This window comes from Esox lucius, chromosome 5 (assembly GCF_011004845.1).
Source record: "Esox lucius isolate fEsoLuc1 chromosome 5, fEsoLuc1.pri, whole genome shotgun sequence".
Classification (NCBI taxonomy): domain Eukaryota; kingdom Metazoa; phylum Chordata; class Actinopteri; order Esociformes; family Esocidae; genus Esox; species Esox lucius.
This window is the reverse complement of record NC_047573.1, coordinates 12,431,026-12,559,319: the sequence shown is the minus strand read 5'-3', so window position 1 is coordinate 12,559,319 and position 128,294 is coordinate 12,431,026. Positions and strand designations below refer to the sequence as shown.

General features: G+C 41.8%; 5 protein-coding genes and 1 long non-coding RNA gene across 14 annotated transcripts; 3 read left to right on the top strand and 3 right to left on the bottom strand.

Moving 5' to 3' along the window:
- Positions 1-39,248: 39,248 nt before the first annotated feature.
- On the bottom strand, positions 39,249-72,555 carry rnls (renalase, FAD-dependent amine oxidase). Of its 2 annotated transcripts, none has more exons than XM_013133927.4 (7): positions 72,321-72,555; positions 69,967-70,072; positions 69,562-69,707; positions 68,145-68,306; positions 48,668-48,841; positions 41,806-41,981; positions 39,249-39,815 (listed from the first exon to the last, which is right to left on the bottom strand). In XM_013133927.4, the coding sequence occupies exons 1-7, from the start codon at positions 72,436-72,438 to the stop codon at positions 39,663-39,665; spliced, it is 1,035 nt and encodes a 344-aa protein (XP_012989381.1). In that variant the 5' UTR covers positions 72,439-72,555; the 3' UTR covers positions 39,249-39,662. The 2 variants fall into 2 exon arrangements, with proteins under 2 accessions (XP_012989381.1, XP_012989382.1); XM_013133928.4 differs by having other exon boundaries at positions 68,145-68,303.
- A 68-nt stretch (positions 72,556-72,623) lies between these two features.
- Positions 72,624-85,844, top strand: lipf (lipase, gastric). Of its 3 annotated transcripts, none has more exons than XM_010864754.4 (10): positions 72,624-72,727; positions 73,926-74,043; positions 75,584-75,695; positions 79,448-79,646; positions 81,799-81,908; positions 82,011-82,147; positions 82,313-82,459; positions 82,563-82,634; positions 84,602-84,670; positions 84,858-85,844. In XM_010864754.4, exons 2-10 carry the CDS (start codon positions 73,933-73,935, stop codon positions 85,095-85,097), a joined length of 1,197 nt encoding a protein of 398 aa, XP_010863056.2. In that variant the 5' UTR covers positions 72,624-72,727; positions 73,926-73,932; the 3' UTR covers positions 85,098-85,844. The 3 variants fall into 3 exon arrangements, with proteins under 3 accessions (XP_010863056.2, XP_010863062.2, XP_010863070.2); XM_010864760.4 differs by having other exon boundaries at positions 72,662-72,727; positions 73,911-74,043; XM_010864768.4 differs by having other exon boundaries at positions 72,663-72,721.
- Positions 85,845-89,069: 3,225 nt separating this feature from the next.
- stambpl1 (STAM binding protein-like 1) lies at positions 89,070-98,740 on the top strand. 6 transcript variants are annotated; one of them, XM_034292047.1, is made up of 12 exons: positions 89,070-89,414; positions 89,507-89,565; positions 91,428-91,532; positions 93,035-93,252; positions 93,871-93,946; positions 94,460-94,555; positions 94,807-95,119; positions 95,641-95,765; positions 96,328-96,465; positions 97,612-97,724; positions 98,106-98,205; positions 98,502-98,740. In XM_034292047.1, the coding sequence occupies exons 3-12, from the start codon at positions 91,452-91,454 to the stop codon at positions 98,556-98,558; spliced, it is 1,317 nt and encodes a 438-aa protein (XP_034147938.1). In that variant the 5' UTR covers positions 89,070-89,414; positions 89,507-89,565; positions 91,428-91,451; the 3' UTR covers positions 98,559-98,740. The 6 variants fall into 6 exon arrangements, with proteins under 6 accessions (XP_034147938.1, XP_019901762.1, XP_034147940.1 ...); XM_020046203.3 differs by having other exon boundaries at positions 89,070-89,565; XM_034292049.1 differs by lacking the exons at positions 89,070-89,414; positions 89,507-89,565 and adding an exon at positions 89,666-89,723.
- A 312-nt stretch (positions 98,741-99,052) lies between these two features.
- Positions 99,053-100,796, top strand: LOC114839356. The gene is made up of 2 exons (XR_003781844.2): positions 99,053-100,166; positions 100,315-100,796. It is a non-coding gene; the product is annotated as an uncharacterized LOC114839356 (long non-coding RNA).
- A 678-nt stretch (positions 100,797-101,474) lies between these two features.
- acta2 (actin alpha 2, smooth muscle) lies at positions 101,475-106,455 on the bottom strand. The gene is made up of 9 exons (XM_010864841.4): positions 106,351-106,455; positions 104,698-104,872; positions 104,327-104,455; positions 103,699-103,809; positions 103,402-103,486; positions 103,139-103,300; positions 102,784-102,975; positions 102,487-102,668; positions 101,475-102,043 (listed from the first exon to the last, which is right to left on the bottom strand). Exons 2-9 carry the CDS (start codon positions 104,824-104,826, stop codon positions 101,900-101,902), a joined length of 1,134 nt encoding a protein of 377 aa, XP_010863143.1. The 5' UTR covers positions 104,827-104,872; positions 106,351-106,455; the 3' UTR covers positions 101,475-101,899.
- Positions 106,456-122,133: 15,678 nt separating this feature from the next.
- ch25h (cholesterol 25-hydroxylase) lies at positions 122,134-123,656 on the bottom strand. The gene has a single exon (XM_010864851.5). It carries the CDS (start codon positions 123,633-123,635, stop codon positions 122,877-122,879), a length of 759 nt encoding a protein of 252 aa, XP_010863153.3. The 5' UTR covers positions 123,636-123,656; the 3' UTR covers positions 122,134-122,876.
- Positions 123,657-128,294: the final 4,638 nt, after the last annotated feature.

The following is a 128,294-nucleotide window of genomic DNA, read 5'->3' as shown; positions in this document are numbered from 1 at the left end:
TTTGATCTTGATCTAGAATATTTGTTTAACAAAAAAAATGACAAACAGTAAACACAAAGAAACATCCAAACAAAAACAATGAAAACACTCTTATCGAGTGTGTTGTGTAATCTCTTTTAGAATGCTAAACTGAAGCCTTTCCACAGCTAATCACAAAAGCAATTATTTTGAAGTCAGGGCTCTGACGTAGTCACATTTTCTCCAGTGGCCTAAGACCTGGTCAAGCCTTAGGCCACAGTACAGTACTTAAAAGACGAATGACATTTCAAATGTTGGCATTGAATGTTGATGATCTTGTGGCTGATGCAGTGGCATAACTATCGGGGCAGGAGGTGCGGTTGCACCCGGGCCCGTGGAGGGTGGGGGCCTGTGCTTGGCGTCCGTGGGGGCCCGTGGTGGGTGGGGGCCTGTGCTTGGCCTCCGTGGGGGCCCCGTGGAGGGTGGGGGCCTGTGCTTGGCCTCCGTGGGGGCCCGTGGTGGGTGGGGGCCTGTGCTTGGCCTCCGTGGGGGCCCGTGGTGGGTGGGGGCTTGTGCTTGGCCTCCGTGGGGGCCCGTGGTGGGTGGTGGCGTGCTTGGCCTCCATCATAAAATAATTTAGCATTTTTATTTTATATTGTGTGTTTCCATGCTGGTACCACAGTCAGGCGTCTTGCACCTTGGCAGTGAGCTGATGGTATTGATGTCACAAACTCAGAAAACACTTGTTTTGCTGAAATATTGAATGGAGACATTTCCAATTGCAGTTTTATTCCAATTGTAGGCATTATTAAATGTAAAACAATCAAATTCGAAATCAAATTGTAATTTGTCAAATGCTTCATTAAGGAGAGGTGCCGACAATCTGTGAAATCCTTAATGTTCCTTGACTTAAGAATTTATCTGAGTAAATAAAAATCTAATATAAATATCAAGGGCAAGAAAGGCTATGACAAAATTTCATTGATGTTTATTAGCATGATCATACATGACATGAATCCAACCTTTGAGGTAAAAGAGTTCCAAGAAAAAAGAAAATCATAGTTAAGAAATATACTAATTTCTTAATAAAATATCTGTCAGAATTATTGGCAACTGAATCTAGGTACCTTTCCACTGATACTCTATCTTTGAGAAGTTGAAGTGAGTTAAGAACTCCTAAATGGACATTCATGACTTAGTGTTTCAATGGGGTATAAATATGAGGTGAAACAGGTTAAAGACCAGGTTAAAGATCTATCAACGTGGAAAATGTCAGATAACATTAAAATTAAATTACAAAAATTATGTTGACCTTCATCTATTCAGCAACTGCTATTAAAAACAACAACAAGCCTGAAAATACTAATCTCCACTATTAATACCTCCATACCAACAAGGTATTTGGAAATTTTTCCAGAAGAATGCCTCTCCCATAAATGTCAGTTTCTGGAATTAACTAAACGTCATTGGAACTTTAATTGGAACTGGGTTCTATGGTCAGCTATCTAGCCTTCATACAGCTAGTGGCCTTCTGCTAGCAAGACTGCAAAAAATATAAAATATGTACAGTATGATTTTAATTTTTATTATATAGAGTGGGGAGAACAATTATTTGATACACTGCCGATTTTGCAGGTTTTCCTACTTACAAAGAATGTAGAAGTCTGTAATTTTTATCATATGTACACTTCAACTGTGAGAGACGGAATCTACAAGAAAAATGCAGAAAATCACATTGTATGATTTTTAAATAATTAATTTGCATTTTATTGCATGACATAAGTATTTGATACATCGGAAAAGCAGAACTTAATATTTGGTACAGAAACCTTTGTTTGCAATTACAGAGATCATATGTTTATGATCTCAAATAAATAATGGAATGCCAAAAGAGTTCCTGCGGGTGTCAGTTGGTGTGCAAAGCCTCTAGGTCCTCAGTCATCATAGCGTCACATTCTCTCATGGCTGGTAAAATGTTTACTGCTGTGTGTAAATAGCTTGGTTTTAAGATGCTAGGAGTTTGGGAGAAATCATGTAAATAGTCTGGCTTAGCTGACCAATGAGTGGGATAATCAAGTGGTTGAATGCACTGCCTTCAGGCCCAGTACATTTGAATGACCTGTTTTAGAAACATTAAACCCCCCACACTAGTATAAATCCTTTTTTTTACTTGAAAGATGGGATTGTCCCACTTTTTATGTTTCTGTGACAATATGTTTAATTTCTGCCTACATTTTGGTTCAGGACTAGACTTTATTTTCATTGTTATGACCCACCAGTACTGCAATGTTTATTAATGAAAAAATCTGAAGTCTTGTTCTGAGTTATTGATGATTTTCACCGTAAGATACACTTGAGCTGGGTTCAGATTATTTTTAAATTCTGGAAAAACCAGTTCAAACACAGGGAGGGGTTGTGTTATGAGTTGGGGAATGCTGTTAGCGTGGCTTATAATCTCTTAATACGTCACTCATTGCTACAAGCCACACCCTAACACACCCACCAAATGGGAGTAAATGTACTTCAATCTCCGAGAACATTCCTGATGGTTTTGTGGAAAAATGCTGTTCAGTACAAATACTTCCAGAATTCAAGTGAACTGAACCCACTTGAGGTTGCATTGCCAAAAAATAAAAATAAGGAAAATGAACTTCTCAAATGATCATAATCCATCTGATAGTGTGTCAAGTTTCACTCCACAGCTGAGACACGTCTTTTAACAGAAAACTTGTGTGATAGGACCAGTATGACGACCACCTTTCAACTGCAAGATTGATGAAATAAAAACGTCAAGACAGCAGCGCTAAGTTTGGATTATTCTATCCTGATTGTAAAACAAGCAGTCTTTAGGACCCCTGGTAATAAAGGGAACAGTCTATTTAAACAACATTTCTTCGACAAAAAGAAAAAATTATAACAAAATGTTACTACTGTGCTTTTACAAGAGGCTTGTTACTCAAACAAAACCAGTAGGTGTGTATTATACTGCTAATACTTTGGGCCTAAACAAACACTAACAGCAGCCAACGGTAAACTGTAGGTAGTTTACCTAGTAGTAACACTTGGTACTCCTTTTAACTTGCATTCCTTCACTCTCTGGACTCCCTGCCTAGCCTCACAAATTAACCAACATTTTCAAAATAGCTCATGTAACTCCAGTTATCAAAAATAATACACAATACTCTCACACAGTAATATACAATTCAAACAACAACTGATAATAGTTGCATTACAGGAGTGGCAGAGCAGCACCAGGTAAAGGAGTAACACCCGTACTGAAGTGGCAGAGCAACACCAGCTACAGGAGTAACACCAGTGCAGGAGTAACACCAGGTATAAGAGTAACACCAGGTATAAGAGTAACACCAGGTACAAGAGTAACACCAGTACAGAAGTGGCAAAGCAACACCAGGTACAGGAGTGGCAGAGTAACACCAGGTACAGGAGTGGCAGAGCTAAACCAGGTACAGGAGTGGCAGAGTAACACCAGCTACAGGAGTGGCAGAGTAATACCAGGTACAGGAGTGGCAGAGTAATACCAGGTACAGGAGTGGCAGAGCTAAACCAGGTACAGGAGTAACGCCAGTAGAGAAGTGGCATAGCAACACCCAACTGAAAGGATATGCAGCCTAATACTAAATGTAATCATTATTTTGATCTGTCCCAGTACTTATGGAGCCACTTCATATGGAACTTATGGAGCCACTTTAAACTGTGTTTAAAGTGTTTTAATTTCGAAATGGTAAAAACCAAATTTCCACTAATATCGCAATAAATGCCCAGAGTTCATACTTTAACCACATTACAATTAAGTTCAAATACAAACTTTTGGAATATATAGCAAAAAAGAACAAATGTCCCAACAATTATAGGGACCTGTATATTCAAAATCCAAAGTAAGTATTTTCTAATTACATCGTAAGGACATCCAGAATAGATATATTCCAATTAAATTGTAAGGAAGTACAAAGTATATTCCAACTACATCTTAAGGATATCTAAAATAGATTCCAAAACCTTCACAGCAAAAGAGCAAAGGATGAGGCAAACACAGTAACACATCAGTTAACGGCTAGTGGCTAGCATAAGCTAGCTCATGCTAGCTATTGTTGCTCTGCTCTGTGGGTTATCTTTATGAGGTTAATTAGAGTGCATTGTGGTTCATTCCAAAGATATCCCAAACCCAAAATCATAACTATTTTTACAGATATGGCCTGGTCTTTTAAAACAATAGAAAGACCACTCTAATAAAATTGTCCTTTCTACATTTGTATAAAAGCAGGAATTGTGAATACTACGTATGTGATTGAGTGTATGACAAGCAGTGTACAGAAATCCCCCAATGATGTTAGACTGACATTGATACAGACAAAAGTTAGTCCGAGATGAATATTCCCCTCCTGTAAAACGAATTGCTCTGCGTCCGTTTGTCGTTAGAGAACGCCACCACAGCCTCTGTGGAAACAGATTTTTTCTGTGGTATGAAAAAGGAGAAGTGGGATTTTTACATTGCGGTGTGCCTCTCATTAACGAACACAAGACTGTGTTCTCTCTAGCCCATTGATAATCCATTTCTGTATGCAACTCCCCTCAACTGCACCATTGTAGCTCAAGTCAGTTTCCCTTTCATTACACTTTCCAATGCATGTATTGGACTGTAATCCAGGATGGAAATTTTACCAAATAATGTTTTTTCCAAACTATTGCAAGTGTACATTTAAAGTATTTCACACATTTAGAGTATTTCACACATCAAAATAAATTTCAAACAGCCTAAGAATTACACTATTTAGACTTTTTTTTCACAGGTATCCTAAAATAACATTCTGTATGGGGGGTTTATTTCATTAAATTTTCAATATCTGAGTTTCAGGTGCCTGAGTTACCTTCAGTGACCCTTGTGTTGGGCTTTGATAATCATAATTCGTCTAAACAGGATAAAAGGATTCCATCTGACCTCATTGGCCAAGGGAATGGCATTTGAAGCCATTGGTACACCCAGAGACCTGACAGAACAAACTGGAAACATCTCCGGCATTACACAATTCCTCCTGCCATGGCACATTAGCTTTCAATTCACTTAGCTTAACCCGCCCATTTCTATGGCCTTCTCCAAAGTTCAGCAGGGTGTCTTTATGGGACTTTTGGTAAGAAAGGCTCTCCTCTGCTGCTCAGCCTCAGTCAGATACAGAGATGTATAACCGGTGGAATTTAATGGCCTGATTGCCTGCCGGTGCAGTCAGGCAGGTTTGTGTTTTGAAGCTCTGACTTACTGAGGCTAGGCTGAGTTACCTAACCAACACATCAGCTGCAGCACCAGGGAAACTCCCAGAGAGGACTGTGACATAACTGACTCCCACTCGCCTAGCACGATCCACCATCCAGCCTTCCCCTCCACAGGCTCAGGGAGAGAGATGGATAGAGAGGGAAAGAGGGTAGAGATATGGGGGTGGGGTACGGTTCATGACAATTTAGAGAACTAGATCCAGAGAGCCTGCTAAAGCCATCTGCTGTGTGTGGACCTGATTTGCCCAGCATCTGCTGAGGTCCATTGTGGCAACTGTCTATGAAACATGTAGCCTACTGAATGTAAAGTATGGCCTCCCTTTTGGGAATGAAGTGATTCTGTCTTCCTTCTTCTTAATGAGTTTGATGTCCCTCTCCTGGTATTACGAGGATATATATTAGTGGAGAAAAAAAAGAAGAGGATTAAACCTCTATCTATGTGCATGCATGACTGCATGTGTGTATGTGTCTGTCCACGCAAGTCTGACTCTGTGTGTTTTTAGACACTGACCTGTATCACTCACCCATGTATTTACTGTAAATGGTCTTACCTGCACTGTGGTGTTTTTGTCAACACTCATGCATCCCAGTCATGGTTGTCCAGGTTTAATGCTGTGTGTCACGGCACAGTAGATGACCCTGGTGTGGGGGGGGGGGGTACCCTCCAGGGTACACTGCTGTTATCAACATTCCCGACTGCCAGCGGGGCCGTCTGTGCCCCTCTATACACACTGCTAACTGCTCACAGGGGCTCACACACCCAACTGGGAGTGGTCAGGAACTGGGCCTCTACTACAATGTCTTATTGGACAGGAGACGGAAGTTGCTAAGTAGACAGATATCCAATGTGTGTTTCATTCAGTGATCTGTCTCTGTAGTGTTCACAAAACAAAATATAGTGAGTGTACACATCAAAATCTGTAATTCTACCAGGTATTTGTCTGGGAACACATTCTCTTTTACAGAAATGTTTAGGGGAGATATTATGGCACTTGCTCAGCCACAGAAGGATTTGGGGATTCGATCTAGCAGATGCTCTAACCTCTAGGGTTACTGTCACCAAATACTGCTTATGTAGCCCATGCTGAAGCTCACACCAAACGCTTTAGGTGACCTGTTTTTCTGCAGAACCTGACAATAGTTCACGAATCAGCTTAAGATCACACTACATCAGCCTTCTCAGCCTAGAGAGTTAAATTCCTGTTGGCATCTTGGTTGAGGAGAAGCGTGCCATTGCTTGAGTATGGATTGCGGTGGGCGTGTGCCTCTGGGTGCTATCGACTGCTCTGACTAACCTGATTGTTGCACCTCATGAGCAGAGCGGAGCTCGATGCACTCAGTTGACAGACGAGGAATGTCAAAGTCAATCCTGATCGTTGCTCTGCTTCCATTCATCCAATGTTCTGCATAATAAGTGTGCAGGCGGGCCAACGCTGGCATTACTCATTGCTGAAGTTCTTCCAAAAACTGTTGTCACATGCGTGCAATGGCTGTTTCAACGTTACACGTTGATTGGTAGACGCTCCGTGCTAGAGCTCTCCAAATCTGCTGTCTACTGGTCACCCTGCATCATTTTGTAATTAATGGGATAACGTGTGAAGTATTTTGCTTGTTTTGATATCCATGTTTTCTGTTTACTGGAAGTGTGTCATGTGGTTACATAAAGCAGGCTGCAGTACTGACTAATGACTATTGCCATATAGCAATAGTTTCTGACTGACTTTGATCATCCTCTACAAGCTCAGCAACTAACTTGGCAAATCCTTTTGATTGACCACAAGAACCAAGAGGACCATACAGACGTATATGAACTGCAGGGGCAGGCGTCCCGGTCCACAACAGGAACATCACTGGGCCGGAGTAAATCTATATGTGTGATGGGACCTTGAGGTGGGTCCCCTGAGTGCCGCCCTTGAGAGATAGATGACCTGTCTTGCCAAAGTTCCACCGGGCCATGACTCAGCCCTAGTAACCAACCCAGGGCCTTGAACTGCCTGACCTCCCTTGAGGAAGCAGCCGAGCAGGGTAATGGGTACATCTGCAAACAGGCCGGCCCCCTCGACTCCAGCCAATGGAGGGCAGGAGGATCCCAGACTTTCAACAGAAGCTTCCCTCTGGGGAGTCCTACAGCAGCGCTTTCAACTTCTCAGCAAGATACCATTTCTCTTGTTGTTGTTTTTTCTATGAAGGCGTGCTATGAATAGAAAACATGAATAGGGGAAAAGTGAGGAGAAACTGAGAGGCCATGTCCCCCCCCCCCCCCCCCCCTATCGTTCTTTTAGTGGTACGTGTGTCTGACCTTGGCAGAACCGGGGATCAAAAGCTCTGTGAGAGATCGAGCAGAGAGGAATGGACAGGAGTCTTGTATTTCGCAAATTAATGTGTTAGTCAAACAAGTTTTCAGTGAGTCATTTATTTCCCCCAGTGATAGATGACTTTTTACTCTACTGGTTTCTGTGGCGTTGGCAACACAACCCCTATGTGGACAGTTACGTTTGCAGAGAAAATGTAAAAGCTGTACTTCTTTTCAGTCCTGTAATGATTTAACATCAGCATCACATAAAGACCTCTAATAGCCCAGATGAACGCCTCACAGTCCATTGGAACAGCCTTGTGGGCTATTTAGCATCCTACATTGGGTGAAAGATCAGCAGAAAACCCCTGGGCCCTTTGCTCTAACGTGGAGAGTGTTTTGTGACAGGGCCTGTACCAATGACCTGCCGTGCCTGGTTCTGTGTGAGTACTGCTTCTCTTGCTACAACTCCCTGGTTCCCACAATCTGTTAAAGCAGTTGAAGCGTGTTGCTCGGCCCAGCGTCCCCCATGGCTGCCTCCTCCCGCCTCTTCTCCCCTCCTCTCCTTTTTCTACCCCTCCCCCCTGCCGCTTCGCTCTACAGCTGTCTTGCGTTTGGATTAAGCCAGGAATAAAGCAGGAAGTGGAAATTAAACAAGAGGCTGAAAAACCTGGTCCTGTAAGTTATCAAAGACGTGGAGACCTGTCCTACTGACAGCTCGTGGAAAAGCCTATTTTCACAGGGCCAAAACACTGTCAAAAAAGAAAATACAGAGAAGAGAGAGAAAGAGCAATCAAGCCGTTGTACCGCAGCCTCAGCCAGTGTGCATTCATTTCCATTATTTATTTATCTGGGGGAGGGTACCAGGATGATCATGTAGCCTGGAAAAGTAGCCCTGTCATTTGTTTAAAGCCTGGGAGAGCTATGCATCATAACCAGGCAGATTAAAGAACAATTACAGACTTGGGGCACCTGTCAGATGTAACTGGTCCTTGTGCCTCCAGGCATTACCTTCATCTCAGCACTTTTGAACGCTGACCAACAGTGCAAGTCTCTCAGATATGTTTGGGTGGCAGGTTGACACACGAAGTGGACACACTCTGGTAAACCAATCAAATGAGTTGTATAAAAACCTTTTAACAATCGGCGATTGTCTCAAAGTGCTTACACAGATACCCAGTCTAAAACACGAAGAGAAAGAAAAATGAAAGATTGCAAAGTGGCTGGGAAGAAAACGTCCTAGTAGGGTTGGAACTTAAGAAACCTAGAGAACCAAACGGGTGGCCAGACCTGTTCTGCCGTGCCAGGTGGAGATTATAAGAGCACAGGAGGTTTTCAGACAACACTGGTCATCTGTATATTTACACGTTCAGCTGACCAGCGGGTCAATAAATACAGCTGGAAACAGGTCTTTACGGAGGTGGTCCGTGGACTCTAGTCCTCCTGAGATTCAACAGGACACTAGAGAAATGAAACGGAGTATCCGAAGATCCAAATGGATGCCTCAGCGTATTATCCAGACTGACCCTAATCCCCTGGCACATTAGCTGTTGCATAGTACAAACTGAGGACTGGGGTAGGGCCCGCCCAAAGATATAACCCACTAGGAAGGACCTGTTTTGTGTATCATTAGGTCCCATTGCTGAGACATGGTTTTGTTCTATCACTGGCACCTTGGAAACTGACAAAGCATCTGCCCCAAAATAGCTTCCTGCTCCCTAGTAGAGCTCCTTATCCAAACCACAGGGATTGTAAGAAAGGAGATGAGACGAGGGGGTTGTGCTGTATGCAACCATTAGCCAGATATAACAGCTCATGTATTGACACTGGATCACTACACTCTCTCCAAATGTGCATATTACTGCACCCTTTGTCCTGTTAAATATTAATATCCCTTAAGCTACCTCCCGCTCCTGCGTTTTCCTGTTTGTGTCCCGTTTGTTTAGTTACTACACCACAAGGATAAGCACTTTGACATTAATCCTAGATGGTCAGAGAAAGATTGAAATGTTGTCAAGCTGCCAAATGAGTTTTTAGAGATTAGAGGAATGTGTTCTGCTGTGACGGGCAACGATAGTACAACCCTGTTTCCAAAAACATTGGGATTCTGTGTAAAATGTAAAGAAAAACAGAATGCAATGATGTGTAAATCATTTAAATCCTGTATTCAATAGAAAATAGTACAAAGACAATACATACAGTTTTGAAATTGAGAAATGTTATTGTTTCTTCAAAAGTGTCCTCTTTGAATTTGAAGACAGCAACATGTTTCAAAAAAGCTTGGACAGGGGCACTAAAAGACTGAAAGCCTTGTTTAATGCTAAAACAAAAACCCTGGTGGAAAATCTCACAACTAATTAGGTTAATTGGCAACAGGTCAGTAACATGATTGTGTATAAAAAGAGACGTAAAGATCTTTCAGAAGTGAAGATGGGGAGGTGTTCATCATTCTGTGAAAGACTGCACAGGCAAATAGTGCAACCATTAACATTTCTCAATGTATAATTGCTAAGAGTTTGAGGATCTCATCATCTACAGTACATAATATTAATATAGAATTCAGAGAATCCAGAAAAATCTCTGTACACAAAGGACAAGGCCAAAACCAATATTGGATGGCCGTGATCTTCGTGCCCTCAGACGGAACTGCATTAAAAACAGACACAATTCTGTAGTGAAAATCACTGCATGGCCTCAGGAACACTTCTGAAAAACACTCACTGCATCCACAAATGCAAGTTGAAACTCTACTATACAAAGAAGAAACCATATACACACAACATCCAGAAATGCCACCACCTTCTCTGGGCCCTAGCTCATTTAAGATGGACTGACACAAAGTGGAAAACTGTCCTGTGGTCTCATGAATCAAAATGGGAAATTATTTTTGGGAATCATGGATGCCACGTCCTCCGGGCTGAAGAGGAGATGGACCATCCGGCTTTTTATCAGCGCACAGTTTAAAAGTCAGCATCTGGGATGGTATGGGGGTGCATTAGTGCACATGGCATGGGTGACTTGCATATCTGTGAAGGTACCATTAATGCTGAACAATATATACAGGTTTTGGAGCAACATATGCTGCCATCCAGACAACATATATTTCAGGGAAGGTTTGCCACAATGCCTAACCACATTCTGCCCATATTACAACAGCATGGCTCTGTAGTAAAAGAATCTGGGCTTGTATATTGTTACCATAAAAATACACTCTTAAAAAACAAAACAAAACAAAACAAAACAAAACATACAAATCATTTAAATACTGGTCACCTCTCTAAGCCTGGTTCCTCTCTAAGTTTCTTCATAAATTTCAGCCCCTCTTAAAGAGTTTTTCTTAGCCACTGTGCTTCAACACTGTTGTTCCTTGTTCCTTGGGGTTTCAGGCCGGATGTTTTGTAAAAGCACATTGTGACAACTGCTAATGTAAAAAGGGCTTTATAAATAAATTTGACTGATTGATATTTGATTGAAATGAATAAATAATGAATTTCAAAATTATAATTATAATGATACAAATAATACAGTTCTTTCTGGCTTTTCATATATTATGTTAAGACCCAGCCCAAATAGCAACATTCTCACTAGCGCTCACAGAAATGGTTCAGTTTTTATGACTACGTCACAGGACGTGTAGTGTCTGGTAAAAGTCCAAATCTTTAATATGTGAAAATGAATCACAATGAACTGTGTAAAGCACTTATGGTTGTTGCTATTGGCCCTGTTTCTGGGCTTAGGCCCTTAGAATAATACTGAGCATGCTTTGCAATTGTTCATTTTCACATTGTACATTTTTATTTTGTTTATTTACTAGACACTCTTTTAAAACTCCATAGTGCCATCAGACTTATAACACTAAGAATGCTGGGTGAAAAGGGGCCATACAGTGGTAAACCACAATAAATGCATAGTATAGAAAAGCATTTAATTACATAAGACCTACTGTAACAGAATACTTATAGAAAGTATTTTATGCATTTTTACACAGACATTTAATTCAATTAATTAGGAGGGACAAAATGGATTGGTCGACTAAGATGTTAATGTATACATCTTAGGGGAGGTCTATATGTGATTTGCCAATTTGTCAAATAGAGTATATTTGTAATAATTCCATTTACTGGTAAGTCTAGGTCCACAGACCAGTGGTGGGTACACTTAACATGATATGGAATGACAAGGTGAAAGCCTGCTCTCCATTGCTATTCATTACAGGTCTTGCCTTCATTCCACTATGATCAACCTTTTTTGCCATGAACACACAGGCCAAACAGGATTCACCAGAAAAACTGATTAGTCAGTAGAGGTCTTGGTAATGAAATGATTTCATCTAGAGGCCTGGGATGAGAGGGGCCCTGTCTTCCTCTGCTAGCACAGCCAGAGCTCTGTGTATTGTTTCTACATCATCCACTTCAGTCAGTTATCTATGAGGAGTCAGTGAGTGTTGGAAGGAATTGCTCCCAGTTTGTTTCCTTAGTTGCTGTTAAACAAGCCAGTCTATATTCCTCTGTCCGGCAGGTTGGTTGAGGGTCCAGGGAGACTGGCTGCATTGCTCCCCTTTGTTCTTTGTGCGTGACTGGATTGTTGAGGGTCCAGAGTAGGCACACATGGAGGCCATTTTGGCGATGCACTGTTGCCCCTGACCTCCACTTGAGGGTGGATGATGTGAGTGTAACATATGGGCAGGAATGGTGAGTGTGTCTTGCTATATTTTCAATGGGACAGCTAATCAAAAGCTAATGTGAAAACAGAGAACCAGGCTGATTTACAGCTCGTCGTTCCAAATATATTCTAATAATCCTGATATTTCTTTACCAAGTCAGTTTGTGTTCAGAAGTCACCCATTTGGGTCCCCAAAATCAGATGACCAATCCCTATTGTACAACACTGTTTCCAAAAAGGTTGGGATGCTGTGTAAAATGAAAATAAATACAGAATGCAATAATGTGCAAATTATTTATCCCTATATTTAATTGAAAATAGTACAAAGAGTACATGAAATGTTGAAACTGAGAAATGTTACTGTTTTTGGAAAATGCCCATTTTGAATTTGACGCCAGCAACATGTTTCAAAAACGTTGGGACAGTGGGGTGTTTCCCATTGTGTTGGGTCAACACTTTTTTAAACAACACTCTATAAGCGTTTGGAAACTGAGGAGACCAATTGCTGTAGTTTTGAAAGTGGAATGTTGGTCCATTCTTGCTTGATATAGAATTTCAGCTGCTCAACAATTTTCTGTATTTGCCATAATGCGCCAAATGTTTCCAATGGGCGACAGGTCTGGGCTGCAGGCAGGCCAGTTTAGCACCCAGATTATTTTACTATGGAGCCTTGCTGTTATAGAATGTGGTTTTCTCCTGCTGAAATAAGGCATATGTTTTCCATCACATGTTGCACCAACAACCATGCCACGCTCCAAATTGCTTAAATCACCTTTCTTTCCCATTCTGACATTCAGCTTGGGGTTCAGGAGATTGTCTTGACCAGGACCACACCCATAAATGCATTGAAGCAACTGCCATGTGATTGGTTGATTAGATAATTGCATTAATGAGAAATTGAACAGGTGTTCCTAATAATCCTTTAGGTGAGTGTATTCAACATTAATGATGCCTTCACAGATGTGCTCTAATACACCCCCATACCATCATGGATGCTGGCTTTTAAACTGCGCTGATAACAAGCCGGATGGTCTCTCTCCTCTTTAGCCCAGAGGACACAGCGTCCATGATTCCCGATTTTTTTTTCAAATTTGATTCGTCAGACCACAGGACAGTTTTCCACTTTGCCTCAATCCATCTAAAATGAGCTCAGACCCAAAGAAGGCACTGGCGTTTCTGGAGGTTGTTTATGTATGGTTTCTTCTTTGCATGGTAGAGTTTTAACTTGCATTTGTGGATGCAGCGATGTACTGTGTTCACAGACAATGGTTTTTGGAAGTGTTCCTGAGCCCCTTTTAATATCCAATCATGTTACTGACTTGTTGCCAACTGACCTAATTTGTAGTGTGATATTTTTTAGAATTACACAATGTTTCCAGTCTTTTGGTGCCTCTGTCACAGCTTTTTTGAAACATGTTGCTGGCATAGAATTCTAAGTGAGCATGTATTTTCCAAGAAACAATACTATTTCTCAGTTTCAACATTTGATATGTTGTCTTGGAACTATGTTCTATTGAATATAGGGTTTTAATGATTTGCACATCATTACATTCCGTTTTTCTTTGCACTTTACAAAGTTTTTTGGGGGAAATGGGGTTGTATATACTGAAATACCTTAGAGCATTATGGGTCACCCCTGGTGTTTGGGTGTAAATGGGAGGGTGACAGTCAGAGACAGATTGACAAAGCGTAAGCCTGGGGTTGAGTGTCTTAGACAATCAGCTGGTTCTTTGGCCTGCAGACCTCAGTAACACAAGATGCCCTTGCGGCCATGGCTAAACTGTGTGAACTCCAAACCCAGCTACCCAGCACTCCTCTGGGAATACCACCCATCTCCCTCCACCAGATGTGGAGCTCAAAGTTCACCACAAGTACACCACAGTTTAGAACAAGTGTACGTGTGTGTGTGTGTGTGTGAGTGTTGCAATTTCTGTGTGCAACATAAATCATTCACGAAACAAGACCGACAGGATTCTTTAAGAAACCTTATCGAGGTCCTTGTCTTTGTATGAGTGCACCTGTATTTGTGTCAAATCATCCCTGTGTTACCTCGTTCAAAACTTGCTGGAATGTTTCATTATTGTTTCCGAAGAGAATTCAGAAATGTTTGATATGGTCACCGTTTATACATAGAAATGTTTACTGCAATGTTGGTGGCATGAGCAACGTGGTGGACGGGAATTCACAGCAGGAGTGGGAACACCCTGTTGTCGTTGTCCGTTCGCTGTCCAAATCTTTTTTTCCTTCCATTGTAGTTTATTTTAACATCTTGAAAAGTACAAACGTAGGAGTAAAACTATGTTTAAAAGTACAAGGCTTTTCCAGCTCAGCGTCCGAGAATATCAACGACTTAATTCATAAATATCACTGAAATGATCGGTTAAAATAGACAGAAGTCCATTGCCGACATTGTAATGTGGGGTGAACGTGCCCTCCTGTTTCAGCGTTGGGCCAACGCCCCCAGGGAGAACCAGCTGGCCCAGAACTGCAAAATGGGGCCCTTGAAAGCAGGTCGACTGCAACCCCTTGACGAGATACACCAGCCCCCAATTAGGCCTCGTCAGGGGGTGGAGAAAAGGGCCCAAGGGGAGCAGCTTTCGGCTGAAAAGCAGCAGAGAAAGAAGGGATGTGTGTGACCCACCTAGTGGTTTGTTTTGATGCCCTCCAGGGCCCAAAACACTGGTATTGTGTCTGTTCCCTGTGTTTCTCCCTGTTACAGTAAGAGATGTCTGGAATTTTTTTGGGGGGGGAATTTCAGTCTGTTCAGGTGAGAGTCAAATTATGGGATGGAACTATTTTAATGTAATAGACAAATTACGGTTCATTTAGGCAAGTGGGTTGGGCTCACGACCATTCTACACTCAGGTTTTACAAATATGTATATTTTTTTCTTCACCGACTCAAATGGTTGAAGCCTTACCCATATGCATGGGTATCTGCTATTATCAGAATACATTGTGATGTCATGATGGCCAACAGTTCCATCCGGCCAGGATTAATATTTTTTTCCAACAGCTCTTACACAAAAAAGGCATGAATTACTTTCTGAATATCTATGACCTAGCTGTTCAAATTGCACCAAATTTAAACATTTGTGTGTGAACCAAACTAAATTATAAAGTAACAGTGCCATGAAGCCATCAAGGGCAAGACTGTCAAAAGATCATGCATTTTTGTCTTTATCATTCAGTAGGTTTATATACTGTGGTCCTAATGAGAAGTGACTTTTATTTTACTTCTTTGATTCTGGCTCACCATCTGATCACTCAACACACCCCAATAATATCCTTCTGTGGTTGTCCAGTGGAGCGTTTAGGCTGGCCCCTGGCCCTTGGTTCATATATGAGAGCCATCCACCCAGAAGACTGCACAGTCAGCACAATGCAGTACATTTGGTCAACTCATGAAATCAGAAACCTTGGCCAATAACCATTTGAACCCACACAGAAACCCCTACACATGATATATCATAACCTGTCAGCACTTTGCACTTCAAAGATTTTTATTTAGTTAACGTTTGCAAAATAAGAATTATTATAAATGATCGTTTACAATAAGACAATAAAGGCTACTTTCTATATAATCACAGTCAGATCAGGACCAAGACCTTAGAATCGAGACGTAAGATGTCTTAGAAGAAGACAGCCAGGCAATTTCAACAATGAACAGTATGTATGTTTGAGGCCAGTACAGAATAATCTGGCTAGTGTCAAGGTCAAAGTCCAGTCTCATCCCCATTATGCACCCCCTCCCCCCCACCCCCTGTCTCTTAAGTTCCCATTCCATCAGGACCGCCAGCCTGGCTGCTTGACCTCCCCTCATTATTCAGGTGCCATTATCTGGTCCCCAGGTCACATCCATGCCACAGGGCCTTCTATATGTTGGCCCTATTCTCTCTGGGTAGACTCCTATAGTTACAGCCGGGCCAGCATTTTCATTCTGCTACGGAATCCCCTTTCAGCCTGTCTGACATAGCACAGCTGACTGTATGGAATCCCTGATCTGAACTGATAACTCAGGAACCAGAGCCAGAATGTACAGTACAGCGGCCTTGTACAGGGCTCTTAGCCTGGATAGAGATGGGTTTCTGGAGTAGGATCCAGTGTGTCAGGGCTGAGCACAAGGTTTATATGTGCTGGATGTCCTGGTTTTTGGCAACGATTCCAATAGGATGTGAAGAAGATAACAGAAACCCAGTAAACATTCCAAGCATTTTACTTGTGTACATATCCGAAACAAACATGCGCAAATGCGCGCACACACACGCATGCACGCACACACACACACACACACACATAAACATACACACATACACAAACAGTAATAAAAAGCAGTCGCATGAATGTTGGAGTCCCAGCCCTTAAATCACATTTTAAAAGTGTGTTTGGTTAATAATGACAGAGCTGGTTGGGCCTCAGTGAGAAGAAAACCAGTTAAAAGCCTTTCATCAGAGATGCCAAACCCCAGCTTAAACTGCCTTTAGCACAATAAACCGGATTGAGATCAGATAACCCACATTAACGGCGGTGGAGATGGAGCATTTTAGCCCAACAACAGAGTAATAAGTATCTTTACAACCAGCCTATTAAATGCCATCTGGTCTTCTGGCGTGAGTTGACCCTGGTCGCCTGCCTTGGCTGAAGGGACCATGTCATCTCAGTTTGGCCTGTGTAGAGGTCCTATTTGTTCCAGTTCCACAGTGTGGTCAAATGTAGCATAAAGCAACCACACTACACTCTGGGCATGTGTTTAGAGGATTCTGCAAACTTGACATTTCTTGAAGTCCTGTCCCCCTGGTCTCTGTTATGTTAAAGCATACCACTGATAATCGAGTCGCTAATGGAAAAGGATGTCTTTATATGGTCACAAAGAGGAGCCTCTGTCAGACTAGAAGTCATTCCACTCTATTACAGCAGGTTTGAGAACAGACGGCGCTCTCAGGCCAGGGACAAGGAGGGAACAATGTCTGCATTTAGCCCTCTGTCCCTTCATGTGTGCCAGTCTCTCCTCGCTGCTGCTGAGTGGGCATGGAGAGGATAGAGGAGGCTACAGACTGCCAGGAGTGACGTTCTGAGGACAGCCTCAAACCCTGACCTGCCTCTACAGAATACCAAAGGAGAGTTAAGTAGCGTGGGGGCTTGGGATGCATGCAGAGTCACATGACTCCCTACCGTTCAGGAACAGATCCAAAATGTGGAATTATCTTTTTTTTTTGTTTTTTTATTACCGTAATTCCCTTTGTGTAACCCTACCCAACAGGAAAACAATTCAATCATACAGATCAGCATAAAGGATAGGCTACATGTTGAGATTATTAGGGAGATGGCTAATATGTTAATATGTTAATATGGCTGTTCAATTAATCGTCACCTAAGCATTGATTGTCATCAAAATAAGACCCAATATAGTATTATAAAGAAGCATGACGGTCAACGCACTTGCAATTTTATCAACCTGTGAAGTTCCTCAGATTTTTTTATAATAACTCTATGGTTTATTGTTGCATGAAGTTTTATATAGATGAGATTGTTAAGATGGGTATTTTTACTTAAGATGGGTATTATATAATTATTTATTATAAACATATTTTTTGGTACGATGGTTATTCAATTAATATTTGTACTTAGATAAGATGGTTATTGTATTACTGCTTGTAAATAGATAAGATGGTTATTATAAACATATTTTTTTGGTAAGATTGTTATTCAATTAATATTTGTACTTAGATATGATGGTTATTATATTATTGCTTGTACATAGATAAGATGGTTATTAAATGAATATCTGTACTTCGATAAGATGGTTATTATATTAATAATTTTAATTAGATAAGATGGTTATTATGTTACTGATTGTACTTAAATAAGATGGTTATTATATTACTGATTGTACATAGATAATATGGTTATTATATTACTGATTGTACATAGATAAGATGGTTATTATATTACTGATTGTACGTAGATAAGATGGTTATTATATTACTGGTTGTACATAGATAAGATGGTTATTATGTTACTGATTGTTCATAGATAAGATGGTTACTATAATAATATTTGCACATACAGGTGTTTCCATTAATCTTTATTAATCTGTATTTCTTTTTGATGTCAGGTGAAGTGGTTTACAGGAAACTTGGTTCCTGTCTAAATAAAACAATTATTGTATGACATCCTGAGAAAGTAAATAAAAAGTAGGGCTCTTACAGGTTCACCCATTTTACCAGACTCCCATTTGTGGCTCCTAGACTAGATTGTTATTCAATTAATATTTGTACTTAGATAAGATGGTTATTATATTATTGCTTGTACTTAGATAAGATGGTTATTATATTACTGATTGTACATAGATAATATGGTTATTATATTACTGATTGCACATAGATAATATGGTTATTATATTACTGATTGTACATAGATAAGATGGTTATTATATTACTGATTGTACGTAGATTAGATGGTTATTATATTACTGGTTGTACATAGATAAGATGGTTATTATGTTACTGATTGTTCATAGATAAGATGGTTACTATAATAATATTTGCACATACAGGTGTTTCCATTAATCTTTATTAATCTGTATTTCTTTTTGATGTCAGGTGAAGTGGTTTACAGGAAACTTGGTTCCTGTCTAAATAAAACAATTATTGTATGACATCCTGAGAAAGCAAATAAAAAGTAGGGCTCTTACAGGTTCACCCATTTTACCAGACTCCCATTTGTGGCTCCTAGACTAGATTGTTATTCAATTAATATTTGTACTTAGATAAGATGGTTATTATATTATTGCTTGTACTTAGATAAGATGGTTATTATATTACTGATTGTACATAGATAATATGGTTATTATATTACTGATTGCACATAGATAATATGGTTATTATATTACTGATTGTACATAGATAAGATGGTTATTATATTACTGATTGTACTTAGATAAGATGGTTGTTATATTACTGATTGTACATAGATAAGATGGTTATTATATTACTGATTGTACATAAATAAGATGGTTACTATAATAATATTTGCACATACAGGTGTTTCCATTAATCTTTATTAATCTTTATTTCTTTTTAATGTCAGGTGAAGTGGTTTACTGGAAACTTGGTTCCTGTCTAAATAAAACAATTATTGTACGACTTCCTGAGTAAACAAAAAAAAGTTGGGCTCTTACAGGTTCACCCATTTTACCAGACCCCCTCCCACACACCCACATACACCCACCCATTTTACCAGACTCCCTCCCACACACCCACATACACCCACCCATTTCCAATATTAATTCTTGTCTTCAGGTCCCTCTCACTCCTCCGTCAGGTGCAGCTGCAGTGTGGATAAGAAAGAGGAACATCTGTGGAACAGATAAAGGGAATGCTTTTCTGGTTTTCTCATGAGCTCTGAGCAGAACAAGGCCAAGCACAGTTCAACTCCTCATCTCAGTCTTTCTCACTCCTCAATGGCTAGTGTTTGTCTAAAGCCTTAAGGGGCTTGGGACCAGCCCCCCACTAGCCTCTGACACACAGGACAAGAGCACAAGGAGGAAGTCAGCCCGGAGGTCTAGTTTGGGATCAAAGTTAGCCCTTATAAGCCCCATATTTGTACCAAACCCCAGTTATTTTCAAATGGCTTTCATTTCAGCTAAGTAAACAATGTCCCGGTGTTCTGTCTTCTCAACCTTCCTCCCCCAACCGTCCTACAGTATTTCTAACCCCTCTCACACTTTCCCCTGTTACAAGGATGGAAGGAAAGGGAAAGTTGAGATTCTAGATTTCTCCAAAGGATAATTAATTTTCTGGGCATTAATGATGATTTCAAAGAAGATTGTGTTATAATATTAATGCCCTTGGGGGACCTTACATCAAAACCTTGAATACTTTATGATGACAGGAAAGTCAGCCACATGGAGTAAGAGAGCTCAGCTCTTTGATTCTCTCTCCTTCCATGTTACCGTCCAATGACCACATTGTTATTCCGGACTTGTCTCATTGCTAATGAGATTTCCAGTCTGCTAAAAGGCATGTTTTTCTTGTCCTGTTTTATGAAACCGAACACCTTTCCCTTTTCCTTAAGAGGGCTGTGAGATAAAGTGGCCAATAGTCCCTCTGTATCCCAGACCCGCATATCAGAGAAGTGTAGAGGCTCTTGTATAAAATATATATGATCTCTTCTTGTGCCGTTATCTTATATAACCTACCGTATATAATCTACCTTGTGCTTGTGTCCATTATGCTATTCAACCCTACCTTGCACTGCATGAGCATACTTCTTTCGAAGAGTATCTTAAATAACTGTTCCCCCCTCCCCCAACCCAGCATGTTCTCCATGGACCTCAGAGGAGCCACGCAGTGGGAGGAAGATAACAGTAAACAAGGCCAGGCTGAAAAAAGAAAATGCTGAAATCTGTTTTAGAGAAACTGGTGGTTCTGACGAAATGTGGGTGACCTCCTGGCCTTTCCCACAGCCATGAAAGCCCCAGAGTCTGAAGGCCGGAGAGGGTCCCTATAGTGGGCAGACAGAATGCTCTCTCTCCTCTGTCTGTACCCGTCTGTCTCTCTCCTCTGTCTGTACCCGTTTGTCTCTCTCCTCTGTCTGTACCCGTCTGTCTATCTCCTCTGTCTGTACCCGTCTGTCTCTCTCCTCTGTCTGTACCCGTCTGTCTCTGTCTCTCTGTCTGTATCTGTCTGTGTCTCTCTGTCTGTATCCGTCTGTCTCTGTTCTCTGTCTGTATCCGTCTGTGTCTCTCTGTTTGTATCCATCTGTCTCTGTTCTCTGTCTGTATCAGTCTGTGTCTCTCTGTCTGTATCCTTCTGTCTCTGTTCTCTGTCTTTATCCGTCTGTCTCTCTCCTATGTCTGTATCAGTCAGTCTCTCTCCTCTGTCTGTATCAGTCTGTCTCTCTCCTCTGTCTGTATCAGTCTGTCTCTCTCCTCTGTCTGTATCAGTCTGTCTTTCTCCTCTGTCTGTATCAGTCTGTCTCTGTTCTCTGTCTGTATCAGTCTGTCTCTCTCTGTCTGTATCAGTCTGTCTCTCTGTCTCCTCACTCCCTCCATCACAAACGTAAAATTGCTCTGTTTCTATCTCTCTACCCAAAGAGATCTCTCTCTCCCATCCCTTAATTGTTTTCTTTCTCTCTCTTTATGTCTTGCGTAATCTCATCACCAAATCTCTCTTTTGGCTTCCTTCACCCGTCCTATAACTCGTTTATAACTGTAAAACCTAAATCCATCCTCCAACATAAGGAGTATTACCCAATAATCAGGAAGCACGATGGGCGACAATGCTCATTCAGGCTTTGTGATGGTAATGTACCAAAGTTGCTGATTTGTAGCAAATGCAAGACATGTTTCTCTCACCAGGTGCTGGGAGCACCAGGGTGGGTAATTCTAACAGTTTGCATGCTAAGCTGAGCGTTGCAGACTGTTACAAATATCACATCGAGCTAGCCCAGCTCACACTGTGCAGCTTACCACAAAACACTCGTGATCAGCAAGGGATAAGTCAGATGCTACGGGCGCAAAAAAGAAACTCTTGTTCTGACATGAAGAGAAGAGAAATGGAAAGAAAAAGAAATGAGAGGCAGGAAGGAAGAGAAAGAATACGAGAGAGAGCTTATTGTACCAACAGCACTGTGTCAAACAACTTGCATTAGCAAATCTCTCAAAACATTATTTCATACAGTTTGTGACATTTGTCATTGCAAACATACATTTAAGTTCCATACATTATGTTCATGTATACTATATATAAGGTCTGAAAATACTGTATATTAATTAACCAAATGAAACCACTGGATACAATTTCTTCAGTGATATTTGATTTACCTGAGTTGTTTGACATGCTGCCTTTAGGAGCTAATTGCATCACAGGTTGGCCTCTTTTCTTCTCACCTCAGAACAGAGATTGTGGTCAAACACGATCACATGCCAGATGAAACAGAAAAAGTTTCCTGTCTTTGTGGGTAGGTGACAGTGTGTGTACGTGCATGCCTTACTGTGGGTGGTTGGGTGCAAAGAAAGAGCCGGGAATATTGTCCAGTCTGTCAACTGAATCCACAGCTGGGAGAGATGCTTGTTCTCATGAACTCACAAACAGATGTACCTGATGTAGTACCAGTTTGACATAGTCCGGCACACATTTACCATGTCATAAAAATAAGATTTACAATTGACAATTTCCTACCTTTTCAACTGATGTTACAGCTTTGGTTTTGTAGAAAGTACAGATAGCATGCTACATGTAATATGTAATATTACATAATCAGTTTTCATATCAACAACCCTAATTATTTGCACAGATTAGATTCAAAGACCTTGACCCATCTTTTTCACTTTTGAAAAACAATGGCTTGATTGTAATCACTGTGCCAAAGCCAACAAGAGCATACAGTTATGCGAAAAGTGCCAACAAGTCAAAAGCCAACAATTCCTGCACTTCCACTGATGGTGTTCTTGTCAATATTACAACACCATCGTACCTTATCTTCTGACACAAGATTCATCTTATTTAATTACTTAATTAAAGGCTACAAATGTTACATCTTAAGCACATACCTGTACATGCTATTTATATTTTAAAAAAATCTGAACGCTTGACCGTATCAAATGATACAAATATTAAACAGAATGTTTTTACATTTTATTTTTAAAACCTGATCTTGTTACTGTAATATTTAGCAAGAATCATAATAAAATTCCTAACATTATTTGTGTTAATGGAGAAAATATTTAAACAAAAGTTTGTGGATGGATTTCCCTATAATCTTTTACCCCAGGATAGCCAATTATAAACGTTTGAAATTAGATTTGTCTGAGATTGACTAAATGTACATTTCTCAACCACATTTATAACAAAATATACAGTATATACAAAATAAGTTGTTTATTAACAATTTTTGTATTATTATATTATTAGTAGTAGCAGTATGGAATCTTTAATTGATCAAATACAAAATAGGGATACATTATTAATAAATAATTAAATTAATAATGAAGTTAGATTTTGAATATTACTTTATACTTCATATTACTTTATTTCATAAGTCACAATAGGTCTAGAAACGGTCCCAGTCGGAGGTAGGAGTGACTAGCCACTAGTTACAAGCTCTAGACACTCCCCCTCCCCCACTCTAATGGAATATCAATGCAGGGCAGCTTTGACAGATTTTGTCCTCTTTTTCTCTCCCAAAGTCTAAAGTCCAAAGCTGTTACAGATGTACAACCCGGGGAAGGCAGTTCAGGGTGTATTATACGGCGTGCCAGTTTAATCTGTGCTGAAAGGCTTAGTATCACAACAGACTACCCGGGCCTGTGACTCTGTGTTTGTAGGGAGCTGTCCGGTCAGATGCCGCTTTTATCAAGCCCCCTGATTAATTATCTGACCCCACTCTCTTGGCACAGCTGAGGGAGATCTAAAAACTATCTAGGACTAAGAGCATTTCCTCCATAACCATCCAAAATGAAAAAGGAAATACTGCTACAGTACATTACAATACTGCAGTACAATATGCTGATCTCAGACTGGGCACCCAAAAAAACTTTTTGTCACAAAGATAAAAATAAATATATCTAAAAAAAATTACATTAAAAAGCGAAGTGAAATTACAGCTTAGGGTTTGTAACAAATTCCGTATAACTCTGTAATAAGGATTCCAGGTAGTTGTGTTATTAACCAGTGTCGACAGTCTTCTTCTAGAATAAAAGTAACATTACTGTACATTCAACAGTGCCTTCTATTCTGGGAAAAGATCATCACCAAGACACACAAATATCAGGAAAAAAAAGAGTGGACTGAAGGAAGTAAGGTGAACGTTGAGTGATCTGTTTATCCATGTAGTAACTGTGTGTGTGTGTGTGTGTGTGTGAGAATGAGCTAGAGGGTGTATTTTTGTGGGAGTGTGCAAAAGGGATGTAAGGTGCAGATCAAAATGCAGGGCGGATGGAGTTAATTTAACAGTCTCATAGCCTTGGGGCAGAAGCCTTTTTTTTCAGTCTCTCAATCCTGGTTATGAGGCTAGTAGAGATATTATTGTGAAAGGTTACTGTTTCAAATCCATGAATGAGGAGCAAAGTAGCTAAACATGGTCTTTACCAGATCAGAGGAGGTCCGCCACGTATATAATGCCAGGGAATCTTTAATAATTATGGGATTTTCAAATTAAAATTGAGAAAAGGTAGAATGGGAGATTCTGTAGAACTGCCTTTTCTAGAAATAACAGCCATGTTGTGTTATTCGTCTAGTAACACGACCAATTAACTACACAGTAGTAATTACATGTGTAATTATTCCTAATTTCTGACTAATAGACTGAGTCTAAAATTCAGCGTGATGTATAGATCGTATTAGAGAAACATTTTCCATGTAATGTCGCAATATTTTAGGGGAATTTACTACATAAATAACATACGTCAATACCTTTGGCAGAAAAACATATTTAGGATCATCAAATCAGCCATAATCTGCAGAACTGTTACAATTCCACTGCAGCTACACTGCATCATCATGTGGTCAAAAACACATTACCATCAAAAGCCCCCTAATTAAACAAGGATCAACATCATTATCAAGATGGAAGGTCATCTATTCTAGATGACTCACTAGTACATATTGATCCAATAAATGCATGATGGTCCAAAAAGACCAACATAAACATTGAGACTTTGTCATCACAAAGTGTTTCCAACACAGCAATTCTAGAAACAAAGGTCAGTTCCAATATTTTTTTTTTTTAATGCAACTGCCACTTAAACTTAACTTATAAATGACTTCTAACGGATATTCTTGGAAGCCCTAAAATGCCTCCAAAATAGCCACTACTTACCTATGAACATATCCCTGAGAGGCCTTCGAGGTTTGTCCAATATTTTGCTGCCTATATTTAATACCCTGGATAGTACAGTCATGTTCCTGTCAGTTAGGATGCCCTACCATGTGGTCATGTTGAAGCTAGCAATCATTTCAACATGTATAACTTCATTAGCAAATGAAAACACTGAATTGACTTCTTAAAAAATACTCTTCTTCCCTTACTGAATGAGACCAGAATACTGTTAGCTGGTACAGTGTGGTTCAGGGTGGGAAGGATAGTACTGTTGAGTGTCTCCAATGAGTATAAGGAGATTACAAGTCAATGCAAACTGATAGACGGACTGGCAAGAAATTTTGAATGGGTAATAACTCAGGCCCTCTGAGATACACACATATCTCAGGCACACTTAAAACAATAACTTCAGATGTGTTTTGGTCATTTAGGCTTGTATTTATGCTAGCAGTACAGTAAGAATCTGTGGCCCCTTTAATATATGTAAAGAGATGACCAGGTGATAAAATACCCGAGGGGCCCAAGTGTTTAAAACAAGCTACTCTTTCACATCATTACTCCAGTTAGAGAGAAAGTCTCTGATCAAGACAACGAGAACACCATTAACCCCAAGTCAATTATCTTTTGCAGGAAAATGTGTGTTTTTATGGTGTAAAAGCTGACCTAAAATCTATGAATAAAACTGACAAGTCTTTGCTTGCTGGAGGGTAGATGTTTGGCTGGCGTTTTACATAGTGCTCGAGCTAGATCCTCAGTAACACTCACAGTATAAACCAACTAATGGGATATAAATGATTAGCCATAGAAGAGAATTACTCCGGACCTTCTCCAATTGCTCGGAAAGGTGGGGTGAGTACCACTGGTCTAGGATTGTTCACGTGAGAAGCACCTTCTTTGGTGCTGTGTACCATTGAGTATTTTCTGGTAATTTGGTAAAATGCAATTGGTAAGTTAAAACTTAAATAACCTGGTGAAAACCTCTTTCTGTTATGGGATACAGTCTTTAAGAACATGCCCCTACAGACCATAAGGCCTAAGCCTGCGTTTGAGCCTTCTGAGGCAGGCTGCTTTCTCATCTTTTGTTAGGTCTATAAAAGCATGTTCCACTGTCACATTCAGTGGTAAAGTATCCTGTAACCTGTGCTGTGGAAATCCTTTAAGTAATCAGCAAACAATTGAGTTTTCACCTGGGTCACCTGCACATCCAATGCTATTTTAACATTACCTCTGCAGATCGGCTTTTCCACCTTGTCCAGGTAATCCAGCTTTGCTTTATTTTAGCTTTGAGCTCCTTCCTGCTCATTACCCACATCAGAATCAACCACGAGTTGAATCAACCTTCTTCTTAATAACACTTTAGAGTTTTTTATTTGACTTTCAGTTTCATTACCATTGCATTCACAAAACTGTAACTTTTAACCTTTAACCTTTGTACAGGATCTGTATCAGTACCGGAGTAAGAAATGAATGACCAAATTCACAAGGGAGTCAAAATGCTGTAAATGACACCGTAAAAAGGTTCCAGTCCAGGATATGTAATGTGAATGCAAAACTGAGCTGCCAAGCTATCATCAACCAACATTCGCAGCCCACCACCCACAGTTTTCAGAAGAAAAAAGCTGTTTGCCCTGATTGCGGTTTAGCTTTTCAAATCGAGCTCAGCTGACTCTCCTCTTTGAGCTACATTCTTGTGAAACAAATGGGATTTCTGCAACTAAAGTAACGCTTCAGTTTCAGAAACACTGGAATATTCCAGTTTAGCCATCAGCTCAGGCATTTTTGTTTTTTAATTAATAACCATAAATCACATTATTCATAACAACATTAAACTTCAACATAAGGAAGTACAGGGAGGAACTAACTTTGAACAAGTTTCATCAAGAGACAAGGTTATTTTTCCATAAAGGAAAGGAAATCTTCAAAGCATTTTTGTATGTTTTTTATGTTCTTATCATCAATCCAAATACCCAAACATTTTTGAGTTTTTTGGGCTCCATCCCATATGTCGTTTTTGAGGCAGTACTATTCCTTTATTCAAAATGTTTCTTTAAATACAGTTTTATTAGATAGGACAGTAAGAAAAGGTAGAAGGAGAGTACAGAGGGTGTGCTATAGAAGCAATGAGTTGGATATGGACCAATGCTCACCCTGATAGGTTTATTCCTGAGGGTGTGGCTTAAACCGCTAGACTATGCGAGACCACTTTAGAGTGGATTCCATGAGAACTAGAGAAAAACTCAAACTTCACTTAATTTAAAAACAAATTTTGGCAGCTGTCTGACTGTGACCTTATGGGTTCCTATGCAAGAAGATTTACTTAGCCAGTCCAAAGTGTGTGTTAGAGCCTCAGTTCAGGTAGTGAAGCCAGGGGTTCATAATGCACAGCCACAGGGAGAATGTGCTCACAATGCACAATGTGAACAACTGTAGACAACACTACTGTCCAACATGTAGGACCATGTCTGCAAATATATAGTGGCCTATTCTTTAGATACCTTGGGAAACCAGAATGCGGGTTTCCTTTGTGCAAATATCTCAGAAGCCATCATGCAGGGTTCTGTCTCGATTTATGAAGGGGTGGGTGTTGCAAGTCTGTTTGTGCCCTGCAAGTTCAAGACACTCAATGCACTCACACTGCCTGACCCTGCACCCCTGGAATTTTGTATATGAAAGGGATTTTTTAATTGAGTCAAAACCACACTGAAGGACATAAATGGCCTGCTGAACAGAAGGGCACATGGATAAATAACTGTATCATCTAAATAGAGATGGAGGCATCAGTTACTGTTTCCCAGAGACGGGCCAACATTGTTAAAACGCAAATGCATTCAAGAACACACATTCCTATGATACACATTGTTGTAGTGTAATGAGAACTGTCTGTTGAGGAAGAGTGGGAGTGTATTCAGTGAAGAGGAGCGTCTGGCCACACCAAGTCTCCAACAGACCCTTGGCGATTTTAATCAGGTGTCCCGCAAAACATTTGCTTGTCTAAAGATCTGGAACACCAGGAGTGGGCCATAAGCGCCACCCTCCTTAGCTAACCTGGAGAGGTGTGAAACTTTGAGTAAACCGGAATGTAATGAAATTAAATATATTGTGGATATTTATCTGTAGTGTTTGGATTTCCCTTGTTTCCCATAAAGAGATGACTAGTCTAATATGCTTTATTGTACTGTATGGGTTATTGATAAAACTTTCCAAGAACATTGTAGAATGTTTGTCCATTTTGCACGACTAACAACAGCTGGCGGCAATGCCCAATCCATTCGGAAATGTTATATTGATTAAGTGGGACAGTTCCTGTCCTTTGTGTTAGCTAAGGTAAAGTCTTGCTAATTATTATTTCGGGGAGTGATTTAGATATGTCTGCTGTTAGGATAAATAGCCTTATCTCTAAGTTATTGTAGTTTGTTCTCGTTAAAGAGATGCATAACGGATGCTTCTAGCACACGTTCGTGCTATAGCATGTTTTAGACACATAGGGCCGGTTTCACAGACACGGATCAAGCCTTTTGTAGGATTAAAAATGAAGTTCAAAAGTATAATCCATTGAGCTTGTTTTATTAGTCCTAGACTAGGCTTGATCTGTGTCTACGAAACTGGCCTTTATGGAATATTTAGCAGAAATGTATATGATTTCTGAGGATGTTAAATATTGTCGTATGCAACTATGTTTTGTGTTGTAACTTTATTATGTGATTGGATTAAATTGAATTACTTTGAAATATATATTATGACGGCATTCCTCGTTTATCTTCATATTTGATTTCATGGGGCTACTGATAATGCGACTGGACATGCAGGAACACGCAATTTTAATGTACGGTTTGTGATAAATGACCTACACGTTATGGGCGCTTATGATAACTTGTATAAGTGCACACAAATACGTAAGGCCAAGTGACCAGAGGACACAGTGACCAGAGGACACAGTGACCAGAGGACACAGTGATCCAGGAACACATGCCATTTTAATGCTCAATGCGAAAGGATTAGCTACCTTTACAAAGGACTACCTACATATTATGGTCACAATCACGTATATCTACAAACAATATGGAGTCAGATTATATTAATATACATCTATCACAAAGGTTATATTCCAACGCACTCATTTTCCTAGCTGTCACCCCAGTGGTAACTTTCAATCACCCTCACTACATTGTTTAATAATGTAAATGTGTGACAGCAATATACAGTGCACTCCAGAAATATCATATGTAATGTTGTTGGGTCTGTTGTGCACACAAAAACGGCTCACTAAATACAATCAAGAAACAGAAACAAGAATCATGCTTTTCCAATGGTCTTCTCAGTCCCCAGACCTAAACCCATCTGTGGAGTGAGTTCAAGAGGAGGATCCACAAGTGAGCACCAAGGACACTTGATCATCTGGAGGGAGTCTGTAGATTATCTCTTTAAGGTAAATAATAAATGTTACAAGTCTTAAAACAGAGCCTTGAGGAATTCCTGTGCTTGAGTCAAAAGGAACTGACACAGTTTATACAGTAAGGCAGTAATAATGCCAAGAAGATTTCCACTAACACCCTTGACACATTCAGTCATGCAAAGCATGTATTTCTTAAAATATCTGCATTTCTCATAATCCAATTCAATATAAAACCTGCGTAGAAGAGGAGCATGTTTGACAGTGTGTGACAGTTTTAAAAGGTCAATATAAAGGGAAGCAAAATGGTACTTCCTGTTCAGTGAAGCTGTAATGTCATTTATAACTGTGGTAACAGACATAAAAGGGCTTTAACCAGACCTGAAGCCTGACTGGTAAGCGTTCAGATTTCCATTACCATCCAAAAAGCGTGCAGTTGAGAATTTATCAAAGCGTTCCAACATTTTAGTCATGCATGAGGTGTGTCTGATCCAGTCTGACTCAGGACATTGTGACTGGTCACCATAGCTCCATGTATCTGGTCCTGGCCAGAGAGCTCTGCAGATGAAGGATATAGGAGGGTATTGGTTCTGTGATTAGGACTGTCTCTCCAGTCTTTATTCTGATCTTTTGGCTCACAGCCAATGTTGGACAAATGGCCGGAGTTGTAGTTAGGCCGATAATTGTCTAAAAAATATCACACATTTTCAGTCGCAGCAGTCCACCACTCTTGAATCCACATTTTAGTCTTCTAGCTGATTATCCAATCCAAATTAATTTAGTGATTGGTTGCTTTTAGTGATTGGTTGTATTTCTGCACTGTAAACAGTATTTTTGCTGCTGGGGGGAGAAGGCGGCAATAACAAGCCAATTGGAAGCTGGGGATAATTAGGTGGCTAAGTTGGTATTAGTGCCAAATTGGAAATGTGGCCATGATACTGGAGTCAGCACCCTTACTCTGATGATAAGTGCCATGGGATATTTATGATCACATAGAGTCATGACAAATTCCACATCATTACACTGGGAAATATCAACACCTCTGCCCTAGGATATTGGGATTTGATCTTTAGAGCAGAGAGAAGGCGAAGTGACCAGAGGATTGCCCCTACTAGCCTTTCAACACCCCTTCTAGCAGTATCTGCTCTCTGCTCCAGGGGCCAACCCTGCTTAGCTTCAGAGGCAAGCCAGACATGTTCTGACTCACAGTCAAAGTCAGAAACATAACCAGAGATGCCAAGGTGAAAGTCAGACTGAGTCAGAGTTGGACTCTAAGTAAAAGTTGTAGTGATGTGACATTTTAGCGACCCACATTTATTTTAGGTGTCTCCAAACATGATGTCTTCTCCGAATGTGTGGTTGTTAAAGTGGAAAATGTTGTTTGTCTTTAGGAGGCACATTGTAGATTCTATTTAGGGTTTCCACAGGAAACCAAGTTGATTTCCTTCTGATGCAGTTGACTAGATCCATGTACATGATGGGATAATGATGGTTACAAATTATAGTTCCAGTAAATGTATAGTTTACAGTAAATGTGTATGTGCTGTGTGCTGATCTCTCTCCCCTGAGAGCTTGACAGTCCACACTTCCTTTTCTCTGCAAAGTGGGTGTGACGTTAAACGCCATCTTACGTTCTCCTTCTTTCTTCATATGAGCATTTTAAGTAACAAACGATTCTTGGCTAAAGGGCACTCTTCATGAAACCCCAATATTTCCCAGATGGACTTCTCCACCTGTCATCATTCCTCACCTGCCTCATTCCTCCTCAAACAATCAGTGTCCCCTTCCCTCTCTCCCTGTCCCACATTGGTCAAATGAGTTGGGCTTCACTCACCTTGGCAGCTCAGCGGATTCCAGGCATTTAGTAGCTTGCTGGGCTGGCTGCAGACAGAAATGACAGGCAGCAGTAACTCTACAGTCAGAGGAAGTAGCTGAGGAATCATAATCGACATACCATTAGGTGCCTGTCTTTTTTCACTGCTCTGCTGTAGAGAGTACACCACCTCCTGGGCTTTAGTGTTAATACCTCTGTGTTGTGACATGGGGCGTTCCAGAGGTGCCTATAAAGGTGATGCTATAGGCACCGCCGGTTTAGTGGTACCACAGCCTCCCTCTCTCCAGGCAGACTTGTGCTCCAGGCAATGTAATAATGCTCCTGCTTACTTGTCTGTAGATGTCAGTTGAAACAAATAGGACTGGTTGGAAATGGGAAGCATGTCACCAACAGAGCATGTGAGCTGGGTGGAGCTGGGTGGAGCTGGGTGGAGCTGGGTGGAGCTGGAGTGCAGCGAGGACTGGTGCGTTTGTTATTTGGCTAGAGCACGAAGAGGGGGCCACCTGTCCCCCTTCAATTTTGTTCTGGTATCGCTCAGCCATGAGCTCTGGGCATGCTCTGCACAGCCCTTTTCATTTCCTTCGTCACCCTTTCTTACATTTTGGCATAGCCCATGAAACGCTTTTGAAATGCTGACTGCTTGTTCTCAGATGGCATACAATAAAACCAAATATGCGTATGTTGTCAAAATGTAGGGCTTGTTATTAAATTGTCTTCTCAAACCAAAATATGGATGGGGTGGTCGTGCAAAAGGATACAGTTGTGCTCATAAGTTTGCATACACTGGCAGAAATTGTGAAATTTTGACTCTGATTTTGAAAATATGACTGATGTAAATGTCTTTTATTTAAGGATAGTGATAATATGAAGCCATTTATTATCACATAGTTGTTTGGCTCCTTTTCAGAACATAATGAGAACACAAATCACCCAAATGGCCCTGATCAAAAGTTTACATATCCTTGAATGTTTGGCCTTGTTATAGACACACAAGGTGACACACACAGGTGAAAATGGCAATTAAAGGTGAATTTCCCACTCCTGTGGCTTTTTAAATTACAATTAGTGTCTGTTTATAAATAGTCAATGAGTTGGTTAGCTCTCATGTGGATGCACTGAGCAGGTTAGATACTGAGCCATGGGGAGCAGAAAAGAACTGTCAAAAGACCTGCGTAACAAGGTAATGGAACTTTGTAAAGATGGAAAAGGATATAAAAAGATATCCAAAGCCTTGCAAATGCCAGTCATTACTGTTCAATGACTTATTAAGAAGTGGAAAATATGGGGATCTCTTTATACCAAGGTCAGGTAGACCAAGAAAGATTTCAGCCAAAACTAACAGAAGAATTGTTCGGGATACAACGAAATACCCACAGGTAACCTCAGGAGAAATACATGTTGCTCTGGAAAAAGATGCTGTGGTTGTTTCAAGGAGCAGAATAAGACAATATTTGAACAATAATATGCTGCATGGTCGAGTTGCCAGAAAGAAGCCTTTATTGCGCCAATGCCACAAAAATCCTGGTTACAATATGCCCGACAACACCTTGACACGCCTCACAGCTTCTGGCACACTGTAGCTTGGAGTGACAAGACCATAAGCGATGTTTGGAGAGGCCTATAGTGTTTCAACAAGGCCCATAGTGAACAGAATACCATCCCCACTGTGAAACATGGTGATCTTTTGGGGTGGGGGGTGTGAGCTCTAAAGGCACGGGGAATGTTGTGAAAATTTATGTCAAGATGAATGCAGCATGTTATCAGAAAATACTGACAGGCAATTAGCCTTTTTCTGCACGAAATCTGCTCATGAGACGCTCTTGGACTTTCCAGCACGACAATGACCCTAAGCACAAGGCCAAGTTGACCCTCCAGTGGCTACAGCAGAAAAAGGTGAAGGTTCTGGAGTGGCCATCACAGTCTCCTGACCTTAATATCATCAGGCTAGGGTTGGTTTAAGATCTCCCCAGAGATGCTTGGGCAAACACCGCCTCCTGTTCATTTTTACTGACGGGTAGGAGTAAGAAACGGGGTGAGCTGAGGACCTAGGGGCAAGCAAGGGGGCGGGACGGAAGTTCAGTTTTGCTCAACCTCAAGTTGCGGTGGCAGTAACCAATCAAAGCTTGCTATACATTTATATACTAACACCACCTAACATGCTCTCTAGCTTGTTCACACTATCACGAGGGTGACAGAGTGTGGCCAGCAATTTCCGCATGTATATCATGGGTGTCAGTGGGATTTCTGATTGCTAAACTTCACTCATGCGTAATCTAGACATTGGCAATTTCCCCGTTGTATATCCTGTAGCCACACCTAACCAGATATCTGATTGGGTGGCAGAATGTTCCATCTGAAGGGGACCCTCCCTGAAACATCAGGTCCATGATGATCTGGGTTTGCTTTCTTAGTAAGGGGGAAGGGTTGGGCATGGGGAGGGTGACCCCAGCCCCTCAACCCCTTGTAATATGGAAACGGCAACACATCCAGGAGATGCTACAGCTGTCCATATATAGTGGGGGGTCGAGGGTGTGAGTTGGAGCACTTTATTATAGCAAGGCTGTCTGTATGGGCCTGATTGACTGACTGTCCCTCCCCCTGGGTCAATAGTGAGCTATTAGGTGATCGACTGACTCTGCTCACAGGGCTGTAGGCTGTGCCTTCCTGCCTGCCTGCCTGCAGCTTGGCTCTGCCACAAAGAGAAAGAAAAAGAGCCGGCTGCTGTAGGTGACGTCACCTACCATGGCTCTGTACACCGCCTCTCTTATTCTCCCAGCCCGGACTCTCTGGGGAGGCAGGGGCGGAGCCTAAACGCCCCACTCTACTGTCTGGCAGTCACACATCCCAGTAAGCATATAACGTTCTGAGAACCACATGTTTCTTCAAGCATAGTGAGAAAATAACCAATGGTTATTTTGTATACAACGTTTAAACAATGTTATAGGAATGGTTTAGCTTTACTTCAGACAAATGCTCTATTTAAAAACATATGCTTTCATTTTCTTCATCAGCATCAAAGTCACTATCTTGTGTGTTCAGGTATGTTTGCCAGGGCCACTAATTAACTGCACCTGATCTTAATTCTTTGAAATCGGGTGTTTGAATAGACTAAGATGATCAGTTTGGTAAAATTAAAAACCTACACACTAGCTCTCTTTGCGTGGTGTAACGGACATATTCCATGGCTAGAGAACAGAACGTCGTAGGTTTGAATCTTACAGATTGAGGAAAGAAATGTGTTTGTATGATTAATGCTCAAGGGAATATCTAAACAGTGTCCTGTGTTTGGAGTATGAATAAAAAAAAACATGAGATTTAAAACAATATGTGAAAGTTGTAGGGAAGTCATTAATAAAAACACAAAAAATAGTTTCCAGTGTTAATGTAACCTCCTAGGATAACTTTCAAGGAACCAAAGTAAAACACTGTTAGCAACCAAAAAAATAATACTTCCCAGAACAATCAACATTTTCACTTCAGTTCTCAGTTTTACCTGTCAGAAACCATATGGCTTTGTTCTCACAACCAATGTGAAACCAAAAGACGTACGTTCCCACAACTTCAAAGGATCCAAATGTGCTAGCTGGGACAGGACCTTAATGGACTGACAGGCACACCAACTGGTGTGTACAGTGTGGATGTAAAGTCACTCACACACTAGCATGGACTAAAGGGGTCACAGTGTGGTCTTATCCTAAAAACCGGAGGCCCATTTCCTCTCCCGTCCTCCCTGGAAAAAAAATTCCCTCACAGAAAATATTCCTCCACCAGCAGAGTAATCTCTTGGATCTGAATATAAAGTGGAGTAAGATCAGCCCGTTTTCATATCCCACCATCCCACCATAGTTCACCTAAAGAGTGATCACATGACCAGTCCTGACCTGAATCCTGCTGTTGTGGACCCAGTGTGTGTATGTATGTATGCATGTGTGTGTGTGTGTGGGGGGGGGATAGCTACTATCTCAACCTCTGGTGCCATCTGCCAGTGACTTTGCAAAAATGCAAATCAGCTACCCACAGTGCACAGCAGCCGTGCGGTGCTCTCCATTGGAATAGGCTACAAAAATAGGTCAGACTCACCATGAGCCCAGTGTCTCTGGCAGCATGCATTACCGCTTTGTGTGACGGGGGATAAAGCCGAGTAGGGGGTTAGGGGACTCTTCACAGAGAGAGACTTACAGAGTCTGGATCTGGAGAGGCCCTTGTGTGCATACAGAACGTGGTAAAAAAAAAAAACAAGAATCTGAGTGTGAGAGAGATAAGGGGAGGAGGAGTGGAGAAAAGAAAGAAGAGAGAGGGAGTCTGGGGAACATTTTAAATGAGTGCTGGCAGTGAAACAAAGGCTTCGCTTGACTTTGTCATTTACCAAGCCAGCGAGTGCTTTGCCAGCCAGAAAGCCAGGCAGAGAGAGTGGCACAGTTCTTGCAGCTCTTCTCAATGCTCCCGACGCAACACTGCTCTGTTCCCCTCTCTTCCTGGTGAACAACCACCCAGTAGAACCCATTCAACCAGCCAGTCAACTAACCACAAGCCCACTGGTAGGACAGGCTCCCTCTACCAGCACCGTGCATCCCACATCTCGCTTCTCACAACCCAAATACAAATCTCCGGCATTCTTCTCCTCTCCGCCGCCTAGCTCTCTTCATCCATAACCAATTATTTCTTATCGGATGCTAAAAAAAGATCAAAGACCCCCAACTGGGAATGGTTGCGCTAAAGAGAGTCAGACAGACAGACAGGCGGAGCAGCGGAGCAAGCAGGCAGAATGGCACAGAGGCATGTAGGCAGGAAAAGAGACAAAAGGGGGAGAGAGACAGGCAGGCAGAGAGACAGGTAGGCAGAGAGACAGGTAGGCAGAGGGGCAGACAGGCAGGCAGCTGATGCAACACCGTGGCAAGGCTAGTGCAATCCAGGCAGCTGACTTCTATTTCTCGCAGGATGACTCCTATGAATTATGCATCCCCTTGGAGCAAAAAAGCTTCACTCTCCCCCCTCTTCCTCCTTCCGCAGTTCTGTTCCACCCAGTCTCTGCACAGTGAATGATTATTAACATGTAATTCGAGGAGCCTCCATCCCTTTCCTACTAACCCCCCACCCCACCCACTCCCCAACACATGAAGCTTCATGTGGCACAAGACGTACAGTACACTGACTGGTGTAATCTAATGTCCGTGTGCTTTTGTAGCTGTCGTAACACTGCGCACCCCTGCTGAGTGCAAAATGTCATAGGGGTTCACCCAAACGCATAGCATTGTTTGCACATTGCACACACCATGAGAGCACCACCCAGACCGTCACACCCACTCGGGCCTTACAGCGGTGCACTGGTGCAAGTTGTGGTAGATTACTTTCATATCACACTCCCTTTGGAAAGACACGGCAGTTACTACAACTTAAACACTTCAGCTGTACTCCACAGTTTTGCTGAAATTGTATTTTAATATAAAACAGCCTCATTCAGTTCAAGTCCCCGATGCAGTAAAACATTTGGTTTCTCTGTTATTATTTTCATTACATTTCCTCTCTGCGAGGTCAAAATGACATTCTAAAATTGTGAGAATTATGACAACACCCCTTTTGTGTTAGAGCTGTATTATATATATGCAGTGAATGTCAGATTGGTCAGGTAGGATGGAACTTTTGTCACAAAGTTGGTGGGCTCAAGACCATTCCATCAGCCAATGAGGGCTGTGTATGTAAAGGTAAATAAACAAGACATTTTTTAAATGATATAAACAGTGGTTTATTAATCATACACATTCTCACACACAGATTGGGCCATTACATAGACAGAAGTGCTTTCAGGTCATTTACACACTGACTGCTTCAAAATGAGTGGAAAGGAGACTGCTTAAAAGGGGCCATATATAAATATATAAATAAACACAAACATAAATTACCAGAAGACATCTGCATTTAATGTTTTAGGTTAAGCTTTCAACGTTTTTGTTAAAACAGTGCCTGAAATATTCCTCACAAAAACGTTCTCGCCGGTCCGTCTATCAGTTTGCAGTGACTTGTGGTCTCCTCATAGTCCCTGGAGATCACAGCAGTACAATCTGCCTGGACTAGCGAATTCTCTTACGGTCTAATTCGGCAGGGAATATGAGGAGGCGAATACTCTTACGGTCTAATTTGGCAGGGAATATGAGGAGGCGAATACTCTTACGGTCTAATTCTGCAGGGAATATGAAGGGCCGACCAGTCGTGTTATTGTTTAAATTCAGTCTTTTAGACACTAGAGGAAGGACTCCACACAGTCCCTTTAGTCCACTTGAAAGTGACCCGTGCTCATGTGGATTGGAACCCATGTCATCAGTACAGCTGGGTGCATCCATGTCTTCAGGCACTTTGTTCATTGTTATGTTATGCTACTTCTAAATGAACGGGCTTTGAAGGGCTGTCCAATGTCAACAATAAAAGAAATGTTTAGTTCACACTGGCTATGGTGTCTGCTCCATCATCACAAATGAAATGAAATTGGGGAACGAACAATGGAACTGATAAAGAATGCTCAGATTCATACTTTGTCTTCCAAACCTCCCAGATGTCAAAGACGTGGGACTTATCTCAATTTCATAGTCCTCGCATTACATCCGCTCTCCTCCCTTCTGAATTTCTCATCCAGTGGGTTTTGAGGCAGTAGACGAGAGAAGTTTATGAAATTGCATGAAGGTTAACTTCTTTGAGCCACACAAAAACAAGGAAATGGTCGGTGGTTGTATTTTACAAAGTATGGATTTGAGCAGGCAAACTAACAAACTAACAAGTAAGCAAATGTTATGTAGTACAACTGACATTAAAGTAGCCTACTTTTGGGGCATCACAGTGGACATCTGCATGGTTTCTTCATGGTTGCTGGCAGATATTTGGCTAGCAAATATTTAGCATTGAAAGGAAGAGCAGGATGAGAACCTCATTTAGGTGAACGGAGCCACATGAGCTCACAAAAAAAAGAGCCAACACTACTAGTTATCAGACATCATCTTATCTGATGTAACACAATGAGACATATTGTATCGATTTCAGTCAAATAAAATTATAAACACTGCATGTGGACATCAAATGGGAGAACGGAGAACAGTAATTCAATGTACTGACTGCAGGGGAAAAACAGCGTTAGATGAACAACAACAACCTGAATAACCGGGCAAACCCTTTGAGGTCAACATGGAACATGCCAAGCAAGAACAACTATTCCCAAACACCAAGAACGGATCCCGGTGATGCAATGTTGACCTCTTCAGTCCAGAGTGAAATCTGTTCAGGGGTCTGTTCACACACACGTCTGTTTCCAATGCCTGTGTGGAAGCGAAAACTTGTGCCATCGCTGGAGTTTGCTCTATGGGTCCGGAAAGCCGGGGGGGGATGATGTATGTCACGCATATGGGTATGTGTGTGTGTGTGTGTGTTAACCCTGACCCGGGCGCTACACGCCGGACCTACGACGGGCCCAGCTGCAGCAGCCTGGGCCCCTAGCCCAAAACACTGTAATTATGGCGGATTAGTGGGGGCTCTCTCTACAGACCGGCTGCCAAACATTTTGTCCCAGATTACTGCTCTGCCACTAAGCTGCTGAACTTGGTCAGTGTCGGGCGGCTGCCCCTGGTGGAATTACACCGCCACGGATGCCGTTGGTGGGAGACACATGGCCTCTACCAGAGCACCTGACCCCCCACAGGCCCCGGGCAGATCTGAGGAAAGCCAGACCAGACACTTCAGGCAGGCCCGGAGCCCAGGCTGCACCTACAGCATGCCAGGAGGGCGGCACACAATGCTGGCTGACATGGTCATAGTCAAAAAGGACAGAGTGGGTCTACTCTGACTAATGCATTTGGAAGTCATTAAGGGATCTCAATTACCTTCGATTACTTTCAAATTGCTTTTTGACTACCCACATCTATTTTGTATGAATCCGCCCGGAGCTTCGGTGGATTGCTTTCTATACCACCTGCCATCTTCGTGTTTGTCAGGCGAGAAGAAAGTGGAGTTACACAAAGGAGAGATGGTCTAAAAAACACTTTATTTAATCTGAACCTGAATTGTAAAGAGAAACCTGGATTCAATCACAAGTCAGACAGAGAGAAATCCTAAGAGTTCCAACGCTTTACATACACTCATTAAAGCACTTTGTTGGATGGAAACACGCGGCACCTTGGTGAATTAGTAGGTCATAGGGCATGTTATACACAGCTGTTTCGCACCTTAGCAAACACGTCTCCTGACTGTCCTCCACCATATAGCATCAACGTGTCAGCAACATGTCAATTATGACACATCAAGGACTTTCCAAACTCTCGTTTTCCAGACGTCACCTATAATCACGATCGGGCTAACGGATTAATGGCTAGCATACCGTCCGCAACATAAACCCCAGTCCCCCCCCCCCCACTCCACACTCCCGACCGCCGCGGGGCTTCAGAGAGAGGACTTCAGAACGTCACACACCTTCAGGGCAGACTCGATGCAGCCGTCGAAATTGGAATGTGTGAAGCTGTCGCCCCCACACACCAACAGAGGTCGAGACAGCAGCGTCATCTGCCCTGGGCAGGCGGCCACCGAGCTTGTCACCTAATTAGTGTGTGTGTGTGTGGGGGGGGGGGGTTGAGAGAGAGAGAGAGAAAGAGAAAAGAGTCAGAGCGAACAATGAAGACCATAGAGCGGCAGCTGGAGTGGCCTTAACAATCAGGACATCCAAACGACGGCTGGTCTGTCCTTTTATGCTGCCGGGCTATTGACTGGAACTGGCAGTGTGCTGTCCTTCACTGATGAATAACACAATGACAGTACACGACACACTACTGACGGCTGTCACCGCCACACCTTCATCCATCGCTGCGTCTACGGTGGCATGTCGGTTTGTTTTTACAACTACAGTTAGCCCCCCAATCCCCCAAAATCGGTATTTAACCGTGCCGGTTATGGTGGGACACCACATATAAAGCCCGGGCCAAACGGAGTGGATTTGTCCATACAGGCAGAGGCGACCTGCGGCCTGCCGTCTCCCCCAGGTTTAAATTGGGAACGCTGCGAGTGTTAATGACTTGTGAGCGTACGTGGCAGAGTACGGGTCATTTCATGGGCGTCTGCTGGCCTGCACTGGGGCCGAGAGGCGGCAGATAGATAAACATCAAGGTACGCTGCCCCGCGCCGCTCGGGGTAAAGGAAATAGTATCCATTTCCTGCTGGTGCTTTTAATAGGCATGGTTATAGCCCACTATGCGCTGCTATCGTAACCCCCCTTACCCGCCTCCCTTCAACACGCCCCTCCCCAGAAATGTTATTTTGGGTTTGGTCATGCGTCTCTGAGAGGTAATCACCATGGAAATCAATGGATAAGCATTCTTGTTGAAATGTGGCCATGGACAAATTGTTTGGTTTACTCTAGTGGTAAGTTGATACAGAGGTCCTGAGCCCTGCTGTCTCCATATACAGTGTGAGGCTGATTTTCCAGGGCAAAGAGCACAGAGAACGGAGAGGAGGGGGGGGCGGAGGGGGAGGGGGGACGGGGTGGGGGGGGTTGTGACAGTAAGATAAATGCCCCAATATAAACATGTTTTATCGCGAGGCAAGCAAGAGAGTCTGGCAGCTAACAATTAACCAAAATAATCTAAAGAGAAAGCAACCTCTAACCTTTCATGGATATCTCAGCAACGTCTGTCACGATCATTCATTTCCTCATGTGTCTCTGTCACACTGATCATTGTTAGAAGGACCGCTCGTGCATTCAACAGGATCCCATTGTGTGTACAGTACAAGTGAGCATTACAGTATGCATGTGGTCGTGTATGAGTTTTACAGTACAAATGTGCAAGCGTGTGTGTTGGATCATGGCTGGTCCAGTTTCAGGGCCACGCTCTGACACTCCCAACGATGTGGTCTCCCACACAGATGTTCTGTGGCCTCTGATCCCCAGCCTAGCCTCACTCAGCGCAGTGTGTGTGTGGGTGTTACAGAGAGAGAGAGAGACAAAGACACCAAATGCAAACGATTGAGTGATGAACTGTGGTTAGCTTTGTACCTCCTCTACCTTGAAGCATGCAAATTCTGCCTCGCTCATGAACTGAAAGATTTCTCGGCAGCATTTCTTCCAGCTCATTACGAAGTGGGTACTTTGCTCATAACAGAAAAGCGATGAACAACTATGAGAACACAACGAGGACATGTTCTTGTTGGACATGAGTAAATAAAGACACAACATCTGGTCCAAGAAGCACATATCCAGGGAAACATCACAGTAAACAGGACATTGGAGCTACTTGAAAAAAATAACATTCAGTATACACAAGCAGAGCAACTTAACACATGTAAGTTGAATTGGGTGAATAATAGACACAGTGTGTCCCTCGTCATTGTATTTACCCAGAAGATTATTTTCATGGGAACCCAGTCATGCCAAAACATGCCAAACCGCCTTGAACTGGACATTACTTCAATATATACCTTGACCAAACCAAACTATTAAGAATTAAGAATGAAAATGAGGGGCATACCGTCTTTTTTTAAAGAAGTAAAACTCGAAGTGGTGCCATTAAAAGCCCTGTCTGACAAACCCTCTCACCTGGGAGTATCTCCACTTCTGGCACTTGATGCTGTCAGGCTGCGGTAGGCCAGGCAGAAGCTTGTTCAGCTCCTCCAGGATGATGGCTTCCACCTGCTGGTTGGTCTCCTCCAGGTGTTTCATGGCAAAGGGAACACTTGTGTGAACCACGATGGAGGGACCACACTCAGAGGATTCTGCAAAGAACAGCAAACACAGCACAGTTCAGAATCACAGCACCATGGATGGACCGGACCCTGCAAATGTTACACAGCACAGTTTAGAATCACAGCACCATGGACGGACCGGACCCTGCAGGTGTTACACAGCACAGTTTAGAATCACAGCACCATGGACGGACCAGACCCTGCAAATGTTACACAGCATGCAGACACACAGGGATATGGCACCGCTAAGAACTAGGTTTACAATTCCCATTGCAGGAAAGAACAAAAAATACTTTAGTATTTGTGTTTTCTTTAGTCAGTGAAGTCAGTGAAAGGTCCATCTAACATTTAAACAGTATGCAGTGTTGAATATACTGTACTGTATATCCAAAGCCCTTTTGTCAGACAGAACTAATACAAAAAGCCCTCAAACCGGAGAAGGAAATAACTACTATGTTTAATGGAATGGAAAATCATCCATGGCGTCAACACGGTTCCCATAATCTGACAGCAGAATACTGGGATTCTGACTCCTGGGAAAAAGGTGGGTTTTACTCTGCCCCATGTCAATACAAAACAGGAATCAAAACTATGCGTGACTCCAACGGGACACTTCATGGCTTTTTAATGAACCAGACGACTTTACCCAGAAGCACCTATACTTCTGCATAAATCTAACAGGATTTATAAGGGGAAATATCTCAGTCGGCATACCGGATGGCTGCGTGGTGTATGTATTGTCTGTTTAGTAACTGGACAGAAAGGCTTGGAGTGCTGTCTGGTGTACATCCGGCTGTTTGGTGGTGACATCATGAAGGGAGTGTACATTTAGATGGGCAGATAGACAGACAGGTGGGCAGATAGACAGACAGGTAGACAGGCAGACAGCCAGAGACAGCTCCTGTTTGCTCTGGGCACTGACCCACAAAGGATGCTTTACATTGATTTATCGGGGCTGTCCATTGTAAAGTCATCTCTCTAATGATATTTTCTTATAACCAAACTGATTGCGGAGAATAATGGTTTACTGCCACCAATAAACATGTCCCGTGCATGACCTGTCTGAGCAGAGAACAGCGTCACCACAAGGTCATTTGTTTCATATTGCTTGGCTCCTTTTCTTAAACGACAGACAAGACGACATTGCGTGAGTCAAGCCCACACATCAGAAACAGGCGGTTGTTTTATTTGGGACCAAGTCAGAGATGCTAAACTCCCTTGTTGGCCATTCCGAGTTCGATTAGGGGTATGAGAGCTACTCTGACCCTTGTTGGACATCACAGTACACGGACATAAGGAGAGTAATCTCACGCTCAAGTTAGATGACTTAAGTCCGCAATCTTTGAATGCTTCACCATATGACACCTTTGCTCTTTCTTAGAAACAGTTTACTTAGTACTTGGTTGCAAATTCTTTGCATTTGATGACAGCCTGAAATCTGTGACCTTTATACATCAACAGACACTGGGTAACTTCCCTGGTGATACTCTGCCAGGCCTGTACTGCAGCCATCTACAGTTCCCGGTTGTTGTTGTTGTTGTTTTTTTACTTTCAGTCTTCAGCAAGTGAAACAAATGCTCAATTGGATTCAGGTCTGGTGATTGACTTGGCCAGGAAAGAACAATCCAACACTTGCCCTTAGAACTCCTTGGCTGCGTCTGCAGTGTGTTTTGGGGTTCTTGTGCCATCCAGAATGTTGAGGCATTTGATCGGAACAGATAAAATGTTTCGGTTAACTTCAGAATTAAGCCCTACTGCTGCCATTCACAAAGACAAGAGTTTTCTAGTCATTATTTAATCTCTGTTAAAGTTTTGCTGATAATTTAATATAGGGGTGTTCAAATCTTACCCTACGAGAGCTGAAATGGGTTTGTATTTTCTACCTCATCATTAAGTGCACCCACCTGGTGTCCCAGGTCCAAATAAGTCCCTGATTAGAGGGTTGCAATGAAAACATGGAGTGGAACTGGCTTCCAGGGTCAGATTTGAATACACTTGGTATGTTTATAACCAGGCATTGTATAATGTACAATTACAGTTACAGGACATATGCTTTAAATAGCCATATAATAGCCTACATTTAAACGGCAATAAAACACAAACTCTATGATCCAACAAATGTTTTTTTACTTAAATTAGTAAGCAGAATGAACTCTTCACAATCTTTGCGAACTGAGCATTTAGGCTACAACTCATTATTTTATAGACAACAATCTTTTTGCACAAAATATTTATTCCAAAATCATGTTTCCAATGTGAATGAAGGGATTTTGAAGTCAATATTAGAAATGTCCCTACCATGCGAATTATGTCTGTTTTCAAAGGATGTCAGATCATTTAGTGAAACTTCAGTATGTTTAAAATAATTTAAATCTAATTTAGAATTGTTTTGCGACATCACAATTTTGCTTAATTTCACAACATAATTACTTGCGTTTTTGTCACTTATTTGTTGTATCTGATCAACCAAAAAAAAAAAGCATGTGTAAAATATTTAGACTAATATCGTAAGTCAAATGTTGTCATTTCCGACCATATTTTCTAATTAGATAATGCGCATTAAAATGTATGGATATAAATATACACTCACCTAAAGGATTATTAGGATCACCATACAAATACTGTGTTTGACCCCCTTTCGCCTTCAGAACTGCCTTAATTCTACGTGGCATTGATTCAACAAGGTGCTGAAAGCATTCTTTAGAAATGTTGGCCCATATTGATAGCATCTTGCAGTTGATGGAGATTTGTGGGATGCACATCCAGGGCACGAAGCTCCCGTTCCACCACATCCCAAATATGCTCTATTGGGTTGAGATCTGGTGACTGTGGGGGCCATTTCAGTACAGTGAACTCATTGTCATGTTCAAGAAACCAATTTGAAATGATTTGAGCTTTGTGACATGGTGCATTATCCTGTATCAGGGAAATGTCTTTAATAATGTATTCTAACTGATTAAACGACTGAGCGACTGTTTAGATGAGAAAAGGAATGTTGGTTGTGCTGTGGGAAAGGAAGTATGAGGTGTTGAGGTAAACATAAAGCTCCAGCAGGATAGAGGAAGATACACAACAGGGGGTAGGAAGGATAAGGAACATAGGTTGTTTTATGGTGCAACCATGTGGATTCCTAACCCCACCCATTTCTCTATAAGTATTGAATGTATTTCCCAATGCTTTAGAGACTCCTCGGATGATTATGTATGTAAGTGTTTGACGCGTCTCTCATATTTGCATAATAGTTAATAAAACTATGTGCCAAGAGAACTTTGTCTCTGTTTCTTACTCCTTTAAGAGTGTCGATACATGGAATTACCATCACACCTGCTAGAAGTAGCCATCAGAGGATGGGTACATGGTGGTCATAAAGGGATGGACATGGTCAGAAACAATGCTCTGGTAGGCCGTGGCATTTAAACGATGTTGGCACTAAGGGGCCTTAAGTGTGCCAAGATAACATCCCCCACACCATTACACCACCACCACCAGCCTGCACAGTGGTAACAAGGCATGATGGATCCATGTTCTCCTTCTGTTTACGCCAAATTCTGACTCTACTATCTGAATGTCTCAACAGAAATCGAGACTCATCAGACCAGGCAACATTTTTCCAGTCTTCAACTGTCCAATTTTGGTGAGCTAGTGCAATTTGTAGCCTCTTTTTCCTATTTGTAGTGGAGATGAGTGGTACCCGGTGGGGTCTTCTGCCATTGTAGCCCATCCGCCTCAAGGTTGTGCGTGTTGTGGCTTCACAAATGCTTTGCTGCATACCTCGGTTGTAACGAGTGGTTATTTCAGTCAAAGTTGCTCTTCTATCAGCTTGAATCAGTCGGCCCATTCTCCTCTGACCTCTAGCATCAACAAGGCATTTTCGCCCACAGGACTGCCGCATACTGGATGTTTTTCCCCTTTCACACCATTCTTTGTAAACCCTAGAAATGGTTGTGGGTGAAAATCCCAGTAACAGAGCAGATTGTAAAATACTCAGACCGGCCCGTCTGGCACCAACAACCATGCCACGCTCAAAATTGCTTAAATCACCTTTCTTTTCCATTTTGACATTCAGTTTGGAGTTCAGGAAATTGTCTTGACCAGGACCACACCCCTAAATGCATTGAAGCAATTGCCATGTGATTGGTTGATTAGATAATTGCATTAATGAGAAATTGAACAGGTGTTCCTAATAATCCTTTAGGTGAGTGTATGTTGTCCCATTGCATATTAAACATTGAAACACGTTTGTAAGGAAGGCTATTTCAAATAACTAGTCTATTTCAAATAACTACTCTTTTCTGTGGTCGTGCTGGCCATCGCTTGTTTTTTTCAATCCGGGTCTGACATTTCGGAGTCGTATGCTGGATTTGCTGCCGGAGTGTGCTGCTTTTGAATCTGGCGCCATGCTTAGTCACATGACCACTCAGTCGGCTAATGTCTTACAGCAAGAGTGAGCAGAGCCCTGCTGTTTTCTTGGCAACAGACCATTTAGGTCACACAATATTAAGCTATTTAATATTCTATTAATCTATTTATATATACATTTGGCACATTTCCCACCTGACATTTTGCCCATTGATATTCTAATCTGCAACAGAACTACATTTGCCGACTAACGTAAACCCTGTATTAGAAGCGGGCAGGAAGCAACATTTTTATTTATTTAATTCCAGGATATGAAAGTACAGAAATAAAAAAAATACAATGGAGTTGACCAATTAAGTCAAAATCTGTGCTACCATCCAAATACTGATGAACTGTTCAGTCTGTTACTAGTTTTTTTAAATGATATATGGCTACAGGTGGTCAGACAACATGTAGTGTACAGGGCTCGTAAGCTCAGAAGTGAGATAGAATTTAACAAATAAATGTTTGAATACCTTAGTAAACAATCAGGCCTGATTTTGGCCAGACCTGCCCCATATAAGTCAGACTGTGGCCCTGGCCATCAGACTGAAGTTGCTGGCACACAGGTTCCAAATTCACATCATGTCACATTCAAAAGAAATTCCTGAAAATCTTGGGAAACAGTTGGTGATGCCCCTTAGTCTGGAAAAGGTTAAAGTCATTTCTAAGGATCCGTGGCTCTACTGAACCACACTCGGAACCATATCGTCTAAACGGAGAAAGTTTGGGACACTAGTGAGTCTTCCCAGGAGTTGCTACAATATCTCTCCAAAACGAGGCTTAACTCACTCATAAAGTCAAAAGATACCCTAGAACAACATTCAGGGATCTGCTGGCCTCTCTCACCTCAGCTCATGGCAGTGTTTAAGACCACCATCAGAAAGACACTTGGCAAAAATAGGATTCATGGCAGAGTAGCAAGAAGGAAACCACTACTGACTAAGGACATGTTGTCATGCTTGTCTCAAGTCCGCCACAAAGCACCTGGGTGATCCTCAAATCATCCACAAATTAAACAAGCACCAAACGTAATTTTTTCTCCCTCAATTACGATGACCACAAAAAGATCTGACCAAATGAAATGTGAAAAATGTGCAACAATGCAGAAACTGCTTCGGAGGGAGAGGTAAGAGAGCACAGGCCACAAACACCACAGGGTAAAAAATCCAGACAGACTCCACTCAGAGCACCAAATTATGCATTGTTTCAATTCGAGTTGTTCACTTTTATATAATTCCAATCCAAGTATCGATGACATTCTGAACAAGAAACTGTATATTTCTGAATGCTCCTTGTTGGACCTGACCTGTTTGGTAATGACATGGGGTCATTGTCTTGTCCGGTGTGCTTTTGGTGTAGCCTGACACCTGTTCTCCTGAGCCTGCTGTTTTAGACCACCACAGAGTTAGAGAGATTCTCCGTGGCTATTCTTACAGCACCTCACCTGCTCTCTGAATTCACAGGCTTTTAAAGGGCCAGTCAGAAATCATCTGTGTGAGGTTTGCTTGCACGCTACTAACCCCTGCTTTCTCGAGAGCTACACGCATAATACATTACTGAAATAAATAAGCCTAGCAGGGGAGGGTGAAATGGGGAGGGCAGCAGCGGCTCCCGGGCGGAGGAGCCAAGTAGAATGCAAAATTGAACAACCCCTCTAATTACCATGTTGACTTCTGAACAGCAGAGTGGATGAGAGGTGACAGGTGCATGACCACTTTCCAAGACTATCTATCACTCTCAGTTTCTCTCGATCTCTCACATATACGCGCGCGAAGACGCTTTCATATGCATGCATGCACTGTTTCTCACCGAAGCACACACACAACCACACACAACTCTGTATAAAACACTCCAGATCTGTTATGAGAAAATGCTGTTCTTCCCTATAGCAGCCGAGGCAGTGGTTTTTAAGCAGAACACAAAGCTAATGAAAGCTGGTGTGCATGGGATCACAGGAGCTTGATCCCTGCATTGTTTAATCAGTAATGAAGTCTGGCTACCAACGGACTTCATGTGCCAGCCCAGCACTCGTGGAGCCAAATACTGAGGACGTACGGAGGCGTTCTCCGGCCTTATCCACAAAATAAATGTGAGGTTGAATAAAAACATCTCCATTGATAGTATATTACAGTAGGCTTCTGTAGCACGGAAAGTTCTATGTAGGCTGAACAGTGGCACTCAATTAGAGAACAATTCTTATGCATGCCTTCCAGAGATAGGAACAGACAGACAGAGAGGGAAAGAGAGTGTTTCTGAAAAACAGAGCGAGGATAAAAAGAGAGGGATTCAGAGAGACAGAGAATGGGAGCACTGACCTAAATTGCGCTTTTTATTGTCGATGGCAATAAAGCGAATGCAGGGATTATTGGAGATGTACTTGGCGGCCCAGGGGACGTGGATGTGAGCTTGGGCTTTGTAGAAGAGGCCCAGCGCGTACCGGGATGAGTAGCTCACCGCCTCAAGCAGCAGCCTCTGACTGTCCTCCAGCACTGCAGCACAGGGGGGGAAACAAAGGGACAACGTCTGTCACCAGGCCAGAACCAGGTAGGCTACACAGGACACACACAACCTAGACTTCCAAGGGACACCACTCTGAGACGAAGGGATTGTCTGCCATTCATTCCCAGAGGGTGGCCAACCACGGAACGTTAGACGACATGGAAATCCTTAGATGGATTTGATCCACGCTGGAACTAGCAATGCTGGAAGACAACAGGATGTAATGTTGCTGTGGACGCCGGATTCCATTAAGCACTGAAGATCTGAATGAACCTGTATTGACCCATACAAATGCATGTCTAATGACGTTTAGTGCGCTCAGAGTATAATTAATGAGCGTGCATTCAGTATCATGAGACATGCTAGCTATTGCCAGACCCCGTGCACTCAAACACTGTATAGGCCTATACATACATGCTATGGCCTACCAGACCACATTGTAACTATGTTGTAAATATACTGTGCGTCTATATATATACACACACACACACACACACACACACAAAACCATTTCAAAGCAATGCTATCCTTGTTTCCTTTCTTGGACATCTGTTGTTTATTGGCCTCTGTGTGCTAGCTTGGCCAGGCTTTAGTTATTTAGGGCCCCAGAGTAAGGAGCATATGCAGGTCAGAGGTCAAAGCTGGGGTTCTAATTCATATTTCTACTAGACACATTGCAAAAAAACTATTTTTTGGATTAAAGCACACAGTCATTTCCAGGAAAAGCAACAAGCAAGCTGTCAGTGTAGGTGAATCTTGGAACACGGAGCAGACATGTAGGTAGAAAATTGTTAAAGTCTGAGAAAGGTTTTTGTACAGAAACAAAACGGACTGGTTGTGTAATACATAGATTTCTGAATCTGAACAACGACTCAGATCAATGCAGAATGCATTTTGAAACTGTCTTGTTTGACTTCAAACAAGATATTCACGAACTAAAATATTGATAGAGGGGCCAAGAGGTAAAAAATATTGTGATGTCTTAATACACCCAAAGTGGTCCATGCGCACAAGCAGTCTTAACGTATAGCAGTGTACACATAACTATACGTCTTACTGATTAATATCCCACTGATTTAAGATGTTAAAACAACACAAAGGCACAGACGACAAACACGGATGAATTAGTGAGGTGCCCAAAGGCACATCAGTTTGTACAATGAACACATCAGTTTGTACAATGAATGGCCTGTCAAAGTCCTGCGGGGGAACAACGGTGGTCAGTGGTCAGTGGCCCCTCGAGCAGCTAGAAGGTGGTGTCCATTCGACCCTCTTTTTTTAGGGCGTCGGTCAGAGTAGAGGCTACCATCGAATTCACGTTCAATTTCCTGTCTCCGTCCAAATAAGACACCCCAGGTAGCACCTCCTGGATAGCCCCAGGTAACCCATGAGGCCGGCTTGTCGGAGCTCCTCTCACACCTTCCGGAGGTGCTCCATGTCCCCCCCGGCCAGCTCCCCATGTGGAGTGTGACACGGTCCAGGTACTCTCAATGGGACTGGAGCCCTGTGCGGCTAGCTGTGCACTGGGGGGGCTGAAGGCCACTCCCAGGCTCTCCCTGCGCATGCACCGCCTGGTGTGGAACGTCCTGGCTCTCTCATGGTCAGCACTCTCCGAAGTCGCAAACCTCCATGCACAGCACAAGGTAACCGACCAAGGCGAGGCGCCGATCGTCCCAACAAGCCACAGCACACTTCTCGACAAACCCATTGGCACACACTAAATCCCACTAAGACACAGTAACAAAACGCATGGATAGTGACACGCCAATTTTTTTGTACATTTTGACATTAAATAATTTAACACACATGTAAGTGAGATACAGTAGCGAGTGCATTTTTTTTTTTATACTTTCACATAGAGCAACACAAACTGAAATGCACTGGCTAGCACAACAGAGGGCTGAAGATTGGGGAATATGAAAGCACCCATCACAAGGTCATGACATGTTACAGTTTGTGGGCCTTTCATATTTTTTTTGTACCATCCTTGGTTAGTTCAGATTAAGCACCTGTAAATGTAGCCCTCAGTATGGCTGGGTAATATCTGATGCACACACACACATACACACACACACACATAAAGATTACCAACATTAGCAGGAGCTTATCTTGTCACAAAATATCATTTCAAACAGACTATAGTCACACGCCAAAAGGATTTAGTGCTCTACTTACAAATTCATTCAACTTAAATGCAGTCAGTCAAACCCAAACATTTGGTAATAATAAAAAGAAAAATCTCAGGATGTGAATAGAGATTAATCTTTTCACAGGCTTGATCTATTTAGCTGTCAGCATTTGGGTCCACCAAACATACATAACCTACATCTCATTCTTGGAGCTGTTCAAGCTGTAACCATTGTTGAAATGAGGGGAAAGATTATTTTGGATCAAAACGATCCTGAATAATGCTATCCCAATGCAGTGTTTGTGGAATCCTCCAGCTGAAACATGAAGGCATGCTCAATTCTATCCTCTTTGTATGTTTCGACAAATTGTGTCCTGATGAAGACTCATTCATCCAGAGTTCAGTGCATTCTCTGCTCTCTTCAGTGGTTTGGGCTACAGCGTGTGGTTGTGGGTGGGTTTGAGAGATGCATCGTGTTTTTCCAGATGACTTTCCAATGTGACGTTCATCTGGAGGAGTTATTGGGTCTGGTGCCCAATTCACAGATGTCTAACAGGTGGCGGATAGGGTTGCATGACATCTGGATTTAGTCAATATGGAACAGGTATGTTTGTGTGTCATACAACTAGTGTTGAAGTTTGTTTATATATACAGTGTATTGCATTGACTAAGTATCTAAAATAATAGTTCATGTAAAAACATCAGGATATCCATTGGTTTACAGTCAATTTATATTTAACCCAACAAAAAGTTGACCGATTCATCTGAAAAAGCCTTCCAATTGTAAAACTAGTGATACGTTGCCACAGACAATAGTTCTGAGTGCTGTAATAAAATCTAAAGGTGCTTCAACAGTATTAGCTTAAGGGTGTGCACACTTATGCAACCAGGTTATTGTAAGGTTTTTATTTAAAAGTTTGTGCCCTCGAAGATCACATTAAAAGTGGAAAAAGTTCTGACATTATTTATATTTGTCTCATTCTTTTACATCACAAGAACCTGGCATTTTCACAGGGGTGTGTATATTTTGTATATCCACTGTAGCCTTCCATGTAGCAGAGATTGAGGAACTGGAGGGAAAGCATGGCCTATCTGTACAGTAGAGGACAGAAATCCTTTTGCCAACTTAAAAGAGTAGCAACCCAAAAAAGTATAATATGAAATACAGAAGTTATTAATAAAATCTCCAGGTACTCTACAGCATATTACTGTTAATGCAAAGATGCGTCCGTAGTAGATTTCAAAATGTGTATGGATCTTACTCCAACATGCTTAATGAGAAAATGAAACATTCTTTCTGGTCGCTAATCTGGATATGTGCCTGCCATTGCATGCTGATGCTGATCATTAATTTGTCAAGACATGTATCACTTTGGTTCTGAAGCACAGATTAGATGTTTTCAGAACTAATTGCAATAACAATATAAATATAAACTAGCTAAATAAAAGCTACGTAAAAATGGCTAGCTGGAATAGGTCCCGCTTGTGAATACCTTCACCCACTCTTGACATAAGCCCATCCTACTTTGGTCTGAGCTGTTACAGGCTGTCTGGCATGAACAAGGCAGATGTGTCCATGTTCAGAGTTTATGGTGCTTTGTCGGCAATACAGAGTTTTTCACACACAAATGTACATTTAAGCAGTGATTTTGCGGTTATTGGAGATGCAGATACAGCACTTCTAGAACAAATTGAAAACGCGGAGAACAGCTTTCCAGAACAACCAACTTAGCAAAGCATTTTCCAGAAGCTATGTAGATTCTGATACCTACTGTAGGCGTGGTCTAGACACCTGGCAGGGCAGACCTACAGAACCTTTCCTCTACGGAGGCCCTGGTACCAGGAATGGGTAGGCAGAGTTCTCAGCGAAAGGATTATTTCAGTAATATTGTCCTAAATAATGTTGGCAATCCCAGCATTGGCCTGAAATAATTACCTGCCCTGAATTTTGGGAACTTTTGAACTACCACACACTCTTGTCGATATCAACATTAAAATAATACGCAGCACATACTATGAAGTACAGTAGCAAAGGTCAAACGAAAACATTATTAGAAAGAGCCCCCCCATGCATGCTTTACGATATCTATGCATCAGAACTGGGATGGTCTATGGTCTGTAGCCCCTTCATTAAATGGGATTAATTCCAACAGTCAATTACAATGGCCCTTTATATGTGGAGCCTTGGGCTTACTGCCTGATGGGCAATAATTTAACCGCAATCAATGCCTTAATTAAGCATCATAATTCATATCGATGACTATACTACAGCAAGAGGCATAGAGATGGGCTTTGTATAATGAAGTGAAAGGTGGATGTGGAATACTCGATTGTCATCATCACTGTAAGAGGGTGGCATACTGTAAACTTTAAAGCTTAAACTCTAAAATGTGCTTAAGGTTAAGGTCATGGTCCACGGCAAACAAATAGCACAGAGAGCGTTCTGTTGTGGTTTTATCGTGTGTGCCTGTGTGCTTGCTATGATAACAAGTTACTGCAACCATAGTTCACCACAAAGACTGTTCAATACAATTAAAATGCATTTCAAAATTCAACATTCATCATATATTTGTAATGAGGAGAAAATGCACTGCATTTTGTGCATTGATGTATAGTAAAATACAGTATATAAACACTTTCTGCAGTGAAGGACGTCCCATAAATGATAAAATGTGTTATTTGGGAGAAAAATCTAGCAGAGTTCAATCATATTTAAATATAGATAGAAATTAGTAAAAAATTATGTTAATGTAAAGAAATGTAATGTCATTTGAACAACTTTAGCACAGAATAAACAGAATGGATCAGTGATATGGATTCCCTGGTACGTTCTGGAGAAGCAAAGAGAATGCACGAGCTACAGTATGTGATACGTGTTTACCTCTTTGTGTAGCAATTAGCATTTACGCTAACGAAACAAAGTGCACACTTCAATTAAAGGGTAACAACACCCAAATATTCACATGTAGTAGACCTCAAATACCTCTGATGTAGTTTAAGCATTGTTGCGGAATACTTTCAAATGGGATTTTCGGAGAAAAGTGGGAAAAGTAAAAACAAAAAAAAACAAAAAAAAGGAATCAAGACAAGCCCAAGAATAAACAGATGTAAAAGGTGGCTAAGAATTCCCCTCCGCTCCGCTCCTAGCACTTCTCCTTTCTACCTGTCCTCTAGTCTGATAACAGACATGCTCACCTGCATGTTGTTGTACCCCCCCCCCACCCACCTCACCCACCGCAATCACTTTTCACCTTATTGCATTTTTGTCAAACCTTGTAAAGGACCTGCGCAGGCAGCCAAGTGGCAGCCAAGCAGAGCCGCGCGTCACCTGCAAGGCCTGGTTACACATCATAAATGGCGATGCCCCTTCCCCATCTGTCGGGGCCTAGACTGTAAAAGAGAATGTCATCATGAAACGCGCTCAACGGCTCGCAACCGATCAATGGGGCGTAAAAGGGAGAGTGAGGGAAGAGACGTGCAGGTCAGACAAGGGCGTTTTCACATTAAATCCCAAAGATCAGAATTGGGTGTTAAACACTGGGCCTCTTGCTACTCTTCCAAGGTGACATGTCCTTTGAGGCAAGGATGACGGACACCCTGGCAGTCCACCCTGTAGAGAGTCAAAGCCCTCTTCTCATATGTCCAGCACCTACCATGCAGACTCCTGGTAGAACTGTGCCAGGATATATACAGAATTAAGGCAGATTTCCTCATGACGTCTGTGTGCTAGTCTGCCATGTTACCTCAAGAGCAGTGCTGGGCCAGGCTGAACATGATTTATAGGTCCTGCAGCCCGGGCCAAGGAACCGCAGAGCTGCTGGACTCCAAATGAATGGGAAGTGTGAGGAGAGAATGTGGACAGGCAGGCACTGTCAATCACTGCAGCACTACGGGATAATCAGGGGTGTACTTCCTAAATGTAGGACTATAAAGTGGAAGTTTCTTTCCTAAAACACAGCTTAACATTCCCTTGTTAGCCTTTAGCAATGCGGGAATGAAATAATATCCAACCCAGACCTGGCTGGACCTGGGAATTGGGGCAACTCGCGCTGTTCAATTAGGGAAAACCAGCGCAGAGTGACCCATCTTCATGGTACTCTAGTCTAGGTCCAATAGTGAGTAGAAATCTAAGGTTGGGCAGAATCCATTTTTTCATATCATCCCAAAATATGTCCCCAGTATAGGCAATGTCTCTGTTGTTCAGATGCAAATCTGTCAATAGGCTACAAGTCAATGATTCAAGAATTGTATTATTAGGACATGTAAACACAAATATATCCAAAGGTTTGCTGGCTCTCCTGGTTTGTTTGGTGGGAAACCAAAATGCTGACATATCGTCTTTTTGGTGCCAACTCACTATTACCAGGCCCAGCACTTTTCCATGAGTCAGTGATGTTACACAGCGAAATGTATGCAAACAGTGAAATGCAATTCTCTGACCAAACACGCAGTGGCGCGTGTACTGCTACGACCTGAAACTGGACGCGCATTTTTTGCCGGTTTTGAAATTCCATGGTTTACCATACCATCATACCACCCAAACCTACATCAAACCTGATGCAATTTGTGACCATCAACATCCCATGTGGCGAGGTTAGACACTGGCTGCCGGCTAACGGGCTAATCCTGGGCTCAGTTGAGTGTGACTACATAGAGTACAAGGAAACGGTGACCTTGCCACTGGCATCGACATCCATGAGGAAAATAATGAAGAGAATCCGAGAAGATTGTATGACACTCTCACTTTAATAAGGATAGTTCAGACACCAAGACCTACTCAACAGTAAATTAACTGGCAAGACCCAAATGAAGGCTAACACCAACCACAAGCCTGTTAACACATACCTAACATTCAAACCACGTACATGCTTTCTGGTGTATTTTGAGTGTGGCAACAGTTGAGAAATAACACAGGAACATGGTTGTACAAAACATGGCCTGCTGTTAGAGTAAACATTACCGAGTGGCATTCTGTGGCATGTCTGAATGTAACATACAAACGAATGAACTGTGCCACCTAAACCAAGTACTCAATGAAAAACGTGTTGTCACTCTATCATCGGTAAGAGTGGTTATTCACAAAAGCACAAGAATCTATTTATTTTTAAACTGGGGTGGTAGGAGATTTATTTCACGTTAGTATTGTTTTAAATGGACATTGTTGCTGGTGAACACAAAGGTTTGAATGGGTCAGACCACTACTCCCATCCATTCTCCATTGTTCCCAGCCAGGACCCAGCCTTTGGCTGCTTCCCTAGGGGGGGCTAGGCCCCAGCACCAGGGCACTGCATTGAAAAGTTATTCAGTGAGACAGCCCTAAGCGCACAAGCTCCAACTGTGCCATTCCTGTCATTTCTGATCTCTCAGCCCTTTAAAGGTTGATCTAAAGGAGACTTTTAATATTACTGTATGTTACATTGTTCCCTACATGAATATGGTACAGAACCAACTGTAATCAATGTTAATGGCATTTTTTCTTTTGAAGTCCAAACATACCAATAGCTAGATATATATGGGGCCCTGTGAGGCAACTTCACAATACAGTGAGTTACTTTTCTTTTATGTACAAATATTATTTGGTTTGATGTTACCTAAAAGGTGCTTTAAGGTGAACCGGGAAACCTTCTGTGAAGCCAAAAAGTTGTTTGTTTGATGTTGAAGAAAAGCCCTGTTGTTCTTGTTTTCAACATTATGGGAGCTATAACAAGGGATCTTTTTTTCATTTTTACATTGTAATTCGATAAATTTCTCATAATATTTCTACATTACTAGTACGATTTATTGTAATTTGGCCATACAAAAAATATATACTCACAACCATTCATTACATCCACTGATTTGTTGTTAACAGTGGCAAAGGTTAGCTGATAAAAAGAAAAACCTGAACAATGTATTCATTTCGCTTGGTCTGCGGACTACTTTCTGACTAAAGATCAAACTAACATCAAGTTATAAAATAGTGAAATTCTCCTTTAATATTTGCTTGAGCAGTTTTGACCAACGTCCTATTACAAAAGGGGGGAAAAAAAGAAAAGGGGAAGTTGTTTTTCTAACTTAATGCACTTGTAAGTGAGCTGTGTCTGACAATTAGTCAAATATTTATTGGACAGGGTGAGTTGTTGGTGTGCATACAGAGAGGAGAGGAGGTCGGCAGCGCCCTCAACACCCAGTACTCTGGGTTTGTCAGCGCTAAAAAAGCCCAGACAGAGGAGTGACCAGGCCCCGTCATTAGCCTGGTTTCCCAATAGATCCCGGTGGAGATCTAATAGGTTGGAATGTCGAAGGGCAAAGACAATATATTTTAGGAAGCTGACAGGATTTCTTCTCCAAATTCATCTAGACTAGGATCACATTAGAAGCATTCTACAGAATGAACCAGGTAGTGTCTTGGCCAAGCAGAGGTTCGGATTGAGCAGCCTACTAGAAGTTGTGTTAGAATGGCTAGAAATATCTACACTAAATGAATTATTTCTTTGTGATTAACTGGTGTGCTAACGTTTAAGGGAGAACATTTTGGCAAATGAGGTTATATATAAGAATACATCTCAGACGTCTCAAGCCTCACCACAACAGAGGTTCACCACCTACCCAGAGCTAGCCTAGTGATCTGGGTGTCAGCCTGTCCCACTTCTTGTGTTGTTTCGACAACTCCTGTCTTTTTATCTCTGGAGTGAAAGCACATCACATATGGACCAATTTCTCATCAGCTGCAGCCTACTTTTAACCAGCACATTTTCAGGGATGTTTATTAATGCATTTGCTAGAGGGACTTCTTCTCTTTCTATAAACAAGCATAATAGATCCCTTTGTTTAGGACAGTCAAATTAAGTTAGGTTGCCCTGATGTCAGCTAAACTATTTTTGGGTTAAACAGTGCTCTGCCGGGCATAAGAGGCTGGGATTATTTCAGAGATATAGCGTATGTTTAATTCTGTCCCAAACAGAGACATTCACAGAACCAACCTGCAGGCTCCGGCACTGACGTCAAACCAGAGTGGTTATTTTAAGCAGACAGCGAGTAAGAAATGTGCCAGTTCAACTGTCTGTTTTAAAGGGGAATCTTAGCACTAGTTCTGAAAAGCCATTGCATCACACAAACTGAACTAAAAAGGTATGGATAGCTATCAAATGCTATCTAGACAGCTGATATAGTACATCTTTCAAATGTTTGACTTTTTCCATTTAAAAATAATAACAGTAATATTAATAATCCTAACTACGATTACATCTATGGGACTTCCTCATCTGCTGCAGTCACAGATCTGCAGAACCGATTTTAAAAGAACATGAAAAAATATGCACGTTTCAAATAGTTCCTCAACAATGAAAGCTGTTGGCACAACTATGGGAGCAAAAATGTTCTGACTAGCTCTAATTCAGCAAGTGAGTGGGGAAGTACAGAGCTGCATACCACCCATTCAGTACAGAGCTTTGGCTGACATTTATGCAACCCCTAAAATGGATGTGTTTGGTACTTTTCTATTGATGACATCATGTACTGGCAGGCGTGTGAACTTCAAGCCACTAGCTTCTATATAAGCCCTTTCAGAGTGCTCTGCACACCCGGGACCATAGGTCCTGCTGAGATATGTGGCCGTGGAAGAGCTTGGACTTTCAATAAAACAGCTGGAAGGCCAGAGTCTGGAGTCTTCTGACTTCTAGGGGGACTTGTATGTGTGGCTATGTGAATGAGTTTCCCATGTCGAGTGTGTGTGTGTGAAAGCTCTGAACCCTAGAGGACAGCGCAGTGTTCTTCAACCCTAGTTTCCATAACCTCTATACCTGTAAAATGTGTCACCAATTACAGTGGCAAACCTCTAAACCGCAACCGTCTACTCGTTTCACTTACCCTTAATAAGCCCCAGCTAAACCGTGGTACATTTTCACATGCGCCTGCAATCAATGCAAAGCAGCGAGGAAGGACAGAAATGGCAGTGAAAAACAAGGCTGCCAGTGGAAACAGGAAACAATCTGTGGGTGTAACGTGAAATGATGTACATGCGTAGAGAACACACCGTGGCCGGCACGCGAACACCACGGAGCCCTAAGCGGGCCAGATATTCTGTCACAGTGCACAAATCTAGACCTTCCATGGTGAGTCCTTATAGGCTGCCACTGAGCAGGCAGAAATAAGCGATGCACCCCTGACAGTAATTAGAGGGAAGGATTACGTCATTTCAGATGCAGCAGCCTCTAAAGCGCTGCCGTAACACTGTCATACGCTCATACGCTCAGACCGAAGCTGTGTCGTAGCCCTTCACGACAACACAGTCAAACCACTAATCTGTCATTACCTGTTCAAAAACACCAATAATGAATGGGGGGGGGGGGGGGTGGTGCACCGTGTGAATCGAACACTGTTCAACTATCGAAACCAAAACGGCCCGCCCGAAAATCCACCCGAGACAAGTTGGCCACTTCAAAAATAACTTCAAAATGATACTCTCGACATCAGCTCGGCACGAGAGGCTAAAAAAGGGAATGGGTCATATAGGGGGGTGCAGTATTGAAGGTGAGTGACTGGCTCGTCGCCCTCCATCGCGCTCCGTCTGCCCTGTGCTGCAGCCCCGCAGTTCTATTTCCATCCTGCTGTAATGATCTGTGGCTATCTGAAGCCCAGGGAAATCAAAGCGCGGGCCTAAAGGCTCTCGGCACAGGGCAGCAGGAGTGAGCGGACAGGACAGGATGGATGATGTCATGGGAGAGGAGCAGGCGGCGGGTCAGCAGGGCAGAGGAGGCGCTGCTATGTGCTGCCCGCTGGTATCCATGGGGAGAGGGCGTGGCCCGGCCAGAGGGACGGATGAAGGAGACACGAATGGAGGAAGGACATCAGTTCAATGCCAGGGGCCGCGTGTCTGTTGAGGAAATCTGACGCAGTCCTTTGGGGAGAGCTGAGGTGAGAACCGGGACCGTGCAAGGGCAGTGCCGGCCCGAGAACAGCCGAGTGGATGAGAACAGCCGAGTGGATGAGGGCTTATGATTCACAGCTCGGAGAAGGCAGGCTACAATGTATTTGCAGAAGTAGTTGAGTCTTGGCAGAGAGCGAGGACCAAGTGCACTTTGATCTGGCGGATCTGTGGTTCATTTGTTTGACAGACGATAAAACCAGTGCAAAGTAGATAGGGAGTGGCTACACACTGATAACCTTTGATAGATCTGAGTACTGCAATTCAGCTGACTTCCACCTCTATAAAAAGATCATCACTTCGACTATGAAAGCAAACACACTGATACGCAGATTACATGGGTGATACTGTATCTACATCAGAAAGAATGCCTTTTACTAACAGCACAGGACATCCAGGATATTGTAAATCAATATACCTTCATATTTTTAGAGGACAGGGAAAACCATTGTTCACTGTTATGATGGACCTGGTATATAATAGTCTTAATAGAAACATTACTGTGTTCTATGGGAAAGCCTGTAACATTTTACTAAGCAGAAGGTGAATTAACTTCCTCTTCTGTTCTATTCTTTCTATACCCACAAGAACAGAAACCGTTCCTCTTGTGCTTCAGCAGTGCGTGCCAAAGTGGAAGTGAGTTTGTATCACGTTCTAATTTTAAAAACAGCCTTACTCAGCCCTTCTGCATTTTTCCAGGGCCGGGTTAACCACCTTTTAGTAATTACAACCTCTAATGTTGAAATACCAATAGTTCTCTACTTCTGGCCGGGATTCAGGTGAATATGAGGAAAGTGTGGGCGAGAGGAGGATTGTGTAATGTTTTTTTTTTTTGTGGGTTGACATGTTTCATGGACAGTCTCCAATGTGGGTAGAGGGCATGAGTGTGGGCTGGGACTGGCTGGCTGTAGGGAACAGTACGCACCAGCAGGTGTCCCTGTGAATAGCACAAGTAGACACACTGGCCCTAGAATGTCTTATGTCATTTAGAGACGAGCTCTGCCAGCTCTTGCAAAACCAACATTCCTGTCTCTGTTGTTAATTTTTGGCAGCTGGCTTGGGTTGTCAATGAAAGCAGACATTTCACCGGAGTAAAGGGGAAAAAGCTCCAAACATTAAGACAGGGAATTCACTTCCAAGAACAAAAAAAAAAAAAAAAAAGTCTGACAGGCAATTGGCTACTTTAGGGCTCTGGCATAGACATTGGCAAGCCACCCTGGTTGAAAGGACACATCTCCCCCTAAAACTAGTGCTCCAGGAACCCTGTCAAACCACTGACCCAAAATCCTCTGCAATATATTATGGGTAACAAATAAGCCTAGAGACCGCAGTGATTTATATCAGGCGTGCCATGTCCCGCCTGTGCTCCCTGAGTTCATTCATCTTTTAAAAAAGATACATGGCCCTATTTCTCACAAATTTCCCCTCCAAGAACAGGAAAAGCAAAGTGAAGGCCAAGACAACACGTGACATGCAGAAGCTCTGCCTGAGTATTTCGCTGGATACCAAACACTTTGGAAGCGACATGAACAATGTGTTTAATTAATTGCCCAATGTACATTTGACACCTTGGAGGTGGTTGTTTGAATCCAAGAGCTTTGATATCTTTCATATTAAAGGGGTTTTGGGCCAACAACCTTTTAAGAGTTTGATGTTCAGAGTGCAGTTAATGTAATAAATGCAACGTATTAACAGAGGACAACGATTTGTCATGATTAACATGTATAATTATAGCACTACTTGATTATTGTGTAACTAATTGCCAATTATGATCCAATGTTTCAGTTAAAATTTTGAATTTGATTCCTGTAACTATTTGTTGCAAGGCACATTATGACCGTAACCCAAAACCTGATGTAAAAACAAAGATGTGAAGGAAGGTTTTGAGATAATGATGGAACCATATTTATATATATGATTTCAGATCTGAATTGGTTTCGGTTGTCTGCACTGACTTTGGAGTCCAACCTGACCATCCTTATTAATAACCCTAATTACTTTTCAACTGGTATTAGATGTGGGATGCACAATGAAGAGGTAAGGGCATTTATACCATAAGAAAATCTTTACTCACTAGATTTAAAAGCAAATAGACCAACGTAACTTTTTGGGGCTAATTGCTGATCCTGAAATCCACTCTTGTGCATCAACACCAAAATGTTGGACATATTGGGGGGTGGGGTCTGACCAAAGCACCAAAAGACCAGACACGTCAGGCACACAAGGTTCCCTCTTTTGGGAGGGGATGAGTGGACGGACACGCTGTGGTTGGGCATATGGATTTACGGGTGATTGGAATGAGGCCAAAGACAAAATGAAGACAGCCTGTTCCACACAGTAACCAAGGGGTGCCAACTGAAGAAAGGACAGGTAGAATCCAGGAATAAGAGATGCTTGTGTGTCTGCTTTGTTATATATGTTGTTTTATGTGAGGATTCACATGTATTTTGTGTATAACAAATGCTTATTGGAACTAAGAAAGCCCTGTCATACTAAATTTGGGTTTGATAATTGATTTAAAAGTTTGAATTGGGATTTGGAAAAGCGAAAGGGAGTGACACAGATCTGGCCGTGTGCTGTGAAGAACAGAGAGAGAGAAGGTGTGCTACTCACACACAACATCGTGTGAGCATTGTAAAAGAAAGGGATCAGCCTCCAGCCTCTTTGACTGTTCCATGAATTTTATTATGGAGGAAAAGGATTTCCTTACGAATTTATGAAGGGCTGTAGTTGAAATTAGGTTTGGATGATTATTCAATCATATTCGTTCTTCTGATTAGGTTTTGAAAAGCGATTGTAGCGGTGGTATTGAGTTACACTGTAAATGTCTGTGTTCAGTGCCGAGGAAGGAGACTTGAGGCGGCGGTAAAGCTAGTCCAACGCATTCCTCTAACCTCGCTTACATTTTGTGCCAAGGTTTCATATGATTTTCAAACTTCAGGAGATGTCCGCATGCCAGGGAGTGAGGCTGACTGAGAACCGAGGCCAGAGCCATGACTGGGGGGGCTGCAAGTCATCCAAGCAATTGTCAAGGAGAGTAACGGCCAATTAGACCACGCTAATGTCACTAGATAAATCACACTGCATCCATCCTTAATTTGACAGCTCGCGCTATTACGTGTGATGCAGTTTTCCTATCTGCTCAGTGTACGCCGCAGAATCAAGAGACTGTTAGCGGCACCAAACAACCACTTCTGTAACGGGTACTGTGGGAACTGAAGGCCAAGCCCTGAAGTCAGAGGTTTGATCCTAGCCAGGGATTAAGAGTGCTGTGTTGGCTTTGGAAAGCATTTAGGGGTGTCTCCATTACCTGGCCACTGGGTCGAGGTCATTCAGGTCATTCAGGCGCTTACAGTGCACTGGATGTAATACCTGTTTAGACCTAGAGACAGGTTCACAGTGATACGCAATATCAGTGATATGTAACAAGTTGACTATTTATCCTTTAGGATCCAATGTTTCTATTCATCCATACATTTTCTGGTATTTTCATTTTCAACTCAATATCAAGGAACAGATGTACAAGAAAGTAAGGTTTTGAGTAAATGATTCCATATTGAGTAAATGGAGCCACATTAAATGTTTCTGTCCAGACGTCTGTCTGGGCTTCCTGCTTTGGCGTCTGTTATCTCTACACTTGTCTTTAAAGCTTCTCATGCTCTGGAAGCCAGCCTGACCTTCCTTTATTATTGACATCCCTTTAACCCTTCAATACGGTTGCAGTTGAAAAAGGCAATTAGTCATTTAGCAGACAAATGTATACAGAGCAGCTTACAGTATCTATAGCATACATTTTAATGTGTACCTAATGCATACATTTAAATGTATATCTAGTGCATACATTTTAATGTTCTCAAGTGACTCATACATTTGAACTGATGCACAACTGATCCAATATGGGGATTGAACCTGGAATTCTGGTATTGCCAGCACAGGACCTTAAAATCTGAATAACATGCACACCAAGTTTGTTGTCTATTTGGAATTTAACTTACAAATAATTTGAATAGGGCACACCCCAAGGGATATAGACTTCACTGCATCTTAATTTAACCCCCCCCCCTCCCCCCCCCCCGATTATTACTACTCTGATTATTTCTCAAAGATCGCATTTTTGTCATGAGATGTTAGGTGGCATTTTATAGTTGCTTATTCTAAGTAACCCACAAGACCACAATCACCAGAATTTTAAGTCCACTGAAATCATAATAAAGGTTTTGAGATATTTCTTTGAACTTAAGGTTATAGTAACTATAGATAATAAATGCATACAATTATTAAGCCATTTTAATTTAATTCCATAAATCAAATATACTTTAAATTAACTTCCTGCTTCCTTTTGGGGTGTGGCAATTTTAAATACAATTGAAATACCAGATTTTAAAATAACAGAGCACAATTTACCCCAACCCTGAGTCACGCAGTCCACTCAAATTAAACAAATTAAATATATCCGGAATTAAATACAATGTTTGCATGCATACTCATCCTAGTTAGCCAATGTCTGAACACCGTCACATGAACAGGTACAGACAGTTAGGTTGGAACATACTCCTAACGTCAGATTGATCAGAGCAATACATTGACACAGGATACAGTACCACTTCTTGCAAACAGCAAAAAGCTTGAGAACAATAGGCCTATAACTTTGTGGCTATCATTTTAATGTTAACCAAGCGTCAATGGAAGTCATAAAAATACATATCTAAAGACTTACGGCAAAGTTAAGTGCTGGACCTTTCAGATGCTATTAATACAACACTAGATGCCTGCAAAGACTCAGTTAAGATGGTTTTCAGAGGTTTTGCCAAAAACCAAGTTCATTTCAAAAAGAGTCTCCTGAGAACACATTGACTCAGTTTGACGAGATCAAAAGACAAACACACAGCTGCCAAAAAAGTTTTTGATATAATAAGTGTATTCTGTATGAATCAACTTTTCCATATATATATATATATATATATATATATATATATATATATATATATATATATATATATCTCCGGAAAAAAATATGAGACCACTGCACATTTTACTTTCCTTTCCAAAAAAGTTGAAAAGGAGGATTTTGAGTGAGGAACAGAAGGGTTAAAATTAAAAGACCACTGGAAACTGAATGCTTGTGTTTCTCACTCAAAACTTTCCTTTTCTACTTTTTTGGAAAGGAAAGAAAAAGGTGCAGTGGTCTCTTAATTTTTTCTGGAGCTATATATATATATAAATAATTCTCGAATTCCTGCTTGCATACTGGACTTTGAATAACTGTACACATACATAAATCAATGTGTTGCTTCACCATGATCTTCAAAAGGCTTTGGGTAAACCTCACAGGGAGTTGATTTCTGGACATTATCGGACTATTTCTATTCCCCATTTCTGTTCAACATAATGACAACAACTTTCTTGGTGTCTAATATTTGTCAGAATTGTTTGCAACAGGGACAGAGGAGGAAGTGTGAAGCAAGGTTTTTTGTTTTTTACTTCTTTCGGTTTAAATGATTTCCAGACTGCATCCTCATGGGGGATGACTGGCCCCAGCTCACACCTGTTACTGCCCCCCTCTGTCCAGTGCTAGACACTGCGCCCTTATCAATGACCTCTTCACATTTTTCAGAGGACCTATAAATACAAAGAAATGCATAATGAAGAATCAATGGTCTGTCCTAAATCACCCACGTTTATATGTTCCATTGAACATAATGTAGTCCATAAAAAACATGTTATATTTGTCTAAAAAATTCAATGTTTATATACAGTATTTTCATACAAAAAACGACATCGCCTAGCACACACCCTGCCACACGATCTTGAAGTACAGAATATTCCTTTAACTCTCTTTTTAAGAATAACATACAAAAAAAAAAAAAATAATCCTGATCAAATCATATACTATTTTCAACTCAAATAAGAAACCAAAAGGATTCCAATTATGCAAATGGACAAAGTAAGGATTGGGGTGAGGTTACCAATTCAACTTCAACTGAAAATGTTTTACTATTAAATCAGCTGTCAAAACACACTCCACCAGCTGGCTGAGAATCCAGTTAGGGGATATATATTCATGGAGTACTAAAAATGTTTTCCTTTCCAACTGATGTTTAGTGTTTGATCTAGAAAAAACACATTGTCCTACACGTTGCAGGGGCAGTTTCTCGTACAGCGCAGCCTGTGAAACTGTACTAACAACCAATCCACGACAGGTTTAACAGACTCTATATGAAGACAGATGTTTCAGTTGGCCCAGATTTAATCTGACCAAATGACTAGTGAGAACAAAACATGCATGCATGTGTCAGAAGATCCTTGTACAAATGGCAAACAACAAAGGAGCCAGGGTTCTGAAGAATGCTCCGAAATGACTTCAGCCTGTCTCTCTAAAGCAGGACCATTTGTATGGATAGAGTTTCTCACAGTAAACCTAAGCCCAAAAGGCACAGAGCATATTTCTCAAACGAATCCACAAATCCATTTCTAAGTCAAGGGGTCTTTGAAGTCATTCCTACTAACAAGCTTTGGAATCTCCCTATTAAGTCTCCAGCAGCTCATCATACACATCCCCAACTGTGAAAAAGGTTCATTAAAAGGGAAAATACCATATTTTGGTGGTTGTTTCATTAGTCGACTGTTGATACATTTGCAATTGATTCATGTTATCAATCAGGTTTAAGATATAGAAAATTCAATACAAAGTGTCAAAGTATTATGCATCTTGCATTGTCACGTTGTGTGTGACATCTTCCTGTGCAAATAAAGGAAATGTTTTATTAAAAGCTAATTTTATGTTACACCAGGGCTCCATCACGCTAACACTTATTGACACACAATTCTATCTCTTATGACAAGAAATACACTATACAATTACATATTGCTATGAAATGTTGCAGAATTTCCTGATTTCACAGCACATCAAAAATCCTTGTCTGAAATATGTATGTTGCCTACTGATAGAACAGGTTCCCACCAAATTGACAGTTTCATGGCTACTGGGAGTGAATTACCCCTTTAAACGTCTGTGTGTGATACCACATTAGTCATTCAGGATTCAACATCCCGAACCATCTTTTCAACCAAATAGCAACAGGAACGGATTCCTCCACCATTTTCACTCAATCCCTTTTTCCATCCAACGGCTAATTTGAAATGCAGCCATTTTTGAAAGCAGCAAGTTCTGCTCACACTCTGCATTATTCACTGTTTCCAAGAAACTCTAGGCACCCTGGAGGAATATGCCTTCTCTCATTTTCATATTTGTCCTTTAAGATTGGGGTTTTCAAATGTGGGTCCCGGACACCTGGGCATCCACAGGGGATTGCTACAGGGATTGCAGCAACACTGTAGAAGGTGAAAGAAATTCACCCATTTTAGGCTATTTTTCTGTAAAATATGTATTAGTTTTATTCAATACCTGCATTACATGAATGGGGCACAATCAATGTTTTTCGGTCTCTCCTATTCACACCTACTGACAATCACGTTTTCCTGTCCAGTAATTTCATTACGTTCTTTGAAAGATGTCTCCACTTTCATGGTTATCCCTGTTGTTTCCGTCTGCTTGCTGTGGTAAAACCATGTGCAGTTGAGGACTTCAATCTGTCATATAATACAGTGTTCCAGTACAATAGGAATCCCATTCTGGTTTCTTTCATGTTTAAAAGCGTGGTTAAATAACCCAACATCGCAAATGATTGTGCCCCATAGGCCCACACACCCTGTGAGTTGGAGTGGGGAGAAAACATTGAGTAGGACTTGGGCAACACTTAATAACTAATAAAGGTTCACTTACGGAAAAAGTTAAATATATCCAGACTTTTATTACAGACCTACCTGACTGAAATGTATGTGGAAGAACAGTAAACTACACATTATCGGAAGAGCATCTCACAAACAAAATAGCTTGAAGCAAATTAAAACTCCAGATATTTGGTGTTAAGGTGGATTAAAGTCCATAATAAGATGCAGCCACAGCCTTCATTTAAAAAAGAATGTGACAACAAGGGGTGTATTTTACAACTCTATATCAGGAGTACACAACACAGGCCTTCAATAATTACTTCATAGGAGGAGTACACAACTCAGGACTCAAGACTTACTCAACAACTCAAGACTTAGTCAAGCAGATGTTGTTTCTCCTTGGCTCCAAAATTGAAGGCCTAGATGAAAAATGAGCTGCATCCTCTACAGAGGCCTGAACGCTGCGCATAGCTCTGGTGGCAGTATCATGACAAACCATCATGCGTGTGTTTCGTGTGTCAGTACTCACAGGAGCCCACGTCTCCTTGCAGCTGCAGGATTTGCGGTACGGGCATGGTGAGGACCACGGCATCAAACTGCTCCGGAGCCCTGCCCTTAGGAGACACCTCCCAGCTGGAGCCCTTCCGGTAGATGTGGGTGACGTGGTGGTCAAACAGCACCTCGGCTCCTGCTTGGTGGCGGAGATGGAGAGTTGGTATTGTGGCAGTGAACCACGGGGACAGATGGAGGAAAACAGGGGAAGGAAGGAGGAAATTCAGGATGTCAAATATAGAGTGAGGGTTTAGAACCGTGTGGTTAATGATGAATGCCGTCTGGAGATGGCACCACAGCATTTGTTGAAAATGCTGGGGACACGCGAAGTGTAGAACAACACGCTGCCATACCAACTTCGGCTCCTCAATGATGAACAGGGACAATGAAACGGAGAAGGTGAATTAGAGCAAGGATCACCCCTCTCCGAAGACCAGGAAGTGAACACTCCAGGAGTAGACTGCAGTATGAAGAAATAATGTGTTGCTTTTAGAGATCGAGAACAAGGTTAAGAGGCACCATGACTTTCTAGGACAGAAAAACACAGAATCCTCACAGAAGTGGAAACTGCAGATAAATAGGTTTGTGAATTGATCTGCTAATAATGTCCTACTTGGTTTTGTTAAATTGTTTTTATTAGTTACAGTAATGGTGTAGTGAACTGGGGCAATTTATATAGTTACACTAACACCCATAATTTCGCAAGGCCAATTGGTTCCTCTCAGAACCTCGGAATAGTCTGATGGTGTCCACATTCTTTCAGTTTATGTTTTTGGGGCAGTCTACTCCTGGCTATTTGAAGTTAATATATTAGTTTTCCACATTTGGCATCTTGCTTAGGGTAATTTTAACAATGTGTGTCCCAAACCAGCAGTCGTGACATGTGCTTAGCAGGAGACAACAAAAGTGAAACATGAAATTAATTTCAATAGTTAGCCAACATATAGTGAAGAAAATAAATCCAAACTGTTACAGTTGCCACAAAAAATTGGTAACAGACTCTTTTTTCTGTACCTCTACATTACACAAATTGCTTGTGTCCAGTCTCACTTCAAATGTCAAACTCCTTACTCGCTTAGTTAGTTCCGCTTCCACTCAGATCGGTCAGAACCTAGCTGAAACTCTGGACCCGAAGTGGATTCCAGATGTATTAGAGGGTGCTGAGTTATGCAGTTACCTTAAGAATTGCACTCTGTTTCAAGACAATCGGGTCATGGGAGGATGGCCCCGTTTTTTATTCAGGTATCCCTGAGTTACTGCACCACCAGTCCCCACCCAGACACAGCTCCCACCCACAATCCCCTGCCACCGCGGGAGATAAAGGGACAGACTCCAACAAGGTCAAACACACTGGAGACGGACATAAAACAGCAAAGGGTACGAGACAGAGCTACCTGACTGCTTGAGGAAATGTTTGACAATAGAAGACACTCCCGTTGGAGTGATGTAGTTTTTCTGGCCTCCCACCTTCACCACCTCCCCTTCCACCAAAGACACCAGGGGCTTCAAAACACCACTGGCCAGCAGCTCTTCATAGAAACTGAAACACAGTCGGATGATGATAAGGACCGTCTAGGAACCAAAACGTGTGGCAAAAACGTTACTCAAAGTTAGACCAATCAAAACGACACCAAAGGATGTTTTGCTGCTGCTTACAAATATCACTGGTAATATGTAAAACATCCACATTGGATTGTACTTGTAACGTGATGGAACGGTTATTGTACTGGAGATTTTGGCTAGACCCGACTTAGAACAACAGGTTGGAGAATTCTGAGACACATTGGGGAATACTGTACTTGTGATGTATTTGGGCATAGTGGGGTGTGGCAGTAATGTACTGTGCGCCAAGATCAACTATGCAAGAGGCATCAGATGGACTTCTGCTGGTCGACATTCTTCCTCCTGCAATGCAGAGATCACAACTGATTTAGAGTCATAAAAAACATTTTCCATCACGGCAGTTTTTTTTTTCCATGATAACAACAAACAGAATGGAACAACGGTTTTGTGACTAGCTGGAAGACCGTCAGTTGGATTGGACATGGGAGGAAGTGCCCCCCATGGCTCATATAATACCCTACATCATCTTAAAGAATATTCCTGCCCAAGATTTCTAGCAACAGGAAAGTACAGAAGTTTTTTTTAGTTGCTCGTAGAAACACTGTTACATTCAGAACTTTTTTTCTACTTTCTTTCTACTTTGTACCGTTGGTAGGGTACAAAGTATAGATTACCCATACCAAATGTGTCAAAGTCACTGGGAGGACAGCAAACCCAATGGTACGGCATGATGTAATCGAATCGATTGAACTTCTTGGGAACATCCAAGGAGACATCCAGGTAGCAGCTGCACATATCTCAGTCAGGGCGATGCCTTTTAGCGCAGCACACAAAGTTATCACGCCTCTAGTAGAGTGGTCCTGTATATTAAAGCCAGATAATACTACCCCACACCTTTGTAGGCCTGAGTGATGGGTAGCCTTGGGTGTCCTGGTAAACATCGCTACATGCTGGCAAATCTTCAGGAAAGCCCAAGAATCTGACTAAATAGGTTTCCCTCACCCAGACCCGGCGACCGGGGGGCGGGGGTGCAAAAGGGGGCATTGCCCCGCCAGATAGAATCTGTGCCCCCCCCAGTTTTGTTTCCCCATAAGCACTGCAAAAGGTATATGAATTAGATATGCCCCCTCAGTCATATGCCAGCTCGTACGTCTGCCACCTGGGATAACATGCTAGCTACTTACAAACGTCTAGCTCCAGAAGCTGTATACGAAGTTTGACTTGGCAGAGTTTTGTACAATTATAATTATGTAGGCCTTTTTTATTTAATAATACTAATAATGTTACAAATAATATTTTATATATTTACAAAGATACACCGATCAGCCATAACATTACAACCACCTGCCTAATATCGTGTAGGTCCCCATTTTGCTGCCAAAACAGCCCTGACCCATTGAGGCGTGGATTCCAGTAGACCTCTGAAGGTGTGCTAATTTGAGCTACAGTAGCTTGTCTGTTGGATCGTAACACACGGGCCAGCCTTCGCTCTCCATGTGCATCTGTGAGCCTTGGCCTTCCTTCCTTGGACCACTTTTGATAGGTATCGACCACCGCAGAACGGGAACACCCCAGAAGAGCAGCCGTCTAGCCATCACAATTTGGCCCTTGTCAAAGTCGCTCAGATCCTTACGCTTGCCCATTTTCCCTGCTTGTAACACATCAACTTTGAGGACAGGTGCCATGATAACGAGAGTATCAGTGTCATTCACTTCACCTGTCAATGTTATGGCTGATCAGTGTATTCAGTCAATTCTGTTCTGACAGTGCTTTCAGGACGCATACATCCCCAGAGAATACACATTGTGCTATATGTCTTTGCACCATAACCCACTTGTTCATTGGAAATGACTGAACTTCTGTTGTTACGCATATGCAATGGCATATGCTACTACGTAGTAATATTGACCATACGTACCACACCACCTAATGCTTAAGAGAAGTTCTTGGGAAAAATGCAAAAACCACTAGGGTTATAACAGACATAACCCTAGTGGTTTTTGCATTTTGCCCAAGAACTTCTCTTAAGCATTAGGTGGTGTGGTACGTATGGTCAATATTACTACGTAGTAATACTGACCATACGTAGCACACCACCTATTGCCTTTATCGCTGGTGGCTGAAAGCTGCGGTATATGCTACTGACACTGTGCTAATGCTATAATAAAATGTGCAGTGCTGCTCTAATTGCGTTGGTAACCGGTTCATATCAATAAGGCATCTCAGGAGTTGGTGATCTAAGCAATTAAACGCTCAGTTAGAACAGCAAAAAGTGATTATGTCATAGCCGTGGTATATATATTTTGAAACGTATACCACGGGTAGCATCCAATCATACCACCCGGCTTATAGCCATACCACCCGGCTTATAAACTGCTAAATGCATACAGCCTACTGTATACAGGCACTCTACGTTGCGCCCTGTACACGATCAGCTCATAACCTGCTATATTGGCGTCGTGATTTTTTATGTCATGATTTAAAAGGATATAATTTTGTACGACAACTGCATATTGTAACGGTCTATAGCTCAGCTTCTGTGCGGGATATTTGTTTATATACAATCTAATTACAAATTACACAAACTTACCTGTCCCTCGGGACTTATCCCAGACAACAATTTTAACTTTGTTGGCCATTTCTCTCCGTAGAAGACAAGCACATACACTGCCTGTCAAACCAGCACCAACTATAAGGACTCGCGACATTGTCTCCTAAACTCTAAACAATTCACAATTCAATGAGTTTCACAAAATCGTCTTGTTTTATATGATTTGGCAATGCCACATAATTTCATTCACCTCAAGAAATATTGAAATTAGACCCTATTGGCCGAACAAAATGTTCCCTTGGTTGATACAATCCTTTCAACCAATCGCCAACAAATCCATTCGGTGTGCCTCTGACGTTTTATCACGCTGCGTCTCTTGTGACTTCTTCCTTCACCGCGGGCCAACCAAGAATACTGGACCAAGAATACTGGAGTAGAAGGTGTGGGTAAGTGTTAAAATATGCATATAATGTAATATACATGTTTAGGGATGCATTTGATATAATATATATATGTTTCACTTATCATAGATATCCCCAAACTGTTTTGCAATAGCTGATAGTTTCTCAGTGTTCACTGACAGTGAGTGCAGATCACTGTGTACCGTAGAAAGTGAACGTCAACAGCCTACTCGTGTTCAGCGCATACAGATTGGTTCTGAATAAATAATTTATATATACATCGTTTTTCTTTGCATAAATCATTGGTCTAAATAGGAAGTCCACTTTGGACAAGGTACAGCCAAATATGGCATAGTTTCCTTTACGTGTTACCTATTTTGATACACAAATGCCCCATTTTCATTTCGTTTTTCTAAAACACCGGTTTTCCCTGTGTTCTATTTTGAGATAAAACTCAATATAATGGTGTCTCCAATGGGAGTGTGACATTTGGGGAAGCTAGGCTGAAAATATAGTTTCACAAACCGGCATTGACTTCACTAAAATAAGTTATGTTACACTAAAACTAAGCTTGAGCTAAAATTAACAATATTTATGTTAGTTGTTGTGAAAAGTAATTTATTACATCCAAAATGGTTTGGCAAAGATTATCATATGCCAATTTTAAATTTCATTCAGTAAGAATTGCAATAACATGTGATCACTGTGGTCCTATGAGCAGAATGTGTAATTTATTCTAGTAGACATTTGGAGCTGATGCTAAAAAAGAAAGGATTAATGCTTATTTTACCCTTATTTTATCTTATTCATATAAAAAAGTTAATAAGAATAAATTCTAGTATACACAAAGTATTAACTAGACAACTACAGCTGAAATCCCTACCTACTTTATATTTAAATCTATGAAAAATACCACAAAGCTACTGCAAAATGTACTTAATTTACTAGTTAACTTCATATGTTTAAATACACTCCAGCAATACAATGAAATGGCAACTTAGAACTCTTATCTTTGTCCTAACATCTTGCATAATTTGTCTGTCCTTGGGAGAGTTTGCAATGGTAAATACATTGAGCGTATTCAGTGCTCTTTGAGCTCTTGTTTATAATATATGTCAAATACGTTCAATGCATTATTATATAGGGATGTACTGCTGCATAGCTCTTGACATACAGTGGTCATATAGACTAAATAGGCATTCTTAGAGGTTTATAACACATGTATAAGTGTTTTCTTTTTCAGACTGAAGATGGTTTGGGATCTACTTACCGTGGCCTTCCTAATCACTGGTGCAGTCCAGGGTCAAAGAACCATGCAGAAAGACAAGAAAAGACTTGACCCTGAGGTCAACATGAACATTGTGAGTTAGATCAAATCAATAACAGACCTACTTTATTCTCTGAAAAAAATGTCTAATTTAAGTTATCCACACTGTAGCTTTTCCAAACGGTTTAATTACCAAGCATAGATAACTGAAGACATTACTGGGCTTCATAATTCATATCGCTTATTAACAATTCATAGAACTTGACAATCTTCTGGGTCAACACAAGCAAAACATTTTAATTGTGGTTACCTAATGTGGGGAAGTTATGCTTTTGCCCACATTCTGAACTTTGTCCACAGTATAGCGCTTGACTCATTTCAAGGAAAGTCATTACATGTGATACCAAAGCATTGGCAAGGCAAATCCAGTAAAGTCCATCTGTCATTTGTTTGACATATCTAATTGATTAGGATAATGTCATACTCATATTATATATCTAAAAGCTGAGATCTGCCCAAACAAAACATCAATACAAAATAGGCAATACAACAAGTAGGGCATTTAAATTCCAGGAAAATGGATTTGGTTCCTATCCTCTGACACTGAGGGTAGGAATTGGGCTCTACAAATGAAATATTAGGATTTGTATGGTGCATTCAAGCTGAAATCCTAATTATTAATGTCACACCATATCTCAACAACAAACACGCCGCTGCCAACAACTAACATACTGACACATCCAAGCACTGAACAGCCACAGATACAGTACCATGATGCAGAAATTAATGCTTTATCCACAAAATGTAAATGCCCAGATTCCATATGTATGTTGTAATAAGCCCTAAATTGATCCAGAATATATTGTGTACGTTTATTCATGATGTACGGACCTGGTGCAAATCAGTGGTTAACCTTTGATTGGCATCGGCACGGTAACACAGGGATTTTTGATCCGAATTCTAGTGTGTCTTCAGTAAGCCTCCAATGTAAGTCATTTGAAAGTTTCAATGGTAAATGCCAAATATAGTTCCCAGTAATGGTTCTCGCATAAGAAAAACAGATTCCTTATTGCATGCCCTTCAAACACGGACCCTCTCAATATCTCACTGTAAACTGAGGTCACATGTCATTCCATTGTGGTTTTTTTTGACTCAGTAATTGCCCTATGTAAAACCAGACACCCAAATGAACCTCTCCCCTCCACCCCTGTACCTCTGAGACCTCTTTAGTGTGTGTCAAGCCAGCGGTGGGTTTATCATTAAGTGGCCCAGAGTCAGTAGAATTTACTGACTAGCAGCCTAGAGGGAGGTCTGAAATGGTGCTGCATGTTAATTATGCATGGCTAGATTGCATGGCAGGCCTGGCTGGAAACAAGAGGCTCACACACTTCATTTGATGTTCCAGATATACATGTATTGAATATCATATCTGAGAGGGAACGCAGCACAGGAATCATTTACCAGTGACAAGATGTCTAGAGGCAGCGGATATCTGCTTTAATTCTACTGCAATTTCTGAGTGAACACCAGTGGTGAATGTATCTGTATAATAAATGGTTAGCAGAGAGATTCCCATTCTATCCGTATTTAGAATATAAATGAACGTTTGTTGGTGCCTTCTATCTCCCCCACAGAGCGAGATCATCAGGCATTGGGGCTACCCAGCCGAGGAGCACGACATCATTACAGAGGACGGCTACATCCTGAGTGTGAACAGGATTCCAAGCAATCTGAAGTACTCTCAAGGTGTGAATTGCTTTGGCTGTTGCATAGAAGACATGGTCAGTGATCTTATGGATCATTTTAAACTCACACAAAGAGCCGCAGATTGCAATCACATGCACAATGCAGAGTAAGGCCCTTAACCCCTTGTAATCAAAACCATATTTTTAATAACAACACTGCACACACGCACACACACACACACACACACACACACTGTGACTAACATCCAAAGGGCTGATATATCCTATATTGTCAAAAAATAAATGGTCTTCAGCGTTAGTCACTCCCAAGAGTGCGGAGGATGTGGATTCCATTTCTATATTTTGCCGTTGCACCGCTCAGCCTACGTCCGACCCCTGTTCTCAGAAGCCGGCTTTAATTGTGTCATCACAAGCTATAATATCAGGTGCATTTCCTCTATCTGTTGGTGGTTAATCTCTGTCCTTCAAGCAGAACTCAAACTATGAAACTTTCATTTAATTTCTGTTGGGTTATATAAACGTGATTCTCATAATCCATCATAATCAGTTCCTGTTGTGAGCTGTTTCAAATCTAGCTTTCAAAATCTTCCACCAACATTTCATTGAAGGTTCAGCTCTTATTAAAATATAATTACAGTTTATATTGAAATATGAGATGGGAAGAGTACTGGGTACTGAGTATGGCAGTAAAAAAGAATAAACAATTTTATTATTTAATTTGAGTATTTTGAGAAATGCATTATGAGATTTACAAGTTTTAGATTTCTTGTAAAGAGGATGTTATTGTCTTATAAGTTGAGTCTAAATACTGTGATCCAGAGCTTCTGTCAGACACAGCCACCCATCCTCTCCTGTTTCTCCAAATCAGTATTCTGTTTCTTTTTGCTTCGTAGGCCTCTATATCATTAATGAGTAAAGTGATTGCTACGTCTCATACTACTTCAGTGGGGAAAACCATTTCAGTGTAAAATAAATTCAGAGGCAATAGTCTATTTTAACAGATCTTTATGTTGGTAAATATAACTGCATTTCATTATTAAACAAATGGCACAGCTTTTATTTTTTTCTCCATTGGATTAACCCAAAAACATGAATTTGTTAATTTACACAGTGTACTTCAGTTGACCCTCATATGATTATTTTATTTATTAGATATTATTTATCAACTAGCCAGGGGTTTCACTTTGAGATATCCCCAATACGATGTACACTGCCAGGAATGAGCTAGCCTGGGGGTTAAAAAATAATATATTCTGATTCTCGAAAGTGAAGAGCCATCATGCTGTTTGTATCTCTTGATGTCTCGGTGTTATGTGACAGAAGCAGCACATCTAGTAAGACAGACAGCAGTGTGCTGTGATAGGCTGCAGAAGCATCTTATTTCTTGTTGTCCCACTTCCCCATGTCACACGGGAATGTCCATATCGCTCCAAGAAACACAGCTGAGCTGGCTTTATTAAGACCCAACAATTGTGTGTTTTATTAAAGACTGCTAAAGAGAGCTGATTTTGGAAATATCTGATGTTTAATTTAGGAAAGTTACTGAGCAGTTGCTTTTACTGTGTTCAGCTGTATTGATTGAGAAAGCTTAATTGGGATTTAGTTTGAAATAAAACACGATGTATTTCTGATGGGGAAATTCAACTTCCTCTACCGGTAGCCCTTCAGAAACCTTTCACATTGTAAACATAATGTGAATAGATTATATATACTATGGTGTAAACGAAAGCCCAAATGTTTACTCAAATGTAATTGTAATGTTTAATATAAAATATACAAACATATAAGCTTTTTCAACATCAATATAAAAGTTATAAGTAATGAAGTACCTTGCTGTAATGTATATCTGTTAAATCAAAATACCTATTTGGCAAAAACTATCGGCTCAGTTGAGAAAATAATTTTTGTTGGTCACTGCCTTTTAAAGTCCAGTTTGTGAATGTGTGATATGGGGTTAGAGACATCAAACCAATCAGTCAAACTTCATTTCTTAAAGATTTTTTTTTTAAACTAAGCAAATAAAACAATATATATATTTTTAATTTTGGTATAAAGAATGGAAATGGATAATTAAAAATAAAAATGTAAAATAAAACTATATATATATATATATATATATAAAAAACTATATAAAAACAATATAAATAAAATCAAATGAATAAAATAAATTATGCTAATTTAAAGCAAAAAAGGTGTGTATTTTCTTTTCAACGTTAAAGAAAATCTGTTATAACCAATGGCAACAATGTTATGTTATACTGAGCCATGCTGTTTCAAAATCACGTTTGTGTCTTTAGGCTATCGCACATGCACCTTTTGTGACTTCAGTCTTTGACTTAATCTCTGGTTGGTTGATTTGGCCTTATCACTTAACCAAGTTCTTTTTCTCAAGCAAGCATTTTGCTAGGATTGTCTGGGAATCGTCTGCATGGGTTAGCAAAAACTTAAACCTTGCTGTTATTTGCAGAGTTTGGTGCTTTTTATTATTGTTCAATTTATATTTGTCTACCATCCGGTAACCAAATGTACCTGGTATTCACACAAAAACCAGATCTGAAACCAGATCTCTTACATAATGTTCCAGAGAAAAACACAACTTTCTATTTCCTCTTGAAACCTGAACTTCTACACCCCATAGAGGGTGACCACATCATGGAGAGCTACCATCCATTCAGAATTACTTATTATCTGGTTCAGTGTAGATTGTATCACAAAATTACAAAGATTTTTCCCTCTGTTACAGTAGGCTTTTGAAGGATTAAAAAGTCCAAATAAAAATTATGCATGATTTAATTTGCTATGAGCAAGATGAGACAACAGGAAACGAGGAGTTTGTAGGTTGTAAAATCAAACTCACCTTTCAGACATGGCTCTCCAAGAAATTCCTCAGAAAACCTGTTTTACACTGTGTCTTGTGCAACTAATATAGTTCACTGGTGAAGGGACTTCTGTAACATGCACAAATGAGTCAACCCCAAACACAACTGAAAACAATTCACCACAGGACGCTGATTTAAGTCGCTTCATTATGAATGGTTTCAAATTGTGTAACACATGCACCTCGCTCTAAATACATAAAGTTCAGCTATGTTAAAAAGCCTGAAGGAGTATCTTGACAATCAGGACTCCACTTCCCATCAGCACCGCTGGAAAGCTCTGTGTGATGCCTGGGATCACCCGGGAGTTATGTAAAAGATAAACATCTCTCCGACATCCTATTTAAGTACAAGGCAGTCCAGGCAGCAAGGAAGCCTGGGCAATGGGTTTTAGATGGCATCCTATTTCCTTATGTATTACTTCGGCCCTGTCTCAGGACATGAAGAAGTGCAGTAGGGTAGGAGGGAAGGATGTAGGAATGGGTGGTATGAAGTCAAAACAATCCTGCCCTCTAAAGGTCTGTTTATGCTACGGACAGCACCAGCTGATATCCTGTTTCTGAAGGAGTGCAGTGATAAAGCTCCCCAAAAAAAAGCCAGGATATATCTTAGACAGATACTCCCTCTGGTGGTTACAATCAAGACAACGCTTTTATTTTGAAATGACCAAATACAATAAGGAAGTGAATATAACCAGTTATATATACTTTCGGTATATAGATTCTTGGGTGTGTTGAAATGTGAATAGATATTTTAACCATGTTCGAGAACAGTACTTCTTCACGACTGGGGCTTTGCCTATGATTCTTGCTTGGGTTTTCCCGTGAATAAGATGCTCCTCATTTAGTATCTCCTGCACAGCTTCTTTTCACTTTGCAGCATTGTGCTTAATACAGTCTATTGATCATCCTCCTAGATTCCAAGCCTGCAGTGTTCCTCCAGCATGGCCTCCTGGCTGCCGGAAGTAACTGGGTGACCAATCTCCCTAACACAAGTCTGGCTTATTTGTTAGCCGACGCTGGCTATGATGTCTGGATCGGCAACAGCAGGGGAAACACCTGGTCCAGGAGACATGTCACACTCCGCCCTGACCAGAACGAGTTCTGGCAATTCAGGTACAGTTACAGAGGTGAATTCAGCTAACACTGATCTTTGCTTTATAAGCACCTTGGTCCGGATCTATTTCTGCTGTGCTCGCAAATAGCAATGCTAGAAGAAAACACATTCCATTGTGTGAAATATCTGCTTAGCAGTCCATTACCATTCGTTGAGTTTTTCTGGCACAGCAAATTCATCAGTGCCACTTAGGGTTAATGTTAAGTTTTCACTGTAACATTTCTGTAAATTCTGGTATTCAATTTACTCTGTATGTGTTACTTTAATACTCACTGGTGTAAATTAATCTCATTGATGTTGTTAATTTATTGTTAAACCAAATCGATTCTTTTACAGGAAGATCTGTTTGGTTTTGTTTGAATATCTGTTTTTACATATGATTAAATGTATGATTTATTAATATTATGATTATTAAATATATGTTGCATGCACTTTTATAAAAAAATCCAATCTGTTCTTTGTACATATTTCACCCATTACTAAAACGTATTTCACCCATTACTAAAATGTATTTCACCCATTATTAAAAACTTATTTCACCCATTACTAAAGATTTATTTCACCCATTACTAAAACGTATTTCACCCATTACTAAAACGTATTTCACCCATTACTAAAACGTATTTCACCCATTACTAAAAACGTATTTCACCCATTACTAAAACGTATTTCACCCATTACTAAAACGTATTTCACCCATTACTAAAACATATTTCACCCATTACTAAAACGTATTTCACCCATTATTAAAGCATATTTCACCCATTACTAAAACGTATTTCACCTATTACTAAAAACGTATTTCACCCATTACTAAAACGTATTTCACCCATTACTAAAAACGTATTTCACCCATTACTAAAACGTATTTCACCCATTACTAAAACGTATTTCACCCATTACTAAAAACGTATTTCACCCATTACTAAAACGTATTTCACCCATTACTAAAACATATTTCACCCATTACTAAAAACTTATTTCACCCATTACTAAAACGTATTTCACCCATTACTAATAACATATTTCACCCATTACTAAAAATATATTTCACCCATTACTAAAAACGTATTTCACCCATTACTAAAAACTTATTTCACCCATTACTAAAAACTTATTTCACCCATTACTAAAAACTTATTTCACCCATTACTAAAACGTATTTCACCCATTACTAATAACATATTTCACCCATTACTAAAAATATATTTCACCCATTACTAAAACGTATTTCACCCATTACTAAAACGTATTTCACCTATTACTAAAACTTATTTTACCCATTACTAAAAACATATTTCACCCATTACTAAAACGTATTTCACCCATTACTAAAACGTATTTCACCCATTACTAAAACGTATTTCACCCATTACTAAAACGTATTTCACCCATTACTAAAACATATTTCACCCATTACTAAAAACTTATTTCACCCATTACTAAAACGTATTTCACCCATTACTAATAACATATTTCACCCATTACTAAAAATATATTTCACCCATTACTAAAAACGTATTTCACCCATTACTAAAAACTTATTTCACCCATTACTAAAAACTTATTTCACCCATTACTAAAAACTTATTTCACCCATTACTGGTTAAGAGGTGGTATAGGTAGAAGTCTCATATCTTAGTCTTCACATTCTGGGTGAATAAAAATCTTTGATATAGCCTTTAGCTAGTTTTCAATAGATTAGCTCTCCATCGTATCCAATGATGACGTTTGCTCCAGTGTTATCATCAATCCTTTATCACTGTGCGAGCCACATCATAATGTGACTTGCAGACCTGGAAACCAAGAGTTTTGGTCCACTGTGTAAGGGAAAAACCGAACATTACTAAACACTTGTTTCTTGTGTTAATAAATTCAACTTTAATGATAACATATTCACTTTGAATGTCACTTGGGGAAGGACACTGGGCTGACAATGGATTAATGCAACAACCATGTCTCTGTCACTAACAAGATAGGGTTGGTAACTCTACAAGTCACCAAAAAGGCAAGGTACTCAGGGAAATATGCAAACAAGGTTTTATATAACCAGACACTGACAAATGTGGACCCTTATAGACTAATGTAAAAATGTAAATGTAACACTGTTAAAATGACACTGGAGAATTTTCTGTGTGATTTATTCTTCAGCTATGATGAAATGGCAAAGAAGGACCTGCCAGCAGTCGTAAACCACATCCTGAAGACGACAGGCCAGGATCAGATCTACTATGTAGGCCATTCTCAAGGAACAACTATTGGTGAGACAGCTTGATTTTTTAAATTTGTGTCAGTATGACAAAATACAGTATCTTACTGCTTTAAACCATGTCATATCTGATTGCATGTCTTTGTGCCCATAGCTTTTATTGCATTCTCTTCGATGCCTGAGCTGGCAAGCAAAATCAAGATGTTCTTTGCCCTGGCTCCGGTGGCCACTGTGGCCTTTACTGCTAGCCCCATGACCAAGTTGTCCTTCTTGCCTGAATTCCTAATATGGGTGATTCATTAATTCAATCATTCTAAGATGTTTATTTTTTTTTTGCGGGGGGGGGGGGGTTGCCCATAATTGGCTACAGTTTTTCATCTTCATCAGCCATTCAAAGTTCTATGGTGATACATCTACGTAATAATGCTTATCAATCCTCTGGCTTCCATATCCTAGCGTCTGTTTGGGAAGAAGGACTTTTTACCTCAGAGTGAAGCCATCAAGTGGTTCGCCACCAACTTCTGCAATAAGGATCCTCTTAGTGTGCTGTGTGGAAACCTTTTCTTTGTCCTCTGTGGCTTTGATGAGCGAAACCTCAACATGGTGGGTCTCTTCAGTTGAATTATTTGACAGTATTGCTGTTATACAGTAATGCCTCCGTCTATCGGGACGGGTTGGTTTTTGTTCAATGTTTTTCTTTGTCCAGACTCGGACACCTGTGTACACCACCCACTGCCCAGCAGGAACTTCAGTTAAGAACATGATTCACTGGTCGCAGGTAAGAACACACCAGAAAGGAACCTCTTCAAACACCATTCAAAGTGATTCTCTCCACAGCCATACATTTGTCCCCACCTCAGTGCAGTAAAACTGTCCTGCATGCCTATTCTGCTGATGTCACTATATATCTACTGTATATCCTGGGAGACTGGAGTGCAGGTAGCACAGTTTGAAATGAGAATGAGTTAGCTCTTTTTCAAACCACACAATGCTTTTAATAACTCCTGTACTGTACTTGCCTTCATTTCCTGAGCCCGTCTAGTCTGAGATCAGAGGGGGAAGTGCTCTGTGAACCCCACCGACACAGCTTTGGATTTAGTTCACAGCTGCAGTCAGATGTGCTATATTCCCTGACTAAGTCTCTTGGACAGTTTTCCCCACGACCCCCACCTCTGAAACCCCCTGCCTGGGTGCCTTTGATGTTTTTTCTCATATCCTTCTTTACCAACCACTCTATTCCCCCTCTTTCCTCCTCCACTCCCAAATCTCTGTTCCATCTTCACCCGTTTAGAATGCACGGCTCGTCTGCCATGACACTTAATCGTATGCAACACACACATTTTGAAATGTGTGTGTTGACTACATTTTGAAGGGGAATATATTAGAGGAGATTTATTTTTATTTTTATTTAGATGGTTGCATATTCATTGTGCCAGACATTGAACACTTTTGTGTTGCCGGGCGGTTCCTTTTCATTCAACCACTCGGGTCAGCACTTTGAGCGTGACACTAAACCATCCTAATTCGCTGAACAATTATAAAATCACACCTTTAATAACATCACACCTGTTTAACCTGGCTAACTGGTGCTTAAAATGGTAGGTAAATGCTAAATGATTAAGGCTATTGTATTGTTAATATAATTGGAGGCGTGCTTGGCTACCAGCTGTCTTTATGACAGCTCCTACATATCATTACAGCTATCATTAAGACTCAAGTCAGGCCCATGACGTGTGAAATGTGTTTTCATCATGTTACAAGCATGAACTCACCTAAGCTCTTGTACCTGTTTGTGTCACTGGATAGTAAATGAGCTCTTCGTAGAGATGAGGATGCTGGCATATGAGTTCTCTGCTGGCGGGTTTAGCCTTTATCAGTACTAGCTTGGTAAATTGACGGTGTATGCTGTTGATCTGGATAGTGTCCGTTTGGGCAGCAGAATGTATTCCCATTCTCGACCTGGCCTTGTGATCTACTACTGGCTCGGGAAAGGTTGCACAGAGATGTTGTGCAAGCTACCAGTTTAGGGGCTGTTCCTTCCCAGAGCCCACTGGGGGACACTGTTGTGTTAGTGCAGGAGCTTTTAGAGCGGGGCCTTTCCTTCTCCACACTGAAGGGGTGTGAGTTGTCTTAAGCCACCCTCCACTTGCCTAGGTGGTAGATTTGGTGTGCACACTCCTTTCTAAGGTTATGGATCGGTGGAGCTCAATATACTGTCTTTCAAAACTCATGGCCCTGACTACAGGACCACATGCTGGCGATCTACACACATTATTTTTGCACCTCTTCTGCTTAGTTTACCCATGGTATTTCAAGGTTACACTGTGCTCTAATACAGACTTCATGCTAATGTCATACTGGTCTCTTAACATTTAATTTTGGACGTTGTGGCCCGCAGCCTCACACAGTGTTCGGGGGGAGTGGATAAATAGGTTGTCCGTCCTACTCTTGGGTCAGCTGCTCTAGGCTGTTATCTGGTGTCCATTGTTCTGGCTTCTCTAGTATGTTATCTGATGTCCGTTGTTCTGGCTTCTCTAGTCTGTTATCTGGTGTCCGTTGTTCTGGCTTCTCTAGTCTGTTATCTGATGTCCATTGTTCTGGCTGCTCTAGACTGTTATGTGGTGTCCGTTGTTCTAGCTGCTCTAGGCTGTTGTCTAGTGTTTTTTGGGGGGAATTTGTTTTACTCAACTGAGGTGTGTCAGTGTAATACTTTTTGATGTGTATATAATTGATATGATTTTACAGGCAGTGCATGGTGGAAAGCTGATGGCGTATGACTACGGAAGAAAAGGGAATATGGGTCATTACAACCAGGTATAACCACCTCTGAGCTCACAGTCTACCAACACACACACACACCACCTGACACTCTCAAAAGCTACAACCTCTTTCTGAAAGTCCCTCCTCTTTACGGCTCCATATCCCCTGTGTCCTTACTGTCAGTTGGTACCTTTTGCTGCCTTTAATTCCATTCATGCCCCCCCCCCCCCCCCCCCCCCAGTCGACCCCTCCACTGTACAACATCCAGAACATGAAGGTGCCTACGGCCCTGTGGTCCGGAGGTCATGACACCCTGGCTGACCCGAAGGACGTGAAGCGGTTGCTCTCCCAGGTCCCGAATCTGGTTTACCACCGACACATTCAGCACTGGGAGCACCTGGACTTCATCTGGGGTCTGGACGCCCCCCAGGAGATGTACATTGAGATGATCAAACTAATGAGCCAGCAGGACGGGCTGTAACAGTGGTTAAAGGGTGAGATGGATATAAGGTGTTAGCCATAGGAGACGTTAACTGGAGCGCCGGCGTGCTTTACCATTGTGTTTTTGGATTGAATGTGCTTGTGACTGTGTAAAGAGTGCGTATTTACATGAAAGTGTTTCTGTAAGCCATGCTCTCAAGGACCAATAGTTGTTTAGAACCTTTGTGTTAAGGATTTGGTGTTTTACTTCTTTTTACTATCGCTTTTACAGAACACATGATTGGATTTTAGATATGTGTGTTTTAAGAATGTCCCATGTGTGTAAATGGGGCATGAGTAGCAAACATTCCTGGATGAAATATGAGTTGAAGGTTTGTCATGTAACTCAGTCATTAGTGCATTATCATAATATGCTAAATATCCAGGGTCCTGTTTAACATAAAATTCCTCTCTCAAGACTTGCACTTTTCAAACTGTCATCCCTAGCACTTTTTTTATTCCAACGTTGTGTTGATTAATGTTGCTGTGCCTTTTTACTGAAACAAATTCTATTTTAGTTATGCCTTTAATGTCCTGTCGATGCTGGCACAGTAACTGTGTTACTTTATCCTCTATGGGAGCTTAATAGGTCTGTGGTAACTGTAATTTAGGATGGAAGTGTGCCGACCAAAGAATGACTCGCATAGGTTAGTTCATGTATTTACTTATTGGATTGTTACAACACTGTTGTATGCTGCCTTAGTAACTATGAACTCAACTACTCAATAAAAATCCCATAGAAAATAAACTGTATGGTATATTTATGCATAATACATCTAACATTTATTTACACGCCTTTATTTTAGGGGCTAAGAACATGGTAAACACTAACGCATTTCAGCCACTGACGGCAATTTGACACAAGTGCCTTCATTTGGATCTTTTATACCACCAAGTACCCTTTTGTGGTTATATTTTTTCCTTTGCTGTTTTCTCATAAGCATTGTGTGTTGGCAACTGTGGAATAAACAAGATAAATGCCTCTGTTGCATACACAACCTCGGAAAAAAACGTACTTACTGAAAGGTCTCAACACACGTTCATATCAGTGACCTCTAGGGTTCATTTTAGAATTCTGTTTACTAATGTTTTTAAAAGGTAATCACTGACATACTGTATTTTAGATTGTGGTCGTTTGGCTGAAGCTCTTATTCAGAGCAACATACACACATGATTGATGGCATACAGTTAAGCACCTGTAATGCTTCACGCAGCTTGTATCAGGGGCTCGGTGAGGGTTATCATTTAGCCATCTGGAAGCTAGGGATAATTAGCTGGCCATTATGATGTGAGGGACAGATTGGAAATCTAGCCTGAACTAGTTAACATATCAGTCCTTACGATAAGTGCCATAGGATATTTAGTGACCACAGTCAAGATACCTGTTCACCGTCCCAACGTCCAAAGACCCTTTTATGAAGAGTACTGTCCACATCAGTCCCCCGGGAGGACCCTATAATGGCCCTACGAGCCCACTTACAGCAGCATATGATCTCCTATCCAGGTGCCAACCAGAACTGGCCTTACTAAATAACTTCAGAGGCAGGACAGTACTAGGATGAAGAGTGCAAAATGGTCTCCTAAGACCCTGTTCAGTTATTTGAACTAAGAATGTAACTGGTGTGTGCTCTCACTTGTTTCAGTCAAATTCTTATTGTGTGTTCAAAATCTAGCGCTGAAACTAAAAGGACACCTAGGTATTTAACCTGGCGCTTTGTCTTAAGTGAGAGGACCTTACCACAATTTTACACACAGAGTACATGTAACATTCGCCTAAGTACTAAGAAATCACTAGTTGTAACACAGGAATAAGCGAGGTAAAATGAACAGCATATTAAGGGGTACTTTTGTATGCCTACATTCTGGCAATCCAATGTTCAGGATTTTCAGGTTCTGATGCAATCAAAGTAATAAACAAACACACGGGTACATTATAGGGTACATATCTGTAATAACGGCTGAAGTACATGATTATTCTTCTGACAAGACATCCAAATATTGCGTTGGCATGGAGGTTGTGTCTATTTGCATTTTTTTTTCATTCTATTCAATGTCCAATCAATGATCTAAACACATGATGTTTGAAGCTGATCACCTTGTTGTTGAGAAAAAGTGTAGACTAGGCCAAAGTCTGTCGCAACAACTGCCCTCAGACTCCAACATTCACTTTTCATTGGAATGCGGTTTGTCTGGAGTGACAACACATTTTCGTTTTTCTTCCTTTTAGTACACTTCCTTTTTTGACTACAACCAAAACTAATATAATAATTGATATTGCGATATTCACTTGTCAGTGGGGTTATATTTGGAATGCCTGTCATTGGCAGAAAGTACTTAATTTTATTAACATTTCTTCAATAGTATTCAATTGATCTAATAATGCCAAGTATTATTTCTCAATTTTTATTATAATTATAAGAGGGTCACAACAATTATACAGTTAATTCAATTGTCAATGAATTGTTTTCCCCGGTAAATGGTTTGCTATTAGCTAATAAACTATGTGGTCTCAAAATGTGTGCTGAACACAGCTGCTAGAATCCTAACTAGAACAAAAATTGAACACTATTAGCCTCTTTACCCGGGCTGCTTGTTAAGGCTAGGGCTGATTTTAAGGTTTTATTGTTAACCTATGAAGCAATACATGGACTTGTCTGTCCTTGTCCATCTGGTAATGCTTCTGACCTGGGTTAGGTTTTATAGACTCTGGACAACCCAAATGCATTTATTAATTATTACAACTAGTACTCTTAAAATGTTCAGCTTTTCCTAGCAACTGTGCTTCAACACTGTTGTTGCTGGCTCCTTGAGGTTTCAGGTGTTTTTTGTTTTTTTTGTAAAAGCACTTTGTGACAACTGCTGATGTAAAAAGGGCTTTATAAATACATTTGATTGATTGATTAAACACACCTATTTTCATGAAATTCATATGAATAGGTACTCAGAGTATAATATCAGAACTAGGAGTCCTGTGGATCGGCAGTTGTTGCTATTCTGCCTATTGACGTCCAGGGATGGAAAAAGGATGAGTATTTAAGGGTCAGGGAATGCTTAAATGAACTGTTACATTTAGAAATTAGAGAGCGGGGTGAAATATTAAAATGTAACAGTCTGAGGCTGCAGAGACAACCCACAAATGAGTGGTCGGCCACCACACACACCCACACAGATCTGGGCCTGTGTAGTAAGCAGATGCACATTGGATCTCAGCCCTGTTCAGCACCAAGGGGCGGTTCCCTCATAGAGTTATCGATATAGAAAATGGCCAATTAAATAAATAATTTTGTATCACATTGTGTTATTGCTGGTTGTATTGCAATTAGCTGCCCTAGATATGCTGGGGCATTTCATTTGAGCAAGGTTGCATGAACTCAAATAATCAGGTGTTTTCCAATATTTAATCTTGGACATTTATCTGTGTCCAAAAATGCAGGATTTGAACCCTGGTTTAGCACTACAGATAACTGAGAGGCAGTGACTTTATGGAATCATCTTTTAAATAGACTATTGTATACTATTTTACATTTCATGTTAATACCTAACAGTTCTGTCATAGCATGTAAAATAGAGCAGGTGCAGTAGCAGCTGAATGTAAACCTACGCCCCCCTCTGGTGGAAGTTTAATTATTACAGCACTAAGCATCCTATGGTAGCCCACTCACCAGAATCACATCTGGTGATGTTTCAAAATACAGCGTCGAGTGATTTGATCTAATTTCCTGTTTCACTATTAGCCAAATTATTAGATAATAATAGTCTGTAGATAGTGTGTCTGTAGTTTTAATTCTAAAATGTATATTTTCACCCACGTTTTGATGCAGGAAACAATAAGCAAAATGCGATTATACTCAAATCGCCGATGGCAAACAATTATATTAATAAAACGCCATACAATTTTCAGTATAATGAGGTAAACTGTCACGCAAAATAAAAACATGGATGAACTTGTGTTCAACCCCCACAACCACTGATGGCAATGTGTCAAGCGCAGCTATGTTGTGCGCCATGCAAAATTCCCTAAATTACAGGATGCAAATGGAGCTGGGTGTCGCAGCTGTAGGGCATTTTCTCTTTTGTCCAGTAGTGTGCTGGAGTGGATTCTCCTCTACCCCATCACCCCTTTGTGTAGGACACTTCGCCTCATATACCACCGTTGCTGCTATCGCCAACACCACAGCGCCGAATGGGACTGGATAGCAATTTGTCTCACCTTATGACTATGACATTGGCTCTGAAAGACAGCTTTCAGCCATTTTATCGCTTGTGAACTTTCGCTATTTCTAATCCTTTTAAATTCAATAATCACTTCATGAAGTAGGTATGTAGGCTACAAACGCTAAGTCCGCGAGGTTTCGATCATACCAACTGGCTTGTACCAACGTAGTTTCCTGTTTTCGCACTGAATTCTAGCATGTGCCACATGTGACGACAGGAGTATGGGATAAGCTTAGACGCGGGTCAATAAACTGGTAAGCATTTTCAAATATTTACATGATCTATCAGTATATGGCATATCACTGTCAACTCATAGGATCTATCAATTTCCTGAATCTACACGCATTACCAAGTTCCATTCATAATCCCTGTACCCGTCTCTTGATGGTGTTTCAACTGGTGAAATGTCGAGGTATTGGTATTTAACTTATTTAGAATAGATGGACCCATTGTTACATGGAGTCTTAATGACAACCTAAGTTTACAGAACCTAAGTGATGATCTCTGTGGTAGGTAATAATGAGACATTCTCTGTAAGTTGATCCACATGGTTGTCAGAAAAGGGTTGTGATTAATAGCTGGTGCCAGGTGCAGGAAGCACACAGGTTAGTCGCAGTTTGATTAAGGAAGTGTTTTTCTTTTTTTTCCTTTTTGCGGAGGGGCTAACTTTGTTTAATTTGCTTTCATTTGGATAGTTAATTACTGTGTATACTTTTTGTCTGTACATTTCAAGATTTAAATTAAAGCATTAAGCTGCTTAATAGTATTTTACATGATTTTAATGGGTCATTATAGTGAAGTAAAACTGACTGGTAGGCTGCAAACACATGCTATAAAACAGGCTTTGGTTCCTGAATCTATGCTACATGAAAGTCATCCTCAAACCGCATAGTATTTTGGGTGAGAGACGTTTTAAGTAAACTCAAATACCTTTCATTAGAAAACCTTTATTTTGTATTTTTTTATATACAGCTTTTCAATCAAATTCTGTACTTTCCTGAAATACTGACTTTTAGCTTTTAGCCAGCATTTTATTGTTGGTTTGTTTTTCCTTACTGTACCACAGGAAGTACTATGGGGCTGAAAATAATTAATGTTAGTTTTCTTATTGGATTTGTGACTGCACCAATCAAGTCTGATGTAAAATTGTCTAGTAAAAATAATAGTTGCCCATATGGCTGGGCATCAATTCTTGCAGTGAAGGTAGGAATCCAAGATTTGTCAGACACCCAACTAATGAATTAAGATTGCTCTGCTCCTAATGCCGTAAGAGACCTCCAAAGTCAATGGTTCTAGTCTAGGCCCACTTTGGTTTATAAAGCACTTGTTTACCATTTATTTATATATTTATTTGTTTGTGCACAATCAAATATTTAGGAATGCCTACCTTATTATTTTTTTTTAAATATTATTCAACAAATTATTTGAAAAAAATCATTTTTGTAAGTTGACAGTAGGCTTCAGGAAGTGTTACTTACAGCTAGGTTTTGCACTGAGGTATGTCTACCTATTTTATGCTGTTCTTGATGGGTTTCCAACCATGATGGGTTTCCATGGCAGCAGGATCCAGAATATCACTGAGGAATTGTGCTTTCGATTCTGTTGCAGTATTAAAGCAGTTTTGGGATTGAAGAGAAATATGCACTGCTATAATCTGTTTATTGACCAATTTTATTTTATTATAGTTAAAGCCAAACAAAGATTAAATCCAAGCAAATTGCATCCATGAATCACCCTATTTTGCTACGTAGTTACATGCTGTCATAGCAACAGTAACTCATTTTCTTGGAGGCCATTACAACATGTTTGAAAAAACTGTTGATTGAGAGGCTGCATTTGGAGATCCATGCTCTGACTACAGAAATCATCTTCTGCAAAAAATCAAATGCACTACAAATGTAGGTTTCTGTATTACATACAGACATTGCAATGCAAGTCAAGTTCTAAGCTGAAGTCAGGGTCATTTATATGACTACTACTGAAGGTGAAGTGTCTATGTAGGTAATATTAACGCATAGAACTTAATAAAACGTGGCCTTATAAACCCAAAGGTCGTCATTAAACGACAGAGTAATCGCCATTAGCCAAGCTAAGCTTTCTTTTCTCTTGTTTTCAGTGGGCTTTCATTCTGGGGGATGACATGGACACTTTGAGAAGATTGGAGCCTGTGAGCCTGCAGTCTAAAGACGCCATGGAGCAAGGCTTTAGCTTCAGCACGCTGGTGAGTCCTGTTAGTCAGCAGTCTAAAGACGCCATGGAGCAAGGCTTTAGCTTCAGCACGCTGGTGAGTCCTGTGAGTCAGCAGTCTAAAGACGCCATGGAGCAAGGCTTTAGCTCAGCACGCTGGTGAGTCCTGTTAGTCAGCAGTCTAAAGACGCCATGGAGCAAGGCTTTAGCTTCAGCACGCTGGTGAGTCCTGTGAGTCAGCAGTCTAAAGACGCCATGGAGCAAGGCTTTAGCTTCAGCACGCTGGTGAGTCCTGTTAGTCAGCAGTCTAAAGACGCCATGGAGCAAGGCTTTAGCTTCAGCACGCTGGTGAGTCCTGTGAGTCAGCAGTCTAAAGGCGCCATGGAGCAAGGCTTTAGCTTCAGCACGCTGGTGAGTCCTGTGAGTCAGCAGTCTAAAGGCGCCATGGAGCAAGGCTTTAGCTTCAGCACGCTGGTGAGTCCTGTGAGTCAGCAGTCTAAAGGCGCCATGGAGCAAGGCTTTAGCTTCAGCACGCTGGTGAGTCCTGTGAGCCAGCGGCGACGGGTACACAGGTCAGGAGGTGGGGCGTGGGAAGGTTAGGAGATGAGGAGGTGACGGTTGCTTGGCTTGTCTATGAAATAGTTTGAGTCCGGGCTGCATGGACGTTTGAGAGGAGGCCTGCGATGTGTGGGTTTAATCTGCGAGGAGAGATGAGGGTGTGACCGGGCATGTGGGTGGGCTGCATTGATTTCTTGCGTGGAGCAGAGGGGGTAAGTGGGTCTGGGGACTCGCTGCCAACGGTTTCCTCTGACTCACTTCCATTAGTATTCCCACTGCAGCTACTCTGTCATTCAGTCCCGCCTCTCCATTCAGGGCCGGCCCTTCACCCTGGGGTGGATGAGAGGGAGGGGATGCAGCGGATGTCCGCCCCTTCACGGCTCACTTCCTCGGCTCATGAATAGATGATTAGACAAAAGTAGATGTTATCGTCAAGCTCGCAAGAGCGGAGGGCTCGTGCCTGTTTCAACGGTCACCGCCGACCTTTTGGTTAGAGTTCAGACACTGGCACAGTGTGGGGTTGAACAGTGCCGATGCGTCCGGTCACATGACCGCCTGGAGAAGGGGAGGCCTGGCGCACTGCCGAGGGGGTCGGCCCGCGCCGAAGCCAGCGGCTGTGGTTTCAGATGACGCTACCTCAGGAGTGTTGCTTGTGTCTGGCTGTTGGCCCGAGGGTTTTTCTGCCCGTGAAGGCGTCGGTGCTGACGTGATGTCTGTGATGAGTGCCTTGCTTTGGCCCCGCTGGGGCTCATAACCCGGGCCGTGCCGTCCAAGCCTAATTGAATCCCAACCTCACCTGTTAGATGGAAGAATCCTGACCGAGCCTTTGGCCAGGGTCTTCAGTGTCACCTGCCCCATGTCACTACACACACACTTGACCCCTGAGTTGACCTCTGTGACTGTTCCGCCTGTGGCCACTCTGTCGCTGTCGGCTGAACCTTAAAGTCTGTTCCTGTTGTCCGTCGAACCCCTCAACAGAAGAAGCTGGCGGCCGAGCCGGAACACACGGACGTGAGCCTGGCAGCGGTGGAGCGCGTGCGGGCCCTCAGCAAGATGGGCTGCAACATCGAGATCAACGAGGAGATCACGCCCCACCGCTACTTCCGCTCCGGCGTGGAGATGGAGCGCATGGCCGCTGTCTACCTAGAGGAGGGCAGCCTGGAGAACGCCTTTGTCCTCTACAACAAGTTCATCACGTAAGGAGAGGATGGAAGGAGCTTGGTGCCTTTATACAAAAGGACCAGGACTGCGAAAGCACAACAGCATGCAGTCCACTGCAGTAGATCGTAAACCGTAATGTCCCTTACAGGTCTTAGATCCGATGACCCTATAGGTGGTTCAAACAAACGAAAACCCCACAAGCTCTGCTAAGATGAATTGCTTGTAACACCAATGAAAATAAATGAATAGCTTTGTCCCCCCAAATCCAACTATGGTAAAATAAAAATTATAATAACGAAAGTAGGCTGTGGGAGTAGCCCTCAGAGCAGTGGACCTGTTCTTTCCGTGAAATAATTTAATCCACCCGAAGTAAAAGGCTTCTGTAGGCTTAAGGTCAAGTCTAAATTCTCTAGGCTTTTGCACTGTACTGAACTTGTATAATATCTTATAAGAGAAGCTAGGCCTCCAACGAACATAACGTTCCTAGTTCCCAAGAATGTTCTCCCCACAACATGCAGTCAGAGCCTCCCTATCCGCTGAAACACCAACTTCGCGAATCAGCTTTTTGGTTGTGACATATACAAAGTTACTTCCTGTACACGTCTCAGGAAACTCTGGGTCCTGGTGGGTTAATGTCTTCTGTTTTGTTCCAGCCTCTTTGTAGAGAAGCTGCCCAGCCATCGGGATTACCAGCAGTGCAATGTGCTGGAGAAGCAGGTGATCATGAAGGTAAGCCTGTCCAACGCCCCCCCATGCCCTGATCCTTGTGCGTTGGAGGGACCCCTGTGGTGCTTAACCCCGCTGGAAGCTCATTTATGTCAGGGACCATTAACCTGGCTGGAATGACACAGGGTGGGGGGGGCGGGTGGTAGGTGAGGATGGCCTGTCTGGCATTATAGTGGCGGTCTACTTACTGGCCCCTGCGTAATGAGGGGATTCAGGTCTGCATGGGGAGGTGAGAGTACACAGTCCCTTCAGGAACTCTGAAGGCCTGGAGATAGGTGACCAACAATAGAGCCTCCTCTACAGTCTTTTAAGGGCTTTTGAATGGTAGATAATTGGTCATCTTTCCTATTCTTCAAGTAATGATTCAGTGCACTCATTGACATTTTGTGTTCCACTGCTAATGGATGGGAAGAGGGTATTTCTGTTGATACAGTACCTGGCTGGGCTTTGAAGTGTTTCGCTGCCTGCACTCTCACAGTTGTCCTTGTCCTGTCATCGGTTCGATATTATTCCCAGAAATTGCAAGACGTTGCGTTTCCGCGGAAAGATCAGTTAAAGAAGCTCCTCCACGAGAAGTACAACAAGGAACACGCCGAGTATCTCAAGAGTCAGGTAAGGGTTTAGCACCCGTAACGTTCGTCACATTTTGTCTAACTGGCTAATAGGTGAAAGCCCTTAAGTGTGCCTCTAAGCCCTGGTGTGCTGTTCATATTAGTTGGATGTGCAGTGTGGTACAGTGCAGTTCATGGTAACTAGTGAGGAGAGGTTGTTTAGGAATCAAGGGCGTGTGTGTGGCAACATGGCAGCCTACTTGATGCCACCGAACTGACGCCTTTGTGTGCCATGCATGTGTGGACGCCCAGAGCCAAGCGGTTGTGGCGGATGGCTGCGGTCAGCTGCAGAGGATGTCTCTGGTAGAGCAGGAGAGGCAGCGGGTGGCCCAGCTGCGCAGGATGCAGATCGAGTCGGAGCAGTTTCGCTACTTTGAGGACCAGCTGCGCAGACAGGAGCAGGCCAATCACAAAGACCAGGCGGCCGCTAAAGTGCATGAACAAACGGATGGGTCCTGCCTGTCCCACTCATCCAAGAACCACGTTCGTCTGGACCCGAACCGTGCGAACAGCCTTTCTGCCGCGGCCAGCAGCAAGCCAGCAGCTACCCTGGCTGGCTTACATAGTGAGTGGTTTGCTCCCATTCACTATAACATGTAGGTTTCAGATTGTGATTGTACTGAGTCCTGTATCCATTAGCAGGTAACGGCAAAGTCAATAACGTGGTTCAATAATGGATAATGTATTTCTGCTGGTTAGTACCGGTAATTAGTTCAGAGTAAAGAGAGAAAGGAAAAAACATTGATTGGTAGATTATATATTTATGAACAATACTTAATATACACAATATTCAATATACCTAAAGAATAATGTCAAAACTTTCAGGATATAGTCAACATTTAAAATATTACATAACTGTTCTATTATGGTCTTTTATAGTTGGAGTTTCATGTTTTTATGTGAATATTTACCTTGATGGGGAGAAGACAAAACTGAAAATGTTGTTAGTTAGTCTTTAGTCTAAATGTTGTTGATTTTGTATGTGTTGCAAGGTTCTGCATTGCACCAGGTAATACGTGTGGCGTAATGCCCTTGATTGTGATGGGTGACCCTGTCGGCGTGTCTCGTTGTTGTGCCTTGTTACAGATCAACGGGTTGAGGGCCTCAGGCGGGTGGTCGTTCCTCGTGACCTGACATACAGGTTCCTGCTGCTAGCTGACAGTAACACAGCCAGGGGCATAGAGACATGTGGGGTCCTCTGTGGAAAACTGGTGAGATGCGTGCTTAAACCCAACACACTTTACACAAACATGGATGTGTTGTTTTGGAGCAACTTGGGGAAAGCCAATCCTCCCCAGATTTTAGTTTCTCGCGTTCTTTAGGAGACATGGTGTACTCTGTGCCTTGCTATGTAATACATTATCTTAGAAACTCTTATTCTTAATCTTGCCATGTAATACATTTATCTTAGAAACTGTTATGAATAAACTTGCTATGTCATACAGTATATTACCTTTTAAACTGTTATTAATACCCTTGCTATGTCATACAGTATATTACCCTTTAAACTGTTATGAATACCCTTGCTATGTCATACAGTATATTACCCTTTAAACTGTTATTAATACCCTTGCTATGTCATACAGTATATTACCCTTTAAACTGTTATGAATACCCTTGCTACGTCATACAGTATATTACCCTTTAAACTGTTATTAATACCCTTGCTATGTCATACAGTATATTACCCTTTAAACTGTTATTAATACCCTTGCTATGTCACACAGTATATTACCCTTTAAACTGTTATTAATACACTTGCATCTCTTCCAGACACACAATGAGTTCCTGCTGACCCATGTAGTGGTGCCTAAGCAGTCAGCTGGCCCCGACTACTGTGACATGGAGAACGTGGAGGAGCTCTTCAGCTTCCAGGATCAGCATAACCTCCTGACTTTGGGTTGGATCCATGTGAGTACACATGAACAGATAGAGTGAACACTAAAAGTATTTGGAAAGGGACACATTTTAAGCTGTTAAAGTGTTTTGACAGATTAACATTATGTACAAAGTTCAGTACTTGGGCACATTCATTGCATGAAGTGATTGCCTGAATTCTGTGACCCATAGACATCACCAGAGACTGGGTATCTTCCCTGATGATGCTCTGCCAGGCCTGTACTACAGACACTTTCATTTCCTATTTGTTCTAAGGACTTTTTGTCTTCAGTATGTGAAAGGCAGTTGGATTTAGATTGAGTGATTAACTTGGTCATGATGCTCTGCTAGTCAAAAACGTGGCATGTCAGTTTACTTTTATTGCCACACTTTTCTGTTGCCAGTTCTCTAGTTCATGTTAGTCTTTCTCTCATCTGTCCCAAAGACTTTTACCAGAACAATTTATTTTATTTTTTTAAGACCGTCCTGTTATTGAGGCTAGCTAGTGTTTTCTAGTGTAGTAGTCCAGCCTCTAGTTTGGGGCGTGTCTTCTGTAGATGGTAGTGGCTGATGCATCGACGCCTACCTCCTGCCGAGTGTTCCTGAACTGTCAGGGTTTTTTGTTTTTCTTTTCATTATGGGGAATGTTCTTTAATCATCCACTGCAGAGCTCTATGTTAATCTACTGGGTTGTTTGGCATTGCTGAGCAATACATAAGATCTAGTTTTATTCTTGTCAGTGTAGATTTTGGCTATTAAAATGTTTTGGCTTTGTCTCTGATCTGTTTTTTCTGATTTATCGTTCTCATGCCGGCTTGATTGGCTTTGAGACTTATTTGGTCCTTGACATAGACACTCGTTCACATGAGACTGAAAGCTCAGGGTCAAGGCCCTCTGTCGTATTCTTGACTTTTTATTTGCATAATCAAATACCACTGTAAATACCAGGCCCATCACTTCAGATGTCCTAGTTATTTTATAGCCGTGACACCTTACTGAAACATGTTATGCAAGCCCTAACATGGCCATTGTATAGGGCAGGGCGAATGTAGCATCACAGATTTCGGGGAGTACATATATACTATAAATATTAAAAGTAACACCTAACAGAAAATGCATTTGTTACGCCACTTGGGTTATGGCCAAACAACCATTGTGCCTGTTGCTGTCTGCCCTCAGACCCACCCCACCCAGACGGCCTTTCTGTCCAGTGTGGATCTCCATACTCACTGCTCCTATCAGCTGATGCTCCCCGAAGCCATCGCCATCGTCTGCTCGCCCAAACACAACGAGTGAGTTCCCCCGTCCGCCAGAATAACGCACAATCCCTGGGTTGGTATTGGAAGGCCTATTTCTAACCGCGTTAGAGTATGTTGGAAGAAATGTGTGGCATACAGTGCATCAGACGTGGTTCTGGAATGAGCTGTACGTCACGGCTAATGTTTCATAACAACAGTGCTGAGAGATTAACCAAAATGTGGCGTTTCTTTCCAACCTCTGTGAAAATATGAGTGAAACATGAAGATGACCATACTGATTATAATCATTTAGTGGCCGCATATATTATTCATATCCCACTCTGGCCGAGACGTCTTGGCCTAGTTGTACCTGATAGATGTTATGACTTCCTTGGGCCTTTAGAGCATTATATAGTGGTGGCCTGTGTGTTTCAGCACGGGGGTGTTCAGACTCACCAGCTGTGGGATGGGGGAGGTAGCCAGCTGCAGGCTGAAAGGCTTTCATCCACACTCCAAGGAGCCACCCCTCTTCAGCGTAAGTAATGCACACAGACATGCTCTCAGCAGACTGTGGGCCAACACAGCCTCAGCAGCCATCCTAATTCTGCACAGTCATGGTGTGTGTGTGTGTGTGTGTGTGTGTGTGTGTGTGTGTGTGTGTGTGTGTGTGTGTGTGTGTGTGTGTGTGTGTGTGTGTGTATGTGTGTGTGTATGTGTGTGTGTATATGTGTGTATATGTGTGTGTGTGTGTGTGTGGGGGGGGGGGGGGGGGGGGGTTGTGAGCATCCACTTGAGCTGTGAGTTGGGAGATGACTTTTTTTCTGTTCTCAGATCTGTCGCCATGTTGTTATAAAGGATTTGAAAACAACAGTGCTGGACCTCAGGTGACAGACAGGGAGAGACCAGACATCCAGGACCGTCTCCATTCTCCCCATCACGAACCAGAACTGCTATTTATATCTTTGTTTACAATGACGGCTTTTGTATTTATTTATTTTTTTGGGAAATAAGCTACTGTGAATTGGAAGTTTGAAACACAGTGATGTGAGCTATAAACTTGTTCTAATGGTGTCGTTTTTCAACCCTTTATCTTTTTTAGAGTGGGCTTTTTATGGTAAATTTTGATAGCTTGGCTTGTCTGTTTCGGAGTGGAGTTTTTGGGGCCAGATAGTCTTTCTGCTTGTCAGATTTGATGTGGAGTTCTCCGGAGAGAGAACCGTTTAAACATGCAGGCTGTGCAGTGGGCTGTGCAGTGGGCTGTGCAGTGGGCTGTGCAGTGGGCTGTGCAGTGGGCTGTGCAGTGGGCTGTGCAGTGGGCTGTGCAGTGGGCTGTGCAGTGGGCTGTGCAGTGGGCTGTGCAGTGGGCTGTGCAGTGGGCTGTGCAGTGGGCTGTGCAGTGGGCTGTGCAGTGGGCTGTGCAGTGGGCTGTGCAGTGGGCTGTGCAGTGGGCTGTGCAGGCTTTACACATGTGCAAATGTGTTAATGGTTGCATCATTGATGATCTCCCATGAGGAAATGTTTACTCTTCAATTTCCTGATACAGGAGACTACAAACTGGACCTGTAAAAACTCATGCATACAGTATTTGCACAGTTGGTTACATGAGTGGAAATGTGATGCAAAAATAATTGATAGTTGTGATTTTTCCAGATTATTATGGAAGTTGTTCTGTGTTGTCCATTTAGTGTTTAGTAATAGTGAATGACTGTTTGCCAGTCATTTTACCTTTAAAATAGTTGCATTATTTGTGAGATTTGTATCTTGAAGTGGGATCTGAAAATGGTAAAAGGAAAACAAGTATAAAAAATATTTAATCAAAGCATCCCTTTCAGGTAGCATGTCCTGGGCAGGGAGGAACAAACCAAAGTGCTCAGAGAATTATAAGCAAAGACACCTTAGACGCCTTATTAGAGGGTTTTTTTCTGTAGAAAGGCCCAAGAGCGTGACTACACAGAGCTCAGGTATCCGTTGACTTTCCACCTCCGCAAAGCATTTAATTAGCCTGGTCCCAGACCTGTTTGTGTGGTCTTGCTATCTCATAAGGGCGTGTCAACATTTTAGAGGGAAAAAAACATCAAAAAGAGGATGGATTCATTTACTGTAGGTCAGTGGGCCATGCCATATCCTCTTCTAATTGGATAGCGCATCAGAACTCCTCTAAACCTTTTTTTTGGGGTGGTAATTGATGGATATGTACCGTTGTCCATCAACTTATAATGGACAAAATCATTGACATCTTCCAAATCATTGGAAGTCGACGATTGGCTAATTGACTGCATAGAGAATGTCAAGTTGTGTTCGTGCGTGCATGTGTGTGTTCTTGCGTGCCCACATAAGTGTTTTTTACGAAATGCAAGAGAATTAGCATCAATGGTTGAATGGAAATCTAACAGCAGATTGGTTGCCACTCAGGACACTCAAGTCATGTGTGGCTGCTTCCTACTTCCCTCTAGCTCTTTAGCTGAGCCAGTTAGGTGGGGTCGGATTAACACGCAGGTTAGAAGAACTGACATGGCATGTAAGAAGAATTAACACGCCTGGTTTGATTATTATCGTGGCAGATCAAGACGGTTAATGGTGTAGGTAAGGAGAATGAGATTACAGCTTGGAAATGGTTAAGGGTTAGGGTTACGTTTAGCTAAAGTTCTACACGAAAGCGGTCAGGAGAAAAACGAGTCTCGTGAGGCGACCAGACTTCCTATCTAGGTTTTTATACAACCGCTTATGTTGGTCCTCTCACCTTTATTCTGCCGCGCGCATTCTCAAGACACCCTCCACGTCTGCAGTTACCCATGATTCATTTAAGATGGCGAGATCTGGGACCGTGCTAACAACCCCTCTACCCACCCTTCCCTGTAGAATGAAAGAAACAAAAAAGAAATCCCATTTTGATTGAACTGGGCATACAAAAAACGGAGAGGTATAATGCTGTTATATTCCATTGGACCTCATGACAGTTTTACTAAGTGGTTTCAGATTTGCTACAGTTTTTAAAGCTGTTCCACTGGGACTGCAGAAATGTTATGTTGTAGTGGCTTTTGTGTTTGGAATTGGGAAAGATGTTTAATGCAGTTACTACAACACTTTCCCACTGCCTTTTTGGTAATTAAACTCCTACTTGCTTTATCTCCTTGTCTGATGTGTTGTTTAAGATGTGTTGCCAGATGTTTTTGTTTTCTGATGAATGAACAGAACCATGTCAGCAAGAATGTAGATGAAAACTGGTTATGAAGACTAGACCAGATATCCAGTTACTCCACAATTCTGGGCATGGACTGTTTTCTCAATAATGTCTATCCTGAAGGAAGCAAGCCTCTATCCTGAAGCCTCTATCCTGAAGGAAGCAATTGGTACACCATAACATAAAACATCTGGTGTCTTTTGAATCAGAAAGGAGTCTTTTAAGTGTGTCTACATCCATCAGTGGTTAAAATAACTGAATCAGAGCTAATGCGCAGACTGGTAACGCCCTGTACAGCCGCCAAGCCTGTAGTCACGTCATTTGTTCAACAGTTTATTTGTAAAAAAAATAATAATAATGGTGATGGCTGTCTTTACCCTTTATGACAGCCTCCATCTGTAAATGTCAGTTTAACAGGGTGTGCCATATTCTTTTTCCCAGTCCTAAGTGGTAATCACAAGGTGTTGTGTCCAGTCCTAGGTGGTCGTAATAGGGTGTCATAGACTCATCGAGGCAGTGGGAAACATATTGCAATAAACATATATTTCGAAAGTTATTCTTTGCTTTCAGCAAACACACCTAATTATGAGTACTAATACTATGAAGTATGAGCAAGACAAAGGTACTTGTATGAGAGCTTTATTTCTTCCTGGGGTGTTTATGTTCACATGGGTCTTTACAAACAGTCAGATGGTTGAAGCTCTTAGGAGTGATCTAAGCCGTGCCAGAGACTTGGCCACCTCCAGGGATGGTGTACAGAACAAAGTGAACACAAGAGGGAGAATGTGAGCTCTGTGGAACATGTTCAGCCTCTTTCTATTGCCAACGCTGAAGTCTTCATACACTCCCCCAGGAATGTTCCCAAAGTTTAAATCAGCTGCACATTCAAGCTTTAATCATTCAACAAGAAAAAACACCACACTCATTCACTCGGGGGTGGACAGTGCAAAGACAGAAACACGGATGGGGGGGGAGACATTCACAGTTTACAGGCAATAGAGCGAGAGCAGAGATTGGGCAGGAGTGGTTGGGCGGGTCTGGGCCTTGTTTAGAAGCACTTGCGATGCACAATGGAAGGGCCTGCCTCGTCGTACTCCTGCTTGCTGATCCACATCTGCTGGAAGGTGGAGAGGGAGGCCAGGATGGAGCCGCCAATCCAGACTGAGTACTTCCTCTCGGGTGGGGCTATGATCTGATACACACAGAAGATATGTGTTACGCAGGCGGAAACGATTACGCGTGGTATTTAATTGAATAGCGCTAAATGGAAGCTTATGTTGGAATATGTTCAAATGAGAAGGGGGTCACCTTGGTGGTAGTTCGAGGTTAATTTGACCATTGGAAAAAGCTAAACTTGCATAACCGTAGTAAATACGGTTACGCAAGTTTGACTGAATGTAGCCCCAGTCAGTCAATATCAGTGACTGACATTAAGCTTCACAGAGAGCCTCAACAACTTCTTTAAAATAATGTCTCACCTATTATGATTCTTAATAATAAATGAAAGAATAATTGTTTGAGCCAATATCGGACTAGCTATAAGTTTACCATTATGATTAGACCAAAAATGTAATCACAGCATAACATCTTCTACAGTGCTGTTTCAGTTAAGTCTGTACAGTATGTTCTACATACCTTGATCTTCATGGTGCTGGGTGCCAGAGCTGTGATTTCCTTCTGCATTCTGTCTGCGATTCCTGGGTACATGGTGGTACCACCAGACAGGACGTTGTTGGCGTACAAGTCCTTACGGATGTCAATGTCACACTTCATGATGCTGTTATAAGTGGTTTCATGGATGCCAGCCGACTCCATACCTAGGGAGAAACCAGAGTCAATCCAACTGAGTCACAAGACCGTCAGGAGAAAAAACCTTAATCATTAGCTGTTGAAACAGGCAACTGGAATGAGTGGAAAGTAGAATGAGTTTACCGATGAAGGAGGGCTGGAAGAGGGTCTCAGGGCAGCGGAACCTCTCGTTTCCGATGGTGATGACCTGACCGTCAGGAAGCTCGTAGCTCTTCTCCAGAGAGGAGGATGAGGCAGCCGTGGCCATCTCATTCTCAAAGTCCAGAGCCACGTAGCACAGCTTCTCTTTGATATCACGAACAATTTCTCTCTCAGCTGGAGACAGGAGAATAAGGACGGAGGTCAGAAAAAGAACTGATGCTGACCGGCGTTTCGGCAGAACAGCGCTTCTGTATAGGCCTCTGCTTAAAAACAAAGCACCGTAAAAACATGAGGATATCTTCTTCAGAGATCGGCCCAGTCCAGAATTTCTACTCACCAGTGGTGACAAATGAGTAGCCCCTCTCTGTCAAGATCTTCATGAGGTAGTCAGTAAGATCACGGCCAGCCAGGTCCAGACGCATGATGGCATGGGGCAGGGCGTAACCCTCGTAGATGGGCACGTTGTGGGTGACGCCGTCACCGGAGTCGAGGACAATACCTGTGCAGGGTTAGCACGACCGGTTAATTCACGACCATCGTCCACTATCGCCGGGATTCAGTAAAGGAACTTGGATTTTAACCGGGGTGTGCGAGACAGACCTGTGGTGCGACCGGAGGCATAAAGGGACAGCACGGCCTGGATGGCTACGTACATGGCAGGAACGTTGAAGGTCTCGAACATGATCTAGAACAGGAACATTTATTTAGGTCACGGTGATATTTGTCACACTTGATTCTGACAGTGTTTTATTTTTTTTTTATTTTTTTTATTCACACGGATCCCAGTGCCACGTAACACATACAGTCTGTCAGTGTGTTAGAACGCCTTGGGCGGCGGGGTTGGTGATGCCCCCCCCCCTGAAAACATCAGAACGTGTGCTGTGCAAGGGTCCTCACCTGGGTCATCTTCTCCCTGTTGGCTTTGGGGTTGAGGGGGGCCTCTGTCAGCAGGGTAGGGTGCTCCTCCGGGGCCACGCGAAGCTCGTTGTAGAAGGAGTGATGCCAGATCTGCCCATCCCCACAAAACCCGGCAACCAATCAATATCCATCCAAAATCCTCTCAAAAAACATTGTTGATGTTGAGAATAAATACTGATATGATCTTAAGTGAATCAAGACCATCTGTTCCACGCGTCTGTCGACGGCTGACAGCACGGGAGCTGAGCTAATTGGTCAACGTGTTTGCCTCTTAGTCATCGGGGATGAGTCATCGTACATGCCACTACTGCCAAACAACATGCCTGGGTCCCTTGAGCTGACTCCATTTGAATCCAACCCATGATCTATGATCACGGAGAAGTTCTGAGAATAGACCCTGGATAGAAATACCGATGAAAGAGTTCTTAAATACCGTCTGGGGAGTGACATTGGCCGAGGGGCTATTTTCAGTGGTCGTGATGTAAAGTCACCGAATGTCATGTTAGAGCATGCAACTAAGCGTCTGGTTCTGGTCCTGTGACGGTCTAAATCATGCTGTTGATGGGTCCGTGTCAGCGTTTACTCGCTGTGTAGTGAGGTGAAGCACCTTTTCCATGTCGTCCCAGTTTGTGATGATGCCGTGCTCGATGGGGTACTTCAAGGTCAGGATACCTCTTTTGCTCTGCGCCTCATCACCCACATAACTGTCCTTCTGCCCCATGCCCACCATCACACCCTGGGGGAGGAAAACATTCAGCACACTGCAGAGGGCTGACACTGGAGTACAACAGATAGCTGCTGTGTGTAGCGTTAAACCATACCGGGTAGTTGTTTTGAAAAAGCAGTAAAAAACAAATGCTTTGAAATTAAGAATTGAACAAGGAACACAAAAAACTGGTTAAATTGGACGCATTCCTATTGCCCAATCAGATGTCAACATCTCATTCAACTTCTCATGATTAACGAATGGTGGCTCACCTGATGTCTGGGACGGCCCACAATGGAGGGGAACACTGCTCTGGGGGCGTCGTCCCCGGCGAAGCCTGCCTTGCACAGACCGGACCCATTATCACAGACAAGGGCGGTGCTCTCTTCATCATCACACATTGTCGGTTCTTTGCTTGACCTTCCTTACTCTGACTGGAAACAATCACTGTGGGGGTACCAGGGAGAACAATCTGTTAACGCTCAGTGTGCTGCGGCTGGTTGGGTAGGTGGGTGGTTGGGTGGGATGGTGCAAACATACGCCTGTTTGCGAGTGGTGAGTATGTATATCCCCTAATGTAGTGCGTGACCACACCCTTCTGAGGAGAGTTCATGAAAACCCTAAAAACTAAAACTAAATCTGTTTCTGTGTGTCTTTTGTTGATAATAACCGCGTCAGGATCACAAGGCTCAGGTAAATCCGCTGTTAACCGATGTGTGAATAAAGGATGAGCAGGTTCCTATTGAAATTGAAGTAAAAGTTGACCACCATAAAAATACATCTTAAGCTGATGAAAGCGCAATGATAACCAGAACTCCCCCCTATACGATATGTTACCCAGCAACCATCCTCAGTTAGGCTTAGGGTTGTACTCCAGTCTGTAATGAATGAACGCAGCACCCTGGGAAAATGTCCTAATTAGGAAATGATGCAGTGTCATGTCTGTCTTTAGACTGGACTGAGTAAACCTCACTCCCTCCGTCTCTGGCCCTGCCTATCTACAAACGTTTACAACAAAAAAAAGAAAGCTGAGAAAAAAGGAGGGGAAGGGAGGGAGAAGGAGAGGGCTGCAGAATCCAGGAGAACCATATTTAGTCATAGACCTTCAGGATGAAGGATTTTCAGTGCTTTCCGGCATAGCAGCTATGATGGAGTTCACCGCTGAAGGACAGCCCATGCCCATGCCTAACTCTCCAAGAATCCTGATCTCCGCGGGAACATAACAGAGAGCCCTGTATACAGCCAGCCATCATTTCAATTTGCATATTGGAAACCCTTGGGTATTACAAAACTGTGGATATCATTTCCCCAAATGTTTTAAGACTGAATTCCTGAGTCTGACTTTTCCAGAAAACGTTCAAGACTTAGTCAGTTCCTTACAGAAATGCTTCTACTGCATTATGGCACAGACACAGAAGTGTCAAATTATAATCAATCAACTAAAAAAAGCTATGAAGTATAGGCAAAATTAGACTAGTCCATGCCACAGTTTAAACATGCATTTGCAATTCCAGTATTTAGACCTGTGTCATTCTACCACACTCCATCAAATTAGCTCCAGCAAAAACAGCAATGCTCACTTCCCCAAGCACACAGCTTAAATGAACCACAACAACTTAAGATCTCACCCCAGAGGTTTGATTAAAGAAAGAAAATGACTTACAAGTAGCTGTGAAATATCTGAAACCCATTCTTGCATTTACATGACCCTGTTAGATTAGCCAAATCTCTTTGAGGCTAACAAGGCTGGTTTAAGCTGAGCACCGGTTTGTGCTGTCAAGTGCTGACCTCTGCAACTGGCACGTGGCATTCAAAGCTAACACAACGAAGACGTTGACTTGAGGCGGCCAGGCAGACCGGAGAGGACAGGATAAGGTAGGAGAGGAGAGGATGGGAGAGGACAGGAGAGGTGGTGGCCTACTTACCCTGAGAGTGCTTGGCCGGGGTCTGCCGCTCCGGGAGGGTGTACCTCCTGACTGGTCTGAGGAGAGTTTATGTAGTTCCTAGCCCCCCATCCTGTGCTTACGCCTCCCACATCCCAAACATGGAGCCGGGGCTGCACTCTCCCTGTCTGCCACACTCAGCCAAAGCCTTATAGGGATGGTCGATGAAAAACAGTCCAATCCGGGGGCTTCAGCCATGGGCCCCAGTCCCATCGTACAGGGCATTCCAGGGGCCTTTTTTCATTTAAAGGCAAGAGATGTCACCATCCTGGAACATAAACACACAGCACTGAGCTTGTAGGACTGCCTCCTTGTGACAGAAACACACACACACACACACACAGTGACATCTGAGTGCATCAACAGGGACACAAATACGGCGTGTGCTGTTTCATTTGGCATCCATTAGATTTATTAGACAATATTATTACTCTGCTAGTTTAATGTTGAAATAGAGGTCGGTTGAATTCTCGAACTAAGCTTTCTAAATTCCAGATTATGTCATTCCACGCTCCTCTTTTCAGCCGATCCCCGATATTATCTTGCAACTCAACGTGTAGTTCTTCAGCCACTCACAGTGAGAAGAACATGCTACCATTTGTGGGCAGAGGCTTGTGTTAGGTGAGGCGCGCGACCACAGTCAGGAGAATGGATGTTGAGGCTTTATTAAAGGTGCCGAAATAACTTGTCACCAACTGCTGGTTCTCCAACACATTTTGACCCCATAATACCTTTCTTCAGCAACAACCCAGTGTACTGACGTGAAAACAAAACAAGTTCATTCTTTTGTCAGATTCTTAAGCAGCCTTTAAATAAAAAGCTAAAAAGAAATGAACTATAAGAGGTTTAGCTTGTTGTAAATTAGGGACTGGGGAAGGTAAAAACAATCTGGGCTGGCGGGATCACATACTGTAAACCCATGAGCTCATCTTCAGTCTCAAGTCCCAGGCTCTCTGCACTCTCTGTCTGATGAGGTATGCTACGATACGACAATGTCCTGGCAATGGACAGCACAAAGCCCTATCAGTCTGAAAGGATATGGTGAAGAAGAGCAGGGGGTGGGGAAAGAAGGGCAAGAAGCTGAGAGATGAAATAAGGAAGTGAAAGTTGAATGATTACGGTAGCAGTGGGATTGGGCCATTGGGTTCAGTTAAAGAAGTGAAGTATACTGTAACTCTGCCAGGCTACAGTTATTGGTCATTATCATTAGATTTAAAAAAATGGCAGACTGTGGTTGTCACCCCATGATAAATAACTTTATTTAATTCATAAATCCTATCATTCAAATTTCATTATAACAAATATAAATCTCAGGTTGTTTGAGGGATTTCAATCTCCTGTAGGATTCAAAAAAATCCCGTTAGCAGTACAGAAGCTAAACCTTTTCACTTAAAAAAATATGCTTGGAATGTAAGATTTGCTATGACAAAGAAATGTAGCTTGTTGATGTTTAGACACCATCCTAGACAGAATCCTAGACTCTTCCTTTTGTTCAGATTTTAAAACTTGGAATTAGTCACGCGATGCAGTAAAGCAATATGCTCACACAGCAGTATGCCCGACATAACATCTTAGAATATTTTTTCTTAAATAACCGAAATACTGAAATTAGTCAGACACTTGTCGCTAATGGCCGGGCGTCCCCTACACACCCGTGACCTTTCGACGCTAGGATGACTGGCGTCTCGCCGTGGGATGACTGGAACTGGAGGTCAGCTTTACACACAGGAGGGAAGCCGCTCATCTCCCTTCCACTCTGCTACAGTAACAGTGTACGGCAGACTTTAATGCAGCACCAAAAAAGGAGCTGTTCAGTAAATAAGGGGAGATTTGGCAGAGCGCTCTCCCCCAAGGCATGTAAGGGAAGAAATAACCCCACTGAAGGTGTGGTCTGGGAAAAAAAACACTATTGCGTGCGCTTGCGCGTGCGCTTCTTCGTCTGCATCCATGGTATGAAATATTGCCGGGAAAAAGCCAGTGTGGATGTTTAACTGAAGATTTCCTTGGGCAACACGTCGGTCAGTGTTATGCACTTCCTCATTTCCATGTTTAGTTGTACTCTTCCCCTACTCTCCTCTCATAATGACATCCCTTCATATTCATGAGACCTCCACATTCTTTGCCTTGCTGAAGACACATCTACGTAACCCAAGTGTCTCGATGATTCCTTTCCTTTAAGAAATATGCAAAGTGTATGGTACATTTTCAAGGGACGTTGGTATACAATATTATTTAACGGTATTATTAACTGAGCACAGATGACATGTTATCATCTATTTGACATTTTTGAACAGAAAGATGATATTCAGACAACCATGCCTCTCTGTTACATAAACTTCATATCTTCTCCATCCCCTTGTTATCCTTCACCCAAGCCTCTTTTGAGTCTACCGCATTTATGGGGAAGCTGGTCCTGGATAATTACATCTCACCACAGCTGCTTCTGCTACTGTTCCAACCTATCAGCTCTGATAACACTCCAGCCCACTTTAAACCCCATTCGGCATCAGTCCATCACAGCAGACATCAACGGAGCAGTGCGTGCAGTGGGGTGTTGAGTAGAGCCCTGCTCTCTTGGCACGTGCTTTGACCGAAAATGGCAAAGCAGTTGTGCTCTTTAAGGACGTTCCCTGCTGCCTTTTCATTGGACGCTTAGCATCAACAGGCATCTGCTCACAGCCAGCTCTGGAATGTCTTATGGCGACTCTTAACCAGCGAGCCCAGAGCTTGAACCTAAGCCCATTTTCTCCCTGAGAGTGTGCAAGCACGGGACTCTTCTAGTAGGCTAATGTGTTCTAGTGTTTATAGTGTCAGCACATCTGGGGAAATGGGGTTAGCTTGCTTAAGTATAGTTGCTGTACATCAGTCTTCAGTTCCTTGTTCCATTTGCTGATTGGCTAGACTTGAAAGTCTCAGTCGTATTGCTTCCACAAAGAAATAAAAACGTTTGTAATACTGTGATGAAAAACGGAAGCCTGTTATATTTTCAGGTGTTATCGGCCAGGTCTCTTGTACAGCCGCCCCCCCCACTCCCCCACCACAACATCTGGCCAAGTGCCCCGGCTCTCTCCTCTTGTAGAGCCCTGGCATTCACAATGTACTTGTTGCCCCCTTTTGGGATAAAATAAAACATCTTCATCAACAAATTAAGGTGAGAGTTAATACTAGGAATGAAAAACGAAATGTTTTAAAGAAAGTGTACTCATGGGATTTGCCGCAATTAATCACAATTCATGATCAACCGAACAGCACAGAATTGTGTAACTGCTTATGGGTTATTTACTATTAGTGTTATATTGCATAGTAAATTATGAACAATCATTAACCAGGTGCTCATTGCATTGAGGATAGTGAAAGGCCACTCAAAAATTTGTATTTACACAAAGCCAAAAACGGCTCACATTTTTAATGGAGCAGGCAGCTGGCATGCTGACGGCAGGAATGTCCACCAGTGATGTTGCCAGAGTGTCAGGTCCTGGATGGAGTCCTCTAGCCATCTCCATGCGAATGGGGGGCCAAAGTCGAGACCTGACCGCAGAGGTGCGTCTAAGCATGCCTGCGGTACTGTTTTCTGTTCTCCCCAGTTAGAGGCAGCTGCATCTCTCTGTCTCTAATTGTCTGTCTGTTTTGCGATGCTTCAGTTTGTGGTCGCGCTCTCCTTTTGTTGTTTTTCTGTTCGGTTAATTGCATGGAAGAGAGACATTAAAAGGATGTTCCCTTTCACCCGTGACACGGAAAATAATGTTACAACCCCATTTACAAAAACTTTGGGACGCTGTGTTAAAAGTGATATTTATTTACTTGAAAATAGTATGAAGAGAAAATGTTAAATGTTGAAACAGAAATTTTATTGTTTGTGGAAAACTACATGCCCTTTTTTGAATTTGATGCCAGCAACCTATTTTAAAAAAGTTGGGACAGGGGCATGTTTACTACTGTGTTGCATCACCTCTTCTATTAACAACACTCAGTAAGTGTTTGGGAACTTAGGAGACCAATTGCTGTAGTTTAGAAAGCGAAATGTATTCCCATTCTTGCTTGATATAGGATTTCAGCTGCTCAACAGTTTGTGGTCTCCTTTGTCGTATTTTTCGTTTTATAATGCACCAAATGTTTTCAATGAGTGACAGGTTCTGGATGCAGGCAGGCCACTTTAGCACCTGGACTCTTTTACTACTGTGACGACTGCGCCCTCTGCTGCCTCTCCTCCCCCTGCAGCAGGCAGGCTCCAGCGTTTGACGTCACCGGTCTTCTAACACCACCGCCCATCTCATTCATGCATTTCACCTGTTGTCTTGTTTAGCGCACCTGACTCTCATCCTCATCATTCCCCCCAGTATATATGTTCCCTCTGCTTCCCCTGTCTTTGTGTGTTATTGTCTCGCTTTGCAAAAGAGCATTGTTAAGCTTCGCCGTTGTCGCTACTATTAAAAAACACAACAAAGACGTACCGCTTCGTTCTCCTGCTCCTCCTTTTCCCTCAAAGTCTGACAACTACAGAACCATGCGTTTGTGATACGTGCAGAATGTGAGGATGATGAAATCCTCAAACTCTTACGTTGACAAACATAATATTTTTTTATCTGTAGCTGGCATCAAATTCAAAGTGGGCATATATTTTTCAAGAAACAATAAAATGTCTCAGTTTCAACATTTGATTTGTTGTCTTTGTACTATTGTCTACTGAATATAGGGTTTAAATTATGTAGACATCATTAAATTCTGTTTTTATATACATTGCACGCAGCGTCCAAACTATTTTGGAAACAGAGTTGCAATTACTCTACCGTGATTTATCCAAGGATTTTTTCAGAGAATTTGGCAGCATATCCAACTGGCAAAAGTGCAGACTACGAGTAACCACACCAGCCCAAACCTCCACATCCAGCTTATTTACCTGCAGGATAATCTGACACACGCCACTCGACAGTTTATGAAATTGTGAGTTTACCCAACTGGAATACTGGTCAAAAACATCTCAGTGAGGCTTATCTGCATTTTTGTGGTCTCCACCGTGGTCTTGACCAGACTGCAGTTCGTGGTCGTAACTTACTTCAGTGTGCTCTTTGAAATTGTTTCATGGTACATGTACATTTTTGTTCTGTGTATCTTGTCTGCTTACATCCCTGCACTGAAGTCATGCTGGACCTTGATTGAGGGCCATATGACAAACCACTGTGTGTATGTTTTACATCTCTCTCTGGCAGAAGCAGACCCAGGCCAAACCTGTGATGGCAGGGTAAAAGATAAAGGGGCCTAAAGATGTGTGACCGAGGGAAGTGGAGATGTGTCATGTCCTGGTTATGCCCCTAGCCATCTCTGCGCTGGGCTCGGGGCATAGTCAGGACAGGACAGGAGGTGACACATCTAGCCACCTCCAATCCTTTTGGTCTCCCCAATTGGAGGCAGGTGTTGGTTGTTGCCTCCAATTGGGGACTCTATTTAAGTTCCTTGTTTTGCCATGCCAGTGTGGTTCATTTTGGTTTTGTCCCAGTATGGAATAGCCCACGGCACTGGGTGCTTGTTTTGTTTGAGTCTTTTCTTTTTATTAAACATGGATTACCTACATTTATTTGACTCTGCGTCTGTGTCCTTCTACAACCCAACTCGTGACAAGATGGGGTTAGAAGTGAAGTGTCCTGGTGATTGAGAGGCCTTTGTGAGTCAGATCTGCAGTAGAACTGCTGTAGTTAATTAAGCAGTGAGTGGTCGACAAGGGCCGGCTCCAGGCATGAGCGACATAAGCACTCGCTTAGGGCCTCTGACAGCTAGGGAGCCCCAGACTTATAGGGGACAGGGGGCCCCAAATGAAATTTTGCTTTGGGCCCCCATAAGGCTACAGCCAGCAGTCTGGTCGAAAGTCGTCGGAAGACCCTTTTGTTTGTATTTTGTAATGGTTTGTTTACAGTCAATAACTTATTTGCCAGTCTGACTGTACATACAGTGGGGAGAACAAATATTTGATACACTGCTGATTTTGCAGGTTTTTCCACTTACAAAGCATGTAAAAGTCTGTCATTTTTATCATAGGTACTCTTCAATTGTGAGTGATGGAATCTAAAACAAAAATCCAGAAAATCACATTGTATGATTTTTAAGTAATTAATTAGCATTTTATTGCATGATACAAGTATTTGATACATCAGAAAAGCAGAACTTAATATTTGGTACAGACACCTTTGTTTGCAGTTAAAGAGATCATTCGTTTCCTGTAGTTCTTGACCAGGTTTGCACACACTGCAGCAGGGATCTTGGCCCACTCCTCCATACAGACTTTCTCCAGATCCTTCAGGTTTCGGGGCTGTCGCTGGGCAATACAGACTTTCAGCTCCCTCCAAAGATTTTCTATTGGGTTCAGGTCTGGAGACTGGCTAGGCCACTCCAGGACCTTGAGATGCTTCTTACGGAGCCACTCCTTAGTTGCCCTGGCTGTGTGTTTCGGGTAGTTGTCATGCTGGAAGACCCAGCCACGACCCATCTTCAATGCTCTTACTGAGGGAAGGAGGTTGTAATGAGTGGAGAACAGAAGGGCTTCTTAAAGAAAAAGTAACAGGTCTGTGAGAGACGGAATTCTTACTGGTTGGTAGGTGGTCAAATACTTATGTCATGCAATAAAATGCAAATTTATTATTTAAAAATCATACAATGTGATTTTCTGGATTTTTGTTTTAGATTCCGTCTCTCACAGTTGAAGTGTACCTATGATAAAAATTACAGACCTCTACATGTTTTGTAAGTAGGAAAACCTGCAAAATTGGCAGTGTATCAAATACTTGTTCTCCCCACTGTATGTTGGTTGACCTAATTACCTGTTCTTTTTCTTAGCTTTCATACAAAGGTACTGGCTCTTGAGCTACTCTTCTTTGACTTTGTGGATAGGCCAGTGAACCATGGCTTTTCATTGCTTTGTGATGCCAAGGTTTTCCTAAAACACTACTCTGATTTAGGAAGTTATCCTGTCAGTGTAGTCTGGCATTGTTTTTTTTTTGGAATTTGTCCCAATCTGTGGTGTCAAGGCAATCCTTCAGCTCCTCAGTGGCCTCGTCGGCCCATTTCTACATTGTATGTTTGACAGTCGGAGAATGAAAATTAATGAGAATTTGAAAAAATTTTTTTGCCAAGAGCAAACTATGTGGTGCATGGATGGGGACAATTCCAACCCTCTCCAATGCTTTGAATTTACCAAAATTAAAATAGAATTGATCCAAACACTAATGTTGGGGAGAGCGTACCCACTGACTGACAGAGATCAACCACAGTAACCACCATGCTGCAGCCGTCCGAGGACTCAGAGCTGAGACATGCATGGTAACTATGCAAACAGTAGATGGTGCTGTTGATCGCTTTCCATTTCCTTCCTACTTGGTTCAACGTGATGAAACCCGTATTCCAGTCGTCACCACTGTATTTTACTATATATCCTTTAAGGCAGAATGATAGAAGTTAAAAAAGGGAAATTCTCAAGTGGTTGAATGCCTGGATATTTACACGGAATAGTTGATTATGTCTAGGACTTAAGTAGATGTCCCATAAAGGCGCACATTTGATAGAAAGTTTTATTAAAATAGTGGCTATGCAACCAGCAGGTGGTGCTGTTTATTTTTTCCCATTTTATTTCCTCTTGGCTGCATTCTCACATTCTAATGTGATGTGACGAAATGATCTTTCCGTTCATAAAAAAAGTATGTCATAACACAATCGAAGGCAGTGTCAGACATTAGAGGAAAATGGGAATGCTATTTGCGTAGCTGACTGCCTTCAGAATTTCTAGGGAATAGATGGTAATAGAATAAACACTAGACACTCCCACAAGCCTTACTTAAAAATAACATCTTAACATAATGTAATTACTTTTAAAATCACAGTAATTACAGCATTTAGTTTTTCCTAATTAAAACATGCCATATTATAATCAGGACCAAATATTATACTACTGGATACATTTATCCACTCCAAAGTCCAGTTTAAACAAGTTACAGATGAACTATAACTAAGGTTTGAAAAACTATGGTGCCCTATCTATATTTGTTTCATAATGTAATTGTGTGTACAAAGACTACATGGGAATGAAGTAACTCGCCCTAAGGGGAACTAACACAATGTTGGAGTTAGGTTACAAACTCTGAGTCTGCCCATTCCTGGGTAGTCTTACTATGTATTTTCCAAGCTTACCCAATAAACAATGTTCTGAAATGTACTTCTACCTGTAGCAGTGATAACTACTGGGTTACTGTTTAGCCTCCACCATTAAATTGTTTATATATGTATATACACTACCGTTCAAAAGCTTGGGGTCCTTTTTTTTTGAAAGAAAAGCAAATGTTTTATCCATTAAAACAACATTATATTTTGTATATCTAGATATCCCATTGAAAACCAGAAGATTCTAGCTACATTAATCATTTACAACATTAACAATGTGTACACTGTACTTCAGATTTATTCTATTTTATTTTAATGGATATAAAATTTGCTTTTCTTTCAAAAACAAGGACATTTCTAAGTGACCCCAAACTTTTGGTAGTGCATATAAAATAATTTGTGGTGTAAGCGTAAGGTACTGACCAACTTTGACAAGGGCCAAGTTGTGATGGCTAGACGACTGTGTCAGAGCTTCTCTAAAACTGCAGCCCTTGTGAGGTGTTTCTGGTTTGCAGTGGTCAATACCTATCAAAAATGGTCCAAGGAAGGACAAGCTGTGAACCGGCAACAGGGTCATGGGTGGCCAAGGCTCACTGATGCATGTGGGGAGTGAAGGCTGGCCCGTGTGGTCCGATCCAACAGGCGAGGTTACTGTTGCTCAGATTGCTGATAAAGTTAATGCTGGTACTGATAGGAAGGTGTCAGAACACACAGTGCATCACAGTTTGTCGCATATGGGGCTGCGTAGCTGCAGAACAGTCAGGGTGCACATGCTGAACCCTGTCCACTGCCGAAAGCACCTACAATGGTTATTGGCAATGTGATGCTTTGGCCAATGTTCTGCTGGGAAACCTTGGGTCCTGCCATTCATGTGGATGTACCACATACCTGAGCATTGTTGCAAACCATGTGCTCCCTTTCATGGCAACGGTATTCCCTGATGACATTGGCCTCTTTCAGCAGGATAATGCACCCTGCCACAAAGAAAAAATGATTCAGGAATGGTTTGAAGAACACAACAACGAGTTCAAGGTGTTGATTTGGCCTCCAAATTCCCCAGATCTCAGCCCGAGTGAGCACCTGTAGGATGTGCTGGACGAACAGGTCCGATCCATGGAAGACCCACCTCGCAACTTACAGGACTTTATGGATCTGCTGCTAATGTCTTGGTGCCAGATACCACAGCACACCTTCAGAGGTCTAGTGGAGTCCATGCCTCGACGGGTCAGGGCTGTTTTGGCAGCACAAAGAGGAACCTACACAATATTAGGCAGGTGATCATAAAGTTATGGCTGATCGGTTTATATAGAGAATATAAATATGGTTGTTCAGTTCCTGCTTGTTGTTGAGAAATAATGTCACTCTCCCTACAACTGGCTGGGGACTACAGCTGGAAATTAGCCGTAGAGGCTAAAGCTGCTCTTTTATTGAAAGAGGTTGTCCACATTATTATAAACCAATAAACTAAACTAAACTACATACACCTCCGGAAAAAATTAAGAGACCACTGCACCTCGAAAAGGAATGTTTTGAATGAGGAACAGAAGGGTTAAAATTAAGAGACCACTGCAAATTGAACACGTCTGTTCCTCACTCAAGACGTTCCTTTTCAACTGTTTTGAAAAGGAAAGAAAAAGGTGATGTGGTCTCAAAGAAATGTCCGGAACTGTATGTAGGGAGAGGGACATTAGAAAGGAAAGAAAAGGTTTGTTTATTTAAGTTACTCCTTTTAAACAATGGAGCTGTTCTCAAATCGACCTTGTGAGTTATTGTTTTATAGACCTAGACGTGTCAGATTGGTCACCCATGTATGAATTGTAGTTAATCAGTTACAATGCTGTTATTCAATGCTTAGAAATAATTTTTAAAATAAGAGCTAATTTGCTGTTTGTATGTAATTGGATCTTTAGACTGTGAAAGCTGAATATTTACAGTTGATTCATTGCATGCAAGCATATCTTCCTCCATGTATTATCATGTTGCGTTTGTGTCATAAAAATATTTCAGGAGTAGTGTCAGAGAAAGGGGTTTGAGCAGGAAATATTAACCTTTCAAAGTGACTCAGGATGTTAACACATATTCATAGTAAAAGGTCTATTTGTCTTTTAAGTGAGTAAGAACATATTCATTTTCAGAAACCACCTAGGGACAGTTTGGATTAAAAGAACAATTTCGTTTTTTACAACTTGACTAAGCTGGTTTCTTGCCCTGATAGCAATCTACTGCATGGGCCAAGAAAAAAACATTACCCATGCAACTAAAACCAAATATAGTTGATTTTAGTTGTTTTTTGGTAAAAAGTGCTCACGCATACCCGTTACTGCCATATTCTCCAATTACCATGCTTCTTAAGAAGGCAGTATATACATTTGCTCTGAATTCTGGAACTCATTCTAGATTGTGTCGAGGTGATCTTGTGTTTTCATGACACCAATGTGTCATTGCTAACATTAGTAATTCATCGAGTGAAATGCCCCTTCAAGAAATGTCCCTTTGGTAAAATGCCTCTTCAAGAAACATACTGTAGTTGGGCTGTGGAAACAATTTGGTGATTTTGGTATGATACAGTGCACTCACTGCCTGGCTCCGGCATGTCTGGGTCTGGGAAGAGGGACAGCATGTGTGGTGTCTGGCCAGCAGTGCCTGTTGTGATTTGCTCTGCAAAATCTTGGGGGGTATGGAGGCGGGCCAAAATAAATATATAACTAAAATCATTGCGTAAATCGGATATACAGGAAATATGTTACCTACTAAAATCGGGGCCCGGGCTCCCTGTTTCACACAATAATCCAACAACTTCTGTCAACTTTTCTAGGGTCACAATGTTTCCGTATGTTCCAGAAGATGTTGCGCAACTATACATTTATTGTAGATATTACATTATTTGAAGTTACAGTAATACCAACATTTTTTCAGGAGTCTGAATCAACATGTCTGGTTTACTTTAGGACATAATGTACTATGTCTGGGATGGCCAGCTGCCACGCAGAATGGGAAGAGGCTAAGCAAAGTGAAAGCTGAAAAGTAACCTACCTCAGACATGTTTGGTTCTGTTCAGATGAAATTAGGCTTTCATAATCTTCAGTATGAAACAGTAGTTGGACATTCACATTTTTGCCCTCCAATCCCATTAAGAAATCTCTGTCCTTGCATTGCTGACGTCCAATTACCTATTCTTTATTAAGCTATTCATAAATGCTCAAAGAATGCAGACTTATTGGTCCTAAAGGTATCTCTAAAGATGACAGTCTGACTTCGTTTTTGTGACCTTAGAGGTCTCAACTCTAAAAGATCAGTCTGAATGATTATTTACTTTTGACTTACACATTTATTCCACTAACATGGTAAATTAAATGTTTGGTGGAACATCCATTAAAATCAGTTAAAATCAATAGTTTTTTGTAAGAATGCCTCATAATGTCTGTTTTTATTGCATCAAGTCACTGAACAATGGTAACCCCCCCAATCTATTAGCAAAGTATACACTTCTGGTCTGCGAATGGGTTGAGTTTCTGTTCTGGACATTTTTCCATTTCCTCTTATCCCAGGAAGTATGTCATTTCCTTTGGATTTTTACCCCGATATTCATTCGGGGAGGAAGTGTGCAATGAGTGAGTCACCTTTGATTTTTGCACATTCTTAATGAGGGAACTTCAAACTGTATTCCCAATAATCAGGAGATGTCGGGAAACATCTGTGCTTATGTCACCCAGGGATTTTGGCAAAATATCATCATTGTCCAGATAGAATAAGTAAAAATACTATCAGATCCATTCACATTATATTACTAATTCCTTCCCTGGTCAGCGCACAGGGGCCAGATAAAAATCTGTTGCTGGTGTGTTATCCTCTTTGCTCACAATGATAAGAGATTTACTGAATTTGAAAACTAGCATAACTATACAAAGCCTTCCGAATCTATTCAGACCCTTTCACTTTCTTCATATTCTTTAGCCATCAATATACACACAACACCCAATAATGAAAAAACGATATATTGAGAACAAAAACTAAACCCTTTATTCCAAACTTTTTAGAAACACTTTTGGCAGCGATCACAGCTTTGAATCTTCTTTGGTTTGTCACTATCAGCTTTGCACCAGGCTTAGGTCCTGATTGCTCTGAATCAGGTTTTCTTCAAGGACATCTTTTTATTTCACACTGTTCATCCTTTCCTTAATCCAGACCATTAGCCCTGCCTCAATCCTGACCATTAGCCCTGCCTCAATCCTGACCATTAGCCCTGCCTCAATCCTGACCATTAGCCCTGCCTCAATCCTGACCATTAGCCCTGCCTCAATCCTGACCATTAGCCCTGCCTCAATCCTGACCATTAGCCCTGCCTCAATCCTGACCATTAGCCCTGCCTCAATCCTGACCATTAGCCCTGTCTCAATCCTGACCATGTAGCCACTCTACTATAAGGGCCTTGACGAACTGCTGCAGAGACTGTTGCCTATAAAGGTACAATTGTGTCTTTTTGTCAAGGATAAATCCTTTTTGTTTCAATTGGTTGTAGCCAAACTGACACTCAAAACATTTCTGACCAATGGAGAAGCATCATCCACATCTCGCACTAAAGCCCGCCCACAACTGTGGGGTCAAAAGTGCAAATGAAGAACTTGTGTATCAATCAACAAAAAAGTTTCAAGCTAAGGGGGAAGTCTAGCCAAAATGGATAGTGGCTGATAGTAAAATGACAATGGAGATAGACTCACCTAAAGGGTTATTAGGAACACCTGTTCAATTTCTCATTAATGCAATTATCTAATCAACCAATCACATGGCAATTGCTTCAATGCATTTAGGGGTGTGGTCCTGGTCAAGACAATCTCATGTACTCCAAACTGAATGTCAGAATGGGAAAGAAAGGTGATTTAAGCAATTTTGAGCGTGGCATGGTTGTTGGTCCCAGACGGGCCGGTCTGAGTATTTCACAATCTGCTCAGTTACTGGGATTTTCACGCACAACCATTTCTAGGGTTTACAAAGAATGGTGTGAAAAGGGAAAAACATCTAGTATGTGGCAGTCCTGTGGGCGAAAATGCCTTGTTGATGCTAGAGGTCAGAGGAGAATGGGCCGACTGATTCAAGCTGATAGAAGAGCAACTTTGACTGAAATAACCACTCGTTACAACCGAGGTATGCAGCAAAGCATTTGTGAAGCCACAACACGCACAACCTTGAAGCGGATGGGCTACAACAGCAGAAGACCCCACCGGGTACCATTCATCTCCACTACAAATAGGAAAAAGAGGCTACAATTTGCACTAGCTCACCAAAATTGGACAGTTGAAGACTGGAAGAATGTTGCCTGGTCTGATGAGTCTCGATTTCTGTTGAGACATTCAGATGGTAGAGTCAGAATTTGGCGTAAACAGAATGAGAACATGGATCCATCATGCCTTGTTACCACTGTGCAGGCTGCTGGTGGTGGTGTAATGGTATGGGGGATGTTTTCTTGGCACACTTTAGGCCCCTTAGTGCCAATTGGGCATCGTTTAAATGCCACGGCCTACCTGAGCATTATTTCTGAACATGTCCATCCCTTTATGACCACCATGTACCCATCCTCTGATGGCTACTTCCAGCAGGATAATGCACCATGTCACAAAGCTTGAATCATTTCAAATTGGTTTCTTGAACATGACAATGAGTTCACTGTACTGAAATGGCCCCCACAGTCACCAGATCTCAACCCAATAGAGCATCTTTGGGATGTGGTGGAACGGGAGCTTCATGCCCTGTATGTGCATCCCACAAATCTCCATCAACTGCAAGATGCTATCCTATCAATATGGGCCAACATTTCTAAAGAATGCTTTCAGCACCTTGTTGAATCAATGCCAGGTAGAATTAAGGCAGTTCTGAAGGCGAAAGGGGGTCAAACACAGTATTAGTATGGTGTTCCTAATAATCCTTTAAGTGAGTGTAGTTTTCAAATAAATATTTGGTTCTCAAAATATTTTTTCAGAATAAAATGCATTAGGTTTTGCATTAGCGGCATCTGAGCTCAATTTGAAATGTAATGGAAAAGGGTCTGATTTTTTATTTTCATTAAATTGACACACATAAGCCAATAGATGGGACGTGGTGCCGGGCCTGTTACTGATGGGCCCCACACACCCTACCCACACATCCTGTCCATACCTCCTGATAGGAGTTGTCCACGTGACTCTCATAGACTATGAATAGACCCATGGACCGTAGGTTGGAACATACCATTGTGATAAAGCATGTCTTTACCTGATAAAATAGGTGTATTTTAGTTCCATACTCTTGTTAATGAACACAACACAGAGGAATGGGACTTCACTGTTTTGTGATATATGAGTTAATGTATAGCAAACATCTGGTGCTTATTATTGAGGGGTCCCAAACAACCTGATAAGTGTGTGTTGCCAAGAACTCAAGAGGGGACACTATACCAGGACATATAAGATTAGGATGTAGAATACACTTATGTGATTGGAAGACAGCCAGATACTATTGGAAATGTGGTGGAGGATAATGGACGGTGTAATGGTTGGCTATGAGCACTGACAGGCTCCTATGTGTCCTGGCATTAAAGACTGTGTTAACTTTGTAATTATTGGAGAACATGTAAGAACTATGGAAGATCAACATCTTGGACTCATGCAAATAAAGAAGATTCTCCCCTGACTACGGGTTGCATTCATTTTGTTGACAGATCAAAAGTGGACAGAATCTAACACTGCTCATAAAACCTAAGGGAACACATAATCATCACAGTAAAACACAGGGATATCGATCTGTCCGGTCAGGAAGCATAAGCAATTGTGTTTTGGGGCAAATGAAAGTGACAACAGGTGCACTGGCAATTGGTAGCATGAGGAGGTCCCTGCAGCCACTTCAGGTTGCACAGGTAGTCTAACTCCTCCAGGTTGGCACATCCATGCCGTTTGCTGTGTCTCCCAGTACACTCTCAAGAGCATGGAGGAGATACCAGGAGACGTGTTGTTACATGAGGAGAGCTGGGCAGGTCCGTAGAAGGGCAACAACCCAGCAGCAGGACCGGTATCTGCTCCTTTGTGCACAGCACCGTGCAACTGGATTAGCATTCACCAGAGAACACCAGAATTGGCAGGTTCACACTGAGCAAATGTGACCGATGTGAAAGAGAGGAGATGCCGTGGTGAACATTATGCTGCCTGCAACATCATCCAGCATGACCGGTTTGCCGGTGGGCCAGTGATGGTCTGGGAAGACATGGAGGGTCACACAGGCCTCCATGTGCTAGCCAACGGTACCCTGACTGCGGTTATGTACCGGGATGAAATGCAGCCTGTGATTTCAATTGTACACTTTGATTTTCGGTGTGAGTTTGAATCCAGCCCTCAATCTGTTGGTGATTTTGGTTTTACTGACTGTTGTTGTGTCATTTTGTTCTCAAAAAATTACACAATGTACAGTAAAGATTTTAGACTTTTATATATTTTGTTCATCGAGAACCGATGTGTGATTTTAGTGTTCCCTTTTTCTGAGCAGTTTATACACAAATATGGAGAAATTGAAGGGGTTTAATTACTGTCTGAAGCCATTGTAAATCAAGAATATATCAGTTCATGAAAGTGAGCCACACAAATATTTTTGTTACTTTTTTTATTGTTTCTTGTTTTTTAATGCTGATTCAGCTTGAAACATCTGCATTTTTTCAGCATGTTGATCCATAAGCACTGAGCAGGCAATACAATAATTTAAAATAGTCTTCAGTCATTCAGCCTGATTGAAACGATAATGACAATGATCAGTAAACTAGTATGAACTGTAAATGTAATTTTTTTAGATATTCTACATATGTAATGCATTCTTTTTCATAAATGTTTTAATACTGGCCTCAGTGTGGGAAGTGAACAAAAAATCTTGGAATTGTAAATGCCATGTTCTACCAACAGAGTTACATAGACAACACTCAGAGAATACGTAAAGGCTGTACAGAAATACATTAAATCACATATATCATGAAATAAATATTAATATAAATAGCATTTATATAAAAAAAAAAATACATCACAAAGTGTCTTAACCCCTTAACAGTTTCTTTCTAAAAAAAAAAAAACCTGATAAAAAAGTACATTTTGCTAAAACGCAGAGAGAAAGTACAAATAGATAACAAGAGAGAGGTGGGAATTAGGCTGAATTTGAAGGAAACCTGCAGCATTACAGACAGCTGGACCACCCTAGGACACTTCAATATCTCTTCTAATAGAGACCATGCAAATATGAATCCACTGTCAAACATGCTCTACTCGCTGATTGAGAAGACAGTTAACAGTTTCATTCTGCATCCAATTCTTTTAACGTAAAAGATCATTGATAAGTCCACTTGCATATTCCTCAGTTCTTTAGTCAGAGGGCTTGTGCAGGGTTCCAAAAAGCCGGTCCCAGTGGGTAAAGTAAGGAGCAAAGTTGGACTTGAACTTCAGGTGGTGCAGGTCATGGTGCGGAGCTCCCCCATACAGCCCAAAGGGCACCAGTCTATGCGTGGACCAGGGTAGGTCATAGCCACAGTGATCCTCCACAGAGAGCCAGATATTTAACACAAAGAAGAGCATCTCAGTCAGGGGGTGGCAGCCCAGCAGCAGGGGGTTGACCGCAGCGAAGAAGCCCAGAGACAGCGTCTCCCAGGCCCCTGAGTATTCAGTGGTCAGGGCGAAGGTAGACGTGTGCTTGTGGTGCACCTTGTGGAATGTCCGGTATAACCAGGGCACCTTATGATGCAGCAGGTGCCAGACAAAGTATTGGAAGTCGAAGAGCAGGAGGCAGGCAACAATGTCCCAGATGAAGCGCAGCATCCCGGGGGCCTCGGCTATGAAGCTGGCTGGTCTCCAATACCAGTGCAGCACAGTAACAGGGAAGAGATACACCACATGGATGTAGAGGGAATGCGCCAGGCAGCTCCACATCATAGTCCAGGATACATGACTCTTCTGCTGGATCTTAAAGCTCCTGATCCAGGCTAGCCTGGGCGAGAGAAAGTCCAGCACCAAGAAGGGCATACAGAACATAAGGTAGATGCTGAGGGAGAAAAGGACAGGGAAGAAAGGCGATCTAAGCCACGCATGATATCCCAGAATAAAGTCCCATAAGCTCTGTAGAAGCATTGTGTACAGGCAAGTTGAGGAGAAGCTCAACGTGAGTGTTTAAGCAACCTCTAGTGAAAGTTGTTTTATGTGCTCTGTTTGACTAGTATCCGCCCCACTAGTCCTTATAAAGACTTCCTGAACTTCCTGGGAATTTCTCAAATGATTTGTGAGTGGAACTGAAGTGCAATAAATGTCGTATTTCTTCTAAATACATTCAAAACCAAATATGTGTGTTAGTGTAAGGTCTATCGTGTAGCTTAGAAGCAATGAAAGTATTAAGAGACTAAACTCTAAAGTAATTTGACGCTCTTGAGAAGTTCTGCTTTGCCTGGACATTTGCCAAGATTCACTTTCTGATCACGTCATCTTGTGCTTTCCCTTTTCCATTTCCCTTTCATGTGTGTACACTGCAACTGTACAATCAAAAAACTAAAAACAACGGTTTTGTGTTCCACGTGCATCTTTCCATTAGGGTAATGTCAGTAAAAAACAAACAGGCGACCTAATAATTAAGACAGGTAAGACGTAACCTATTTGAACATGGACTTCACACTCCAACATAATTCTACAATACCAGCCCCACCTGTTGTCAACAGAAAGAACTGCAACAAAATTATTTTATTTCTCAAAGATTATATCCTATAATTTATTATCTACGAATATAGCATCTTCCTAAATTGCATATCATTTCTGTTAGGATTTTATTTCATGTTTATTGGTCCCTGCCTTGCTGCTTCAGACTGCGTTCTGCCGATTCGAGTTTGCAGTAGTAGGCCATAGGCTAAGCGTGAATGTGGGGCTAGCACCTCTCTCACAATGCAATGTACATTGTACGTGTGAAAATATTAATATGCATGCTCAGAATGTTAGTGTGATCAATGTAGATCACATACATGTGATGCCATGAGGGGCTGACAGCTGGTAGGCCCACTACAGCGTCATTTCATATTTCAGACCTGATTGGCTGTCTGTCTGAAACCCTTAATTTGAAAAAGAAACTTGAAGTAAAGTGACTTGGTGCTCATCAGCCATGGGATATTGTCATCTCTAAAAGTAACCACAGGTTTAACGTGGAGTGGTTTTTGAAGAAAAAGTGGCTAATGGTTAGCAACCAAAAGAAGGCTCTCTTCTGTTTTCCATGTCTGCTATTTGGTGGAGATGCTACTTGGTTTGAGGACGGGTTACAAAGATTTGAAACATCTTTCTGAGAAGATTGCAAAAGATGATAGCAGCGAGAGTCATCTGGATAATGTGAAATTGGGCTTACTTGGAAGGGTAAATGTCCCAGCCCAAGTTGACAGTGCATACAGGCGCTCCATTGAGCAGCATAACAAACAGGTGGAGGAAAACAGGTACGTTCTCAGTCGGATCATAACATGTATTAAACTGTGAGGAAAATGTGAAACCGCTCTGCGGGGGCACGACGAGTCGGTGGACTCCCTGAATCCTGGAATATTCAGATGTATTTTCGAGACTACACTGTAAACCCTAATGCATTTCTTACTCAAATGTTTCTATTAAGTGTAACTCAAAGTTAGATAAATTTTCCCAATAACTTAAATGTTTATGTTTTCATGACTTTTACTACATTTTTAAGTTTAAAATGAAAATGTTCCCAACATGCTCTGCTTCAAGTTGATATTTTGGAAAACATTTTATTATCCTTTTTTTGCATGTACTTTGCCTGATTAGCTACAGAAACATCAAACACATACATTTGTATAAAGTAATCCAATCATTTAGTAAAACATCTATTTTGCACCCGCTACTGAAATGATTGTAACAATTACATAATATATCCATCTTTGTTTCAGATGTTCTGGTTCCAATAGAAATTATGCATTCCTTTGCAAACCAATGCCATATGGGTAGCTTTGCAAAGTTCCCAGAAATCTTAGCAGTAGTGTTGATTTTCATTTTGAAAGTCTGGGAATTTCCTTAAAGTTAGGAATGATTTTTAAACATGTCTTTCTAGCAACTGTGCTAGACATTTCACATCATATTTTGACAGAATCTGAAAAGAACGGTCCATGAGCTCGTGGTGGAGGCTTACAAAATAAGGACTTCAAAATAAGGATTTAGGAATATGTTAAGTATTAACAGTTTAATATTTTATAACTGTTGACAAGGAATTGACAAAAGGAGGAACTGTATTCAATAACCATGTCTCAGGCATTAACAAATACAGTCATGGGTGGTACTCTAGAGTTCATTTAAAGGGCAATGCATATTGGGAAATCATTTTCTTCCATATTTCTATGTACAGTTAACTTAATCTCATCTTCATCCGCTTATCCAGTATTGGTTCGCGGGGGCAGCAGCTCCAGCAGGGAACCCCAAACTTCCCTTTCCCGAGCCACATTTGCCAGCTCTGACTGGGGGATCCCGAGGCGTTCCCAGGCCAGTGTCGAAATATAATCTCTCCACCTAGTCCTGGGCCTACCCTGAGGTCTCCTCCCAGCTGGACGTGCCTGGAACAGTTAACTTGAAATAAATATTTTAAAAACTATTAAGTTCCAATAAATAGTAATTTTTAAGTAATTACTTACTTAACCAAATTAATTTAGTTGACTTAAATATTTTGATGTAAAAGTTTTGAGTATTCTGAACTTATTAGGTTTTACAGTGTATGTGTGAGGGCGATTCGACACTTCAGAGGCACTATGACCTTTGGCCCATCTTCAAAGCGACATCTAGTACTGTACAAAACAAACTGTTAGACCGAGACATCACTTGTTGCCATACAGGCAGATGAGACAACTGATGTCTCCTGTAAATCACAAATGGTGGTTGTGTTGCGATACATGTTGCCCCACAATATAGTGACAGAGGGGTTTTTGAAGTTTGTGGAAGTCAAAGATAAAACTGGACTCAGCCTCTCTAATAGCATCAAGGGTGTGCTGGAACCACTGAAGCTGGGAGAAAAGCAGATCGCTCAGACTTATGATGGTGCGGCTGTAATGAGTAGAAACGTACAGGGGGTTACAGACGCTAATGAAAGAGACATACCCACATGCCCAGTTTGTTCACTGCTATGCTCACCAGCTGAACCTGACCTTGCAGCAACTTTGTTCAGCAAGGATGAGCATCCTGAAGTTGTTTTTTGCAGATTTAACTGCTTTTGCCACCTTTTACTCTGGCGCTTCAAAACGTGTTGTGGCACTTGAGGAGGCAACACAGAGACGCATTCCAAGGCCACCCGCTGTACGATGGAACTTTAAAAGTAGAACTGTCAATGCAGTTTGGGAAAACCGCACTGTGCTGCTCCTGTGTATGGAGGACATACGCACACAACCAGGATGGGATGAGCCCACCATAAATGAGGCATATGGCCTGTCAAAAAACTCAGACATTTATGTTTTATACAACACTCGATGCATCTGGGATTAGCAGTGCGCTCACCTGTTTCAAGGAGAATGTCCAGAATATGCGGAAGCAAACTGATGAATGGGCTGCCAGCGTTCACGATGGAACAGGCCAAGGAGTAACCAACACAGCGCCAGTGATGAAGGAGGCATGCGACACAGTCATCTCCCTGGTGGAGCAGTGGTTTTCACAGAGTGACCACCTGATTGCTGCCAAGCTGGTTGACAGTTCGCTCTTCTGACAATTTGTCCAGTCATTCCCTACATCTGAGCTTGACTGTGCGGTGAAACTATGGCCTCTAGGAAACGAGGAAAAGTTGAATTCTGAGCTGACCACTCTGTATTGCCACACTGAGCTTCACACTGGTAAGACGGCCCTGTCTCTGTTAAGATCCATCCATGAGAACAACCTAGAGGAGGCTTTTGCTGAGACTGTCACTCTGCTGAAAATTATCATAACAACACGTTTGACGACATCCGAGTCAGAGAGGAACTTTTCCACCTTGAAGAGGGTAAAAACCTTCACTTGCAATACCTTGGGACAGCCACGACTCAACGCATTGGCCATGTTGTCCAACGAAAGCCAGCTGATTCAGCAGCTACATGACTTAATTCCCAAAGTTATCAAAAAGTTTGCCCAGAGGAAGAACCGCCGTGATACCTTTCTCTTCAAGTGAGCCCTCAGCCTTGGTGAGTGAAAGCATATTTTATCATCCTGCCTTTGTGGTGCTCGTTCGTGCATTGGTCATATTTTTGTGCTGGATCGACTGATATAGATGGTGATGAGTGTCAGTGTGTCCATGCTTATCTATTAAGGTTGTTGTCATAGAATGGATCTGTATGCCTACAAAGTTGTCTTTCCGCTTCGTTGTGGCCTTCAGTGGTGTTGAGTTGATTGTTGTTCACGTATGGCCCTCTAGGCACATTGGATCTGAGCTTGGTTGCATTCGTAATTTAGGTTTGTAAATGTGACAGAGGTAGTTTTACATGTGTGTGAGAGAGAAGGAGAGCAAATACACAAGAAGGTCTCTCTCACAAGAAGGTACTAGAACATCAGGTAGAAGCAAGCCGATCTGTCGTTAAAAGTGTTGTGTGGAGCCACACTGTTTGTTGATGTGTTAAATAAACACATCAGTAGCAAGAGGGAGTTTTGTAGCTTTACTGGTATGTATCCTATATTTTGAAATGGTTGGATAAAATTGTAATATAGTATGCATTTATCAATATTTGTGAGGAGCTTAATGTCACCTGTAATTACACTGGTCCAATTAAATAAGGCCACGCATCATACAGATGTCCTTTGATTATTTAT

Excerpts from the sequence above, each read along its gene's own strand:
- rnls (XM_013133927.4), bottom strand. The coding sequence starts at position 72,438 with ATGTCGCGAGTCCTTATAGTTGGTGCTGGTTTGACAGGCAGTGTATGT. Across the intron at positions 69,708-69,966 it reads TATGCCCAAATACATCACAA|TTTCTATGAAGAGCTGCTGG; the intron begins GTACAGTATTCC and ends ACTGTGTTTCAG. Across the intron at positions 39,816-41,805 it reads AGAAGTGGAGATACTCCCAG|GTGACAAGCTCGGTGGCCGC; the intron begins GTGAGAGGGTTT and ends CACACTAATTAG.
- lipf (XM_010864754.4), top strand. The coding sequence starts at position 73,933 with ATGGTTTGGGATCTACTTACCGTGGCCTTCCTAATCACTGGTGCAGTC. Across the intron at positions 82,148-82,312 it reads TGCCTGAATTCCTAATATGG|CGTCTGTTTGGGAAGAAGGA; the intron begins GTGATTCATTAA and ends TCCATATCCTAG. Across the intron at positions 84,671-84,857 it reads ATATGGGTCATTACAACCAG|TCGACCCCTCCACTGTACAA; the intron begins GTATAACCACCT and ends CCCCCCCCCCAG.
- stambpl1 (XM_034292046.1), top strand. The coding sequence starts at position 91,691 with ATGGAGCAAGGCTTTAGCTTCAGCACGCTGGTGAGTCCTGTGAGTCAG. Across the intron at positions 93,253-93,870 it reads CTCTACAACAAGTTCATCAC|CCTCTTTGTAGAGAAGCTGC; the intron begins GTAAGGAGAGGA and ends GTTTTGTTCCAG. Across the intron at positions 94,556-94,806 it reads CCGAGTATCTCAAGAGTCAG|AGCCAAGCGGTTGTGGCGGA; the intron begins GTAAGGGTTTAG and ends GTGGACGCCCAG.
- acta2 (XM_010864841.4), bottom strand. The coding sequence starts at position 104,826 with ATGTGTGATGATGAAGAGAGCACCGCCCTTGTCTGTGATAATGGGTCC. Across the intron at positions 103,487-103,698 it reads ACAGGGAGAAGATGACCCAG|ATCATGTTCGAGACCTTCAA; the intron begins GTGAGGACCCTT and ends TTCCTGTTCTAG. Across the intron at positions 103,301-103,401 it reads TGCCTCCGGTCGCACCACAG|GTATTGTCCTCGACTCCGGT; the intron begins GTCTGTCTCGCA and ends AACCCTGCACAG.
- ch25h (XM_010864851.5), bottom strand. The coding sequence starts at position 123,635 with ATGCTTCTACAGAGCTTATGGGACTTTATTCTGGGATATCATGCGTGG.